The following is a 115,176-nucleotide window of genomic DNA, read 5'->3' as shown; positions in this document are numbered from 1 at the left end:
TTAGGTCAAATTAAGGTGACATATTTGTCAAGCCTAGAGGGAATACCTATCACTATTGTTAACTGTGTCTTTGGTGTAGATGTAATTTGGTCAGTAAAATACACCTACCCATCCACTTCAAGTAAAGACTATCAGCACTTCTGTTTTCCCAGCTTTTCACTTCCCAACCACAGCAAGGCTGCAGGGTAATGCAAGCCCTCTCAGACAAGTTAATTAGTTACACCAAAGAATTTCACTGAGCTAAAGCAACTTAGTCAGACAGCAATGGACCACAACCAGGAAAATACTGGCTATCAATATTTAAAGAAAAAGAAAGAGCACAAAACATTTTGGCCTATTTCTTTTTCAGCGTCTGCATTATTAATGAGCGCAAGTTAATCAGAGCAGGCCCATGGTGAGAGCTTACTAAAGAAAAGAAAAAGGATGTGGCTTTAATTTATCAGCAAACACGGCTCTTTGATAATTCAAAAATGGAATTTGATCATTTTAAAAGGTTGTCTATACAGATAATAAGGAGGGAAGGGAACAGGATGTGTTTGCGGAGAATGCTAATAATGGATACCAAGATCAAGACCAAAAGGTAATTTCCAATTAGATGAGTAAAGATGAAGTGATTGTATGCCAGTCAGAAAGTAGGCAGAACAGAAAATAGGAAGATTGGGGTTGCTCTAGATAAATGATCCCAGGAGTACCACTGACCCAATACATACTTGAAGTAACAAAAGAGAGTGAGAGAGAAGTAAGAAACGCATTGAAAACACGGAAAGTTCTTCAATTCCTTCGAGCACCTGAAAGTTAAAGACACCTTGTTAAACTTCTAGTCCTGGGAGGTGGGAGCATGGATTCAGTCACATGGTCTCTCACACACATACAAACACATTCGCAAAACCTATCCATCAGCAGCCAGGGAACCTGAGATGCAGAAAGTGATTAGGTAACTGCCTGCATGCTTGAATCAATAGCCTTCAGTTTCTGTAGTGAACTGAAAGAAAAGGACCTCTAAAATTAGTAAAAGGACAGCTTCTCCTTGTACACACCATGACCATGTATTGCATTACCAAAACAACAATCCTTGTCAGGCAAAAAGATTCAGAATCAGAGAAAAGTGCTAATCTGGGTAAAGCATCCAGAGCTGCGTTACTCAACTGAAAAACCGACCAGTGTTGTAATTATGTTTACAATCAGACAGCAATCTATTGTCAATGACAATCTGAATAGCTTGCATTATAGTCAGGTTAGCAAAGTTTCCATGCTGTAATCTTAAAATCTTGTTCCAATGCAGTGCTATAGACACACCTGAGCAGACTCTGAGGTAAGGATTTTCTGAAAAGGAAGCGCTCCATTTGATCTTTGTTCTTGTGTAATGCTCTTATTCTCAGGAGTATTAATGTTGAATGTTACACAACTGAAGATAAGTATGAATGACCGTGTAAAATAAGCAGCTGAGTATGCAATGTATCAAAGCCCTGTTGATAGTCAGGGTTTGTGTGTCATTTGCTGTTGTGACCAGAGACAACACAAACATTTGTAGATGTGCTTTTTAGTGTTATTATCACAGCTTGAGAGGAACTTCACTTCAGCAGCTTATTTTTGTCTAAAAACTGGCTGGTCTGGTTTACCACAAGGTCATATGAATGAAGCAACAGTTGAACTTGTTTTTTGTCTACAAATGCAGAGTTATCAACATTGAACACTGAAACATGAAAAGGGCCTAAAGCAAAGAAGAGGGGACAAGAGACTGTGTAAGGCAAGGAATTGAAAAAGCTGAAGAGAGTGACAGGGAGAAGGAAATGAGGACAGATAGAATGAGGCAAATTTAGTCTGTGGCATGTCTCTTGATGAAAGGACCATTTCTCTCCTTTTTTAGGGATTGTTTTTTCATCCCTCCCTCCCTCTGTCTGTTCCTCTCATTACTCACATTCATGTTTGCCCTGGCACTGCTGGGATGGCAGAAATGGCCATCACAACAGGAAGTGTCTAGGTCCCCTGCCCAGATACAAGTCTATTCACACAGCAATATATGAAGCCTGTAGTTCCATATAGTATATACTGTGTCACGTCATACTTTTAGTGTTCTTACAGTGAAATTACATAACCCAGAGAGACTCAACAACAGCCAGGTTTCTCCCTTTGGAAGTGCACAAACTTGTAAAACCTCAAGCTGCAATTCTTCCAGCAATCAATGGTGTCTCTAATTTAGATTTTAAAGGGGTAACTTTGCATTTCTGCAGCCCCAGGTGTTAACAAAAAATTAGCTTTATGACCATCACATAACTTTGCTACCTCAGAAAATGAGGCATGCCTCCAACCTTCATTTCTTCTGTCAGATGGTGGTGATGGTTAGAAAATACTTTTTGCTTGCTGGCGTTAAGGAGAAAATCTTGTTTCCTCAATTTGATGTAGTTCCTGTTGAACCAGAATGTTGGGCGGGACAAAACACAGAGAGGGGTTACTCAAGTACAATCCACTGCATATCAGTTGGGAAAGCCAGAAGCAGGCTTTATCTAATAGGATCAAAAGTCTGTCATAATTTTACCTGGGTGGAATTTTTATTTACAACCACTGTTGCAGCATGAGGTCATCAAAGAAGATAGATTGTCTTCCAGGAAGTGGAAGGAATGGAAAAAGTCAAATGACTTTTATTGGACTGTAATAGGAGTTTAAGTTTTTTTATGGTTGTGTAGGAGATTTCAGTGAGTTCACTGGACACCTGGCTATCATGATGAAACTTTGGAATCAATAAGGATGTAATACTTTTCTTTGTCAGAACCACAAATGATAGCTTAAGGAAAACTTAAAATTACGAAAAAGAATGGGCTTGGCCACAGACTTCTGTCCTGGTGCTAATGCTCTCTGTGTGGTGCAGAGATTTTTTTTGTATCAAAATCTATTGTCCTGTGTGTCAAATGTTTGTAGTGGCGGTGAGCAACTCCAGACTTACTCAGTAATCTCTCAGCATTCACCGCTGGTCTATACGTCATTGTTATATCCTTTGTAGAGCTAAAAATACCCCTTTAGGAGCTGAGACAGGCTGTCTAAATTTACCGGTCCATTTTCTCTTATACTCATACGGTATTGGTGGGTGGGGGCTGATGACTCAGCACCACGTGGATCTCTGTGCTTTGTGTAGGAGAGGAGGAGTGGGAGTGTGGACATGCTGTGGGCAGGGCCAGTATGAAAATTCATGGCTGTTTGGATCAGCCCACAAACTGCATTCTGTCTAAACCTGTGTGTGTGTGTGTGTGTGTGTGTGTGTGTGTGTGTGCAACAGAGACACATGGAAAGAGAGATAGACCAGACCAGTTGTGTATCTGAGCATACACATTGCTTTGATTTCCTGGTTTGTTGGTTCTCCTGCCAAATACACATTTTTCACTGGAGGGAAAAAATTGTTGGGGGACATTAACACTCAGCGTGTAACTGCAAAACTTTGCACTGCTTTCCTTTGTTTCGCTTTTCAACACTGATATGTTGTGTGATACACATTCAGTGTCAGGTTCAGGGCAAAGTGTTATAAAACAAACTGAATCCTGGTGAGACACAGCATCACTTGTGATAAGCTGGCTGAGAAAAGTAAATTTCCAATGTTAAAATCAGGTTTCGTGTGTTGTCAGCCAGTTCTGCCAGTGCCAAAACCTGAAGTGTACAGAGCATTTAACAATAACCCTTGACTCCATTGTATAACTGCATGATGTGTGTCTACTGCACATACTGCAAAACCATGTAGTCTCACTTCACTTCTGTGTGTGTGTGTGTGTGTGTGTGTGTGTGTGTGTGTGTTCTTAAGTCCTGGTGGGGACTTAATCCTGAATACCTTGATACACGCTAAAACAAAGGGACTCATGCAGGGAGGTCCCTACGGGTAAAAACTGCTTTCTGACGTTTGTGGCTTGATTTTAATGTTAGGGTTAGAATTATGTTTTGGATAGGTTAAAGGTTGGGTTCAGGCATTCAGTTGTCAAGTTGTCAAGGTGAGGGACTAGGGAATGCATTATGTCAATGAGTGTTTCCCACGGGGATGGTGAAACAAGTGTGTGTGTGTGTGTGTGTGTGTGTGTGTGTGTGTGTGTGTGTGTGTTGGGGAATTCACCTGGTTGACGTCACACATTCATTACTCTGCACCGCGCGCTGCCATAGAGCAGCACCATAGAGCCGGGCGGACAGACAGTGAAACAGAGGAGACAGCTTGCACTGGGCAGCCGACTTGAACACTTCCTTAAACACCATTTAAGATTTTGAAGTGGAACTACCAGGAAACCCGTGGTTCTGACACAAAACCCGATACAAACTCGCTGCAAACAATACATTTTGCAGCTCAGCGGAAGAGGTAAGTCACAGTTTCATGTGAAAGTTGTTCGTGGTTGGAAAAACTTGAGCTCGGTGTTTGAAAGTTGGGAGAAGAGCACTTGCTTGCTGGCTTGCAAGGTACCGGGTGTCAAGAGTCGCCTGTCTTTGCTTTGACCCCCTGGCTTTGGCTTGGGTTTCGTCTCACAGTGAAGCACAGCTCGACTGACTTCAGTAGCAGTAGTACAGGGACTGTCTGACTTTGGGAATGAGAGGAGCTGCTGTCGCCGAATGTCTCCTTCTCCCGCTCTGTTACACTTGTAGTTACGTAAGTGAAGTTGAGCCATGTTTTAGTGCTTTCAGGTCCAGGCAGTGTGAAAAAAAACCAAAAAAGCTTTACATGTTTCCACTGATACTGGGGAAACAGCCTTCAGGTCACCGGTAGACAAACATTCTTCGAGGGAAGTGTTGTATCCTATGGCAACAGAGGAGCCCTTTCCAGTCGCGTAGCTAGCTAGCTCAGTTATAATGGAGCTAGGTTAAACGGTTTATGTTTTATTTATATTTTTATGTATTGGAGTTAACGACCAGCAATATGACTAACAGCCAGATAAGCATTCAAGGCAATTTAAACCATTAAACGACGGTTTCCTCCTTATAGTAGTAAATTAGGAGATAAACTTTCTCTTAAAACACCTTAATTACCTCCTTAAAATGAGCAGGATAACATAAGCAACATACATTTCAACATGTTACAGTTTTGTGTATTGAGGCTTAAAAGTTGTTTTATCCCATAGAGTGACTTATTTCAGTGCATTTTTAGTTCAGTACAGTTTAGCTTAGTTTAGTTTAGTAAAGTAAGGGGGTTCTCTTAGTGATATTGGAGCTAAATTGTTAATTAAAAACAGCTCTGACAGTAATATGGTCCATACACAGTCTTGAGTTTCTGCAGACAGCATACAGCCAGAATATATAGATATTATTATATTTAGTTTACATCATGATGATTCATTGTGTGTCATCACAATATGTGGATATATACCCTGACTTCTTTAGTTTCATGGCTGGATAAGAGGGGTTTTACTGGACTGTACTTCCATTAAATCCCAGGTTTCTCTTTGGTTTCTGATCTGGTTTGACAGAAAGCTGCCAGTGTCACGGTCATTAAAAAGACAATACAGCTGATGAACAACATCACTTGGCTCATTGTGGTGTAACTCGTATTGCAGACAGTTTGTCCACAAGCCTGAAATAGCAAAGGTCCTTCCCTCATTGCACTCAGGTTTAGCAACTGTGGTTGCATTTACTCATCATCCTAATAACATGTTACTTCATTTTGTTGCCACAAGTAGGCTACATCATTCTCATTGTGTCTTACGTGTGGCCTGTTTCTCAATCATTGATTTCACCCAGAAAACGTGATGAAGGATGGTAAGGGAGTTATGCTATGGCAGTGTTAAGTTTAAGGGAAGTGTCTGTGTAAAGATTACCCTGAATTCTTGTGGCTGTAAACGACTCAGCCTTCTGTGTCCACAGTAGCTGACGTGACTTGTCCAATCCCCAGGTACCTAAACACATTATCCTATTTTGAAATATTCCTTCCATTGCTTGTGAAAGTCTTGTGTCATACAATGCAATACAATTCTGCATTTGTGGCAAGACTCTGTATCCTGTTGGTTTCTTCTGGAGGCAGTGCAGCTTTGTGAGCGCAGGTAACACTATCTGACTGCAGTTATTGGTGTGTCAATATTGGCTTGTGGCTTCATGAGCTGCTCGGAGGACATGGCTGGGACATCTGCTCAGTCAGGAGTTGCCCATGCAATAATGATTCCTCGATAATACAGCACACACATTAACCCATCACAGACCAAAATAGTTGAGACAATGTTTAAGATGATATCAAACTGTTTTTGTACGTATAAATTATTCATTTTGATTTGAGTCAGGTAAGCTTGAGTTTATATGGCAAATGAAAAGTCAAAAACCATCAACTAGTCACTTACAGTCTGAAACACTGAGCATCAGGACAGTAAAGTACTGAAAGTTGACACTAGTAATTAGTCCAGTTTATCTATTTTAATGAGATGTTATGATTTAAATCTTCTTTGAAATGAGGAAACTCCAATGCAGTTGAGAAATCTGGTTTGTTTCATTAACAGAAACAATGTTTTGTACAGCACATTCACACTCAACAAAATAATGTATTGTAAAAAGTAAAAATTTTGTATCTCCATCAAACTCGGATATCATTGTGGCAATACTATTAAAAAATCTACAACACTGTTTAGTCTCAGTATCATCAAAACTGTGTGCACACTTTGTTTAAAGTAGCCTACAATAGAATATGAAACAACCCCATACTTGCCGACAGAATACTTATTTTTCCCCATGACCTGCTGTTATGTATTATGGACAAACATTTTAGGCACAAGTTTGCTAAATCAGCAGTGAGTATAGTTTGGCACAGTCTTGCCCTTGGTCTCTTGTCACTCTCTGCACTCCACACCATGATATCCTGCTTGGCTCCCCTCGCTCAGACTTTGTCTGACTTAACCAAGGCTTTGTGAACTGTGAGCAGGGCAGAAATGGACACCGCTCTTAATGCATGTAGAGACAATACACACACACACACACACACACACACACACACACACACACACACACACACACACACACACACACTCAGCGGCAGGATTCATTCCATGCTGGTATAGCAGGTTTTACGCCATGCCAAAGAGCTCAGTGATACTCAGGAAAAAGGGAGAGAAGATCAGAAAAGGTTATCACTCCACAACAGTTAGACTGAAGTTCGTGTCCATGTGTAATGTCAGTCCTCGCACTTAATAACAGCTTGTATTAATTTGGCTATCGTTGGTGTGGATCTACCACAACACTCAGTCACCCGACTCTGACCTTGAACCAGCAACCTCAGCTCTGGTCTTGTCACTCACTTTTCTTTCCTGTCCTACTTTGACCTGATAGCGCTCTGTGTGTCTGTGTCTGTGTCTGTGTGAATGGGGTAAGGGGTGTTTGACATTAACCTTGGTTAGTAAAATAAATGAAGGCTTTGATTCTTTGAAGCCATTCTCCACTGAAATTCATTAAAGGCTGCTTTGTTCAAGGTTATTAGTGTGTGTGCGCGTGTGCGTGTGTGCGTGCGTGCGTGACCATAAGTACACTTGTGCTTTTGAGACAGGGTTAATGCGGTAATAATACATGCCATAATGCCTCAAAAAGAGTAGCAAGACTTGTGGATTAAGGACAGTTTTGTGAGACTTGCACCATTTTGCATGAATTTGTCTGTCAAAACTGGGAGTAAAAAAGAAAATCAAGTGATTGATTGGGCTCAAACGTTCAACGTTCTCTGTAACTGGTTGCTGAATTCTCGGGTGCATGGGCAGTTTGACATAAATTGCTACAGTTCTCATGGGCATTGTACACTTCACTTGTAAAGCAGTTTTGAAAATGTGCACATCAGTTCCACTCCTGCAAAGTTATTTGCTAAAGCTCTAAAAATGTCATCCTTTGAAATGATCAATGATCATAATCTGCATAATTATTTTTCATTTTGTATATTTGCATGCCGATATAGATCCAGGTAAAGAAAGAAAACGTTCATTTGTACAGCAAATTTAGATGATTGCACAGACTTGACAGAGGTACAGTAAGTAGCCTACTCTTGGAGCTCTTTTGTAGTCAATGTGTGTAAAGCTAAGAAAACAATATTTCAGCAGCAGATGCCCACTGTACAATCAACAGTGATATTACAGAAAGGAAGAGAACAGCCTTTTTCCATGATCACTGTTTAATTTCCAATGTGGAGGGATTGTTTTTCTTTGAGCTATGGTAAAGAGCAGTTTCATGATGCAATGGATGTTTACGCGCACGACTGTAGACCAGGTTGTTAGCTTTAGGAGGGAGCGTGGCCTGCCCGACTCTGACCATGCTTGTTCAGGTTCATTATAATGATGTGAAGCATGTTTGTTCAGCTCTAATTTGCTAGGCCACCGACTGGCCGAGCTCCATCCAGCCATGCTGTTCTGGGTCTGTTGTGGTCCTTTGTGTCTTTCACTCAGCCTTAGCCCCCACTCCTTTTTATGCCTCCACACCAACGATAGCCAGAGCCAGAGGCATATTGTTTTCAGGTTGCCCGTACGTACATACGTCCCATTCTCGTTGACAAGATATAGCACAAAACACAAATTTGGCACAAACATTCACTAGGACTCAAAGATGAACGTGGCGTAGTGACCTCACAAAACACCTTTGAAGGAACGCCTTGAAGGAACACCTTGAAAGAACTTCTTCAACTTTGGTACAAACGTTCACCTGGGCCAAGGACAAACTCATTAGATTTTGGTAGCTAAAGGTCAACGGTCAAGGTCATGGTGACCTCAGAAAACACACAAATTGTTAATATTTTATATGACTCTCGATAAATAGGGATGTAACCTGAAAGTAGTCTGAGTGGCGGAGGCATACAACCACGAGGCAGTAATTCTAGTTTTTCTCTGTCATTGTGTGTTGACAGCACAGTCTCTTGAAGTAACTGGTAACTGTAGAAGGAACAACACAAAGTCAGAGGACATTTCCTTAATTTTATTCCTTCACATTTCTCCATATTTTCTGATTTTGCTTACCAAATATATGATGGTATTCAGTAGAAAAATTTGTCAAAATACTTGTTTTTACTTGACGGTTCCTTCAGGGCAAAATCAAGCCAACCAGGAACCTCCAAACCTGATGTATTCTCACAGTGGCTTGTTTGATATCAACTGACAGTTCTATTGTAGTGATGCTAGGTAACAATTAAATTCTTTTGACGTGTTTGATTAAGTTTTGCCAGTCACTTGAGATCTTCTTCTGTCACTGAGGGAGACAGAACTGCCACGTACCACAAGAATTGAGTTGATTGAAATTGAGCAACTTGAAAGTTAGCGTTTGAATAATAGGGATGTGGATGTGAATTTTCAATCTGAATCTGAGAACCTTAAAATAGATATGTACTAGAAGGAAAGTTTTTGAAATTGAGAATTTCACAAACTGAAATTCAGACCACATAAAGTCAGAAAGCTGGTCAAATATATACTGTACATTTCAACACTAATTATTCCGTTTGAATTTAAAAACTTGGTCTTCAGTTGCTGAGGAGACTGGATGTGCTCCTGGTCTTGAAAATGTTTCTCAACATTTGTCATCCAAGTGAGTTTAATTAATTCTACTCAAAGGTCTTTTTCACATCAGACATTTTGACTGGTCTTAGAGTAAAGCACACATTGTTAATGATAACAACAGCTATGTCCAACTGTCTCAGTGAACCAGCATGTACAATGACAAGACAAAGTTTATCTTTTTTTTTTTTAACATCTGTGCTTTTCCATCTGTGACTTGTTCAAATGTCTTCCATGAAAAAAGGTCTATTGGTGTGGAATCAGCAGAATGTAAACCTAATCATTTAAACCTAGCTATTAAAATCTAAGTTTAAATAGACCTTTTCAATGAAACACATTTTCAGTGGGCTTGAAGTCAGGTAACTGACTTCTATGTCAAGACAAGAACATTCGACTATTTAATTATAAAAACGAATTGGTTGTCTTGTTTACATGTTTTAAGATCTGAGTTCTGCTGCATTGTACTAAAATTGTGGGACTATGTGGAGAAAACTTTTCATGGTTAAGTGAATATGAATGTAAAAGTTCACAATGTATGTCCCTTTTATTGTAAACCAATTTTCCTGTGTCGCAATAGGGTGGCTTAGTTTGAGTAAGGGTTAACCGTTTATCAGTGCTGTGTCGTCAAACAAATACTAAGAATTTCCCCACAGGGGTTAATAAAATTATCTCTTCCATCAATTTGCAGATGGCTATGATTCTTGTCTATCATGTGATGGAAACTCTGTTGTTGTGATTCTCTGCATAATTATGCCCGTCTTTGTTCAGACCTGCTGATGAAAGGCTGACACGCGAGAGCTCCCCAACCTGCTAGACCTGCCTGATCACTTCTTCCTGTAAATGTCTCCTCTAATTCAGTACATACCAAACCTTTGACTTGTGTTTGTTTAGATTAGAATGACTTCAATGATAGCCTGTCACCTGTAAATACTCAGTCATGTCTGTCTCCACTAGTGTTTTGCGCTTGATGCATGTAGTATAATGGAAGATTTGTTTTACAACATTACAACAAAAGGTTCATCAACTCAAGGTTCATTCTATGTGTTTTACTAGATAATTAGTGAATTGGGTTTTCTGCTGCCCTTATTATCACATGATTAAATGATTGAATGATTAAATGTTCCAGGAATTAATTTTTGTAATTGTTTTCATTAAACACTGGTTTTGAAATTAATTACACACAGGACACATAGCTATGCAAATAGGAGCACTCCTTAAACTTCCTCAGAGCTGATACGATATAGAACTGGAATTTCCATGCCCATGTCAAGTGACATTTAATGACACTTCCAAGTCACTTGTATGTTTTTGTTGTCATGTTTCTGCATACTATGCCGTCTTCAAGTGAGTTTATAATTTATGATTTCTTTTTGTGTTGCACAAAGGCAGGGAGCCCAGCTTTACATTTACTGGCTCTTTGCAGACCTTTCAGTCAAGGACAAAAGCTAAAGACATACCTAAGAGTAACCAAATAGCTCCTTGAGGACACACACACACTGACACACACACACACACACACGCACGCACGCATGAACACTTTTCATGTCACTGGAAGCTGACTTCTAGATCCAGTGAAGGCAAATCTGTTTCTGTCATTGAGTCTGATTTCTCCTCATGTCCACTGGCCTGCATAGTTAGTTATCTTTTTTTCTTTCCCTCTCTCTTGCTCTTTTCCTCTACCCACCCCTTCCCCAATTGCATGTGCTCATTTTTTCCACTCTCTGGGGAAACAAGGCTCTCTTTTTCTATGTAGCAGTGCATGTGTACATAAGAGAGTGTGTGTGTAAAGCAGAGAGAAAACTGGAAACAGGCTGTAAAACTATCTATACTACTAAACTACTATATAATGTATTTGTTAAACTCAGTGACATTGATTAATATTATTTTGTGTCTGTGTGTGGGCAGAGTTATGAGAGCTTGAACAGTTTCTCAACCCTCCTGGCCTCACTTAGAAAAAGTGGTTTGTTTAGATCGTCTGTAGATACTGGACATGCCTGCAGGTTCACACAAAGCTTCCAGCAGCAACAACAGAGATGTGTTATTCTCAGCCCAGTGCAGACACTTTTGAGGAGGACAGCTGGAAATACATATCCAAAATATACCTAGCATGTAAAGATGTAAGATGTATAGATGTAGCTAACATGTATTTTCAGTTACTGAAGCTACACGGGGCATAACCTACATACCTAGACACTTTTTGTAAATGTTTTCAGACATGCTGTTTTCATGTGAAAACAATGTCTTCACTCTAGCCTAATGATAACATGGTCCTCTTTGGTGCTGGTCTTTTTTTTTTTTACTTTGCTGTAACTATGACTAAAGACAGCTGTAGCGATGCTATTTCTTGGCAAAGATTGTTTACGTTTTTTTGTATCATCCCTCTTGATCCCACTTAAACCCAGGCAGGCATTTGTGATTTCAAAGTAATAGTGGACAGGATGATAGCTCAGTGTTAAGAGTCATCAGATCACAGCTAGAAAGATTATTATTCTATTTTCTCATTCTAGTGAGTGGCTTCACTAACTTAAGTGTACTTAGCTGCAGTCAAAAAGTTGGTCACATGCCAATTTGGTTTACATTTTTTTCTCAGCTGTGTGCTGGCTACTGAGTAACTTCTGACTGTTTGAGGAGTTGATGGTTAAGAGTTTTGCTCAAACGGCACCTTAGTGATGGCTACCGAGACATTACTGTTTGTCATTCACTTCCCATCCCAGATTTTTCTTGCTTGTCTGGGATATCAAACCAGCAACTACCCACTACAGATCCTCAGTGAGTCCGTTTATCAAGAATTATGTACAGCTGCACAATTATACACATTAAAACATTCACACCTGAGACCTGCTACAGCAGCTTGCAATGGGGATTTAAGAAAAACATTGGATGTTAAAGAGGATATAAACTGCAGAAAGAAAATGCGCAAGAGCTAAAATTAGAGTGCTATTATTCAGCGGACAAACTAAAAGGTGATCTGGATCCAACCAAAGCTCAAAATAGCATAGTCTACCTTTATAGGCTGAGAGGAATACATGTACATACTGTATATCACACAAGTACTGGTTCAGTCACTCAGGACGTCATAATGCATGACAATCGGCACTGTGAAAAGCATGAAGAATCAAAAACACAAACAAAAATTGTCTCCTTATGAATGATTAATTATTTAAGCAGAAACAAGAAGCTACAGTACATTGCTGTCCAGGGGTTTCATGTACATATTCATTCAAGCTTAAGAGAAGAACGTGTCTCTGTGCATTTTGCTTATAGAGATTACTACCCAGAAATGTCATTTCAAACATTATTGTGAGTTTAAAATAAAATGCTGTTTGCCTAAAACCACAGGCGTGCCATATCTCTGAAATTACTATTAAACCAAGATTATGTTAATGGAGCAAGAAACTAAAGCTTCAAGAGATCAAGTTAAGGAACTTAAAAGCTCACAAAAAGCGCTGTGTTCAAATTCTTGGAGGAATTCTGTGGGATTTTATTGCTGCTCTGGGAATTAGGTCGTAGGCTAATATGCCCTCTGGGCCCTCCTAGTCTGTGACGTAGCACTTGTGTGACTCTGGTGTGAAGCAGTCTGGATAACTTCAAAGGTTCAGAAAGTGTTTGTTAGTACAGTTCCTTTATATGACATGAAGCTTGACTGACTGCCCCCTAAGTTTAGAAAATTTCATCCTTTGTAATCTCTGTTATTACAAGGCCCCTTAAATGGAAATGTCACTAGTTTTAACCACTGTTTTCACAATATGACAGAACACAGATTTACTGAACACTGTGTACCAAAACTGAAAACACAGGACAAGTGTTTGTCCTCCTGGTACTGTGGTGGTGTGGTGTCCTACTGATACCGACTGCTCCTTCAGAAAACATGTTTGTCTTCAACTGACTAAATCTTACATGATACATCGGGACCATTGTATATTTCCTGCATTAGATTTCCTACATTTCATTATTTTAAAGTTTACGGAAAAAGTTCAGCTGAAAAACAGGACTACCACTATTTCCTCACCAGATTAAAAGTAGTCTACATTTGTCCACTCAATCACCAAGGAAGATGCTAGTGTTGACAGTTTTCTGATATAGTGCTGCAGAAGCCCTTCCAAGACACATATAAAATATCTACAGCCAACTAGTTGCATAGAAACTCCACTGCTTATCTGTTAACATTAATTTGTCTTTTCCTTAACACTGGGGCTTTCTGTTTGTTTTAGAAATGTGATCTTTTTGACTTTCTGTCACTCTCTGTCTCAGTCTCTCATCCTGCTCTCAGTTCAGGATTACCACTCTGTTCCCTCTGCCCTCACTTCTGGCAGGTAGTTTCCAAAGTTGTGTCTTGAGTTGGAAACTTCTGCTTCTTCTGAAAACACTTGACTGTTGCCACTGACTTTCTTCCTTTTTGTTTTAAGTAAAAGCCATGAGCAATCCAAATACAAGATGAATGTGCATGTTTGTACGTAAATGTAAATGTCAGTCTTTTTCTCCATTCTAGGAGGCTTAGGTGAGCCGTCACCATGGCACCCTTCCTGCGTATCAACCTCAATGCTTATGACGTGGGCGCTCTCCCTCCTCTTTCTGACCCTCCCATCTGTGCCATCAAAATGAAGGAGTCTGTCAACACAGGTATGTACAGATGCACACATACATGTGTGCAATCACAATTTCATTTAGACAGGGGAGTGGAACAGTGAATAGGGAGACAAGATGTCCCCAGTTTAATTGTCTTAACAGTCACCATCTGCTGGGCTCAAAAGTCCATAAGTCCACAAGCAAACTGGCTCTCTACCAACTCCCGGTACTTTGTGTTTAAGCCATTCCTGTACTATGAATTTCCTGAGAATGAAAACGTAAAAGACAAGCCTTTTCTTACAAAGGATGATCCCTATGTTCTTTCACAGAGCGAGGAATGACCTTGGTCCAGAGGAAGCCCACCATGTATCCATCTTGGAAGTCCACTTTTGATGCCCATATCTATGAGGGGCGTGTCCTAGAAGTGGTCCTCATGCAGAGCATTGAGGAGCCTTTGGCCAAGGCCACGGTGGGCGTGTCTGTACTCGCAGAACGCTGTAAGAAATCCAAAAACAGTGGCCATACTGAGTTCTGGGTGGACCTTCATCCTTCGGGGAGGGTCCAGATGGCCGTACAGTTCCTCTTGGAGGACAGTGATGCAGGTAAAACTTCTACAAGGCCTCAGAATATTTGGTTTAAAATCTTAAAGTGTTTTTCTGTAATATTAAATATGTTGAAGTTCACAAAAAATATCCATAAATATTATTTACTAATAGTTGAACACTCAAAAAGATAATCTGCATAATCAGAACTGTGTGGGTGTGCTTTCATCAGATTTCATTGACAGTGGCCTAGAAACATAAGCAAGCAACCCCACAATTATCACTATGTTTAGATTCAAATATTGTCAAATCCTAATTGGTACTTTGAAGTATGTTCTTCACCTTATTCCAACTGAACCCAGCCCATTTCAAATCAGTGAAAAGAGCACAGACAGAAATCTCTCATGTGAAACATCCAAAACATTTTCGTTTGGTTGTAAATTGTATGCCTTTGTCGGCCCCCAATACTTAAAGTAAGTTGGACATTAAGAAAATATGTTTGCAGGGCTTCTTAAAAAGTTTTCCCTGACCGGGAATCGAACCCGAGCCGCGGCGGTGAGAGCGCCGAATCCTAACCACTAGACCACCAGGGAGCAGTTCTCCTTTATAAAGAAGACAGTCTCGTTACACCCCTCCATCCCTTCTTTTTCCTTCCCCCCCAGAATGTCACTCTACTGCTGTACTGATATGTAATGCCCTCTACTGGCAGAAAGGATCCTGATCAGAGGTTAATTTCCCCGCACTTTATACACACAACCACAGCTGAACATGTTAGTTACTGTGAACCTCTCTGGGTTGAAATGTGGAATTATCCTCCAGGCCGACTGCCCTGTTATAAACCGTCTGCCTCAGGCTGTCAAGGGTTAATCTGCATGCTGGTGACATATCTCACATTGAGCTTGTCAGGTGGTTACAGGTGTGGCCATGTAGCTAATGTGCTGGAAAAATTCTTCAAGGTCATGTAGGAATTTGACCTCAGGGCTGGCTTTACTTTGCCTAAGTAGCCGGTGGTAAATATTTGTACTTGGCTCAATATATAATGACAAACAGTGTAAGCATGCATTTTTCTTGATACAATATAGTAATGGGTTCACTAGGACGTGGGTTAATCAAACATGTACAGCGTATAAGGTCTATTTTATCCTTTGTTAACCTTTCAATGAAGAGTTTTAGATCTCTGTGGTGGGACACATTGAAACATTGGAATTTTTTCAGTAAAAATTCCATGTAAACATATTGAATAGTAGCACCACCATGAGTTGCACAAGTTCAAAATCTTACTGCTATCATTATTAGCCTCCGTAAACCTATTTTAGTTTCATTTCAGCTGCCAGAAGCAGAAGTGAAGCAGTGCTGGCTGGCAAGTTCTGTATTTGCTGTCAGCTTAGCAGCCCAGACAGGGAGCCCAGCCTAGAGAGGTTTACAAACTGGTTCTGTGTAGGGGGAGTTTCTTACGTGGGAGTAACACAGTTGGGGTTCACTGTTCAGGGTTGGAGCGGGTCATGAGACGGAGGTGTGCCTCCTGTTATGAAAGAGCTCCCTACTCCATCAGCTCCCTCCTACACACTCCACAGGTTTCCTGAAAAGCAGCCCGGAGTATTTTTAGGCATGTGTGAACAGCCCTCAACACTGTCTGCCTTCCCTGTCTGTGCCTCTCTTGCCCTCTCTCTCACTCCCACTTTCACAGCTCAGCTCACTGAAGCGCTGTCCAGACATAAACATCTGTCAGTAGAATGGCAGAGAGGAAATTAGTTTATCTCCCTCACCTCATCACTCTTCCTACTTTTCCTTGTCTATCAGTTGTCTCTTTGAGGCAACTCCTTTTTTTGAATTGTCCCTCTTTCTAACCCCTCCCCCCCTCCCTTCCTCCCTCCCATCCACCCACCTACTCTCCCTATCTCTCCCAGAGCTTCTGCTTTCTTTGTTTACCTCTCTCACGCTGTCTTCTCTGACTTTTGACCCCACCACATTGACTTGCATCAACTGGAGCTGCTTATCCAATAAGACATTTTTTGCCCTCCATTTACCAGCAGCGCCTGTGGCTTCTTTCTCTAGCTAACAGAGATTTTTTTACTGAATACACCTCGGCTATTAGAACTGATGACTGATTTATGATAGTGCCCACTGTGATGTCATTAAAAGACCATCAACATAGGTAATCAGCTATGTAGATTGTAAAAAAAAATAGGATGGTTAATAAATAAAAAGACTCCCACCACACTGCATTTTATCACTATCATTTTTATTTGCCTTTGGAAATCAAAGTGGATTTGCATAACACTTCGATATAAAGCTGACAAGCAGGTAAGCTGTGTACTATTTGTCTGTAGAACTGAGCAGAAATGCAGTAATTTGGTTTGTAAATTTTTGTAAATCTCTTCCCTCAGCGGTATGTAAGCCATCAATGAAGGTTTCTCCTGAGGATGGAGTCACAACCCTCAACAGGAGGAGAGGAGCTTTCAAGCAGCCCAAGGTTCACTTCATCAAGAACCATGAGTTCACTGCCACTTTCTTCGGCCAGCCCACCTTCTGCTCTGTCTGCAGAGAGTTCCTCTGGTGAGATGCTAGGTTCTGCCTTTGTTACATGACAGCTGTCGCTACTATGTCACTGTTATGTTTGTGTACTTTAGCTGGTTAGCATGCGCTGCATTTCTTTCACTTTGACCGTAAGTGTGATGGAAATGTGGAGACTCAGATGATGTCTTAACCAGAAGCATTTACTGAAGCTGGATAACTAAAGGGAAAAAGAAATGAGCAGTACAAGTTAACACTGACATCCTAACTCTGAAGGAAGGATCCTAGATAACCATGTTCAACCTTATGCCACATATTAATTGCTACGTGTACAAATAAGATTATTCTTCATGGAACCACATCACAGTCATTCATGTGTGAAGATTCTCGGTACTAAATTTTATACAAAGAATAACGTTTATCTAAGTCACATTGTGTGTAACTATTAAACATTCAAAGCCTTCTTAGAGAAGAGGTGTGTAAATCATGACCCTGAAGAGGTTATGGTTTTAGGGTGCTATGACTATTCATCGGTATCTCTGAGGATCTGTGCTTGGTTGCTATGGTAACTGCCAATAGGGAATGTGCAGCTGAACACCCTCAGCTGTGCAAGAAATTAACAATGAACCATTGCTTACAGTAAAAGAGCTGTGTGTGACCTGTGGAGAGACATGGCCTTACACCAGAGACCTGAAGACCTAATAATAAAGGCAAAATACCTAAAGAGCAAAAAAAAATCCTTCACACTATATTTGCATTACAGTGCGAGACTATAGCAGTAATGCTACTCTGTTTAGACATGACTTATCCAGAAGCAGATAATTTGCCTGTCAGTTTGTTGTGCTTCTGCACCGGCAACAGTCTGGGCTGAAGTTTTCAGGTTGTCCATCTGTCCGTCTGTCTGACAGTCCAATTCTCATGAACGTATGATCTCAGTCACACCTTTAGGGAATTTGTTCAAACTTCTCACAAACATTCACTCGGACTCAAGAATGAACTGATTAAATTTTGGTGGTCAAAGGTCAAGGTCACTGTGACCTCACAAACACAAACTCATGATCTTAATTATGACATGATTTAACACAAATGTCTAATAGATAATAATGTGTGATGATATTTTATATTCAAATGGTCAAAGGTCAACTTCACTGTGACATCATAATGTTCTGCAAAAACACTTCTTGCAATTATTCAAAACTGTAACTCAGGAAGGGGAGATTGTGAGGGAGGCATACAACAACGAGGCAGTAATTCTAGTTTTTCTACAGTATTATAATCAGCATTGTATTTTTATTAAGACTTTATTAATACACTAGCACAGCTTTAATAATTCCAGACCATATGTGCCAACACCTACTGTATATTCCTTAGGTACCAAATGGGAACAAAAACATCAGTTGTCCAATAAGAAAAGTCCAGCCCCCAAAGGGTGTTTATCAAAAGACCAATTAGTAGCGGTTCTAGTTTCCTAAATGGAGCAGTCCTGGGGGGTAAGTAATGGTAGAAACAACAGCAGGGCTGCTATTGTCAGAGTGAGTCACTGTCTAGGCAAATCCCACAAGGTTGTAATGTTGTGTTCCAACTATGTCAGCAGAACCTACTGTGAGTCAAACTCCTCCCCTGTCTCTCAAATTACAATGTTATCTATCCCCTTTACAGACGTGAGGAGATGTTTGTTTTAGTGACTCTGTGGCCATTACCACACTCATACAATAATAATCTCTTGATCTAAGATGTGAAAGATGTCTTCCAGTTTAGTGATAACAAATGTAAAACCCCTGAATAATTGTGCCAGTTCCGACAAAAGGTCTTTCATGCTTCTCTAAGTTTGTTTTTCTTTTTTTTTACTTCCACAATACTTTGAAGGAAAGTTTGCAGACAGTTCAGAAGTAATTTAGTAGCTGCTGCATATTATGCTGCTTATTATCTCCATGCTACAGTACATCATTGTCATCACAATCCTAGTAATGAAAATCATCCTGAGTATATTGCTCTGATATCAGCATCACACTTTTCCTTCTTCTTTTCTTGCTTTATGTCACACATTTAACTCCATTTCTTTTCTCCCACTTAGGGGGCTCAACAAGCAAGGTTACAAGTGCAGACGTGAGTGTTTATTCTTTGTTTAACTGCTATCTGCATTTTTATCACATTTTATCCTGTTGTAGTCTTCACAGTTATCACAATATTTGGTCTTTTTATTCACCCAGAATGCAATGCCGCAATCCACAAGAAATGTATCGAAAAAATCATTGGCAGGTGCACTGGAACAGCAGCCAACAGTCGTGACACTGTGGTGAGCAAAATGAATGTTCTCCAGCATGCTAAACTTGCACCTTACACCCCAGATCTGACACTGACATGGAACTGTATTTTTGTTTTACAGTGTTATCTTTTGTTACTTGTTCCTAGCTATAGTTCAATGATAATTTTGTTTTTCTCTCACGCTTTATTATTTTATGACTTATGCACTGAACGAGGTAGACCATTAATCATTAACTTAGTCACTGTTATTCCTAACATAAAGAATGCAGTGCTTTGGCCCATGTGAATACAGATCCAACCAAACAGGGCCAAACCCAAATGTACAGACAGCATCGATATTAAATTCAGTATTAAAATCAATGGAGACGTGCTCAAATATTAGCTGTGGGATTTTATTTTGACATTTACTTGCCAGACTACCAAAGTTTACTACATTCGTCAGCTTTAATTATCAGAGGGCAGTTATCCTTGGGTTTAATGGATTTCTGTGTGTTTGTAGTTCCAGAAAGAGCGCTTCAAGATTGATATGCCACATCGCTTCAAGTACTACAACTACAAGAGCCCCACTTTCTGCGACCACTGTGGCAGTCTGCTGTGGGGTCTCTACAAACAGGGCCTTAAATGTGAAGGTGACTCTAAAGTGTTCATTGTTGTTTTTTTTTGTTTATTTTTGCTTTGTCTCCAATGTTTTATATGCTCTACATCTGAAATTGTATTCCCTTTCACCATTTGACATTTTTCCTCCTCTGATCAGACTGTGGCATGAACGTACATAGTTACTGTCAGACGAAAGTGGCCAATCTGTGTGGAATTAACCAGAAACTACTGGCAGAGGCTCTGTCTCAAGTCACACAGGTTAGCACAGTAACAAAACATGTCTTGTAGTTTGTATTGACTATGTGTACATGTTATGCCAGTCGGGGTTAACACATTAAGAACAAATTATTCATTGTGGATGTACAATGTCATGAATGTTTCAGCATAACTTTTTTCCTCCTTAGAAATCTATGAAGAAGTCTGATAACTCCAATGCAGAAAATATTGGGATCTATCAAGACATCCAAAGTGCAACAGTAGACCCTAGTGGTAAGATGTGCTCATTGTAGCACAAACTGTAACTGTTTTTAAAATGTATTTAAATCAGGTGTTATCTTTAAGGGTAAATTATGTGGTATTGTTTCTGATAGTCTGTTTGACATAATTTATGTTATCAAATCATTTGCATTCAGATTTGCATATGTACTTACTATCTGTATACAAATGTGTATTTATAGCAGGTGGCAATGGCAAGGCAGGTGATGGCCTGAGCCCAGCCCCATCAGCAACTATAGTCCCGCGGGTACACCTCACCACCAACCACCTGGTGTTCCACAAGGTGCTAGGTAAAGGCAGCTTTGGCAAGGTATGCCCTGTGGTTCCCCTCTCTAAACCCTTTCCTAAATATAACATTAAATGATTGTTTGGACACAAAAATGGAAGATTCTGTAAACTTAAACCATTGCACAAACATGTGCATTCCAGTGTTATTATATATACATAGTAAGAACATCACACTCATCCTGAAATTGTCTACATGTATTAAACTTTGTAGATGAACACAACCTAACAAATATAACAAATGTGAAAAGAAGGAATAAAAAAGACAGAAAAGTTCCAAATCTGCATGTTTTAGGCAGTTTGAAATGATTACAATTACTGAGAAAAACAAGCATGTGGGGATTAATTCTAATACAGGTGGCCTCTGAAGGCCACACATCATCAGGAGACAGATTCTCATCTGTCATCAAAGTCTGTCACTGTCTTTCCTTGAACCACATTTTTTAAAATTTATATTACCAACTCTCACCAGCTCTCAATTTTGATAGACTCGGCTAGATACCGTAGTAGATCAATACATCCCCCCACTGTCTGTTAAATTGCTTCCCTCACACAATGGAGTGGGAGATGCTTTTCAGATGAGGAAAGAGCTGTGTGTCTCCATCACTATAGATCCCCGGAAACATTTGACAAATCATGCAGCCTATAATGGTTGACATATTTGAGGAAAACATAGAAGCCAAGTATAGAAGGTTAATTTATATCCAGGCCCCTTGTAGCCTGGTGGCAGTGCAGTGTCCTCACCAAGATAGAGCATGTAAGAAAACCAAAAAAAGGAAGAGATATAAATAACTTCATTTTGATTTGTTTGGCTATTATTGTACCCCATGAAACTCCTGTGATCACACTGATGAAGTACTCACTCTAAGTGACTCTGACACCCCAGGTGTTGCTGGCAGAGCTGAAGGGACAGGGTCAGTACTTCGCTGTGAAGGTTCTGAAGAAGGATGTAGTTCTCATGGATGACGATGTGGAGTGTACCATGGTGGAGAAGAGAGTCCTGGCCCTCGCTTGGGACAGCCCCTTCCTCACACAACTCTACTCCACATTCCAGTCTAAAGTAAGCACACACATACTTAATATCTCAGCAGTAAAAGCTTAAAAGGCATGTCGTGTGATAGGGAGTCAATCTGGGCCACAGCGGTAAAGGCAACAGCTCCCAGTTGTTGATAAGAACCCCCACTCCCAGCCCCCCTTATCTGAATCCACTCTCTCTCTCACTCTCTTCGTGTCTCATTTGTCTGCAACAGTGAACTGACAATAATGTGTTGTTTGCACAGGAGCACCTCTTCTTTGTAATGGAGTACCTGAATGGAGGCGACTTGATGTTCCACATTCAAGACAAAGGCCGCTTCGACCTCAACAGAGCCACGTGAGTACACTTGGGCCCTGTTCAGACCTGGCATGAACATGCGTCTTCAGTGATCCGATAACAAGTGGACAGCTCTAAGCACGTCAGTTCACACCTGATGCTAGACTGCATCTCGACATGTGTCTCAAGTGACCACTTGTGATCAGATCTCACTTTCCCGCTCTATTTGCAAATAAATATGAACACGTTGTTTTTAGCCAGTCAGACTATGACAAACAGGTCCATTGTCAATGTGTTTAATGTGTTAGAGAGAGAAAGAGAGAGAGAGAGAGAGAGAGAGAGAGAGAGACATCGGATGAGTGATTGGATCTCAAATGCTTCCACAATGCTTTTGGGTGCATTCACACCTGTATTAGGAGCTGACCACTTGTGATTGGATCACCTGAGATGCATGTTAATGCCAGGTCTGAACAGGGCCTTGGATACCATGTAAAGAATTACGATTGATGAAGCAATTTTCATTTCTGTAAGGATCTGTAATTGTAGCTCTTAATCACTGTAACACTGTGTTTAATGATCGTTTTGTGCACATTTCAACCTTCAGATTCTATGCTGCTGAGATAATAGTGGGACTGCAGTTCCTCCATGCAAGAGGTATTATCTACAGGTAAGACCTAATAACCACCATATCACTGGTGTCTGCAATCTCTGTGTTACACGCTCAATCTCTTTTTGGATTTTAGACTGCAGCATGTCAAACAGTATATACTGTAGCATAACTGGTTGTACTTTGCATATATCTCTTTCTGTGACTTTCTGCAGAGATCTGAAGCTGGACAATGTGATGCTGGACAAGGATGGACACATAAAGATAGCGGACTTTGGCATGTGCAAAGAGAATGTGGTCGGAGAGGCCAGAGCCACAACATTTTGTGGAACACCAGACTATATTGCACCAGAGGTCAGTTTTAAGACCTGGCTGATAGTACATTTTGTCATTTCATACACTACTTCTCCATCCAAGTCTTTATATATTATTTGTATTTTTATATTTTCTGCAATTAGTGTGTGTGTGTGTGTGTGTGTGTGTGTGTGTGTGTGTGTGTGTGTGTGTGTATATATATATATATATATATATATATATATATATATATGCCACCTTGTGGCCATTACGGGACATGGCAGTGTTTACAGATAAAATCACACCACAGTCTCCAAACATTCCTTTATGTCCTTATTCTCCTTATGCGCTTCTGATGCATTTTGTGAAACTCTCTTTTGTCACAGATCCTGTTGGGACAGAAGTACACCTTCTCAGTGGACTGGTGGTCTTTTGGTGTGCTAGTGTATGAGATGCTGATTGGTCAGTCACCCTTCCAAGGTGATGATGAGGACGAGTTGTTTGAATCCATCAGGTCGGACACCCCTCACTACCCTCGGTGGATCACCAAGGAAGCCAAGAACCTGCTTGAACTGGTGAATAACTAATATATGTCCCATATAGGCGAATGCAGCATTTAAATCATACATATGGATATCATAGCATGCAACTCTCTTTTTCACTATATAATATTACAGGGAGTAGTTTCTGTAATGAAGTTGTCTGCCTCTCGTCATTATTTCAGTTGTTTGAGCGAGATCCTAGTCGCAGATTGGGTGTGGTGGGAGACATCCGTGCACATGCATTCTTCAAAATCATCAACTGGCCAGCACTGGAGAAGAGAGAAGTGGATCCCCCTTTCAAGCCCAAAGTGGTATGAGCCTATGATATTAGTTCTGAGCAAACTATGTTTTTTATCATGAATCCATTTGTGTAAATATAATAGTGTGCATCTAGGATACTGAGTACTTCAGTGTGCTTTGTTACATTTACCTAACTGAAATCCCTGACCTTCCACCCATAGAAATCCCCCAGTGACTGCAGCAACTTTGACCGAGAGTTCCTGAGTGAAAAGCCTCGCCTCTCCCAGGCAGACAAGAACCTCATCGACTCCATGGACCAGGCAGCATTTGCTGGCTTTTCCTTCGTCAACCCTAGACTAGAAAAAATGATAAGCAAGTGAAAAAACAAACAGGCTGTTCTGGGAACGCACTCTTAGCCCATCACTCCAAAATAGACTCCTTTCCTATTCTCTTTACCTTATCAACTGGATGGATAACAAGAACATGAAAAGATTTGGGTTTGACTCTAACTTATTTTGCTCCTCTATCAAAGTATGAGATAAAATAATAATAGGATGTTTGCTGGTGTCTAAAACAATAATCATGTCTCAGCTGTCAGATTATATAGGTGTATAAAACAGTATAAAGCTCCAGGAAATTAAGGGAAATTCTGAAGAAACCAGTGTTGCCATAATCAATGCTGGGGGGGATTGTCCAAGAACCATTGTGTTTTTTCTTACTTTCTGTCATTTTTCATGTGATCACGTCTTGAATCTGTACGAATCATCTAATGTACTGTATCTCAAAATTGAAATCCACAAGCATAAGCATGAGCCCCTTATTTAGTAATACAAATATATACAGCCACCATCTCGCATGCAAGTCAGGAATATTCAGTGGTACATACAGTATTCACTCTCACCCTGTGTGCTTTGCCTACTGTATGTCTCCCAGAACATCCCATCTGTGTGTGTTTGTGTGTTACCACATGCATACAAGTGTGTGGGTGTGCGCAGGTATTTTCTTAGATGCAAATGGTGCTACTGGACTTAACATTGTCTGTTGTTGAATGAATCCTTGAGTTATCGAGGCATCATAGAAAGAATTGTACCATAAAGATGGGAGGACTTTAAATCTTAAGTAAGGCTGTTGTGGAAGTGAGTAGCCCGTCCCCTCAATGACTGCACTCTGTCACATACCCTCTAAAGAGTTCATTTGTTTTTCGTTTTAATTTAGCACAAATTTCTACATGGCAGTCTTCTTGTCTTTTGTGTGCCACTGATGTCAAACCTCATGCTGTACATCAAACTGAAGCGTAACACAAACCATTGTTCAGTACATCATGTTCATTTTCTGGTCTGTCAGCAGACATACTGGAAAGAGTTGCAGCAGTGGTGTGGTACTATACCTGTATATCTACAGTAGCTGTGTAGACAGGTGAGGGGGAGAGGGGCCTTTCACTAGAAGCACAGGGTCATTGGAATGTGTTATATTACTTGAATATAGGAATTTTTTTAAATGAAAATAGTAGTGCTGTGTATGGAAATCTAATATGTATGTAACCATGAGCTGTCTCTGAGTTAAGGTTGTACTTTTTTTACTCTCCTTGTCTTTTACATCTGATTATAAATAAATATACTATAAACTCAAAATGTCATTTATATTTATCACTGTAGACTTGTATGCTACAAAGCTTCATATATAAAAATGTATTTATTGTATCTTACAAAAACAGAAATCCTATTGTAAACAGAAATGCCTTTACTGTGGCATAGCGTCTGCACCACCTCACCACTGAATATGACAAGTCCTGTGTGAGGGCACCAAAACATCTCCAAGTGCCACAGGAATGGTGTTAGTGTGAGAGAAAGACCAGTCAGGCTTTACTGTCGTCTAGCGGTCAGGTGTTGTAATTACACCCTTCTGTTTAACGTGTGGACGAAAGGCATTCCTGCAGTGCGCACGGTTTATGACCTGTCCTCGTCCTCTGTCCCCAGCAGTAATCCACCGCCTGCTGCAGGATATGGACACTGAACAAATACCAAACATGAGGCAAGAAACGGCAGCCTGCACTAAGAGATAAACCTGCTTAAGTTGTTGAGAAATTTGCCTTTATGCAAACAGCCTTAACCCAGCATTCAAGTTATAGACCTTTTTAAAATGAAATGACTCCACACAATTGTCAGATTAAAAAGCATGGTCCGAAAACGAAAGAGCACAGTCAAACAAAAACAGATAGATTTTATTGTATTTGCTAAATCTAAATTCCTTACTCTAGTTTTATAGTCTTCTGTTAGAGAGCTTACAGAGGGAGAACCTCTACACTTAAATACAATGACTGAATGAATTTGGGAGTAAATGCCCCCCCCCCCGATTTATTCATGGCTCTCCGATTGTTTCGACTCTTCATGCAAGATCCGATCGCTTTTTGTAGCCCACATTTATTGTACTGTTTCCACCTCAACGAATACAAAACGCGGATATTTTTTTCTTTTGTTATAATAGGCATCCGAAGGGTTGGTCTATTGTGGAGGATTATGTGAGGCAGCAGCCTATATATGGTCCAAGTGAGCGGCAAAACCTGTTTCAGACAACGGATTAGGCTTGTGTGCCCCTAGAAACGCTTTCCAAAACGAGAAATACACTTATTTCATGAAGAAAGCACATTTATAAAATAACACAGATGGACTTTGAGCATTGCACCCACAGTGTCAACGCATATTTCCAGCAGTTTCTCCCGCCCTGTCCTCCAAAAACCCGACTTGAGCTCCCTGTGCAGCAGAAGTACCGTACCAGCAGTGACACACAGAATTTCCATCCAGTCATTATGATGGGACGCTATGGTGATTTATTTAAAAAGTCGTGGTCCATTCAGCCTTAATGGTGCATAGTGGCGTATTTCATTTACTTAACAAATATTACACTGAAGAGAAATTAAGCAACTCGAGGTCATCTGCAATAACACAATATATGTGCAACTTCATTACTGAACGAATAGCTTTTTCATGGCAAAAAAAACACTCCACTTATCGAAAGTGGGTCGATTATATGTGCAATTAATTCCAGCTCAACCATTAACAAAGTGTTGATACTGCTGGGGATAAAACCCTTTAACGACTGATCAGTTTCCCCCCATGTTTATAAGAATTAATGTAAGTAGAGGTCTGTCTGCTTTTTTTTTTTTTTCTTTTGTTCGTCTTACAGATATTAGTCTTGATTCTGGTTGTGTGATATTTTATTGTGTGTGTGAAGATGGAAGTCAGTGTGATGTAGCCGGGCTCAGAAGCATATAGGCGGCAGAACATGCGCAGTGGCCATTTGTGCCATATTGGAATGAGGTCGTGAACGAGAACTGCGTCAAGCTAGTGAGGCGCTGCTAGAGCGACACCGGAAGTATTGCGGTTTTATCCTCAACACGAAAAGCCCCGCTGTTGCCTCGACGACAGTTGGAACGTCCGCTCTTATAGCCGTTGTATTTTGAAACATCCAACCGGGGCTCCCGGTTTTTATTCGCTATAGCTTAACATTGCTGCCAGCAAGCAGGCGGAGAGGAACGGCATCTAAAAACCGACTTGGAAAAACTACTTAGCGGTAAGAGGCGAATTTTGCGACTAAATATTCACATACTCTGTGTTGTTTGTTACAGATTCCTAACGGTGTTTTGTATTGTGGTGGCGCATTCGCCTTTTTTCCCGTCTCTCAAAAAGATGAGTCGGGTTCGGTCGAGTGTAAGCGCCCTTATTGCTCGTCAGCCTGCTCTTATTGCTCAAGCCGTGACGTTCAGTAACTTGACTCGGACACAGGCGATTTTACCATGTGTCCGATGAGTCCCACACGACCGTTATGCATTTAGGACCGCATGTCTATTTATTAGACAGCAATTTGACCATTCTCTTAATCGCTATGTGTCATGTTCTCCTCAGTGTGAAAGTTAGACCGTCGGCGCTGTAGTGTCTCTGCAAAGCCGTTGCGTTAATGGCCCATCTCTGCTTCTGAATGCTGCGGTTAGTCTGTACAAGCAGTGCAATCTCAAGGTAGTTACACTTCAAGGTTTGTGTGGAAATTCCCAGTGATATGCCCTCGAATAACTCAGTATATTTATAATGTCGAAGTCTTATATAATGAAGGTTGCACGACCTCAGCCGATTTGTATTTCTGCGTAGCCCTCACCAAATGGGCTAAATAAACTCGTTTGTTTATGAAGGCTTTTCGTCTTAGTTTGCTTTTAAGGTCTCTTAAACAGGATGATGCACCGGTTGTCATTTTGTTGTCATATTCCACGTTGACTTATTGCAGCCTATTTTTCTTCTGGCTCTTAACTTCCCTATTGTGCAACTTGAGTGATCCGCTGGCAGCGCTGCTCCAGTTGACGTGCCGCTATGCAATGGCAACCAGCAGCATTTTTGCAACTGAATGGAGCAGTTGAACGAAATAGTGTTGTTATTTATTCGTGCTGTGTGGAAGAAATGTGGGTTTCTTTCAGTGCAGCATCCTGTTTGGTCTCAAGTTGTAGCAGGGCAGGCAGAGCTGGTGGATTACCACTGAGCAGGCCAACTCTTATTTGTTGGGTTTCAGTGCTAATGTCCGTATTAATGCATGTAAAGTTATTTAAATCACCTTGGCAGTTAAACATATCGGAGTACCCGATGGGAACCTCCTCTGTGCTGCACTATAATTTGGTTCTCAGTTCAATTCTATTTGCAGAAGTGACATGGAGTTTAAACCTACAGTCAGCTTTATTTACCAAATGTTGAGGTATCATTTCACCCAAATTACAAAAACAAAGCATATTTTCCCACATACCTTGTGCTATTGACCCTTCCTCCTGATGGCTTTGGTTTTATGGTGCCAAGTGTTCAGACATCCGTAAGTGAAATTTCTGCCCTCACTTGAATACAATGGAGAAAAATAACATTTTGTTTGTACAGTGGTTGAAATGTTACATTTGAAAAATTCTACAGCAGCAGAAACAATGTCCATGTAAATCTTGCTGCTCAGCAGACTTCACTGTGAACAGTTGTCATTGGAACTACTTTCTACTGAATAAATAGTTCCTATGAAACAACAACATCTGTTGATTATTTAGAGTTCCTCCTCCGTTGCGTTGTGGCAAAGGCAGAAATGTCAACGATTGATAACTCAAAATCTGGAACCATCAAACCAAAGCTACACAGTATAGCTCAATAAGAAGTTACACTGGTACAGGTAAGTGAGAAAGTATGGTTTGGTAAGGTGGTTGCACCTTCTCTTTAAGCTATTTAGTGTTACAAATTCACATCACACTTCGTGGTAACAGTTGAAATGATATCAATAAAGACAAATACGTCCTTTTCTGAAAACAGGTTTTGCATATATTAGAGTGTGGACACTAACTGGACGACATACTGATTTTCTGCTACATTACTGCTTGTAATGTAAAGTCATCTACTGGTGATCAGCAGAGAGCCATTAAATAGTGTTAGGGGAAATGTTTCAGTAGATAATTTTATTGAAAGCTGACTTTGATTTTATTTCATGTTAAAATGTGTGTGAATGTATATTTTATTTGACTGCATTTCCTGCCCAGGGACCACAGGGGTTCAGGAAGGCTTGTTTAGAAATGCTCAATCGCATACTAAGTGCTGATGAGAATATGATTCAGTTAGTGCTTGTATAGAGGGTGCAGCGTGGATCTCAGTTCTTTGTGAGTGCTTATATATGTGTGTGTCTGTGTGTTTGTGTGGGAGTGTGCACATTTAGCCCTTTCTCTTTCAGGTTCAGTCAGAGTCTCGGGTGGTGCAGAAAGATTCAGGCAGACTGCTGATAGCTGTGGTCCATACATACCACTTACTTTAGGCTATATGAAAGAGGGGAAGTCGCTTTTCTTCCTGTGTTGTTCTACGAAGTTAAGTGCTGCAGAAACCTACAGCATCGACAGTCAAATAAGTCAGAGCAAACCTTGAAAGCTTTTTTTTTTTTTAGTTCTTTTGATAGTTGTCAGAAATTTTGCAATCAGTGTGTCACTAAGAGGCATTACTCAAACACAGACACTATTTTATGCTTTTTGAAAAGGACTGATTCACTTTCATTTTGTTTAAATTGCATCAAAAATGTTCACAAACAGAAAGACCACAGAATTGATTGTAGAAGAAGGTCCCAGGAATTTAGAGGTTGAAATATCACAAATAGAAACAGAATCGACTTTACCTTGAATACATAAATGGTCTAATATGTAGAAATTTTGGCATCAGGTGTTGGAATATAGCTTCTTAACTTTAGCTCTTTTTTTTTTTTTCCTTCACTCTTATGCTAGGAGTGTGACCCCAGGGACAATGAGGCCCTCTGGTGTGTGTATGTATGTGTTGGAGGGAGGGGGAGAAAGACAGAGGGAGTCTGGGGCAGGGTCGAGGGGTGAAAGGCGGTGCTGATCCCAACAGAGCACGAGGGTCGCGGTGGCAGTCCGGTGGTCGGGAGGGGGTGGATTCTGATGGCGGCCCTCGTTTTAATAGAGACATCAAGACATGACAAAGACGAGCCTGACAGGCCAGCTGAATGGAGCTGCCGTGACAGAGCAGCTATCTTCAGCATCCCATACACCGCTCTCTTCACTGTTGTCACGCCCAGCACTCCCTTCTCCCTCATTCATGCCATCTCTCTTTTTGCATTAACTTATTGCATCAGCTTTCCACAATGCTGCCGGTCAGTTTGATGTGTCAGAGTTTGATGTGTGCGTCCACATTCATGTCAAGGCGCTGTTTGAATCTTTACATCGGGGCAGGAAAAGGTATTGGATTACGGTTTTTAAATAAGCCCTAATGAGTTTCACAAGTAGACGTGAGGCTGGACGAGATTAGCATACTTTAATATATTTCCCGATCACATCTGGTGTGTTACTTAGGTGGTAGCCTGTGCTGCCCTAATGAATGGCAAATATGCAGCACGTTATTTGTGATTTTATTCACCACTTCTCCGGGTTTGTATTGACTGAGGCCAGGGCCAGACAGAAGCGCCTGAATATTGATGGTGTAACTTAACCAAAGATTTGGTATCTGAACAGCTCAATTATCTAGACAGTCATTGATTTTAGAATGACTGAGGAATTCAAACAAATGCAAATTCTTGTCATTTTGGCCTTGAAGCAGGGTTTTCAAGTTACAGCTGTTGGATTTTGTCATTCTTGAGTCGAGGGCTTGCCTTAAGGTTGTTGTTTCTCCTACTAGTTAGAGTCATGAATGATGGTATATAAATTACTTTTAATTTGGACTTGTATTTTAGTTATCTCTAGCGACACACTTTTTGCTGATAGATGTCGTGTATCTTGAGTGGTGTAATTTAGGTATGATAGTCAGCTAGACTAAGTCTTGACCGTGATTTCCAGTTCTTTGTGTAACTTCTTGCTGATACAGTTTGGCTTGTGAAGTGCTGAGCGGGTTGTTACAAGCCAGCGGTATCACCTGTCTCATTAATCTTATAGTTTTTGAGGTTATTGATAAAAATAACTGTGAATAGGGTGGCTCAGTGCAATAGTTTAATTTCCATGTTTTCGTCTCTGTGTCACCACAGTTTTGGACCAGTGCTCATTCATTTACTCTCACAGGATAATAATAATCCTCCTCTGTTCCTCCTCAGAGCGTCTTGTCTTGGCCTTGAGGGGGCACCAGCATGAGTCAGGAGTCACTGGAGTCTGGTAAGAACTACTCTGTGAACAGCTGCGTGAAATGAGTAAGATAAAATGTTGGAAAGCAGTTTGGAAAGGAGCAATGTTTTGTGTGTGTGTGTGTGTTCCAGATGGAGACTCTGCTCAGGATGTGTGTGACTTCAACTGGGATGACTACCTGGAGGAGACTGGAACCGTATCTGTGCCCCATCACGCCTTCAAACATGTGGGTGCTGACATCCTAGCAACCCAGCTTACACACATCTCTGGATAAGCTTGTACCAGCTACTCATAATCTATTACTTAGCTTCTGTGTAAATTGATTACTGAGATTAAAGTAAATGGTAGTTAGTTTCGAACGATGAATTAAATCTGAACCATGACTCACATGCATAGAATGTGTCAGCGGGTCAAGCCCTTAGTAATGTGTAAAGTGGTTCCTAAGAAACACCTTCAGCAGCATCCGATCACAAAGCAAGTCACAGCATAAACACACAAGTCACTGTAGCATTACCAGTTGTAACAAAGCAGGTGAAGGTGCTATATACTGTGAAAATATCCAAAAAGAGAAACTTTATTGACAATGCAACACCAAGCGGTCAGCCAGCTAGAAAGCTACAAAACAGAAAAATGTCAAACACTGCACAATCATTGGTTGTTAGGAAGTCAATATATCATTGCACAGCCTTCTCAAGGACAGTAATATTAAAGGCGAGTGGGTAAGGTTAATTTTTCTGAAATACCAAAAGTTTTTAGTCAGAATTTGAATGTCTGTTCAGCTCATTTCAGTGGTAATTTTTACCAAGCTACAGTAGTAGGCAGCAATCCATTTCCTGTAGTTGGCCTGGCCCTGCGTCACTCAAAAAAACAGTCAGCCAATCAGAAGAGGGCTCATAGACAGACACAAAATGTCCTGATGTTGTTCAAGCTCCAAACAGAAGTGTTAGAGAAGAGATGTAACTATATCAATCACAACTTCAGATATAACTCTGGAAAAATGTAAGTTTGCATAATACTTATGCAAACTGGCAGATTGGTTTGATTGGAATAAAAGTCATTATTAGCATAGAACAAAAGTAGTTTCTTTTATTTTTGCACTTTTGTTGGTGGGTTTTTTTTTGTGTGTAAAACTGAAATTGGTTTAAATGTAACTTTTCAATAAAATGAATGACTTCATGTTTCTCTATTCTTCTGTATCTTTCTCAGGTGGACCAGGGTCTACAGACCGGACTGACTCCAGGCATGAAGCTGGAGGTGTGTGTGCGCTCAGAGGCCGACAGCCCTTACTGGGTGGCCAACATCATAACTACATGCGGCCAGCTGCTGCTGCTACGCTATGAGGGATACCAGGATGACCGGCGTGCCGATTTCTGGTGTGACATCATGACGGCAGACCTCCACCCGCTGGGCTGGAGCCGCCAGCAGGGCAAGACCATGAGGGCCCCTGAGGGTGAGGCATGGCTGCGGTTGGCAGGGTCTGTTTTTTGTTGTGAAAGGTATTGTTTAAACTGTAATCCACCTATGGACACTCAAAGGTTGTAGAGTTGAGTGATTACATTAAAAGTGGCTGATATGCAGGGGATCAACAAACATCTGCGATGAAATGTTGCTCTGGTGCCAAATATTATATATATATATATATTATATATATATATTTAATTTTGTGCATTTGACAAATTGCAGATGTGAAGTTTATACATATTTCTGTAGATATTTTTGCTTTAGGATTTTTTGTCTTTTTTCTGAGTGCTTGGGGGACAGATGAGCAGTGGAGAAGTCACATGGTTTTTCATACCATGCACATGTTGTCAAAATGCTGTTCGATGGTGGAACACAGCTAAGTAATTGCACTTTTGTTCAGCATAAGGAGGAGTAATGAATATGTCTGTTCTCCCGATACAAAGCTGCCATAGCTGCTCACAGGTGAAAAAGCTTGTATTTTGCTTCTGATGTTTTGATTTTCATGGCTGGAAAATGGGCAAGAGCTTCACAGTTTTTGATGTTAAGTGCTGTAGCAATTTTAGTGTTTTTATTATGTAAATCGTTAATTTACGCTGCCCTATATTAACACTTTATAACTAGATATGTTAACTTGTTGAAACAGAGAAATATTATGAAATGAAATGCCAGGTCAGCCAAAATAAATCTTCCTTGTTCAGAATATGGTCGCTGACAATTAGATAACACAGATGCACATTGTTCACAGTATGAAGGTCCTATGATGGGATCATCTGTTGTGTATGATGACTTTCTGTGGTTTTTCTTATTTATTAGCTGATGCTGTGATTCAAGGTGGCTGAGTGAGAAAGGTCAGAGTGTTGTGTGTGTGATCCTGAGCCCACCTGGTTGTTTGGTGAATAAACTAAACACTGTATGCATATGATCCACCTCAGGTGTGCGTGAGAAGCACCAGGACTGGGAAGCTCTGCTGGAAAAGGCCCTGGCGGAGGAGTGCAGCGTGCCTGCCAACCTGCTGGAATTGGTAAGGCATAGGAACGGAGCAGCTATCCTTTCTTAAGAGTACAATCGCACCCAGGGTGCGGCATTAGCTTTTGTCTGTCTCTGTCTGAGCCACAAACAGTCTGCTCTATCTGTACTGATATGATTAATCTGACAACACATAATGCTGTAAATAAAACAGTTGAGGTTGTTACAATGAAGTCAGACTTTCACCATTATTTTTTAAGTGGGGAGGCATGTTTGGTAAATACAGCTGACATAAGAAAAACACCAAGTTGACAGTTTTTACCCTCAGGTGATCAGATTCGTGATTCTGCAGTCTCTACACACACACGCACACTGTACAGCTGTCATGTCTTGTTTTACTGTTGTTTGCTATGTCTTTTAGACTTAAATCTCCAAGCATGTAGAGTGTTTGTAATTCCCATTTTGAAATGGCAAAAAGACAGGGCAAAAACTTCACACTTAAAACGTCCATTGGAATAAATGTGAACTTTAACTGAGTACGATTTTATCTCTTATGAGGTCTGGCATGCATACCCAGCCTGAAGTCTACAAAACCCAAGGCTCTGAGCTTTTGTTTACAGCACCATGGCTGTGCTGCTGAAAGCAAATTCGCTTTAGGAACAGCCTGTGAAATTCTTTAGAGCCATTAGTTTGCTTTCAGTGACCGTGCTTCAGTTCTGCCACTTAGTCATGCAGTGCATTCTCTCCCAGTACAAATTTGTCGCCTTGCTTAGGTGTGTGTTCATTTGGGTTTGTCCCCCCACCCCCACAGCCTCAACGTGGTAGAGACCCAGTGGAGCTCCTGTGTGCAGGCTGCTATGTGGAGCTCCAGGACAGTGCAGACTCGGAGCTGGCCTGGGCTGCTGAGGTGGAGGAGAATGTTGGAGGGCGACTGAAGCTGCGTCTCGTAGGCACCGAGGGCCTCCCAGACACACCCGCAACTGTCTGGCTCTTTTACCTCCACCCACGCCTCCACCCTCCCGGCTGGGCCAAAGAGCACGGCTGTACCCTCAGGCCTCCCTCAGGTCAGTGGCACTGACACGGGTCAGATGATATAATTAGAAACAAAAGGAAGAAAGGGAAAATTATGTCTAGATCTTTACTGCCAAAGGAGGCACGAGTAATAGTTGGAAGGATACAAGACAAATTCACATTGCAATCATGGACAGGTTACATGTCCAATTATATAGTATAACTATATAAATGGACATGTGTGGACCCCATTATAACTTCTTACACTGTGTAATTTATGTAGAGTCATGTCTGATGTTTTATTACTAATTATTGAGAAAATCATAGAATGTCATGTTTACTCCTACTTGCTACTCAGATCTGTAATTTTATTGTATGTATTCACAGTATGTGAGGTATAGTAACATTTTTCAATACTTTGACAAGTGCACAGTGAGAAAATACAAGACACTGATATTCAAAACGTAATGGTATCCCACTAGACCTTGAAATTGATTTTCCATGCAGGATTAGATAGATCATTGTTTTCAGGGCCACGATCTGCTAATACTCTTCAAGTGAATAAAGTTTGTTAATATGCAAGATGTAAGAAGCACTGCAGGCTGTATCTCTTTCCTGACACAGCTGATCCACCTTCTGGTACCACTGCAGCTAAAACCTTGTTGATATTTAATTCCAGGCTTTTATATTGTTAAAATGGTGGGGTGTTTTTCTATACCTGATACCCTGCTTTTGCAAGTTAATAACCAGATGTAGTGAGCAGTAAAAGTGATTTGAAAGAAATCATAATGTTAAAGGTAGACCTTCAGGTGAGCCATTTTATATTGCGTTTCCTCATAGCATAAAATAGTGGGGGAAATATTATGCATTTTTATATCCAACAAAAGGTAACAACTGAAGTTCAGCCTTATTAATTCTGCATGTCATCTTGTTTATAAGGCCGCCAGGAACCTAGTGCCCTGTGATAAGAAGTTTGTGTGTTTTGTGGTTGTGAAATTGTGGAGGATTTAGTTTTTTGCTTGTTTAATTAATTGTGGGGTCCTTAGAGGGGTGGAGGGATAGATAAGAACAAGCTGACATGCAGATATAAACTCAGACATTCGGGTATAATTCAGAAAGTTCGCAAAGTAAAATTCAGATGGATGTTCTACCGTTTTTATTTAAATATGTAATTGATAATTAAATGATGCTGCAGTCACCAGGAAATCAGGTTTTGCTCTTCAGCAGCTGATTTGTGTGTTTGCTTGTGTCAGATCTGTTGGCACTGCGGAAAGAGGAAGAGTGGGAGGAGGTGAAACAGAGGATCAGTGACCTGCCTCAGGATGAAGCTCTGACTGCCGAGTTCAGTAAGGTACTGCAAACCACGCTCTTATTTGTCCCTCCTGACGCACACAACTTTGTTTATTTGGTCGTTAAGATTTGATAATTAGGCATAAAGCAAGAGTTGTGACCTTCTCCTCCTCCTTCAAAATGACTGTGTTTGTATGTGTGTGCTGTTTGTCTCAGGATCAGCCTACCATCGCTGCTCATTGTTTCAAGGAAGGGATGAAACTGGAGGCTGTTGACCCTGCTGCTCCTATTTCCATCAGGCCTGCCACTGTCACCAAGGTAACAGACTTTCCTATCAAATCTGTCTCTGCTATGCTGCAATGTTAATCTCCTGTTCGCTATTTATTGCCCTTAAATTTTTATCCTTTCCATCATCGTAGTTAGTAGTAGTTGTTGTTGTAGTTAAGAAATTATTCCCCAACATGCCTCAGCATGGCTGAAATGCTATTGGTTGAAATTCAGAATTTAGCTATTTAAGACTTGTCCCAACAGATCTCCTTGACTTTGCAATCAGCTGGACACAGTCTGTTGTGTGACTCAGAGAAACAAAACAGATGGCGATGTCAATTAAAAATGTCTGGAAGTGTCCCAAATTGACCTCGTCTCTTTTTCAGGTGTTCGATGAGCAATACTTCCGAGTGACGATGGACGACCTTTGTGGTATTGAGGAGTCAGAGGCTGCAGGGCGGTCCTTCCTGTGTCACAGAGACAGTCCAGGGATCTTCCCTGCTCAGTGGAGCCTCAAAAATGGGCTCCCTCTCAACCCCCCACCAGGTCTGCTTCGACAAAAGTTGTCTCTTGATAACCACTTATTTTTATCAATTATCTGTGATATCAGAAAGTAAGGAATGACGGTGATCAGATCACTCAGGCTGCCTCTCTCTTCTTGACTTTATTTGGTTCCTTTATTTGCCCTTGCTTATCTCTTTCTGTCTGATCTTTCTTCCTCCTTTCTTTATTTCATGACGTGCAGGATACCAGGGTCCAGACTTTGACTGGGCAGATTATCTGAAACAGTGTGAGGCTGAGGCTGCTCCTCAGCACTGCTTCCCAACTGTAAGTCAACCTGCGTTTTAACCATTTCACAACAAGTTGTGCTCAGGCTTTAGTATGAAAAACGTCATCATGTGCCCAACAATACAGAATCAGATCCTGGTTAGACTCCTATTTGTAACATGAGCTGTACAGTGAAGAAAAGCTATAGTGCATTTTGTGTTCTCCACTCGTCATTGTCAAGATGACAATTAAATGTGGGTTTCTTTTGTACATTAATATTATTATATGATAATGTATATATATTCACACAACAGTAATATACTGCTGTTGTGTGAAAGCTGCAGTGCATGTTCCAAAAATGAATTAAATTTTTAATCACTTTTAATAATCTATCATAACTAAAATCTTGTTACTTGGATTGCAAGTAAAAAATACAAATAATTTTTTTAACAAAAACAAAAATAAATCTGCCTGTATGTGATATAATTCCAAAAAAGAGACGGAAAATCACATTTTTCCTCTAAAAGAACTGCAGCAGCCTTTAATTTTTTATGTCTACCATGTGCTGTTTCTTGTGTACACAGCTTGGCACATGCACATTGCAAATCACCAGGTTTGCTGCAGCAAGAGTTCAGGGCTGATCAGCATCATGTTGGGAAACACAGGTTGAGCACAGCTCAGTTCAATGCTCTAAGTCATAGTTTTTCTACAGCAGATTTGTTCTTTTTGCAACCTTGAAGCTTTATACAAGGAGAAAATATATGTTATATACTGCAATCAAAACATAGGAAGTGAGACTGCTTATTTGAATGACAGATAGATCAAATGCTTGTGACGAGATCATGTTTCTGCAGGGTGATGGTTTGTAAAGAGCTGGCCCACTGTGACTTTTCTCCCCTTTATCAGAGAGCAAATATGTGGCGATTTCATAGTGGATCAAAATCACAGAACACACAAATATCCACTGCTGTGAAATAGCTCTCAGGTTTTTTCCCTTCTCTGTTTACCTGCCAGGAGCAGTGTGACCACATCTTCAAAGAGGCCATGAAACTGGAGGCTGTCAACCCGTTGTCACCTGAGAACATTCATGTGGCAACAGTCACCAGGGTCAAAGGGCAATACATTTGGCTCAGCCTAGAAGGTGAGATGAGACACTGAAAGAATGTGCTTATTTTAGTAGATTAAAATAGATAAAAATTAACACTTATAACTTCTGTGCAGTCCAATAGCACATTTCTGACAATGACATGTAGAGCATTAACCCATGTGGATCTAATCTAGTTGAGCAGATGATTTTCTCTCAATGGGGAAGACAGGAATGTTAGAAACAGTGATTATTGATCAGGTATGACTGACAATTGCATCTCCCTGGCAAAACACATTTCTTACACTTATAAGCTGATAAAGAAAATTGTTTTTTGGGGCGTTGAAAGTGTTGAAAACATTTTGGAAATATCACTGTAAAATTGATGTTCAAATTAATGTTTGCATGTGGAATTTGGTGTTTTGTCACAGGTAATCTTGCAAATAGAAGCAAATAATTTGAAAAGTTAATTTTTTCCCTTATTACAAGACATTTTGATGTCTTAATGTCTCCATTTAAAATATCATGTGCGTGTGTGTATATATTCTTGCATTCATATATGGAGAAATGATGCCACTTCTACTGGCTCTAGCTGAATTTTTGTCATCCACACCAGTAAGAATGTAGTCCGTGCCATTTCTACCGCTGCTCACTGTGTATCAAATGGGATTTCCTACAAGCTCTGTGTGTGTGTTTTTGTAGGACTAAAGCAGCCGATGCCTGAGCTGATAGTTCATGTGGACTCCCTTGACATCTTCCCTGTCAGCTGGTGTGAGACAAATGGCTATCCACTCATCTATCCCATCAAGCCTTCAGGTATACGTGTGGAATTAGTCACCATAGTGGACTCTCGTGGTCTTCACACATCTGCCATAACAAGACTGTTACTAATGCTGCAATAAACATAATGCAGTTGTTTTGCAGGGTTAGAGTTACCCTGACCACCATATTAGTGACATACTGTAATAGTGTGACTGGGCACTCATGAATCCTTCCTTGTTTTTCAGTTGAGAAAGAGAGGAAGATCGCAGTGGTGCAGCCAGAGAAACAGTGAGTACAAGATGCAGGGTGGGGGCATTGACTGGTTTATTGGTTTGAATGGAGGGAGTCCAACCACCTTTCAACATCTAACTCAGTTTTCATCTCTTCACAGCAGAGCTCCACCGAAGTCTTCGTCACCCGACACTGTCAAGCAGCAGATGGGCAACCACTCAGAAACAGGTGAGTGGTATGACTCAGGTCTCAGTGGAGGATCCCAGACTGTGATATATTATATCTACTGACTGTGTGTGGTTGTTCCATCATTTGTATCTCATTTTGCATCCACGTGCAGGACAGGGGAACGGGAAATACTGCTGTCCCAAGATCTACTTTAACCACCGCTGTTTCTCAGGACCTTATCTTAACAAGGGACGCATCGCTGAGCTACCTCAGTTCATCGGCCCTGGAAACTGCGTCCTCGTGCTCAAAGAGGTGAAAAAAGATAATTTAGCTCTTTACTGCAATGTAGAGACCAGTAACGGCTGCCGATCTACTGCAGTTTAATTTTTTTGGATCAATGTCTGCTCTCAAAATGTATATGGTGGGTTTTTGACATTAAAATGCTACACATAACATCATTAAAAAAACAGACCTAACCCTCCAACTTGTAGACAACCTATAAGTGTTGCATTTCTATGCATGTCTTGTATCAAGGTATTGACTCTGCTGATAAACTCGGCATACAAGCCCAGCCGTGTGCTGAGAGAGCTGCAGTTGGACCAGGAGAGCCGCTGGCAAGGCCATGGAGAGACACTCAAAGCCAAGTGAGTTGAAAAGCCACTTAATCCTCAAATCAGAATTCTCCGCTCTTTAGAAAACCTGCAGGAATATCACAAGTGTTCACAGCCTGCCTATATTAGGGCACATGATGGATTAAAAATGTACTTAAATACACAAATGTGAATAAATATCTGGACACTGGAACCTGGATGCTGATACTACATTAAAGCAGTCATTTAGCTGACACCATGTGGGTTACTTCTAAGAGAGAGCTTGTTGGTTTTAACAACCTTGTTTAATCAAACACGAACATATTAGGAGCTTAAATGAGTGGGAATTCATTCAGATACATTTTTACCTTTTTTGTTTTTGAAGGCCTGCCCATGATTTTTAACCTACTATTTTCTGGAAATATGAAAGACTTATCACAGTTGGTTCACTGTTCAACATTGCTTTTCTTCAAATATCAGGTACAAGGGAAAGAGTTACCGGGCCACTGTGGAAATCGTCCGCACTGCAGACCGTGTGGCAGACTTCTGCAGGAAAACCTGCATCAAGCTAGAGTGCTGCCCGAACCTGTTTGGACCTCGCATGGTTCTGGAGCGCTGCTCAGAGAACTGCTCTGTCCTCACCAAGACCAAATACAGTAGGTGGTTTACACAAGTAAAGATAGATTGTTGAGCCTGTAAATGATTTATCAGATTATCAGTGAAGACAGTGAACATAACAGCTGATGACTGACTATTAGGGGGTTAGAAGTATGAATACTTGCTTGTCAGTTGTCACCTTAATTATGAACATTATTCAGACTTACTCTCAATCAACACAAAAGCTCTTTTTTCTTGTTCAGAAACATTCAGCTCTTTTCAGTTGTGTTAATCATGAATAGAAAAATGATCAATGGGCGCATAAATGTTGAACAGAAATTCGGTGAAGCAGAGGGACAGAATTTGTCATTTAGAAATTGAAATAAACGTCCACAAGCAGTGAATAAGCAGATGTGTGTGTCAGTGTTGGCATCTTTCCTCTTTTTGCCACCACAAAAGTCTCAGATGTGTTGATGTTTACTGCAGCTGCACCACAGTTGGGGTTAAGAAACTGATGCAATTTGATAGCAACAACACAAATGACTACTGTTTCTCTTTTGTCTCTTATGTTTTCATATCAACCCAGACAGCACACACTCTCCATAGAGAATAGGTGTATTAAAGAATACACATATTGAACTCAGATTGATCGATTCATTTGAGCCCACTACAAAATTCCTGTCTCAATAATATGTTAAAACCCTTCCCATGTAAGATGCAACACAATAAGCCTGTTGTCTTCTCTGCAGCATATTACTATGGTAAGAAGAAGAGTAAACGCGTTGGCCGTCCACCCGGGGGCCACTCCAACCTAGAGGGTGGAGTGAAGAGAAGAGGGAGGAGGAGGAAGAGGAGGAAGCAGCTCTTTGTCCATAAGAAGAGACGCTCTTCAGCCTCCGTGGACAACACACCTGCTGGGTCTCCACAGGTAAGACACATACATATGTTCTTCGTTAAGCATCACATCACAGGGTACATAAGTCATCATTGTTAAACTAACATTGTTCCCTTTTGGTTTTTACTTTAATCTGCGCTAATACATTTTTTTTGTCCTTATCTTTGGCTTGCAGGGCAGTGGAGAGGAAGAGGATTTAGATGAAGATGACTCTCTGAGTGAAGACTCTGGCTCAGAGCTGCAGGATGATCTCCAGGATGATTCCGAACAATCTGTTGGGAAGTCTCAGCCCACCACGCCAACACCCTCGCCACCAGCAACACCCAGGCCCACACGCAGACGCCGGAAACCCCGTTCACCCTCTTTCTCTGATGATGAGAACCGCCCTCCCTCACCAAAGGTAAGGAAAGTTAATGAAGAAAAAAATCCCTTTCATCATTTAAAAATATTTATCTTCTGGTCTTTTTTATAGCTATTCTTCCAAACACTATACTTGTAATGAATACTTCAAAAATTCCTGTTAGCAATAAATCAGTTTTTGCACTATGCCCCACTAAATATAACTCCTTGCTCAATAACATTTTGAATGATCTTTCCACAACATACTCTATCTCATTGTCCTGCTTCAAGGAAACAAAATGCTCTGTAACTGCTGTTTCACTGTGACCTGGACTCTTGGCTCTAAATGGCTTATATGCAAATCAACAAGACTCAAACGGCCAGTACTTCTTTTATGAAAGGTTTCGGTCGGAAAGCCCTCTTCTCAGAATCAGTTGTAATAGTTGAAATAAGCTGTGAGCCTTTCCACTTCGGCTGGGAGATCTCCGAGTCTCTGTTTGACTCACCCCGTCTTGTGTGTTTATAGACCTCAAAGACTGAGCCTCCTCAGAAGTTGTGTTTGGACACCAGCCCCCTGGAGTGGAGCGTTACAGATGTGGTTCGCTTCATCAGGACCACTGACTGTGCACCTCTTGCAAGGATTTTCTTGGATCAGGTGAGAAATGTTCACAGACTTAATGGCCACTCAAGATGAGAGCTCACGCCACTCGACTGCAATAAGTGCAATTACTCACTTGTATTGTATCCACGGTCACACATCAAAACATTTTACCAGCTGAAGAAAGTTGAGCTAAAAACAAACCATATATAGAAAATGCATTTCCTATAAACTTATATGTGTTTGTAGGAGATTGACGGACAGGCGCTGCTGCTGCTGAACCTCCCAACAGTGCAGGAGTGCATGGACCTGAAGCTGGGACCGGCCATTAAGCTGTGCCACCACATCGAGAGGGTCAAGCTGGCATTTTATCAACAGTTTGCTACGTAGCTGATGGGGAATGAAGTTTGGACATGACTACATCCTGTTCTGTGTATTAATCCTGTGAAAACACTGTATTTTCCCATTTTGACTTTTCTTACACTGGACATCCTTTAGAATCCTACATATACCACATTGTGTCAGCCAAGCATGGACATAAGAGGGATGAAGAAACAATTTCCTGGGCCTTGACAAAAAAAAAAAAAACAAACAAAAAAAACAGCAAAGAAGAAGCGATGCATTGGTTGAGAAACAATTTAGGTGCTGTTTAGGAAAGCATAGCACAGAGAGGACTGAAAGAGAAGAATTCAAGGCACTCCTATGCCATAAATAAATGTAAGAGCCTTAATTGAATCCAGCTAATTTTTCATTAATATAATCCATCATCATGGATATGCTTTTAAGCATGTAAGTTGGTTACGAGGCATGTTTTAATAAGGCCCTTTTTACTTATTTTTAAATGTAATTGTATCTTCTGAGTGCCTTGGATTCGCCTCTTTTATTTCCTCTTTCTGTATGACAAAGAGTGACTTAGTGCGAGTGCTACATCTCCATTGGTCTATTGTATCCATTCATGACCTCCAGCCTGCCTTGCTGTCTCTACTAGGCAGCACTGAATTGTGGCTTTCACTTGTCACACTATGGCCCAGAATATTTGGTATCTGCTAGTCAACATCTGCTGTTGTCTGCTGGAGTCAGAAATGAGGTGATTCTGGTGATTTCACACTGAAGTCTAATTTTACTGAAAAGATAAGTTCAACTTTTTTAGTGCTGGTGAGGGTACACACAGGATACGACAGCCCACTTACATTGAAGCACTTAAAACCAAATCTTGTTTTTCACAAAATCTGTTAAACTGCAAAAGCTCCAACCTGCATCCTGAAGCACTGGGATCCTTATGGTTTCTAGTTTCAAGAAATCATTTGGCCTTTCAATTAAAAAAAAGACAAAATTGTTTGTATACAGATGAAACTACAAGGTACATACAAGTAATACAGTTTGCAAGTTTCTCAAAAGCCAGAGATAAAATTAAAGTACATGAACTGATTATAGTGGATTTCAAAGAAAAGTCAGTAGGCAAGACAAGAAATTTGATTTTAGTGTGAACACTGGACACATACAGCACTGACACATCTGCATAAAGGGTCCTTTATCTCAAGAGATTAAATTGCTTTCTTGTTCAAGCCTCTATAAAAAGACCAGTTTACAGTTCAAGGATTCTGTAATGCAAGCACAAGCAAAACCATGTACTGTTAGGTGGTATGCAAATATGACAGTGCATGTTTGTATATATTGTATATACTCAAATATCTTCTAGTGCAACAGGGTGATTAGAAAGAAAATCTATTGAGCAAATAACGTTCTGCATAAGGAATGAGCTAATGCCCTAAATATACAGTATATTTGCACAGAATAAACCTGAACCGTCTCAAATGGGGAGTATGGTTAAAACAAATTCATGAGTCATATGAGCCATTTCATATCATTGAAAAGTCGTTTTTTTTTAAAAAATCAAATTAACTTAATAAAACGGGCGGTTTTAAAGCAAGAAGATACTCTTAAAAATGCTTTTGTAAATCAGTTCCTATTTTTACTTGTTCCTGTAGTGCGAATTATTGTAATGTGCTTTATTTTGTGTGAGAAAAACCTCTGTGGATTCTTTGTTTACTCATTTGCTTGTAGTTACATCAGTACTTAAAGCAATGGAACATATTTTTATCTCATGTTTAAAGATTAATACTATTTAAAGAGAACACTGCAATAAAAACGGCGAACAACGGATTTTAGACGTCTCCTGGTGTTTGTCCTACAATTCCCAGCATGCAGTTTGTGGATACGCAGGTCACATGACCCAACGTCTGTCAACATGAGTGGGCACTGCTGGGCAGGGAAGCAGCTGGATGTACGCGAACCGTGACCTGCAATTATTTATCATATTCATTTTTTTTTTTTTAATGCAGAGGAGCTGTTTATACAGGCGTTAAAGTCACGAACGACCAGTGCACGGGCTGTTTATTTAATGCCCGAGAGAAAATATAAGTTTGCTAGCCTGGTATTAGCTTCATGTAACTGATGACTTAGCTTGAAGGCTAGCTAGGTAGGTGATGATAGCGGCGTCTCAGCCGCTGGATTTTTTTTTTGTTTATTAAATAGACGTTTGTCAATCGGCATTAATTAACTTCTGACTGGTTGACCCGCACTGAACGTCACATTTAAGATAAGTTGTTACCCTGCTATTGTCTTTTAGAGTAGTTATGCGGTATAGGTGTAACTCGAGTGTCTGTCACTAATGTTAGCTCGCAGATTAGAAGATTCCGGGTCGAGCCAGGAAAGGTTTTCTCTGCTGCACAGACGCTCTAAACACAAAATATTGCTTTTTAAATGTTGCAGCTCGGTTTTAAAGTGTTAAGAGGAGTCAGGCGGAGCTACATAGTACGTTATTGTAACTTCTTGTAACCCCGTTTGAGCGACGGTTTACTTCTCTATGACATAAAGAGCCATGTCTTCATGGGTGTCTGAAGCAGGAGAATGAGTGCTTGCTTGCGAGGGAGAGGATGCCACCGTCTTTCACTGAAGACTGTCCTGCTTAATATATCGATTAGCTGACCATCAACTGAGGGGAGGATTGGGAAGCCTACAGAGTCTCAGCGTGAGAAGCTAGCGCCCCCGGCTTTCTTAATTAGTCTCGATCAGCTCCTCTGTCCCATGGCTGCTGTTAGTGGGGTCAACATGCTGTCCCAGCTCGTAGACGTGGCAGGTCCAGGAGGAGCAGGGCTGCCCGCTGTGTCCTTAACCAACTCGTCGGTGCCCTCCAGCCCGACGCCAGGTACTGATAACCGGGGGTGCGAGAATGGCGCCTTGATGGACTCGTTTGGGATTTTCCTGCAAGGACTTCTCGCCGTGATGGCTTTCAGCACGCTCATGTGTGAGTATGACCAGAGGTCTGCTGTGTGTCAGATATCTGACACCAGCTGCTGATGTAACCGGGCAATTATCCAATAGCATCACTCGGTTAATCAAATACCATATTGATCACAGCTGGGAGGATCATGACTGTAGAACAGAGGTGGACTAACAAGAGTGAGGTAGAAATGCCTTCCCTCGCCTTTAAAACGTAATGCAGGGGTTTTAGTTCAATATGGGGGTAATAAAAGCTGCCTACTCTCTACACTTCCTGCCACATGACCTTTCCTGATACGTAATATATATTTTGCCCCTCATGTTAAAACTCATACAGAGTGTTGCAAACATCGATAATGTGTGTTGGAAGGACATTCAAATTGTGATAAGTGCCTACAGCTCTTATTTACTTGTGCAATACTGCTTTGCATGCAAAGAACTGTACCAGTAGAAGGTACACTACCTCGGGTGATGGTTGTTCAATATCCCCTGCAGCTGTTTGACAGTAAAAGACATTTCTCTTTACTGAGTGTTTTAAAGGAACTATATATGTGCATTTTAAAAAGACACTGTTAAAACTGTGTTTGAACAACTGTTGCCCTCTAAGCTCATTCTTGTTTAATTTCTCCCTGTGAATCATCTTGATATGTTCTTTCAATCCCTGGGTGAGGTAACTTTACATTAGAGCTGGCAGCCGAAATTATATTTAGGTACACAGGGAAACACTGACATGGAAAAGAAAATCATTCTCAAGATTTTGCCGTGGTGCCATTCACTCAGTGTCTGGCACTGCATAAACAGCTGTGTGACCTAATGAGAGCAGCAGCCTCAGTGCAGTGAGGAATGTTCAGCATTTCTTTGTTTTGTTTTTTTTGTTTTGTTTTTTTTGCTCGAGGCAGCTCTCTGAGTCGAAGGAGCAAGGTCTGAGGCCTCCGCCTGTGTTCACATCACATCCAGCTGCATGCAGGGTGCGTTCAGTCTGAAGTCACACTTGCATTCAGAGAAGGAACTGAGGTCATAACTCGCATTAACTTGCCCACATGAAAACACAAAAAGCCCTCAGTAAATGTTTGGGCAACATTACAGCATTTAGTGCAAGTTTAGAGAGCTCATATTGTTTGATGAAGAAGGTCCCTGTCCAGTTTAGGTATCTCAGCTTCAAACAATGCATTTAATGGAAGAGTCCGTCTCTTGACGATAGAAAAGTCATGTCATAACCCTGATGCTCCCCTGTCATCATGCTGCTCTGTGTCGTAGTAGTTTAAAGAAGACAGTGATGGGGGTGTCATGGAAAACAAGCCACTATTGTGAAGAACAGCAAGAGCTTTATTTGTGATGGACATTTCACTGCTTTCAGTGATGAGCGCTCTTGCATAAATCCCCCAGACTCCTTTACACACAGTGATTAATTAAAGTGACGACTTCTTAAAAGCCCATAACGTAAACACCCCATACATCCGTACACATAAACTGAATACAGTAGTTGCAGAGTCTGTACCCAGGGAACAATGGTTGCACACACTAGCATACTTTAAACCTCTTCCATGCAATGTAACACAAACTGTCTTATTTCTTTTCAGTCTGATTCTGGACAAACAGTTTAATCTTCATCACTTTATTACAACCATGTCTCTTAAAACGGTCAGGCTATATGTACAATTTTGAATACCAAACACAAGCTTGATCAACTTCTCCCATTGCTGCAACATTTTTTTATTTCCTGTTAACTGTCGTCTGAAAAAATAAGGAAATCGGATTAATCATTTCACAGCTGCTCTACATGATATTAGGTCAGGTTTTAAGTTATGATCCAGGTCACTAGTTCTGCTTCCTCTGTGACCAACAACATATTGCCCTTGCTCAATCCTCTGTCCTTGTATCATACAGTCTGTCTCACTTCAGCTTAAATAGCTACTATTCAGTTTCCTGTAGACTAGATGAGCAACTTTCTAAAGTTTCACTCGTGAACTTGCTTGTGTGATAGTTTAACTGCCCTAAAAGGACACATAAACCTACATTCCCAAATTAAAACATGTTAGTAAAAGACTAGATTTTCAGCTGGATTAAATAAATACTCTACTATAAAACCCATGAAATGCTCACTGGTCATTTGACAGCTCAAAGGAGACCTGTGAAGATATGTTTGATTGATTCTGGGAACCTCTGTGTTTGTGTGTGTTATCTGTTGTAAAATCCTACAATCTGTGTGGTGCTCTCTTTCCTCTACAGTGAAACGCTTCAGGGAGCCCAAACATGAGAGGAGACCCTGGAGGATCTGGTAAGACAGCTGAGCCAGCTTAAATTCATTTCTCTGCAAAGGTATCAAATGGATTGCCTCAGAAGCATATCGACTGTCCTGTGTCTCTGCAGGTTCCTGGATACCTCAAAGCAGGCCATAGGGATGTTGTTCATCCACTTTGCTAATGTCTACTTGTCTGACCTCACAGAGGAAGATCCCTGCTCACTGTGAGTCAATCCTGTGTTTGACTGTTCTCCTCATCACAATTACCTGTTGGTGATTCTGCATGTTACAGATATGTCACTATGAAACTGTTGAAATTAGGATTATTTAGCTTTGTAGATATAAAGTGTTGAATCCTTAGGAAAACTCTAACTGACAGACACACTTTTCTTTCTCTCCCAGATACCTCATTAACTTCCTGTTAGATGCTTCTCTGGGCATGTTGCTGATCTACGCTGGGGTGAGAGCTGTCAGTGCTATTGTAGAGTGGAGGCAGTGGGATTCTCTGCGTTTTGGAGAATACGGTGAGAACCATACGTCTGAGTGGTAAAGTGGAAGCTCCAGCATATTCCTAAAATGCCTGTAATGCCCAATGGAGGGCAGTAGCTGCCCCTAGTACTGCAATGCTGCAATGTCATGTCTTACACTGCCAGTGCTTTCTTTTTCTCCAAATACATGTGTATCACTGAAGCAGTGAAATCTAATAATGGTCTGTGCTACATTACTTTATACTTAAGCAAAAACGTTGACAGTAGTCTGTTGTTCTTTCCTTTGTGTGTGTATAGGAGAACCAGTGCAGTGCACAGCATGGTTGGGCCAGTGTATCCTCTACATCCTCATCATGATGTTTGAGAAAGTCCTTATCATGCTGGTCCTCCTCATTCCCCAGTGGAAAAAGGTCAGAAAAAAAGTCATAATGATTAGAAAAGATAGCAGGTGAAATAAGTGAAATTCATAATTCATAATTTTCTTTTTCAATAGAGACAAATTCTCAATATTTAAAAGGGCAGCAGGGCTCTCCAGAGCTATTATTAACCCTTTGTAATCCTGACAGGTTGAAAAGTCTAGGAAAAATAACCTCAATTGTTCTTAACACAACAACTCTTAGAATGCTGCTTAGCATGGTCTCATCTCTTGTCTTGTTTGCTTCACTTGAAAATATTTGTGTTAGCTTATTAAAGATGCAGATTATTCTGACAGATTTCATTAACAAGGAAAACAGCATGAGTGCTTTTCTAAATACTATTGAGTCCGTTCAATGATTTAAAGTCCTACAGGAGAAGAAATAGCAAGAGTTATCAGGGCAGACTGATTACTAAAACACTTGATGAATTCATCCACACTCACTTGCAGAACTAACACACGTTTGGTGCTTAATTTCACACAGTGAGCAGGTGTCATGTGTGCATGTGTATATATATATATATATATATACTCATCACACAGGAAAGGAAAAGCGACAATCGCAGTCACACGTTGCGATACTCCAGTGAGTATACTGAGTACTACATGTGAGTATACTGACTGAAGTATCTGATTTGAGACACTGTGTAATACATCATATTTAAGACACATAAAGAGGTGTTCCCTGACCGGGAATCGAACCCGGGCCGCGGCGGTGAGAGCGCCGAATCCTAACCACTAGACCACCAGGGACATCTGTCAGTGTGCAGAAGGCTAGGACTGGTCCTGACCAGACTGACCATCTGACCTGACTGGTCAGGACCAGTCCTAGCCTGGTCAGATGCGTACACGAACTGATGAAGCCTCTTGGATGAGAGGTGAAACGTCTTCACAGACAAACAACCTAGTCCAGTTGTTTCGATTTAAAAAACTCCTTTAGGACAGTGGTTGAAGTACCACAACCTGCCACTAGTGGTGTTAGTGGTGCAGTTTAACTATGAATGTGAAAGTATAGTTGTTACTATGAACCTCGACAGTAGATCATTGTTGTCCAGTACAGCACCTACAAGGATCCTTCTGGTTACTTGATTGTGAAGCAAAAAAATGCTCTGTGTATCGTTTAGATTTTCTGGAGGAAAATTAATCGTTTAGATTAATTGACTAATTGGCAAAATAGTCAATAGATTAATTGATAGAAAAATTGTCTTTAGTGGCAGCCCTACTCCTCAGCCAATCATTGTGACGGGGGTAAGTGAGTGAGATACACACACGCGTTGAGACAAGAGACATTCAGAGAGATAAGTCGGAGAGCATATGACAACTCGCAGTAGTAGGCTGCAGCTGTTTTAAATTCTTCTTCCAGACTACTTGATCACTATAAGCAAATTATTCAAATAGGATTTGTATGGAGGAAGGATTCTGTCCCGAGCCTTTTGAACCATATAAGCGGTTAATCACTGTAACTGTGATCACTATTAGCAGTTTCCACTGTAAAAAAAGAAAAGAAAAAAAAGACTCTGGCAGAAGAGTGTAACCTGAGCCATGCCATACAACTATGACAGCAATCATATGACAGCCATACAGGGTTAGTAGTATACAGCTGTTAAATTTTTTTTAATGCACTGGTATCAGATTGTTACTCGGTATCGGCTGATAAATACGTTCTGGTTCTGGAATGGGTATCGGTAATGGAAGAGGTTTTCAACCTCTAGTAGTGCTATGGAGCTGTTTTGCTATAAGTGGGTCCCTGTTTTGCAAACGTTCAATACACAGACCTACCAATAGTTCAACTCTATTCCACTGATCTAGAGATGGTGGTAACATTACAAGAAATGCTGCAATGCACTGGCAAAGGCAGGGAAGAAGACCACAAGTTAGTGCAAATGGATGTAAACAATGTTGGATTTAAAATAACATAAATATCAGTTTTGCAAATGTTTTATGAGGAAAGAAATGCATTAGATATGTGTATTAGAACTCAAGTGTACAGAGAGGTTTTGTTGAGTGACACTGATTGTAAACATTTGTTTGTTTTTGACTGTAAAGTCAAATGTTCTGAAAGAGATCAAAAGATGTTCCCTGACCGGGAATCGAACCCGGGCCGCGGCGGTGAGAGCGCCGAATCCTAACCACTAGACCACCAGGGATGGCTATAGAACTTTTCAAGGGCTGTTGTGACGAGTCCCTGTAATTACTGTGCTGTAGTGTGTCATTTTGTCTGTCATTTGACAGCAAACAGTTATTATAGGGCTACTACCTGCCTGTAGAAGTGATAGTGGTCCACAGAAACATAAGAGGGAACACTACCACTAACTACCAGTGTGGTATTACAGTTGTCATTCTTATGTTGATACAATGTCAACACTCAAATACAGCACCTACAAGCTTCTTATAAAAATGTTTGCTATTTGAGGTGAATAAACAAGAAAAGCAAAGGGTTTCACGCCCATGTAGCTTGCAGTGCAGATTCATTCTGAACCAAATATCATTTGCTACAAATGATCACGTATGGTAAACACTCCTTTAGCTTACTTACTGATGATGTTTGGTAGTTTCACACAAATGCACGTTGTGCTGTTTGCTCCAGTGAACTCTCCTTCCATTTAAATAGATAGGGACTGCCCCTACTGATATTTGGACTTTGAAATGCTCGGTGTGCTGTCTGTGTTGCTGTGTATGCTTATGTCTCTTATATTTGTTATGTATGTTTATGTGTGTCGCAGCTGGCTCTCCTCAACCCCATAGAGAATCCTGATCTGGAACTGGCCATCGTCATGCTCATCGTTCCATTCTTCGTCAACGTAAGTTTTGTTTTTCTCGCAACATCCATACCACATGTGTCTTGTGCAAGTTCATGGTTCTTAACCTAAATTGTGCCTGTTTGTTCATATCATGGCGATCGTCTTGTTTGTGTATGAATAGAATGAAAGCTTTACAATTTTGGTGAATAATCTAAAAATCACTTCTGTTGATTCCACAATATTCTCTGTGCTTCCTTTAGGCCCTCATGTTCTGGGTGGTAGATAATTTTCTAATGAAGAAGCACAGGACAAAAGCAAAGCTGGAAGAGAGAGAGGAGGATTCGCGGGGAAACAGCAAGGTGCGCTACAGACGAGCTCTATCCCATGATGACTCGGAGTCAGAGGTAAGTCTCACTGTATTAATGTAGGTGTAGGACACAACAGGCAAGCGAAAATATCAGAACCTAAACATCAGTTTTTATTAACAAAACATGCTTAGTTGAAGATGTGTGAATGCCCTTTGGCACAGAAGTTGCACACAGCCTCTCCCCTTTCTTTCTTCAGCCCTCTTCTGAGCTTCTGAAGCTCGCTTAGTATGACATAGTCTCTTGACCTGCAGTTGTTCCTGGTTTACAGTACTGATTGGCACCCTGTTATGGATGAACTTACTTGGTAGTAATTCAGCACACCCTCAGTCTAAAGAGGAGCAGCCATTGAGCCGTTATTTTTGCAAAGCAAATGAGCCCAACGCAGCATTCTGCTCTCACACCTTTTATACGCCCACACCTCATAAAGTCATAACACCAGTCTGGTATAAGCACATTTTCAAGAACATTTACCAGCAAATGCACTTCAAGAGACATGTGTCTAATTTCTCACTGGAATTGGGTTTGTTGTGCAAACAAACACATCCCTTGCAGCCAAATAAACCGTGATCCAGCTTTCTTGACACAAAATAAATCGTTCCCTGACCGGGAATCGAACCCGGGCCGCGGCGGTGAGAGCGCCGAATCCTAACCACTAGACCACCAGGGACATCTGTCAGTGTGTAGAAGACATGTCAGGAATCTCCAGTCCTTAAATAGGACAGTGGTTGAAGTACCACAACCTGCCACTAGTGGTGTTAGTGGTGCAGTTTAACTATGAATGTGATAGTATAGTTGTTACTATGAACCTCGACAGCAGATCATTGTTGTCCAGTACAGCACCTACAAGGATCCTTCTGGTTACTTGATTGTGAAGCAAAAAAATGTAATTACTGTTTTATTATTCAGTGAATGTTTGAACACATTTGTGTGAGTTGTCATTCATTTATGGGAAACTTTCAAAATAGTGATGCTGTGGAGATAAAATATGATTGTGATTGTTGATTACTTTTTTATTACTTCTACGTATTATTACCTCCACCGAGGAGGTTATGTTTTCACCTGTGTCCGTCAGTCGGTCGGTTGATTGTCAGAAGGAATATGCACAAACCCGGGTCAGGGGGTCGAGAGCGCCGAATCCTGACCACCAGGGATGATTATCATTGCTTCAGAAGCTAATGGTACATTATCCTGTTGGTACATAGCCAACATTAGCATTGACAAGTTTTTACTTATCAGTCTTGCCAAGATTGTATTGTGTTTACAATACAAGAGGTTATAATATGCCCTCTGAGCAGCTGTACCTCTTTATGGCACTGGCTAGGATGCTAACTTCAATAGAAGAAAAGAAACAGTCAGTTTGATACAGAATTTGCAACATTCCCTCTAGACTGTTAAGTAAACAACTGCTAATGCCAACGTTAGGCATGTGGCAATAGCACAACTTACAAAAGCTTCTTTAAGAAGGCATGTTGTGTGCAATCTCTGAATAATCACAGCCTACTTCTAATAGTGGTAGTGGTCTCAATGTGATATCACAGTTGTTGATGTATACTTGACAGTAGATTGTTGTGGTCACTGAGTTCAGGACAGCACCTAAAAGGCTCTTGAAACAATCCTTCAAACAACTAGTTTGTTATAAAAGGTGTTCCCTGACCGGGAATCGAACCCGGGCCGCGGCGGTGAGAGCGCCGAATCCTAACCACTAGACCACCAGGGAGCTGATAATATAGGTATTTGCTGGGGAGCGTACACTAACTGAGTCTAACCCAGTAGAGTATTTTTGCTATTATACTGCTTTGCCAAATCTGAGAATGAAAAAATAGATTCTTTGACTTCTTTATGCACTCAACCAGTCAGCTTCAGCCAGGCTTTTTATCATAACAGTTTGAGCTTACTTATGTAAGAGCTGGCAACTTTAATGAAAATTTGAAATTTTGAATGGCTGAAGGAGATGTGGTGATAAAATGAATTATTACCAGCCACGACATCAGGGCTACCATTAGTACTGAGTAGTCATGTAATAACTACTGCATACTCATGGGTCAGAAAATCAACATGTTGATGGGTGTCGCAGTTGGCCCCTCGATATATTTTATTTTCTGCATTAGGATTAGATGAAATTTGACTTGGATGGGCTTGGGCCAACCTAGCCTGAGCTAGCTTGTTAGCATGCTAACTTCGTAGAAGAAAGGAAGTGATAGAAATGGAAGCAAAAGCAGAGAATTGCTTTCCACCACTGGAGACAGCTCTTGGTGAGTGAAGAAATTAAGTTTGATCTTGAACTTTCAACGTTTCCTTTAGACTAGTGAACGCTTGCTATTTGCCAATAGCAAAACTAGAAAAGAGTACAATTTGAAAAATACTCACTGATCAGAGTTGGCAGCAACTAGGAATGAATTATCTACTCATTTGTTACAAGTGATGATTTACAACTCAAACATGGTTCACCTCCCAACTGCTATTGAACAGGCTATTAATCATGTGATACTTTTCTTCCTGTGGTTAGATAATGAGGCAGGGAAGTATAGTTCAGATAGAAGTCAAGAGGTAGTAATCAGGTATACAAGTTTTTGGCTCGTGATGTATAATTTTTTGTCTTGGCACCATCGGGCCAGTGGCGCAATGGATAACGCGTCTGACTACGGATCAGAAGATTCTAGGTTCGACTCCTGGCTGGCTCGTTTCTTTTTCTAGTCTCACCATATTAATGGAGGAATGAGGGATATCTGTTGATTATGAAAACTAAAATGATTAGAGTGAATAACATGTTTTGGTTAGAGAACGACAGGCATACTATACTATCTTTTGATATTTTTGTGTTCATTCATTGATTTATTCAGAGTCCCCTGCAAACACAGGTTTAGCCTGCATCACTGTGTTGATCAGAAGTGGGTATAGCAGACAAAAGTTAAACATTGCCCACCACCAGATCGGTACTAAATTATTTCACTTGGCAGAGTTCAGAGTGGTCAGGTGAATGCCAGCATCAAAACCAGATAACAGCCTTAAGTCCTGTTGCCACAGTCTATCCTTAAAAAGTGGATTTTACATCTTCTGTTTTGGTCACTTTCAGTTTTTATGGGCAAACAATGTCAAGACTAGTTTGTGCCAAAGGTTGTGGAAACACAAGTGCAGTAACTCCCCATCCTAGGAGGAACAGAAACACAGCACAAAGTGGCCTCTAAGTCATTTTCACACATTTCTTTACTTATGAGGGTCTTGAAAAAACTCATGAAGTTCAGCATCACATTGGGGGAAGTGGAAACCCATGTTTAATTTTCATTTTGCAACAGACAACTTGTATCTAAGAATATCTAAGTGCTGTTTTGACTTTATCTCTGAAAGCAGGTACTGCTCAAATTACTTGAACAAGAGTGTTCATTCTGTTATATACACTAATTGTATTTTGTCGGTGGGCCACATATTTTTATGTTTTTAGATCACAATAAGAAATGTAAAGCTGGTTTTCAAGGCATTTTAACATCTCAATGGTCAAAGCCGTGTAAACAAAAGCCAGCTTCATGGTTTGTTTCACTTGCTATTTGTGGCAGCAGCTGCCGTGACAGTGCATGCCTTCAGCAGACTGCTGAGTGGTGGGGGATGGGCTGAGCTGGGCAGAAACAAACGTATTGGTTTCAGCAGCTGTGACTGTGCACAGCGGGCCAGTGGCGCAATGGATAACGCGTCTGACTACGGATCAGAAGATTCTAGGTTCGACTCCTGGCTGGCTCGTTTCTTTTTCTAGTCTCACCATATTCATGGAGGAATGAGGGATATCTGTTGGTTATGAAAACTAAAATGATTAGAGTGAATAACATGTTTTGGTTAGAGAACGATAGGCATACTGGCAAGTTACTTTCACTTACTGACTTGCATGGTACAGTCAAAGCATTTCCATCTGTACAGAGACACACAGTCCAGTAGATATTATAGACACAGCAGCTCAAGGGAATGTAGACAAACATCAGAGAAAGACATTTCTGTAAATACCCAAGCATAAGTAAAAATAAAACAAAATAGGTTACAATAAAGATAAATCTGTATATAGACATGTGCAATGTTCATATATATATATATACACACACACACACAAATGCAATAATCGTGTTTACATACATGTGCAATTTTACTGTTTTGTGCAGTGGCGATCCTAGACTCTGAGGGGCCTGAGGCTCCTTGATGAAAACCCCACACATCCCACACACAGGCTCTTCATGACATGTGACATTAAAGAGAGTGCTGGGACATCCTTTCTTGGGCACAGGGACTATGCAGGATGTCTTCTAGACCTTTTTCAGCCTCAGGGAGCGGTCAAAAAGAAGCCGAAACACCCCTGCCAGATGCTCCACACACACCTAAAGCACCCTCAGGTTGTTGTTGTCAGGCCGACTGGTCTTGTTAATCCAGGTACTGGTGAGTAGCTGTCTCACCTGGCTCATTGTGATGACTGGGGTGGTTGTGAATATGTTAGAGGTAGGACTGTCCAAATGGGTGTGTGGTGGGCAGAGAGGGATATGAGAGGGGGGTTAGGGTTCGGAGGCGAGGGAAGGAATAGGGAGGAAAGGGAGGGAGCAGAGCAGAGGGGAGGGATGGAGGGAGGGAGAAAGTGGATGGTGTGGACACAGAGAGAGGGAGGGAGGGGTTGGATGCCACAGGGAGGTATGCTGAGGAGGGGGTAGCTGAGGTGTGAACAGGGACATTAGAGGAGGTGGGGGCAGGTTTGGCCTGCGTTGTTGAGTCAAACCTGTTGAAAAAACTGGTTTATCTCGTTAGTGTGTCCCTTTGTGCCCTCTACTGCTCCTTCTGACCTTTTCATGCCAGAAATTCTCCTCAGGGCTGTGATGTCCTTGTTGATCCAAGTTTTGTTGTTAGGGAAGCAGAGAACTTCTTGGCGGGAACAACACTCTCCTCACAGAACCTGATGTAGTTGTTGACATACAGAGTGAGACCCTCAAGCTACATACACACTATTACTTTTTAGATTTAAAAAGTATTACTTTTGCAATGTTTTTCGCCTGCTGTCCACCCTACTCTGCCGTTTTTGAGCGCCCAAAACGGAGACATTTGAAAACTCTGGGTTGTGTTCTAGTCTGGAGTCTCTGGAGCAAGCAAAAACGGAGAGTATAGGAAACGATTACTTAGACATCGACAACGGGTCCCTGATTGGGTCTTTTCAGCCTCGACTACCAGTGGTGAAAGCAACATTGATAACGAATGACAAGCGTTACTGACCTTGCTGTTACCCTTGTGTAGTATTTTCTGGAAGTAATTAACTGCAGAGTAGACAATCTGCTTCCTGTTTACACTGGGTTGCGCATGCCCCAGTGTAGCATGTAAAAGCGACACAGCCTATTCCAATTTTTTTACAATTACCAATATGTCCAAGAGCTGTAAGTTGACATCTATGTCTGCCCTCAGTCCCTTCTCTTCTTTCAGCACTCACCAATGAGGATAAGCCACACCAATGATAATCTGTGTTTTCCACCATAGGCTCCACCATACCTCTAGGTTCTGTATCCTACTCCATCTCCGTTACTACGGTTACTGCCCTCTTCAGCTCTGACAAACCAATCATTGCTGGTTGACATAAAACACATTGCTACTGGTGCAGCAGCATGGGAATGTCGCTTCAGACACCAGATTTAAACTCCAGTGTACTGTGAAATAAATAGAGATTTACCTGCCGCTGATAGGCGTAATCAGCATTATATGAACTCATTTGGCAAAGGCTTGAATGTAGCAGACATTCATTTATACTATATGTAAAAGTCCTACACACAGTCATTTTCACACATTTCTTAATTTATGATGGTCTTAAAAAAACTCATGAAGTTCAGCATCACATTGGGGGAAGTGGAAACTCATGTTTAATTTTCATTTTGCAACAGACAACTTGTATCTAAGAATATCTAAGTGCTGTTTTGACTTTATCTCTGAAAGCAGGTACTGCTCAAATTACTTGAACAAGAGTGTTCATTCTGTTATATACACTAATTGTATTTTGTCGGTGGGCCACATATTTTTATGTTTTTAGATCACAATAAGAAATGTAAAGCTGGTTTTCAAGGCATTTTAACATCTCAATGGTCAAAGCTGTGTAAACAAAAGCCAGCTTCATGGTTTGTTTCACTTCCTATTTGTGACAGTGCATGCCTTCAGCAGACTGCTGAGTGGTGGGGGATGGGCTGAGCTGTGCTGAAACATACATAATGCTTTCAGCAGCTGTAGCTGTGCGCAGCGGGCCAGTGGCGCAATGGATAACGCGTCTGACTACGGATCAGAAGATTCTAGGTTCGACTCCTGGCTGGCTCGTGTGTCTTTTTCTAGTCTCACCATATTCATGGAGGACAGTCATTTATGTTTTTTTTTTTTTTCTTTTTGGCTCAAATGCAGCAATAGCTGTCATTGATTATTCAAGCTGAAATTGCCACTCTGAAAAGCATGTTTTGGTGAGAGGAAGACAGACATACTGACAGGTTAATTTCACTTACTGACTTGCATGGTACAGTTAAAACATTTCATTGTGATCAGATACAGTCCAACAGATACTATGGAGTTTAAGCATACACATTTTGCATTTATTCAGTGTATTTTCGTGTTACACATTTCATGCATTTGAGGATTAGTCATGGAATATCCCTGAAGTATAACTGAACGGAGTTAAACTATCTATGTCATTTCAGTTTCCTTGATACTAACTTGTGTCACACACTTTGGTTACATTTCTCACTGGTTATCACAGGCTTTTACATAAGTTTGGTTATTTTTCCATAGCAGGCTCATAAATAAACAAATACATTTCCAATGGCCAAAATTGCTGAAAATACCACAGAAATAATATGAACATTATTTTGCTTGTAGTTATAATATGCAAAGGCAATCATGGCTTTTATTTTGCTTTTCATTTTTATTTACTTAAAAGGAACACTTCACCAATTTTACACATGAAGTTCAGTTTAGTTGTACTACTCAGTTGTATAATATCTTCTGTGCCTGTGGAAGAGCTTTCTAATGTCTGAGAAAATAACCCTGATGTCTTCAGTTCTTTAACGGAAAGATTGCATCTCCAAGTGGTGGTGTGGGGTGTGAAAGCAGTGGGAATTAACCAGGCAAGGAGTTTTAATGAAAGATGCTATCAAGCTGTGTTATGGGAAAAGTACTGTAAATGATCCAGTGTTTTTGGAGCTTCACCAATACTAGGGATTAAAAAACAGGATACCCCAGCTTCTGCTGCCTCAATATTTTACTGTTCTTTTTTAATTTGTCTCTCTGAAATTTGTGATTGCTAGACCCATTTATGAGTAATGGCAAAGTCGTGGAGTTTTACATCTTATCCTCAGAGAAAATTGATAAAAAATCAGGCAATGTAAAGTCTGAGAATTTAGGATGTACCTATGATTCATGTTACAACATTCAGCCAAGCTAAATATTTTACTATCCACCCAGAACGTTGCCATGGTGGGGCAGATTTTAATTCAGTTGTAAGAGACTGCAATGTGCCCTTATAATGTCACACTGATCTCCAAATAAGTAATTTAGTCCTAATATTTCTGTCCCTTTCCTGTTCCTTAGATCCTTTTCTCAGCAGATGATGAAATGGATGAGTCAGATGAAGATGATGTTCGTCGGTTAACTGGCCTGAAGACGGTGAAGAAGAAAAAACTTCGCATGGGGATCCCTGTTTGACCTGTGTGCCTCGCTAAAGTGCTACATTCGAATTTCCTCTGGTAGCTGTTCACCACACAGGCCCACACATACATTCCCCGTTCCTCCACAGGTTCTGATATCAACCTCTTTTCAAACATAGGATGCTCTCTGGTGGCAGAAGACTTTACTGTTATTGGAATCCCTGCACTGTTGACTCCTGGAGGACTCCTGCATAAACTGTTAAACCTGGGATTTAATTTAACAAGCTGGGAGACATTTCTGCAGTTAACCTGGTACTTTGGATCACTGTTGCATTTTGGCACTCCTGTAGCGCGTGTTGAGTTTAAAGATGTTTGGGAAAAGAAAACTCATCTACCATGAGCATATTGATGTTAAAGCTTAAATGTGAGTCAAGTAGGAAAAAGGTAACACTGGTTTAATACTGTTTGGACTTCAGTGGCAGTGTGTATGATATTGTGTCCAGGACCAGGTTAGTTAGACAAATCTAAATGGCCACAACAGAACCAGACATAATGCAAACAAATCTGTTGACGCAGTTGATTACATTTTATACTGTAACATGTCCCCTAAAGTGATTGTATTCCTGATGTAGTTTCAATGTAAACGTTGTGCTTTGTTTTCTCATGTTGACACACCACCATGGCCTGTGTGTGTGTGTGTGTGTGTGTGTGTGTGTGTGTGTGTGTGTGTGTGTGTGTGTGTGTGTGTGTGTGTGTTGTGTGTGTGTGTGTGTGTGTGTGTGTGTGTGTGTGTGTGTGTGTGTGTGTGTGTGTGAGAGAGAGAGAGAGAGAGAGAGAGGGCGTGTGCAGTTGGACACGCCTCAAATTTAGAGGGAGCATTATGTCAGAGTGTTTGAATCACAGTATTCATGTGACTAACACTTTTGAGCACAATTACACACTTTACTACTGTATACCTTGTATGTAATGTTACTCATGTCAGAGGGAGCACATTAATGCTTGCAGCAACCTTCCATTTTTACTGTATCTTCTGGTAGGATCCCTTCAACTGTTAAACCTATAGGACTGCAAGTGCCACACTACAACATCCTAATATCAGCTCAGTCAGTGTCATCTGTCTGTAGACACAAAGACTGCACGTTGTTTGTTTATTTGTGTCTTTGTTTGTGTTACTGATGTTTTCTGAATGTGTGTTCTTTGTCTCGTTTTCAGTTGTTGGGTTTTTTTTATATAAGTTTTAAGTGTTGTTTTTGGGCCAAAAAGGTGACTATGCTTGTTCCAAAAGTGTTCTTTATTCCTTCACTCCAACAGGGAGAGTAGATATGGGAACCATTTCTTGCACAATTTCCCATTTATCATAGCTTTCATCTTTCCTTTTGTTTTTTGTGTGGTTTTTGAGTTTTTTGTTACAATAATGTGCCTGAGTCAAACTACCAGCGGGTGTTTTGTTTGTTTTTTTTTTGTTAGATTTTTTTTTCTTTCTTTTCATGGTTTTTTCCAGAGCTTCAGATCTTCAGGCATGAAGCAGCATTCAGCAGGCTCTGATGTTAAGAATGTGACATGCATAGACCTCTAAACTGTTAAGTGACTGTGGACCAGGCGGACCAGAGAAAGGGTGTGTATTTGCATTTGCGCGTGCGTGTGTGAGTGTTTTTGTATGTGCATGCCAGTATATATACACAGTATACCTGTATGCACTGGCTTGTGCTGGAGGCATGTGTGCATAGTTGGTGTGACTGGTGGTTCTCTTTAAAGTTAATGGAGAGTGACATAAACTGTGACTGTGATGACTACGTTGCTGGTGATGATTTCATTATGATGTTTTTGGCATGTTGGCAAGGAATAAATGAGTGTGAATTTTAAAGGAAGAAAGTAGTGCATTTTGCAGCAGCTGGTAAATCAATTCAGCTCAAACAGGACAAAGAGGACATTTAGTATTTTTCAAAGTGAAACTACTAGATGAGTAACAAGGCAAGTGATGGGGGTAAATTATCATTTTAACTGCTTTTCCAATAAAGTATGCGATACACTATGTTGAGTTTTATTTCTGCTGTAGGTGAATCTTGAGTTCACATGAAAAAAAAATCGTGTTCCCTGACCGGGAATCGAACCCGGGCCGCGGCGGTGAGAGCGCCGAATCCTAACCACTAGACCACCAGGGATGATGTCAACTTTGGGTAACTCATCACAATATAAACAAGCTAACGACACCTGACTGCGGTGTCATTTTTGGAAAGGAGCACGTGAGCAAAATTAAGCGCGTTTTGCTTGTGGTTTACCACTAGATGTAGCGCCTTGACACATGCGGACCAGACCAGATTTAGGCAGAGACTTAGTCGTAATTGGAGCCGGCGGACCTACAGTCATGATTGTGTATCCAGAAATAGATCTAGCTAGTACTTATAGCTTATTACAAATGCTTGAGGAAATACACAGGCACATATTTTGCGCCGGGAGTCACGGTGATCCATCAGAAGCACTTAAAGAAATGTGTAACATCCTGGCACATCGGCCTCACTTAACGACACAAACGTCAGTTTTTCATGTATCGCTTTCACTGTGCACTGTGTGGTGATTTCACCCACCCCTGTCTCACACAAGCATATCATTCGTTGTGTTTGTTGTTTTTTGTTTTTCCTCCATCTCAAGAATCATGGTTTTAAAAGCCACCGTAGAGCTCCAACTGTAGGCTGTAATTCAAAAGTTTAAGAAAGAGCCCACTTAAATGGACAGTAAACACGTATTTGCAAAGAGATGCTCATTACCTTAAACCTTCCACTCGGAAAGGCCTAATAAACACCTGCATAAACATGTAGTTTATTATGACAAATACAAGAGAAGGCTAATATTGTAACTCTGACTTGACCTTGACTTGACTGGTTATCTTGGTCATGTGATGTTCAGTGTACAAGGTTTTTAGATCTAGATTCTCTCTGTGTCTGTGTTTGTCATTTTAACATAGTGAGTCAGTTTGTCCATCATCCTCCTAACTGTAGGATATACCTACTGTACACCTCAGTTTCAGATTATGATGTCAAGCCCTCTGACGACTATAACCTTAACAGTTTGCTCACTTCTTTCAGCCTAAAATATAGGTTGTCATCACAAGGATCCAGTAAATGAAAAACCTAGAAAATGTTAACAAATGAACTTCTGAAATGAATTAAATATTTATCAAAATGATTCCCCTTCTTCATCTCATTAATATATAGAGATGACTTTGTTCACCTACACAGGGATTTGGTTTGCTTTGGATTTCAGCAGTAAGAAATTGTTGTGTGTGATTAATAGCTTGATTGAACAGCTGATTATTACTGCTGGAGCTGTATGTTTACAGGTAAAGATGTAATTGTGATGTAAATATTATAGCTGCCTTACCCAGTAATAGAGGAACTTGCATGGGTTCAGATTTGACCTGAAGACTGCTTGTTGCCTTTTACTCACATCAGAAAAGCACCAAAGGCTTTTCTGAGTCTGAAAAGTTGGACATTTTATCTTCGTTCTACTCTTGGTTCAGCCCTCATTTCATTGGCTCATATGTTAACTGTCTGGAAACGCTTTTTACAAGACCCAAAAAGACATTCCCTCAGGCTTAAATCAAGTTGTAGCAATAGACAGGCAGAGTCCCAACCCCTGGAGCTGCAGGGAGGTGTTGCTGGGTGGTGGTCACTCTCAGTACCGTTATTATTGCCAAGACCCACACCAACGTTTAAAAAAAGAGGGTGTCTCTGCCAGGTTGGACAGGGGAGGCGGAGGCAGACAGCCACTTGTGTTGTGAGCTGAATTATCAGCTGTTGGCCTGTAAGCTTATCGTAAAAGATGGGAGACCCATTCCAGCTGTACCATCCCTCACGTCACACCTAATAATACACACTGACAACAGGCAGAGTGGGGTAGAGGGTAGCAAGTATGACTGACTCACTGGGTCTGGACCAGGACTATATATAATGGCAGGCTTGATACGAGACAAAGACACACAAGAAAAATAGCAGCGGCTCTGGCAAACTGGAGAGAGTGTCTGTTGGATCAAAACACCAACTTTAATCACCATGTCACAGGTAAGCCAACTCACATCAAATGTGCTGTTTTGAGTTTAGATTTTTTTTATTAAAGCATTTCTCTCTGCCCTGAAGATTCATAATCTTTCCCTCTTTCTTTACTTAACTCCAGCCAGTCGAGGTGAAGAAGAAGAAGCGTCCCCCAATGAAGGCGGAGGACCTGAAAGGAGCCCGCAGTAAACTGGGACTAAAGGGCGAGGTCAAGAGTAAGACCTATGAGGTCATGGTGGAGTGTGGTGAGTAAAGCCTTTTTTATTCATGTTGCTTCGTCTGACACAGAAACACAGAACAAGTGACATAACACCTTGTCAGATGTCAATGCTAACATCTATCAAGATGTTTTGCCTTTCTGTTTCTTTCAAATGTAATATTTCTCCACTGAGAATTTATTTGTTTTTGTTCCTGCTTGACCTGTTGCTATATATAGTCAATTTAATATCTGATTTAACAACTGAAAATTGATTATTGTGACATGGTAGATATGTCACTCATTCAGAATGCAGTGTTGTTTGGCCTCTTCTATAGACAACAAAAAACACTTATTCATGAGTGAATAAATACATAAATGAATGCTGAAATAAATACTGAAAATTATAAATATTTGAATAAATAAATAAAATGACAATAGGTGCATCAAAGCTGAAATGAATACATACATAAATAATCAAATAAATATATATATAATTAAATGATGAATACATTAATACATGTTGGAAATTATTATAAATGTGTAAGTTAATGAAAGTAGAAATGGATGTAAATTTGTAGACAAATAATTCTTAAAATTAATTACATTTATTCATTTTCTAATTGATTACCAATATTTATTTATATAATTAAGGATTTAATTACACATGTATTTATTTATTTCAACATTTATTCATACATTTCTCGTTTTCATGAAATGATTACAATATTTATTTATTTATTTTCAGTGTTTATACTGAATAAGTAATAATTAATACTCTACAGTCTGCTGATGCAAAACCTGCCATGTTGTTCAAACATTACCATTTCTTTAGAGAAGTCCGTCCTCAGTCACAGACGCTTTTATAAAACGTGTTCCCTGACCGGGAATCGAACCCGGGCCGCGGCGGTGAGAGCGCCGAATCCTAACCACTAGACCACCAGGGACAGCTGGACGACGAAATAGACGCGTTTCTCTAAAAATAAAAAGCACACACAACTACACGCAAGAATTTGACATACTACATTTAAGTGAAGTAAGTTTACACACGGACATAAACAAGACCACTGGTGTCTGTCGAAGTGAGCTGGTCTTATTTATCTTACTTTTAGACTTCAGAGTGTGTTGTTTTACATGTTGATCTGACTCCTCCTCCGCCTACACATCAGGATCAGTCTGTCTAAATAATATAATGTGATTCAAATTTGATTTTGTGTGCAAAATAGGTGCAAAACAGTGCATTTGTAACATTATTCACATATTCCAAATTATGGTTTTATTGCAGCTTAGGCATCAGTCTGTTGTTGAAAGATCATATTATGTCTGGTGGGATTTTATGTTGCTGTGCTCATGCTGGCCTGTTGTGGGTTCACACCAAGCATTTTCCACACACAACCAAAATACTATTCACCAGCAGACAAGTTAATTCATGCCCGTATTCTAATATTTCATCCATTTTTAATTAACTTTGGGTTTATTTTATAAATGCTGAGTATGCTGCAGCCGCCCTTGAATATTTGCTCTTGTTTGCAGTAACTAACACACGCACACGCACGCACACACGCACACACACACACACACACACACACACACACACACACACACACACACACACACACACACACACACCAGTTGCACTTGCGTAACTCCCACCCACTGTTTGTCAGCTTAAACATCTTGCCCCCAGGTTTGCTTTTATGCCCTTTCAACTTTACTTACACACACAAATATTGGCTCACTGATTTTAGGTGTATGTTTGTGTATGTGGTAAGTATCAAAGTAAAAAGCTAACATTCACTGTCTCCTAATCACAAAGTGAGGTTGGGAGTATGTGATTTTATATCATACATACATGTGTATACTTTTTCCAACTTAAGAGATGACTCACAAAATGTAAAAAACATTGGTCGAGTGAATGATTAAAAGTGATTAAAGGAGCTGGAATCGAGAGGCACTGTTTGCGGGAAAGACATGAAAATCTAAATTCTTCTTCTGGGAATCAGGCTAGAGCCAGTTGTTGAGTGTGCTGAATACTAAACACTAGACCAGCACAGACATGAGATGAAACAGAAACAGCTGTTGATATTATGGTCCTCACATACTTCCCTCACAGGCACCCAGGTGCAATTCTTATTACTTGATGATGAGAAGTCACCTGGTTAAAGGATCTGTGTCTCTGTCTGTGTTCAGAACGTATGGGCAAAGTGGCTCCGTCTGTCTTCAGCGGTGTGAGGACGGGAGGAGAGACGTCCCTGGACAAGCCTGCTGCTGCTAAAGCTCCTGGAGCCAGTGTGTTCAGCAAGTAGACACACTGCAGGACAAAAGAGAAACACTGAAGAAACACACGTTGTAGTCTTTAAGTTTTAGAGTCAATGGTGTTACTGCTTGATACGGATCACAGAGTGTGTTTTTTTCTGTCATATGATAATATAAATCAGTAGCTAGTGGAATTTGGGAGAGATAATGGATTTGTTTTGTGCTCGTAGTGTGTGTTTACATTACTGTTATGTAAGCAGTTACTGTTCTTTGCAGTTTGAACAGTGCATCAGACTTGGAGAATGGCTTATGTTTTTAATGTGGCTGATGAGCTGTAAATGAGTTGTAACATTTATTTATCAGTGTTGACAAAGACTCTTTTTTTCTTAAAGTGCTATTTTGTTTAATTTCTTACCTTTACTTAAGACATTATTTTCCTTTGTATTGAAATTTTACTTTTTTTTAAATTTAAAGGTCCCATATTTTACACTTTTGTAGTGCAGTTTTGATATCCACAAGAAGATATATTTGTGGTTTTAAGTACCAAAAACAAACTCAGTGTAGTTTAACATCTCCTCTCTCAGGCTTCTCTCTGGAGCTCTAGTAACAACAGGTCGGTGTCTGTTTTCTTAGTGATCAAATAAAAATATAGCAGATTTCAGGTAAATACTCCAAGAAACCAAATCCTGCAAGGCTGGATGGTGGTCTGGGTGGGCTTGGGGCACGGCTGGGGTGGGGACTTTGTTGTGACATCACAAAGCTACAGAAGGCCTGACGGCTGGTTTTAAAGCTCAGTTTCTGAATACAAGCTGTGTGCATTTCTCTGTGGACTGAAGCTTTGATACTTTTACAGCATTTAAATAGCAGCTAGACCTGCTTTATAATCAAAAAAGACATGGAAACCTGACTTATTCAAAAAGAGGATAAAGTATTTAGGGCTTGAAATTAACACAAATCATCAATTGCAGGTATGCTATGTGTGCAGCATTGGTACTTGATTGATTTATTATTGTCTTATTGGTAGTTTGGTGGTTTGTCTCTCAGTGTGATTTATTGTTCAAGTCAGTACCTCTAAATGATTCAGAAGTTTTCACAGTTTTCAGGTGTTTTAGTCGAGATGAAAGTGTTAAAAAGAGAGTATTGATCAGATTATTATTCACTGTACTTACTTTTACAGTGGCCTAATTATACACGTATCTCTGTGTTTATAGTGTGATAATTCTGCTTGTCATTGTAAATCAATATTTATCAAGTGTTCATTAAATAAAGAAAATTTTGTCAACATTTGATTATTTTTGAGACCAAGGCTGGATTACTATTCAGGCAAAGAAGGCAACAACTCCTGGGCCCCAGGCCCTCAGGGGCACAAACACTCCTGGTTCACTATATCAATCTCTATGTTACATGGTAATTTAAAACTGGACTTTAAATCTGTGACAGGGCTGACTGGTACTGACAAACACTTTACTCTCCAGTTTCCCTTCGCTCAAGAGAGTGAGGGAGCGCAAGGTGAAAAATTTGCATCGTTTTCTGTCTGAACACACCTTTAGACAGGTGAACAGAAACACAACTCTAAATGAATTCCAATGTTGCTCCAGTTCTCCTAAATGTGGAAATAGGCAACTAACAAGATTACTTTGTCAACCCTAAAGGTGATAATAAGTTAGTGTTGTGTTATCAGCTTGTTTCTATTGCCCTGAAATGGCCAAAAATTTTGTTATTGAATGTTTAAGTAACAACATATTTGTTTGTTATTACTACATGCACAGATTGTCTACAAGCCTCATCTTATTGAGGAATAGTAATCAAATTATCACAACGTACATATCACTAACCAATACATGCACAATACACAGATAAATTGGGGGGCCACAAAATGATCGGGTTGTTTTTGCACAGCGCTGATTTCATACCCCTTTAACCAACTGATGACCATGACCCACCAAATGCAGTGCAGAGTACAGCCCAGTTTATCCAAGTAGGAAAATAGTGACACCACTTCAAATACACAGGCAAAAAGTTAAGTCTATATTTTTCATTTTTTGAGCTGCTGAGTCTAGTCACCATGTTTTTTGTATGTAATCATGGACAAATCTACTTTCAAAGACACCTTGTAGTCAAGTTTATTTGTGTAGCCTAGTATCATGTCCCCATTTTGACAATTTCCCTAAAAAACACATACAAGAGAGTCTTTCTGATTTTCTTACAGTAGTCCACTGTTTGCTCCTTAAGGGGAAATGATGTAAACACACACATCAAGTGAAGCAGCACAAGCTGTTGAGTAAGAGACTCCAGCAGGAGGAGGAAGAAATCTCTGATTGATGGGCGAGCTAAGAAACATTCAAGGCAATGGAAATGGAAGTAGTTTGGGTATGTGATCCGAAGTGAGCAGGTCAACACCACCCATCCATTTAAATATATAGACACTGTGGTAGATGCAACATGAGCTGACATAATGAACTTATCTCTTACACTAAATAATCATTTTGGTGTTACTAATTGGTGCTTTTATGATATATATTTTTTTTACATCGGACCTGAGGCGCTGGGTGTCACATTGGCAACATCTAATTAGGTGTAAGTTTGGTGTCAGTCCACACACTTGGAGCTTGAGCACAGACATTTTCTTTAACTTTTACTAGCATCAGCGTTTCTGCCACAGGACCTCCTGCCCATTGAGCTCAGGTCTGTTGGTCAATACTGCAGGACAACACACACATACACACACAGAAACATTTTGTCCCTCCCCCCTGGGCTGAGAGCTTTTTTCTCAGCAGTGAAATCAGCCAGTGTTCAGTGGAAGTTTGGTCATGTCTGGACTGTTGGGTGTTCGACTGCTGCTGCTGTGGGGCTGCGCCTGCCTCTGGCTGCCCGGCCTGGCCCGGGGGGCCCTGGTCATCTCCAAGGACCATGAAGCTCCACAGGTAAACTCACACACTGAGCTTTTTGTAATTTGCCAGTGTTCATTTGATCTGGTCGTTCTGATTTAGCCAAGTCTCTTATAAATAATCTCTTTGAAACAAACAGTGCTCCTTCAGCACTAATTTGCACTTTAAATCCTGTTTTTACAGTCATTTTATTCCCCAACTTCTCCTTGTTGTATATGTATGTGTGACACATACATTTTCCTTAAGAGTCACTGAATGTGAAGGCAGGGTTTTTGTCTAATATCTGGCACCATGTTGGTTCACACTGCTGTATTTGTATTTCAGGAGTCAAGAGGAGCTGCCAGATCACTGCAGGTATTTGGCAGAAACTATTTACAGACAGACAGACTCTTCATGTAACAGTGAAAATTACATGTTGTGAATTTTCATCTTTCTGTTTATACATATTCAATAAAGTTTTGGTCCTTGTTCAATCTCAGTATTAGGCACTGAATCATAAATACATGGCTTAAAGCTCAACCTAAAATAAATGACTCTTTTTCAAAGAGGCACTGCACAAAGATAATTCACATGATTAAACAGCAAAAAGCAACAGTCACCGTTTTTCTTAAATCATCTCCTTTTGTTTGTTGTTTTGTTTTGTTACAGAAAAGAAGCACAAATGAGGTCAAGGTAAGAAAAAAAACAGTTTTTATGACGAGAACTTCATTTATTTAGGAAGGGCTGTTGAATACAGCAGCTTGTCACCCAGATCAACAGGTACACACAACAGATAGCATAACAACTAAAATTTATTTTAATTTAAATAATATTTGTAGAATTGGTAATAAATAAATAGATAAATACATATAGAATTATAAGAAAACAATTTAGAGGTAGGTCATGAGGCTGTACAAAAACATATAATTTTGGCAGGGGGAATAAAGGGCTTACAGTGACAATTACAGGCAGGGAGAATATAGCAGTATCCTGAAGGAAGCAATGAGACTTCACACAATATGTGCTCAAGAAAGTTCAATATGTTTATTGATTTCTTTGTGTCACAAAAACAATCTCTGATCCCACTGACTCCAGTCCCCTTGAACAGATCAAAACAGCACTGTTCATGCTGTTATGAGTCTTTCAGTGAAAGTCTGTGCAACCAGCAAATAAATGAAAAGGTCAACAGGCTTAAAAAAATATTGAGAATAACTGAAGTGACTGAAAAAATTTGATTTTTAAATATTTACATTATCCCTGCTAGCAGCACCCGAATTTGACTCACCCAAACAGCCTCATTACAACACTCCCAAAGTGGAACCAGTGACATAATGTCTTTTTTCTTTTCTGTTTTCAAGTTGTTATAATTTTCTTTGGCACCAATCACGGCAGCACACTGTGGGCTGGACTCAGCTGGAAAAAAATAATAATTCAGTTTAAAATGACATAAAATGAGCAGATCCTACAGTAATAAAAATGCTATATGTGCTTGTGATAGGCTTCCCATATTCATTAGCGTTATCTCATCCTCTCTTTCTGTCTCAGGTGGAGGTGTACAGTGTGACAGTGGACTGCACGGTGACGTCTCGTTTCGCCCACACCGTCATGACCTCCAAGGCCCTGAACACAGCAAACTCCTCCCAGGAAATCTTCTTCGAAGTGGAGCTGCCCAAGACCGCCTTCATCACCAACTTCAGCATGTCAGTCTTTCTCCACTCCCATTTTCACTCTGACGACATTCCTGCATGTGTTATGACCATCTGTGTATGAGACAACGTTTATCCCCGCTTCCTTTCAAAGTTCTGCTCTAAAACAGATTTTTATATAATATTTTTTACTTGGCTCGTGTTGCATCATGTCGTCCTCCATCTTTGTGCCTCACATCACAGGGAAATCGAAGGTCAGGTGTATGCTGGGGAGGTGAAGGAGAAAGAAAAAGCTAAGAAACAATATGAGAAGGCTGTTTCCTCTGGACAGACGGCTGGACTGGTCAAGTGAGTCAGTCAAAATGAAAAATACATAAACTCACTATTGCAAACATGAAAATAAATGTTCAAAGCAACATCTACATTTTTATGCCAAACTAAAGATCCTAAATTGATCATTTTAACATTAGAAGCTGTCAGTTATATCTGTGTTTTATCACAGGGCCTCTGGGAGGAAGATGGAGAAGTTTTCAGTGTCTGTCAACATCGCAGCCAAAAGTAACGTGACTTTCATTCTGACATACGAGGAGCTCCTTCAGAGGAAACTGGGCCAATATGAGATTTTAACCCGAGTTAAACCCAAGACACCTGTCCAGAAGTTTGAGGTGAATACACTTTTGATTAAATTATGCTTTATGTTGATTTCATTAATCCTAAACTGTGTCTATGTTTGTGTGTGGAGACAGATTGTGGCAAACATCTATGAGCCTCAGGGCATTACTTTCGCTGATGCCCATGCAACCTTCCTGTCCAATGACCTGCTCCCCCTGGTGGAAAAAACTGTCACAGACAAAAAGGTACATGGTGCAACGTGCCTTCAAAATTCACAGTGATCAATAGATAAATAATAATACATTTATGAGCGAGAATTAAGAAAAAGCTTAAGTGAATGTATTTATCCCCTGGTCAGGCACACATCTCTTTCTCACCAACTATGGAGCAGCAGAGGAAGTGTCCCGGCTGCGATGGCACCCTCATCGATGGAGATTTTATCATCAATTATGATGTAAACCGAGCACAGGGCCTCGGTGACATTCAGGTCAGCTGTCAACAGTTACTGTATTCAGTATCTGCTGAACACACATTTATATTAAACTTCAAATCTAAAACTATACACAGTCACTTTAATGTTCTTTGTGCAGATGATATGTTGTGGAAGAGAAAACTGATCAATCTGTAGTTGGATTGTGTCATACTGTGTCATTCATGCAATTTACTGTTATTTGTGATTCTCTTCTCTTCAGATTGTGAATGGATACTTTGTGCACTTCTTCGCTCCCACCGACCTGCAGAGAGTCCCAAAGAATGTGGTGTTTGTGATTGACAAGAGCGGATCAATGAGTGGAGCAAAGATGAGACAGGTGAGAGACGGCTGATCTGATTCTAATGTATTGACGCACACAAAATGTACAGGGAAAATTTAGACCTCTGACCTTGTAACTCTTTGTAGACACGAGAGGCATTGCTGGAAATCCTCAAAGACATGCACGAGGAGGACTACTTTGCCCTCATCCAGTTTGATTCCAGCATCAGTTCCTGGAGGGAATCACTTAGCAAAGCAACCAAGGAAAATGTGGCCGAAGCCATGGCCTACGTGAGACAGTTAACGAGCAATGGAGGTAAATAGAAAAACAGCGGAGGAAAACTAGCTTATATGCCAAATATTGTCTTTACTCCTTCAGTGATAGAAATGCATTCTGATACTACAAATTTTACCACACACTTTTTCCTTCTAGGAACCAATATCAACGAGGCAGTGTTGAGAGGTGTTTACATGCTGATCAAAGACAGGCAAGAGGAGAGGCTCCCTGAGAGGAGCATTGATATGATTATTTTACTCACTGATGGAAATCCAAATGTGGGTGAGCATCTAGAGTGTGTATGTACTGTAGGATATATATTGTATATATTTGTGTGAATGCACAACTTGACCAATGTACTGTATATGCAGCATTAAATTTGTGCATGTTGTATCTGTGGGTTTGAAGGAGAGTCTAGCCTCCCGAGGATCCAGGAGAATGTGCATTCTGCTATTGGAGGAAACATGTCTCTGTTCTGTCTGGGATTTGGAAATGATGTGGATTACTCCTTCCTGGATGTGATGAGCACACAAAACCAGGGACTGGCCCGCAAGATATATGAAGCTTCAGATGCAACACTTCAACTCAAGGTGGCGGGTTTAGGCTATGAATACACTTCTGAGCCAATAGTTATATTTATGTAAACTTAAATGAAAATAAATACTAGCTACGTCACTTTCATTTCCACAATTATGTGATAAGTTTTTGACAATTTTCTGATAAAATAATTTAATAAAAGCTATTTTTATAGCACATTCTGTACAAATACATAAAGCACAGAGTTTGCATGCATTTATTTCAGGGTTTCTATAATGAAGTGGCCAGCCCTCTGCTCTCGGAGGTGGACCTGCGTTACCCTGACAGTGCAGTGGACTTCGTTACCACCAACCACTTCAGCCAGTTGTTTAATGGCTCAGAGATCGTGGTGGCTGGTCGGCTGACAGACAACGACCTGGACAACTTCCTGGTGGAGGTGTTAGGGCAGGGGGTAAGGAAAAGGAAATGGCAGAAATGTAGAGATAATGCTGAGGTGAAGAGAAGACCTGTTACTCTATTAATCTGTTCATCACACAGCATTTCCTCTTATTTCCTCTTCCTTGTAGTTTGAGGAGGACTTCAAAGTGCAGGGCCAGGCCAGTGCTATTGACTGGGATGTCATGTACCCAGACGAGGAGTACATCTTTGGGGATTTCACCGAGCGTCTCTGGGCCTATCTCACCATCCAGCAGCTACTGGAGAAGAGGTCAGAGTCATTCCACTCAAACTGAGACCTGAATTGCTTTGGCTTGAAAATATTAATTTCCCACTTCATGAAAATCTTTTTTAATGATACTCATTGGTGATCACCAGAGAGCCCATAATTAAAACTACAATATCCATTTAGAGATTCCTTTGTGGTTTTCTGAATGCTATTTTCATATGTGGCAACTTAAGTATATTTTTCGTCTTGCAGCAAGAGTGGTTCCCCAGACGAGAAAGGCAACGCCACAGCCAAGGCGCTGGACATGTCTCTGCAATACAGCTTCGTCACCCCACTCACCTCCATGGTCGTCACCAAGCCTGAAACTGAGGACGGAACAGACAGCCCTCTCATTGCGGATAAGCTGACTGAGGGTAAGGAAAGAAAGACAGGGTTTAAAAAGTGATGCTGGATAGTCCTAATTTCTATTTACTCAACAACACCAGCAGAGGCTGGTGCTCTAGTTTAAACCATTGAACGTACCAAGTTGTTCTTGTCAATCTGTTTTTTTAACAGAGCAAAGACAACAGGCAGAAAGAGTGGGTAAGACCTTTTTTTACCATATAGGATAAAAATAGAGTTGTTGGTTTAAATCGATTCAGTGTATTGATTGATTTGGATGTTATTGTTCCTGTTTCTAGCACATCGAATGCCAACTCCTGCAGTGTTCTCACATTACCAGCCACCACCCACATATTTTGGTAAGTTCATTTATAGCAATGCCAGCTGCACGACTGTAAGGATGACAACGTCAGATTGTTGCTCTGTCAGTCCATCACAACAACTATTAGATAACTTGCTTAGAACTTTTGTACAGATATTCATGGTCCTCAGAGGATGAGGCCTCGTGACTTTACAGATCCCCTGACTTTTCATTTAGCAACACCACCAGGTCAAAATCTTTACCTATATCTTGACACAAATTTTTGTTCAGATATTCATGGTCCTCGGATGATGAACCCAACTGACTTTATCCTCTGAATTTTCCTGTAGCGCCACAGTGAGGTTCACAGCTTTGATTTTGCCTGAAGTGTCTCAACATTTTACAGTACACACACTCATGTCCCTACAAGGATGAATTGTAAACACTTTGGCAATCCCTTAACTTTGAATAAGGGTTTAACTCTAATCAAGAAATGGTAGATTATTTAAATGCTTAACTAAAATTGTGAACATGATAAACATTACATGCTAAACATCAGCATTTTAGCATTGTCATCCTTACCGTGTTAGTATGCTGGTGTTAGCATTTAGCTGAATCACAGCTGTGCCAAAGTGCCGCCCACAGAGCTCCTTCCATCGCTGTGGACTCTCAGGCTTGTTGACATGTTTTTATCAGCATCAGCCAAAACTATATCCGAAACAAAATCATATTAATTTCTGTTTATTACTGTCATTATACTCTGGCATCACCTGCAGTGGACGGAGATCCTCATTTCATGATAGAGCTGCCAGACAGAGATGACGCTCTGTGCTTCAACATCAACAACAAACCAGGAACCATTTTCGCTCTGGTCAGAGACCCAGAATCAGGTCAGCCCTGAGTCCCGATCATCATCATGACTTTCTTACCAGTCGACAAGTACAAAATTGCTGTCCCTGGTATCCTTATAAACCAACATGTAAATCAAGTGTTGATATTTTTTCTCTCGTCATACAACTTATGTGCTAGTTAAACAGGGAATGACTGAATCCCACATTGTTTCCTCAGGTATTTTGGTCAATGGCCAGATAATTGGAGACAAGAAAATTCCCCCCAATGGCAAAATTAACACGTACTTCTGGCGGTTTGGCATCGTCCACCAGACTCTGGGCGTGAGGCTGGAGGTGAGCACTCATGACATCTCAGTTTTCCAGGACGGCCAAAGGGTCAAGCTGCTGTGGTCTGATACAGCCTCTCTCAAAGGGCCCAAGTGAGTGTTTGCACCATCACATTGTTATAGCATAGCAAAGCATATGAGTAATATGAAATGTAAAGTCCAGTTCAGAATGAATAATTATCATCTTTCTCCTCCTCCAGTGTGGATCTTCACGTGACCAAGGGTCGCAGCCTAATGGTAACTCTAAAGGATTCGGTCAAGTTTATGATCCTGCTACACAAAGTGTGGCAGAAGCACCCGTACCACCGGGACTACTTGGGTTTCTACACCCTGGACAGCCACCTTCTCTCCCCTTCTGTTCACGGCCTGCTAGGTACCACATGACACACTTACCAGGAAGTAGTTAGCATGGTTTATAGCAGGTGAAGGAAAGTGATATGATTTTCTTTTCTTCATAGCAGACAAAAAAAAAAGATAATTATAATGATTTGACTTCAGTTGGCAAGGTGGAAAACTACACAGCCAGACTGATTATGTTATAAAATAGTATTTACTGTAAATGTCGGGTCGTGTTCCAGGTCAGTTCTACCATGGGATTGAATATGAAGTGACAGACCTGCGCCCAGGAGAAGTCCCAGAGAAACCAGACGCCACCATGTTTGTGAAAGGACGGGCGCTCAATGTGACCAGGTATACTACATGCCTCAGATAAGCGTGTCCCATCTCAATGTGAAAGTATTTGCATTTAATCTTTGTTCCAAATGAATGAATGGCTCCCGCTTTGTATGTGCTCTTAAAATTTAATTTGGTCTACATGACGTTTCTGTCTGGGCCCACAGAGGCTGGCAGAGAGACTTCAGGACGGATGTGAAGAACGGAGAAAACGTTCCCTGCTGGTTCATTCACGGAAGCGGATCAGGCCTCATCGACGGAGATGAAAGGGATTACATCGTGTCAGGACTTTTTAAAACTGTTTGAAGACAGGTTATATATCAGTGTCCACCACAGAAAAATCACCACAATCATAGAATAAATATTAAAATCTGACTGCACTTACACCATGAATAATCTAACATCACATACCCAAAGGCAAACAGGCCTCTTCATGAGCGCATTTCCTGGAATCATAAGAATAACCCAATATAGTGAGAAGTCCTCGGAGACAGACTCAACTGTATTTTGTATTGGAATAAATGGACACAGATCTTAAAGATAGACTCAAGATAGATTTATTCATTTTATTTCAGTTTTTCATTGTTTCCAATTGTTTATTATGACAGAAAAGGCTGTTTAGTGTTAGTGTCACATCTTTACTTTGGTCATTCCTCTGTTTTCCCTAAACCCATGTTTGACTTTGAGAATTTTTATAACAATATTTTGTTAATGTCTGGAGCTGACAGGATGTACAATGGGATTTAAACTGTTTCCAAGCAGCTGCAACGCTGATGAACAGTTCATGTAAAGTCTATTGTAGGATTCCTAAACAACATGATACCTAATAAATCTTATCTTGGTGGTAACAAATTGGTGATACATTTCTTCATGGTCAGATAGAAAGAAAAAGTCCTCTGTGTACCAAATGATTAATGAATATTCTTTCACTACAGGAAATATCCATACTTAACAGTCTTTAATGTTGGTTGAAAATCATGTGATTTCTAGAACCTTAAAAGCTGAACTCTTGCATGCAGTAAACAAGGAGTGTCCCTCCTCTTGCTGGACAGTGTGGGCGGAGTAGAACTCTTACAGGAAGATTTTATTCCCACATGCCTTGAATTCCTTCCACACTTGTTTTCAACCATGCCAGAGGAGAAGCCGCTTTGTTTCCCAAGCATGACAGCGGCGTGGAGAGTCCTGCTGCTGGGGGCTTGTGTCTGCATCTGGCTTCCAGCTCAGGCCCAAGGAGCTCTGGTCATTTCCAGGAGAGATGCTCTGACACAGGTATTTAAGAGAAGCCATTTGTGTGCAGCAGATGCATGTACACAAATGCGTTATTACATTCTATGTCAGCAGGTATGTCATTGGTGATGAGTCTAAACACTTTTTATGAAAGCCTGTATCTGCAGTTGTAAGAACACATCTTTCCCATGAAGTATCCTCAGGCATGCAGGAAGTGATGTGCTTTGCATGCTTTTTTTTGTTTGTTTGCTAATAAAAGAATAAAAGAAGATTTGTTTAGAGGGCACAATTACCAAGACTATGCAGAAAAACAGAAGAGCATCACAGGAAATCAAATAAATAAGTTGTACAAGCCGTAGTGACTCATCTCAGGGAACACTAGAGCATTGACAGCTTACAGGAAAAATCCTTTAAAACTATTAAAAACTACTGTTTTTGAAGCCAACATTGCTGTTTGCTGGTGTGACTTAACGTTTTACTAGTATTTACAATAGAGCTTCATAGAAAAAAAAACTCAGCAGACTGAAACATTAGATGTAGGTTAGGGTGCAAGTGGAACTTTTAAAAAAAAAAAAATCTTTTGATGCACAACCAAGTCAAGTCTCAAGTCTGTTAATGTATGCCCAAAGGTCAAGTGCAAGTCTTTCAGCTGCTGACCATTCAAATGATGCAGAATTTTTTCATTTTCCTCCCAAAGCTTTATTATAAACAATTTAAACATATACAACCTTAATAGTTTAAGGTGCACACTGTACAAGGTATGTTCTATTGCTGTCTTATTTACTGTTTACCATTTTTTCAAGATTTTCCCAAGGTCACATCTTGAGACTTGATTTTTCTCAGTGGAAGTCTCTGCTGTTAACGGGTTAATGTCTAAAGATTTCCCCATGTTTTTGTCATAATTGTGAAATTTGGTTTGGGACAGTTGAAAAATTACACTGTACAGAACTGTAAGTCGCATGTCTACAGCTCTGTTTGTCTCAAAATCAAATCAATAAGTCCAAACTTCTACTGAACACACTCATTTTCACAGTAACACATGAGGCAGAGACTGTTTTTCTATTGCTCTTAGGTTCAATCAACCAAGTTGTACATTTGCCATTATGATGACAGCTCTGTCCTCCTCTGTCCTCCTCTGTCCTCTTCCCTTGCTGTTTCCAACTCATCAATGAAATAGTTTGTTTAACTAACCATGTTCTAATCATTTCAGCCATTTAATGCTTCATCTGTCCACAAATTGTCCCCTTTGAGGTTTTCTGCACATCCCCACCCAACCACCTACGCACACACACTGTATTTGCTCCCTCCAGTTTGCCTGGTTGTTTAAGATGCCAACCTGTCAGCATGCTGCTGCTTGTCTACTCTCGCCCGCCTGTTTATTATGTGACCTTTACATCCACAAGTCTTTTCCCACACTTATTTTAAGTCCTTTATTTGATTCTGGGTCCACACCTTGCTTCACAGACATGCTAATCCAAAACTGTCTCTCTGAGATTTTGGGGAACAAAGAAGAGGCACCTTTAATACATGTGATGACAAGTATCTAAGTATGGATACTTCAAATAGGGAATACGTATAGTTTAGAAATCAGCATTTTCTGAGGCAGAATGTAACTGATGGAAAACATTCAGGAACATTTCAAGCTTAGTGATGTCAAATAGTCATACATTTAGAGCACATCCCTTTCCACACCTGCTTTTCCTTTCTCTATAACCATGCAGTCATCTTATGTTCTGTTCCAGGAGACTGAAGAAGCTATGGGCACCAGGTCAATAAAGGTATCCAGCTTAAAATACTACAAACTAAGAGAAGTTTAGACTACCATTTACTGAACTTTCTCTCTACCCTGCTGCGAAAACTGAAAAAAGACAGCGTTGATTGTGAAAAAAAATTCCTGCAGAAAAGAAGCACAAACTCTGCAAATGTAAGGAACCTTTTTTTGGTATTGATATCAAAAAATATATAAAACACAGGGGTGTGACCTTTCCTAATAACAAAACATTTATATATGTTGATGTATCATTGACAAATTAACTCAAATCTGAATATAATAATTCAGTACACATGAGGCCGTGGTCCAGATAACTGGTAGTGTCTATCTCACAGTGGTGGTATTGTTACTGGTTGCTAAATGAAGTCCATATTTCCCATAAACCACATTACTTCCAGATGCCACTTCCCTCCGTGGTGTCCACTGGCATGCATATATTTTCTCTTTGCTTTACTGGAGACAATAAACATGCTGGAAGTGATTTGTCCATCTGGGTTTTATTCCCTTACGCATTTGCGAGTATGAGAAACTCTAAGTTTCATCTTACCTTGTGTTTACAGAAAAGTGACTTCTCTCAGTTTTGTGACATGTCTCCTCACATCTGAGACAGACTCCAGTAGAGAGACTGCCAGTCGTCTTAGCCTCTGGTCTTGCTTGTTTGCAGTAATATGGCATGATCTTGTATAATTTGTGTGGTTATGATTTATTGATGCTGAAGACCTATGGACAAGCTTTTTACTCTATAAGCATCCTTTCAGATGGTGGAGGTGAACAGCGTTAGAGTCAGCTGCACGGTGACGTCTCGTTTCACTCACACCGTCATGACCTCCAAGGCCCTGAACACAGCAAACTCCTCCCAGGAAATCTTCTTCGAAGTGGAGCTGCCCAAGACCGCCTTCATCACCAACTTCAGCATGTCAGTCAAGACTCAAGACTTTTGACAGTGAGCATATTCTATGTGTTTCTATACCTTTGACAAAAGCCCTTGTGCCTCACAGGGAAATCGAAGGTCAGGTGTATGCTGGGGAGGTGAAGGAGAAAGAAAAAGCTAAGAAACAATATGAGAAGGCTGTTTCCTCTGGACAGACGGCTGGACTGGTCAAGTGAGTCAGTCAAAATGAAAAATACATAAACCCACTATTGCAAACATGAAAATAAATGTTCAAAGCAACATCTACATTTTTATGCCAAACTAAAGATCCTAAATTGATCATTTTAACATTAGAAGCTGTCAGTTATATCTGTGTTTTATCACAGGGCCTCTGGGAGGAAGATGGAGAAGTTTTCAGTGTCTGTCAACATCGCAGCCAAAAGTAACGTGACTTTCATTCTGACATACGAGGAGCTCCTTCAGAGGAAACTGGGCCAATATGAGATTTTAACCCGGATTAAACCCAAACAACTGGTGCAGGAGTTTCAGGTTCTACTCACTCTCCTCTTTTATTTTTCTAAGCAATGACACGCAGTTCAAGAGACGCTTCCTCAGTGAACGCAGAGTGTGAGAAATTTGTGTCAACATTAAAGAGTGGACTGCTTCAGTGATTGTGTGTGTGTGTGTGTGTGTGTGTGTGTGTGTGTGTGTGTGTGTGTGTGTGTGTGTGTGTGTGTGTGTGTGTGTGTGTGTGTGTGTGTGTGTGTGTGTGTGTGTGTGTGTGTGTGTGTGTGTGTGTGTGTGGAGACAGATTGTGGCAGACATCTATGAGCCTCAGGGCATTGACTGTGTTGATGCCACTGCAACTTTCCTCACGAATGATCTGCTCCCCCTGGTGGAGAAAACTGTCACAGACACAGAGGTAAAGGGTTACAAAGATTTCAATGCTTCTGTTTATAGACTTCTAAGTTTTTTTGCCCAATACTGTCAACCGAAATGAATCTCTCTGTCTCTCAGGCACACATCTCTTTCTCACCAACAGTGGAGCAGCAGAGGAAGTGTCCAGGATGTGAAGGCACCATAATTGATGGTGATTTCATCATCAAGTACGATGTGAAACGAGAAGAGGGCGCGGGGGAAGTTCAGGTCAGCTGCCAACAAAGTCTTTGCAGCAGCACATAAGAATCACACTTTTGTCTCAATCAAATTCTTTACATCCCTTCAGGTTGTGAATGGATACTTTGTGCACTTCTTCGCTCCCCCTGGCCTGCCCAGAGTCCCAAAGAATGTGGTGTTTGTGATTGACAGGAGCGGATCAATGAGTGGAAAAAAGATTGCACAGGTAAAAGACTTGTGTGGGTAAGCTCCTTACCGCATGCGATGATGTATGTACATCTTCATATGTTAAACTGCGAACCTTTGCAGACCCGGGACGCATTGGTTGCCATTCTGAAAGAACTCCATGAGGAGGACCACTTTGCTCTCATCCTGTTTGAGTCCAGTATTGTCACCTGGAAGGACGTTCTCTCCAAAGCAACTCAGGAAAATGTGGCCAAAGCCATTGCCTACGTCAGGAAAATAAAAGACGCTGGAGGTGCAACTTTAGTTCCAAATGTTTTGTTCACTTCCTTATTCAGATGAACAGAAATAGAGTTCAAAAATAATACATTTTACAATTTTCAGGGGTTTCAAAAGCTGATGTATAAAATCATTACATAAAGATCTGTTCTCTATTTAATCAGTAAGGAAAGAAAAGATAGTGGTGAAGAGAGATGTCAACAGAGTAGATTATAGAAGAATAGAGAGTAAATCATAAAGGTTCAGGGCCTAAGAGACACAGACTCTGTCTGTTCAAAGTGAAGCTATCACCACAACCTCAGTTCAGTTCGGAGACTTCATTAAGTTAGCACTGGTCAGCACTGGTCAACAAGTGACCCACGCTCATAACCACACATGAAATTGCAAATTCTCGTTTTTACACTTAGGTTTTTGTACAGATCAAACAAATGAGGTATGTGTTAGAGCTACATGGTGGATTTTTCAACACTTGGACAGTCTAGCTGATTTCCTCTGCTTCCAGTCTTTATGTCAAGCTACGCTAAACTAAGCTAAGCTAACTGCCTGCTAGCTGTAGATTCATACTTTGTGGACAAGAATGAGAGGGGTGTATTTTCCAAAATGTTGATCTATTACTTTAAAGAACATGGGCTACTGAGAAATTGCAACTTAATTTTCTCTATAAAAAATGTTATCTCAGGATATTTTTGTGTTAATCTGCTCATTGTGTCGTGGCCTTTCAGGCACAGATATCAATAGCGCTGTGCTGAGGGCAGTGAGCATGCTGGGGAGAGAAAGAGAAGATAAGAGGCTCCCAGAGAGGAGTGTGGATATGATTATTTTACTGACTGATGGGATGCCAAACCACGGTGAGATGTCTTCATTTGGAGGATGATAATATTTTATTCTGGATGGTCAGAGGTCATTGAAAGTTTTCAAAGGTTGACAAGCACTTCACAAATCTTATAAGTATGTTAAGTCTCTTATAAGAACAGCAAGGCTTTCATTGCATGCTCATACATAATACATGTGTGTGTGCATGTATGCGTACAGGGGTTTCAAACCTGCCAACAATCCAGGAGAATGTGCATTCTGCTATTGGAGGAAACATGTCTCTGTTCTGTCTCGGCTTTGGAAATGATGTGGATTACTCCTTCCTGGATGTGATGTGCAGACAAAACAAGGGACTGGCTCGCAGAATATATGAAGCTTCAGATGCAGCCGTTCAGCTCAAGGTGAGGCAAAACAAGAGAACACTGATTTACAACAAAGGGAAAGTCCATTCAGGTTTGGCGGTGTTTATTGTATTTAAAGTGTGTTTTGCACCTCCAGGGGATTTTGGTAAACAGATGATGCATGATTTGGAGTGTGTCTCTCCTCCAGGGTTTCTATAATGAAGTGTCCAGCCCTCTGCTCTTGGAGGTGGATCTGCGTTATCCTGACAAAGCAGTGGACTTTGTGACCAAAAAACACTTCAGCCAGTTGTTTAATGGCTCAGAGATCGTGGTGGCTGGTCGGCTGAGAGACAGCGATCTGGACAGCTTCTTGGTGGAAGTGTTTGCCCAGGGGGTGAGAAATGGACAACAGAATATCAATTATGCTATGAATAGACCTTATATCTTGTCACGGTGGTGAACAGACAATATGTGTGCTTTTTCTCACATGTGGCTGAATATTGAATGCAAAGAGTGATACTGTGAATGAGACAAACTTAGGTGGATAGTCTTTAGAAACACTTCTTCCAGACGTTCTCAGGGCTTCAGTAAGGGTCAAGTCATCATGCCTTGATGTTCCTATTTTTATTTTTTATAACGATGGTCAGTTGGACACTTTGGTCCAGACTCCAGACTAAAAAATCTCAACAACTATGAGGTGGATTGTACAGAATCATGGGCCCCTCAGGATAGATCCTACTGATGATACCTTAACTTTTCATCAAGCTTCATACATTCAATTTTCCATTGGTTTCCTTATGACATTCCTATCAACCTGCAGCCTTACAGAGCTGCTAGTGTGGCTGTCGACTCTGTCTTTATTATACTGTTAATATCCTCTCCTGCCATTGCTCATTGCATCTCTCCTCTTTCTGTAGTCGGACAATGACTTCCAAGTGCACAGACGGGCCAGCGTGGTAAACTGGGGGGTGATCTACCCAGAACTGGAGTACATCTTTGGGAATTTCACTGAGCGTTTGTGGGCCTACCTCACCATCCAGCAGCTACTGGAGGATAGGTTTGTTCATCAAAGATTTGAGAAAGTTTCTCTGTGAACTGTGATAGATTACTCAAAGAAACTGCTCTGATCAGAGTTGTTGTTGCTCGTCATGTGCATCATCTGTCACCATTAAACAACCAGCTAATCTCCTCTTTCTTTTTTATCTCACAGTGACATTGGTACTCAGCAAGACAAAGACATTATGACAGTCAAGGCACTGGACATGTCTCTACGGTACAGCTTCGTCACCCCTCTCACCTCCATGGTGGTTACCAAGCCTGAAACTGAGGACGGACCAGACAGCCCTCTCATTGCTGACAAGCTGACTGAGGGTAAGGGATATGTGGCCAGTGTTTGATTTTAATTTTGTTTAATTTGTTGTCAGCAGATTTTTTTTTTTTATTTGTACGAACGGGGAAAAAAACGATATAGTACAGGCTATCTGATAAACTGACAAGTGAATCAGCATATTCTTTCTTTGCAAATTTACATTACATTCTTTGATTATTAGAAATCTGTTGAATCAGTGCGAGCAGGACTTCCTGAAGGCATCCAACTTTGAGTTTTATGTTTTCTAACTGTTGCCCTGTTTTACAGACCAGCGACAGAAAGCAGAGAGACACCAAGGTACGACAATCTCTTTTAACTTCATTATATGACAAACTTTACCAACCTTATTCTGGCTGAACAACTTTGGCGATGTATGATTTTATTATTTTTGATAACAGGCCCTGCAGCCCATGCTCGAGGTTCCCATGGCCTATCAGATGGTAAGCTTCTCATACAGCAGTAGTTTCACTATCACATAATTTTATCATGTCTATGCTGTCATTATTGCTGCCAATTTTACTTATATCTTCTATTAAAAGCTTTTATTATCAAACACAGACATGATTGACCACATATGTATCAATAATTTAATACTGAAGAAATCAGTTCCAGCTCTTCACTGCTGCACTATAGGATGTAACTGTTGCTTCAGATCGTATCTAAATATCGTGATGACACACCTGTTATACTTGAGTTTGACTACTTTATAGCTTTCTGCCTGACATGATACTTTCATGATGCTTTTGCAGTGGATGGAGATCCTCATTTCATGATAGAGCTGCCAGACAGAGATGACGCTCTGTGCTTCAACATCAACAACAAACCAGGAACCATTTTCACTCTGGTCAGAGACCCAGGATCAGGTCAGCCCTGAGTCTTGATCACTCAATTGTTCTCAAAGGAAGCAAAAGGCATGATAAAACAAATCTTTCATCATTTTCAGGCTTTGTGGTGAATGGCCAAATTATTGGCAAGAAGAAAGTTGTTGCTGATGGTAACGTCAACACCTACTTTGGGCGTTTTGGTATCAGCCACAAGAAGCTGGGAGTGAGGCTGGAGGTGAGCACTCAGGACATCTCAGTCCTCCACAATGGCAGACAGGTCAAGCTGCTGTGGTCTGATACAGCCTCTATCAAAGAAACCAAGTGAGTAATCCTGCTTTGCAAATATTGTCTTGAGTTACTTGACAGCAACATGTTTTAAACTGAAATGATAAAATAATGCAAACATTTATGTTGTCATTATTTCAGGTAAGAATGCTTTTAAAAGTCAATGTAAAGACATTTCTAACAATGATTTTTAATTTTTGTTTATCACACAATAAATACCTGAAGTTCAATTGTCATACCTTAAAGATACCATTGCTACAATCTATACCACAATTAAACAAAATATGAGTGTCATCTAAATGAAAAGTAAACAATAAATTGAATCAGTAAAAACTACAAAACCAAATGTAAACTATGACATCCTCACTGAAAATGACTTAAGCTATACTTGACACTGACAAATAAAGAAGCTCCACGTGGCTCCTGTGAATCACCAACAAACAACTCTGCTCTCTTACTGTCAGCCAGTCGGTCAAATGAAATTGTTGTTCTCTCTCCTCCAGTATGGACCTCAAGTTAACAAAGACCTGCAGCTTAACAGTGACACTGAGACACTCCATTAAATTTATGGTCATCAAACACACAAAGGTGTGGAAGAGACGCCACGATCAGCAAGACTACCTAGGTTTCTACACCCTGGACAGCCACCACCTGTCTGCTTCAGCTCATGGCCTGCTAGGTGGGAACAGAAGGGGCTGAGAAGACATTTCCCATATTATGATGCACTGTTTTTTACAGCTATGTCCTTATTCCTAACTTTAAATAAAGCAATAGATATTAAGTAGGCTTTTTTTGCTCCAGGTCAGTTCTACCATGGGGTTGAGTTTGAGGTGACAGACCCACGTCCAGGTGAAGTTCAGGAGAAGTTAGATGCCACCATGTATGTGAAGGGACAAACAGTCAACGTGACCAGGTGCGCGCGCACACACACACACACACACACACACACACACACACACTCTCACACACACACACACACACACACACAGAATGCATGTGAGGGTAAAGTGTGCGCTCATATACACATCTCATCATCAGTTTTCTCTCCCTCACAGACACTGGCAGAAGGACTTCAGCAGGAACGTGAAGAATGGAGAGAATATTCCCTGCTGGTTTGTCAACAATGATGGAACAGGCCTCATTGATGGAAGAGCCTCAGACTACATTGTGTCAGGGCTTTTTAAGACTATTTGAATCCTGAAAACTAACTTTAAAAAAATAAAAATAACTGTTTTGACATGGGTTCTTTGTGTGCCTTAAATAAATAAATAAATGAATAAATAATTAAAGGGTGTGTTTGTGAAGAGATTCATCAAGCAGGATGTAGAATAGGTAACTTGTCTGAGGCCTACTTGCTGGTAATTCAGACATTCAGGGCAAGAGGCATAAAGCCTAAACACACAGTCCCTCTCTTTGTGGATACCAGTAAACTACATCTCTCTTTCTCACACATTATGGTAGTTGCCAGATGTCTTTTCTCGGAGCTGTGGAGCAGCAGAGGGACTGAGCACTGGGGCTGAGGTTGAGTTTGGAGATGGTCCATTGTGAAAACATCCAGTTGGTGAGCCTGTTGTCACTGCTGGGATGTTGGAGAGGCCCAAACACAGCTGTCACTTCATTTCCTCAACATCATTATCACTGTTCGTTAGAACATAATAAGGATGGAGCGTGTGTTTGTCAGATAACACTGATGTATGTTAGCATGTTTTAAATGTAGTAATTTTACTGTAATTGAATATGTTTACATTGCTTCAGCTGTACATGCTTAGAGTTAATTAACTTTTCCATGTGGTTAATGTAACGACAGCAGGTGTAAAGAGGAACATGTTCGGTTTGTTGACCACAGGGGGCAGCAGTGAGCTCACTGCGGTTTGTTGACCACAGGGGGCAGCAGTGAGCTCACCGCGGTTTGTTGACCACAAGGGGCAGCAGTGAGCTCACTGCGGTTTGTTGACCACAGGGGGCAGCAGTGAGCTCACTGCGGGTTGTTGACCACAGGGGGCAGCAGTGAGCTCACTGCGGTTTGTTGACCACAGGGGGCAGCAGTGAGCTCACCGCGGTTTGTTGACCACAGGGGGCAGCAGTGAGCTCACCGCGGTTTGTTGACCACAAGGGGCAGCAGTGAGCTCACCGCGGTTTGTTGACCACAGGGGGCAGCAGTGAGCTCACTGCGGTTTGTTGCGCTGACAACCCGAGGTAAAGACGCTTTCGTCGAAAAATAATTTAACATGCCCCACAAATCTAAGATTTATGCTTTATTGTTATTATTTTTCAAACTGTATGTTTCACCTTTACAAGCGAGATCACTATCAGGAGGGAGACACGAGCAAACGTCTTCACCTCCAAGAAAGAGCGGCGTGAAGCAAAACTATCCCGAACCAGCGTTAGCTAACTTAACGTCAATCCCGCACAAGCTAGCAAGCTACACAGACGAACTTATGTTGAAGTTTTACCACAAAAAAACAGGTCCGAATTATTAAAAAAGTTAGTTAGCTTGACACATTATGATTGTATTATTATATTGACTTCTTATTTATCTGTATGCCATCACTGCTGTACGTGTAGCCCAATGTAGGCGTCCTCATGGGTCAGTAAACTGTTTGTTTACAGGATACCGCCCACTGAACCAGAGCCACCTGGTCCTCACCTGGGGAAGGAAGACCAGAAGCAGGTGAAACGGAGCCAATGCAGTTTTAAAGTCAGTCGATTAAACGTGTGGACGGAGGTATGTCTATTTTTCCCAAGTGCTGACGCTGTGATTCCCATAAGCTCAGGAACATAAATATACAGTACAGTAGTAGTACAGGACTGCAGCATCATTTGCAGCAAGTTTAATAATTTTTCGTGCCCTTGTCAATGAAGATGGAAAAATCACTGTTGACAGATTATCCCAAATTAAGTCCAAAATGATTAACTAATTACTAATCTAGTCATAAAGATATCAGTTACTTGTTCTCTTTCAATAAATGCCATCTGGGTGCTGTGCCTCAAAAAAAAAATTGGGTTAGATAGAAAGAAAGCAACAAACTGTACTTATGGTCTTTTTATTCTCAGCAGTAAGTCTGCTGATGTGTTTTAATATAAAGCCTTTATTAAAAACCTGAACACCCATGGCACACCCTCAGGTGATTTCACTTGACTGGCTGATTATATGTCGTCCCTGGACTCTGTTGGCTCTGTTGGCCTTCACAGACTGTGGTTCTTTTCAAATTGTCATAGTAAGAAATTCACCTGTGATACTAATAACATTGATGATGGCGCTGTCCTATTCAAGTATCCCAGTAAATCATGACAGTAAGCCAGCATGAACTATACCAAGACACTGAAACTGAAGCAGCTAAATGGACTTAAGCCATCGTTCATTTTTGTATTTATTTACACCTGCGTTTTCTCTTCTGTGACATGCCAAAATGTCTTCAGTGAAAAAATGCATATTGACACCTCCCCACTCTTCTCCTTTGCTTGGTTTAACCTGGATGGTGAAAGAAATGCACCTTTATCATTCTTATTAGTATAAAGAGCATGGTGTCATAATATAATTCACTTCATAGCTCCATGAAACTTCAAGCTGAGCCGAGGTCTAATTAGCCAGACACTTAATAAAATTAAAGTTCAGCTAATATTCAACACATACACATTTATATCTTATAGGCTCATCAGACCATAATAATAAAAGTGTAAAAAAAAAAAATTACAATAACATATAATCACCACAAAAGATCAACACATGGGTTGACCTTTTTATTGTTGGATTGCTACCTTTTTTCTTAATTCCTTTCATGGCATAATGCAGTTGTTAAATTCACAGAAGGATGCCCAATTAAGTATGTAATTGCCAGATATGGCATTTGGAGTCTCTTTTTTGTTTTCATTTCACTCTTTCTGTTGAAGTTTATTGATGCATTTTGTGGTGTTTGCTTTTCCTCTTGTTTTCTATAGTGCAAAGCTTCATTGTTAAGTAGAAGAGCACAAGTCAAAGTTTAAACCCTAGACATAACCTGCCTTTGTAAAATTTGGAGCTCTGCCTTTTGAGCTGTAAGAATGTTGAGTCCGTGGTATAGTCACCATGAATGTGGTCAGTGACTGGTATGATATAGTCTTCATATTATTAACAGACAATAGAACACATAGTTTCATTTTCTCTGCCCCCCGCTATACCCTCATTTGAATGTGTGTTTATGTATGCATGGGTAGTTATGTGTTGTATTTGCCCATATGCAGTGAACCTAAAATGTATGGTGTGTGTGTGTGTGTGTGAGAACTCCTTGTACTGTAACAACTCACCAGCTCTTATTACACGGCTTTGGCATGTGTACTAATAGATCCAGGGCGAGAGTGTTGACCCCAGTCATGTCGGAAGTTCAGGAGTTGAGAGGGATTTTCTTAAGGGGATCTTTGCAGAAGTGTGTGTCTGTCTCTTTGTATGTGTGTGTATAGTGTGTTTGTGTAAGCTTTGATGATTAACACCAGATGTGCGCGGCTCAGGGTGTCGGCAGCAGCTTGAGAGGGCCCCACTGTACTCCATTCGGCCCTGCTTGTAGAAAATGCTCAAGCGACTTCTTCACACATGGCTGAGAGTAATATCTCTGCTGTTCATTCCCCAGAGCCCCACAAGGTTTGAAACATCAGGTCAGTCTAAGCCAAAGGAAGTTTAATAAGGAGTTTGTGCAGCTAGAGCAGGGACTTAATGTAGGTCTCCTTCTACTCCACCAGAGGGCGGGAGAGAGCTGTAAAACATCTGCAAGTGCTCAGGTCCCACAGTCAGGATTGACTACTGTAGGTTAATAGATTTTTTCCGAGGATCTTTTCAATTTTTCCAGTTCATATAAAGCAAAGAAACATTGTATTTTTGTCCTGTATTACATTGTTGAAATTAAATTTTAAAAGGAAATATTTTACCTAAAAAGTTCCACATGGAAAATACTGCAATATTTTGAGGAAGTGACTGAATTAAAGTTGTAACTAGTGCTGGACCTAAGTATTAATTTCATAATTGTTTATTGATATTCTTTTATTTGAATATGCTGTGATTAATGTATTTGTGTTTTATTTACAAAATGTCAGTCAATAGTGATAAACACCCAAGTTTCAAGAGCTTAAAGTGACACTGTGAACTCATTACTCATCACAGAGAACAAATCAGTCTAAACTCAGTCCAACCCAGTCAGTGATTCAGTTTGCAATAATGCAAAAGAGAAAGGAGCAGCAAATAATCATATTTGAGAAGCTAGAATCTTTTCTTTATATGCAACTTAAACAATTATTCATTCATGAAAAATGGTAACGATTAATTTACTATAGGTCAACTAATCAGTGGATTGTTTCTGCTCTACTTATGATTCTTGCAATAGATTAGAAGAAAGTAAAATTAGCTGTAAATTCTTCTGAGAAAGGCTGTTTATGGCCAATTACGTTTTTCTGATTATACAATATTTTGACAGTTTTTCATCAAAGCAAATCTCAAAATTAATGTTGCATTTTGAAACAGCCGGGCACGATGATTCTCTCCTGCTCAGATTCCTGCTCTCAGTCAGCTGTGCAGTGAGACTTGTGTTTGAACTCTCAAGTTTGTCAAAAGTTATAATTTCATTTCACTCCTTCCATTACAGCCCCACTTTATTTGAGCCCTTTCCTCTGTCCTCACCTCCCAGGTCTCCCCCCTCCCCCGCCCGTCTCTCTACCTTTTGTCCCTGTGTGAATATTTCACATTGCTGTTGCCGCTGGTGCGTGATGCGGGGGACTGAGCGCTCATTGTGTGTACGCAGTGTGGGTGCTGCGGTATGTGGCTGCTCGGCGTGTGGTGTGTCGTGACAGGCGTGTGGCCGCTGACGCCAGCCGGCCGCCTGCTTGTCTGTCTTTCTGTCTGTTCAGTTACACCTGACCAACGCTGACAACGCCATGCCCACACACTCAAACATACACACACACACACACACACACACACACACACACACACACACACACACACACACACACACACATATGAATATGCACACACACACACAGACAAGTATAGACTGCACCACTAAACATGGTACCCAATGTCAAATTAAGGGTCACCAACTCCCTGCCACTGTGGTCTCCTCACTCGTCCCCTCACTGCAGTAGGTTGGCATGATGCTTTCGTGTTACCTTTGATGTTCTGCTTACTTGCTGTGAATTCATGAGTGTTACTGAATTTAAGTAATCTGACTGAAAAAATGCAACCTGCATAAATTTTTAATTACCGCTGTTGCACATGTTCCATATTCATAATAATATTAAGGCACATTTATGCCATGGCTTATCCAGCACATGCACTCATATTTTCTGTCGAATTTATACCAAGTGTGTCTAACTCTATGGCAACAGACACATTGTTGTGGCATTTACTTTATATTAAAAGTGCATTATTGAATTTTGTGGTTTTGAAGTGTAGGTCTGTTCTGAAATGCAGTGGGAGGCTATGAGATATTGCAGCGCACCGTGGTGTAATCCTTGGTATTTAGTGTGTTCTCTCAGGCTGCTGAGGTGAAAAGTTGAACCTGGTGTTGACCTTCTCTTGAGAGAGGGCTTAGCTCTAAAGTCAGGCACAGGCCAAAGTCAGAAGGAGGATGTTCTCAAGTTCCTCTTTCCCTCCCTCACGTGAACCGCTCCTCCCCTCAGCCACCCTCCCCTCCCACACGGAAACAATTAACATCTGTGATAAGATGTTGTGCATATTTCCATCATTTTATCTTGTCGTTATTGTTTGTTTGTTTTTTCATCATGACGAAAGTCTTGTGTCCTCTTGTCACGGCGCTGTTAATCACAATTACATCTCATCTAGGTGCAAGGAGTTGGAGAGAGAAAGAAGGAGAAAGAGACTGAGAGGGGCCTAATGTTTATCACAGCAGGGAGTTGAATTCCAGATGGGGAGATAATGAAAAAAACAAGCAAACAATTATACAAAAATAGACAAAGTGGGGAAAAAAGAGAGAGCAGACTGACAGACGACAGGAATGATATTTGGGGCAAACTGGACAAGTTTTTATTTGTACTCCCAAAAGGCCAGATTTAGACAGGTCTGCGTAGAATAAGAGTAGAGTTTTGTATTGTGTTGATACAAAAGTAAGACTAGGTCAAAACGTACTATATGGCTGTATTTTAACTGTCGAATTTCCAATAAAGCTTATTTACGTCTTTTTCTGTTTCTGTTATCGGACAAAGGAACAAGTATGAAATAGTGACTGAAACATGGCCTGTTAAGACTACATGTTAACCACCAGACACTTCCAAGCCATTTCTAGCTGCTGCTCTGCACTACTAAAATCCTCATTTTATATCTATGTAAGTTAGCACATGAGAAGCTCACTCACATCAGCTGCCGTGCGGCCAGCACAGAGAGGTGTGTCTGCAGAGGGAAAGCCCGACCTCCACATGTGAGGCAATACTGGTGACTATGTTCTATGGAAAGTAGCTCAGGTTTTTCTAAAAAGTTACTAAATTTGTTGTTGGGTGCTTTTTTTTTTTTCTTTTTTTTTTTTAAGTCACTATAGGAGTGTAAAACGTTGGTTAATCTAGCAACAAAGGTGCTAAGTTGGCAACACTGCTTGTTTGCACCAAATCATTTAGAAAGAGCAAAGACCTAAGGGGAACTCAAACACTTAGCCACAGATCAAGGGTGTAACATCATCACTCAGTCAGTTAGTGACTCAGTCGAACATTTGAATAGGTTGGTGTGTGGGCTTTATTTAGCATCTTTTTTTTGTTTCTATGTCACATTTAGCCCCTTAAGGGACAGAGAGCTTTAACCCCTGTGTAAGATTTACACATCTTATCATGTGTCGCATCATGCGCTTCGGAGTCGCTGATCCACACACTATTTTGTTAAGGCAACATGACCCAGAATTCAAAACCAAAACTAAGTCTGACATTCTTCCAGTCCAGTGGAGCAGGAGAATACATGGCCTAAAGATATGGGCCCAACAGTAGATGTTGAGTCGTGCTGCACTCCACTCTCCATCTGTTTTAGTTTTGGAGTGGTTGTGATAACCTCAGCCTGACCCCTGATTGGTCTAATCTCACCCTCATCTTCTCTCGCTGGTCAGCTGACAGAAGGCCACGCTGCAATTGGTGGCTGCGCCGCTGAGGAAGAGGAATTTGTTTAGCATTGTGTTGGGGTAACAGTTAGCCAGTGAGAAGTTTAGTCTACTGTTTAAACCATAGCAAAGCCTCAGAGCACAGAAACAGAAGGAATGTTTATGGTGAGAATTCAAAGAGCCATACAAGTTGGCTGTCCCAGGCAGTCGCCTTAGAAGAATCCTGATACTGTTCCCTTCCCCTGTGCACAAGCACGACTGGATGTCAGTAAATATATATAGCATATATATTCATGGCTTACAGTGATAGTGTCCTGTGTCTTCATCCAGTCTTTAGAAGTCAGGGCTTAGGTCAAAGCAGAGAATATTGCAACTAACCCCCAGTGTCTCCATTGAATTCATATGAATGAGTTTCATCCGACCGTACCTGTTAACTCACAATGGATAGATACTGTAAAATGCAGTTATTGTAGTTACAGTGCTTCTTTTTTTTTTTTTTGAGGGAAAAGGAAAAGCCGCCATTGAGTGTAGTAGCTGCTTCAAGCAGTCTGTTTGGAGGGCTTTAGTCCAGGCAGATTAGATCAGAGGGCCACTCTGTTTGTTTGTTTTGATTTGGGAGGGGCCAAGCTCCTGAGGGATACCCCCCCCCCCCCCCCCCCCCCCCCCCCCCCCAACTACCACTCTACTATCCCTCCCCAGGATTCCCCCTCAGGGCACAGTCAACTGGAGCCCCCCTGACCTCTCTGTCACCCCTTCCCAACCCACGTTAGCCAAGGCATCCTGGGAACAAAAGAGAAAACGAAGGAAGAGTCTTCTGTGTCTTAGCGTCCACTGAACCAAATCACAACCAGACCGCTTCATCTGGGGGTGTAGGCAGTGCCACCCAGGCAGGCAGCCCCTCTAGCCCTGGTCAGCCCTAAAGGAGGTTCATTCCAGCAGGTTGACCTCTCTTTCATCTGCTTGTGGGTCTGAGGTGTTCTCTCACACCCAGTAGTGCTGCAAGGCCAAGGTATTAGCTAGGTGAAGAGGTTGCCTGACAGTTGTTGCAACTGCAGTCTTGTTCTTTTTGCGTTTTGTTATATAATTGTCTTAAGTACTTTTTAAGTTGCTGTAAAAGTATTGTGTCAAAATTTGCTTTGCTTTAAATTTTAGGATGTACCGGTGTGGATGGAATCCAAATTGGATTCAGATTAGTTTTACTACTGTGCATCTGTCGGTGGTCTGAGAATAGAGCCAAATATATCCTGTAAAATCCTGTAGCCAATTTGGCATCTTTTTCACATGATTTTCTGCTACTGTTTGCGCTCTGTTGTGTATTCTTCAGGGTCTCATGACTGCAATACACTCGTCTCTCTTTCCACCTATTCCTACGTCTTTCCATAGATACACTTTTCCCATTTCTCTGCCTTACCATGTATCCGTCTGTTAAGGCTGATGAAGAGCATCAGCCAAGGGCGTAGACCTTCATATGAACACACACACACACACACACACACACATACACACACACACACACACACACACACACACACACACACACACACACAAGACTCACTCACTCACAGAGACCCCACCCCCCACCCCCCTCTACTGACCTCTTCTTCATCTCCCACAAGGCCTTGGGGTGAGGCAGCCTGGCACCAGACAGTTATTCAAACCCTCAGGCAGCTTCACAACAGGTCAGAAACAGAAACAGAGAAAGCTGAAGAGAGAAGTAGTGAAAGAGAGGCAGAGAGAGAGCAGCTGATTATTTGCTGATTAACTACCGTCTTAACTTCAGATTGTGGGATGTGGGCTACTGCTTTTGAATAGAAAGAACTGAGACTTTGTGAAGTCTTTTTGGATAATATTCAGTGATTGTTGGGCATTGTTTGCTGGATTTGCATCAAAAAAATTCCTTTAAAAAACACAAAATACATTTTAAAGTCTAAGAAACTAATTTAGTTCTTTGACTACTATTATTTCCTTTGTAGATTCCCTCTCAGTCTTTAAACCCATCCCTTTAAAACAGAAAAATAAGTTATTCAGCCATAAATTAATTTAGCTTTTTATTATGTTTTATTTCATTTTAATCCCATGAAACAGGAAATAAAAGCACGGGGATGCTGTGGTTGGATTAAAAGTCGTCTTTGTAAACATTGTGACCCATGTCTTTGACATGCTTCCTTTCTCCTCTTGAAGAAAGTCTCTTCATAACAGGAACGGCAAGAGATGAAGGTCTCTTTTTAAAAGAGGACATGGGATTGGGAGGCAGACTTTGGAGTCTTTGTGAGGCATGTGGGTCTGTATTTTGTGTCTGTTTTGTTCTTCCAAATCCTCCTTGGTTTGTGTTTGTTTCCGAGCTCTGCTTTGAGCGATTAGGGACGAGGGTTTGAACAGCTCGGTTAAATGAAGACATAATTTCAGCCCTTTATTGTAGCTTTGAATAGTTGTACTTTATATCAATAAATGACACTGGTTTGCATATTAGATGTATTGAAGGTTTGTTCTTTAAAGAGAAAAAGTGTTTGAAAAATGTTTTTTGTCACGTTAGACTTGTGGCTGGTTTGCTCTTTATGGGATGTGAGTATATTGTATTGGACAACTGATGTCAGTAAACCATGCCACCAGAGATGAGCCATATCACAAGAGGCATCACTAGAAATCTGAGTTGTGCCATTAGACAGAGAGAAAGGCAGTATCTTGAGAGAGAGAGAGAGAGAAAGGGGAGAGACACAGAACGGATTGTTCCACAACAGACTGACGGACCTTTTAGCCTTATCTTCCTGAGCTACTCTTACAGAAAACCAAGGAGAGAAGGGAAAAGAATGCCCTGCTCTTTCTCTCTCTCCTTTTTCCCATTCTCTCATTTCTCCTGTCTGTCTCTCCCCTCCTTCTTCATTTCTTCTTCTGCTTTTGTCCATCAGTCTTAACCCAGCATTTCTTAAAAATCCTCTTAACCCTTGCACTCCTTCCATTGTCCCCTCTCCTCAGTATCTTACCTTGATGTTTTAATATCTTGTTTCTCTCCTCACCCACCACTATCTTATCCGTATTCAGCTCTTTGGAGCACTCCCAGAGCTCATTGCCCCTACAGATTGTTAAAAGGTTGATTTGTAAGCCACCTCAGAGTCTAAACTGCAGTTGGCTGTTAGCGTTACACTCTGTAAAATAGATCCCTCTCTCCATCTCAGGCTCACACTGTATGCATGACAGCTTTTCAGGAGGGGTGCCATACAAACGTGGGCCCAGTTGCCTTTGCAAGAACATCTTATTTGCATTTGTTTACATGTGCCACTCTCTGCACATTTGGATGTGCTGCATGTCATGATGTTTTGGAGCAGCCCCTTGCCCAGATCCTGATACACATAGACACACACACACGCAAGAGTATTTGCTTGCGATGACACTGTGAGTCGTTCCTCTCCTCCCTCTCTGACAGAATGAAACGGATGGATAATTAGATATCAAAGGGAGGCAGGCAGGGTGTGGCGAGGCGCGCGGGCCCCTGCAATGGTAAAGCACTTATTAATGAGATAGGGCTTATCTGCTCTCCTCCCAGGAATTCTGCCTTTGATCGGCCCGACTCCGGACTTAATACATTTTTGATTGATAGGCTGAGATGACAGAGAGAGGCGGCGTGGATGGGGTAGGTGGGTGGAGGGGCGTGTGTACGTGTGCATAGAAGGGGGGGGGGACTCAGATGCAACTGTAACGATGCCCTTCACATGATTAAATAACTTATGACAATAGTGTTTCACCTTATGGGATATAATACATTAAGACGAGCATACACAACTTGTTTGCATGTTAAATAAATCTCAGTTATGCAGACATGCACATACTGTATAAATGAGCACACATACATCCTCACATTCCTCTGCCCATACAGACATAGATTATCAAAGACAACCCAAACAGACAGGCGTATTCAGTCCCCTTAACCCCAACCATAACTCACACACCGGGGCACCAGAAAATCTTTTCCCAAAGACAGAGCAGGCGAGGGGCAAGCCTGTGGAGGGGGACTGAGATAAGGCCCTTTCCCCATCTGGAGATGAGTTATAGCCCACCCAGGAGGATGTGGCTAGAAACGATCCACCCGGACACGCTGCTCGGCTCCCTGGGATTGGTAGGGCTGGTGTACTCCCGTTAGTGAGGCAGCGGGCGACCTCATGGACAGAGATAACAGTCCCACTCTCAATAACACCTTGACCAGAGGGAGGAGAGGCAACATCAAATCAGTGAGCCTGTACACACACACACACACACACACCCCAAAATCCACACATATCATACAACTCCACCCCCACTCCCTCTCCCCGCCCGACAAGAGGTGACTGAGCGTAACCATTATAGCACCGTGTCACCTTGTTATGAGTCTCTGTCAGTGTGAGACGTTGGGTAAATTAAAGAAGCCATAACTGCTGCTCCGTCAACAGCCCGTCACCCCTCATTTATTACCATGCCAACGGGCGGAGGGATAAAGCCCCCCCCCCCGATCAAGTGGACAGATCGATCAATGTGACAAGCACATTTCAGGTCTCCAAATCAATCACACTAACAAAGGCAGGTGAAAGAAGAGGTGTTTGTTGATTTTTATTTATTCATTTATTTATTTAATTATTTTTGTAGGACTACAGCTGTTGCTGGATGAGTCAGGAGAAAAGGCCTGAACATATCCTCTGTCGCCCTGAACCAAAGACTCTAACTTTATCTAACTTCCAGTGCGGTGGGTCGGTGAATGCATCTCTGTCTCATTATTTGGTTTGACTGCAGTGTCTCTATTGTTCTGGCAAATGTTGTTGTTTCTTGATCACACAATAGTTTTGGCGTTTTAATTCAGATGGTATGTGGACTCAGATAATTCACTGTGGAAGGTGCTGTGTCAGTGGTCAAAGAAGAACCATAGGCAGATTTTAAACTCACACATGAAAGTTTTGATTTAACATACAGACCAGGCTCTAATGCTGGACACAGCGTGAGAGTATGGCTGCATGGGAAACATGATGAAACGGAGGCAGCGCTGAACAGAGATGGGGAGGAAAGCGAGACAGCGCAAGGAGGGGGTTAGATGATAAGAGTGGGAAGAACTGATAGAGTGGAAGAAACCGTGTAGAGAAAGAAAATGATTAAAAACAGCAATCATCCGTCGGAGACTGATAAACCAACCAGTCGTTAATTGGAAGCGTGCAACTCGTGGGGATATGGTTGGATTAGGTTCACTTCTTCCCTCTGCTCTGTCTCTTCTTCCCCTCCTCTCTTTCTTGTCTTTCCTCCTCCGTGGACATAAATGTCTGGGAGACACGTTCCATTATCAACAGTTGAAATTATTACAATTAATGTAATATTTATTTTTCCACATCCACATTTTGTCCAACCAGTGGAGAGAAGTTGACAATTTTATAGCTCTTCTTTTCCTACTGTACAGCTGAAAGAAACTTGGGGAGACAAAATGCCATTTGTAAGAGAGGAAAATGAAAAAGGAAGAGATTCAGAGATGGAGGGACAAAGAACGGTGAAGTAGTAGCTATTTTTGAGTGATCTACGCTTTTGGGGCATATAGAAGATGGGAGATGGGTGGTGGTCCATAAACAAAGGGCTGACAGCCCACCCATCACCCCGGCAGGTCTGGCTTGTGCTGCCTAGATAAAGCAGGGCTGCTGCCTCCTGTATCAACACCATCCATCATCCATCTTTGCCTGCCTGCACGCTCATTCGCCCTCACATCGGCCCTCTCACTCACTACACCTGCCCCTCTGCCAGCCGTGTGCCCGGTTACTATCAGACCTTTCACAAAACTTTGAATTGAAAAAACCTCAACAATCTGCATTTCTATTTCTCCAGTGTCCCTCTTTATATATTGGGCTATGGTTTGTGAAGTTTTCCAGTTAAATATGAACATAGGTGCTTTTGATGTAGCTGTAGTTTCTTGGACTGTGAACTTTGTTTGTCCACTCTTTTGATGTGGCATGGGGGTTGTTCTCGTAAGCAAATGATGCATCTCAAACTCAACTTTGTGAGGATGAACATTAATCATCGATATGTCCACCATCCTCTGCCTTTATCTGTTGCTGCTCATTTTTGGCTCACAGCGACACAAGTAAAATGAAAGGCATTGTTTGTTTTTTTTTCTTTTTTGATTTTGTGAGAACTATTTGAATTGAATGTAGTTTGCTCATCAAATCAGACAAAGCAGAGGTCTGACTGAGCTTTGGCAAAATAGTGTTTTCCAAAACTGGCCTGACAAAATATTAAATGATGATTTAGGAAATTTAAGCCCCCCCTCAAAATGACCCTTCAGGCCACCATTGTTCCCTCGTCAATTCGGGTTTTGTATGAGTATCTCGTCCCTTTCTTTGTTGCTCGTGGGGAATGGAAATTATGCAAATGGAGATGGGCAGACTGAAGGAAAAATGTTGACATCTCCCATCCTTGCTGCCCCCTAAATACACACACATCATGCACACACCATTCAGAGAGCTCTCTTTTGGCCCAGTTTGGTGGGTCTGTCTCTTTTGGCTGTCTCTCAAGCATACTTTAACAATTGCAGCCATATTGCCTGTGTCCCATTCTTTCTTCTATCCATTCTGGCCCATTTGAGTCAGACTGGACAGGTGCTGAGACAGGAAGACAGAATGCTGTCAGCCATTGCAACAAACAATATTGGGTTATCTAACTTCAGAAGAAAGAGAGCAGAGGAGGTAAAAGTTGTCCTGAGTTTGAATAAAAACATGCTTTGATTAGCCGCCTTCATCAATGCCACCTCTCCATATGCATGCATTTTTAACATTATCTTGTCGCAGTACCGAATGAATGCGATTTTTTGCTTCAAAGACACAGACATTTTAGTGGAGGAAACTTTGTCAGTGCAGTTTTTTAATTCCTGTGTGCTTCTCAGTGCTTCATTCAGTTCCACCAAACAGAGGGGAATTAAGAGATAGAGTAGAGACCTGGAGACTGAGCAGAGCAGGACAGCTGGGGAAATGGCTCAACCAGAGGATGAATTAAAATGAATAAAAGCCAAGAAATGGGAAAATAGCCTATCACTTGTGCACCATAATGTACAAAGTGCAGATATCACTGTCCTTCTGTGCCGGGGGGCTGGAGGCTCCATGTTCTCACACTAGTGGAACAAATGAGAGTAAACGGAGCCAGAAAGCATAATGATTGTCCATTAGTCTGTCCCTAAACTCAGCTTCCTGTCGTAGCTTTAGGGAAGCAGAGTTTCTGAGCTGTGGGAACCCATCACGTGACCTCAGTCCACCCTTTGAATACCCCCAGTCTGCCCTAATGGGCCGACACACAACTCCCAGTGTATCCGCTGAGAGTTGAACACTGAGTCGGGGTTCACTGAGAGGTTCAAAGGCTTTCTGCGTGTCTGGGATCAGACTAAAATGCAACGTGGTTGAGATAATAAGAACCAACCGAGGTCACATGTTGACAGAAATAGATGATAAATAAACAAAGATTATTCATAGATGAATTACTCCGATCCAATGTAAGATAGTATGTCATCAAAGGTAGTGTGATAGAAGACTACAATGTTACCCTACTTTTTTGTTAGAAACAAAACTTTTGTCAGTTTTTCTTTCCCATATGTTGCTGTGACTGTATTATATTTGTTGTGATATTGAAATTATTTGCATTTATTCACTTTTATTGAAATTCTTTTTTAATTAATTTATTAAGTTGTTAAAATTTTATTTCTATCTATTCTATTTCTAAACAGGGTAGCAATTAAACATTAATTAAATAATTATATATTAATCTGCAGATTATTTTCTCCATTCTCAATAAAGCAATGAGTGATTTTTTCTACAAAATGTAATAGTAAGAGTTATCTATTACAGCCTTTATGTCTGACCCACAGTTCATATTAACTTTACTATGATATAAAAGAGAGAATACAGTAAATCATCACATCAGAGGAGCTGCATTCACTGATTGGCTTGTGGCTTATTATTACAGCTGGACAGTTTCGATGGCAATAATGGATTCACAGCATTTAGCATCAGTGTGAAGAAGTACCTTGTTTTGTCAGATGTATTTCATGGAATTAGCTTAAAGCGAACATTTGTTTTACCTCTAAACAAATTTTCAGTTGAATTTCCAGAAAATGTCCCACTGTATATCATGATGTAGAAAACTTTTATGATATAAAATTACATATAACATGACAGAAGATTGTACACGTCGTGCAGACTCAGAGTAGAAGAGCCAACTACTTTTTTCTACCTTTTGAAGGAAAAACAGCATCCTCTGTATAAACACTGAATATCGACAACAACCTGATGTGTTTCACAGCCTGACACTTTTCTAGAGTGAATGAGTTATTTCTCTTCATAGACATGACAAATGAGCACCATCAACTCTTCATGATGAGCTCATAGCTGCATCCCATCAGCTCTAATGATGATGATCTTCAGTCACGCGTGGCTGAAGAAAGAGAGCACTGCATTTAAGACTCTCTGTGCTCACCATCGTCTCCATTAACCCCCATGACTCAGCTGTTGACACTAACCCCACCCCAGTCTAATGTTCACACATCAAACAGCCACAAGCGACACTCTCTGTCTATGTGGTTGGACTGACATGATCGGATGTGATGTAAGCAGACTGTGAGTGGGCAAGTGTGGTATGTCAGTGTGACTATGAGAAAGAGATGGAAAGGAAGAGGGCTTCATGATATTAATGCTGAGGAATGTGTTGTGTTGGAGGTCATGTGAAACACCACTGGCACTCTGAACAACCTTCAGGAAGGCTATCGCGACATGACCCGGAAGAAGTCAGGTCATGTGTCAGGGCAAAAGGCTCGTCTCTGTTGACAGCACCCTTTCCAATCTATACACAACTCTCACTCCGCAACCTCCTGGGAACCGCACTCCTTGGCTGCTCAGTTTAAAGCGCTCTATCCACACAGGAAGAGACACGTTGACATGACTGACCAAAGCATAGAGAGCCATTGTTGGCAGTTAGGATATCAAGGAGCTTTTCTCTAGGGGTGCGAGCTGAGGGGAAAACTTCCCCCAGGAAGTGCTGTGGTGGACTAATCGAAACCACATCTTGATGTACCTCACTGATTAAACCCCCTTAGGTTTACAATTTTAATCCCAGACAGGGAAAGGTGTCCCTGGCTTGAACCACGTGGACCAGGCTGATCAATGTCTGGGGATCTAAGAATAGAGAGGGATGGAGAAGGGGGGCGACGGGTGGAGGAAGGGTTGACATAAAAGTCACAGAGTTCAAGTTGCATGTTAAACAAACAGAAGTGCCTTTTGAATGGCTGGAGCCTGAAGTTGGCGCAAGTTAAGTAAATTAGTGTAAATTTGCAGAAGTAACCTAATTTTCAGAGAAAACAAATGGTGGAATTTTAATTGAACACAATAGTGGTCAACTCAGCAGGCAGAATGGGGAAAATGAAGCGAGAATGATGGAAAGACTAATGGCTTGTGTAGTGTGCTGCCTCAGGAATTATCACCGCCCTTTACTTTGTAAATAATGTGCGGTAGTATATATGGCTCTCAACAAATAATAACGAACAAAAAAAACAAAACGACATTCAATCGTTAAAAAAGAAAAAGCAGCGCTCCTGCAGCTGGCTGTCCTGCGAGTTCTTGCTTGAACCTGAGATGCTGCACTGACGTCACTACATGACGGACAGGAGTCACACCTCACTTTCATTGATTGAAAATGATAGAAAAATGAAATGTGGTTAGTCAAGCTAAGACGAGCGAAAGATTCAACAACCACTTGATAATGGTGGCAGAGACTTCACAACCCAACTCGGCAGCAAAGAGAGTGAGTAGCACACGCCCCATTTGAACATATCTTGGATTTTGGTCAGTAGATGGTAAGATTGTGGAGCCTCGAGATAAAGTTGTGTGCAAACTATGTAAGTCTACCATTCCAACACTAGCAACCTGAGGACACGTCTCAAAAATATGTACCCAAAGTAGCACCTATACAAGGAGTTACGTCTTGTTTTGTTTTTTCCTCTTATGAATATAAAGTGCAGAAATACATTTTCGAATGGTTTGAACTTATGGGTTTTTTTACTTGGAATAATCAATTTTGACAGTGCTGGTGGTATAATCAAATAAATATGCAAAATATTATAAAAGATCTAACGATGGTGCAGGGCTGCTCTTTGCCTTGAGGGCACATTGAGTAGTGTACGTCCTGAATGGGACAGATTCTTTAACTTAACTTACTGTAAATTAATTTGTAATTATGGAGGCCATGTACAAGCTTCATCAAGCTTCATCAAGCTTCTTCAGTGGACAGCAGTTGCACCGTGGCATTTGTCCAGACTTTGGCTGAATCTGTTGAACTACTACTTTGTTCTTTGCAATTTGTAAAAATAACATCGATGATGGATATATATACAGTTTATGTACATATGTACAATTTGTTAGACCATTTATTGCTGAAACAATCTAAAAGTTGATAAACTGATCAGTAAATCAGCAGAAAATAATCTATATATTAATTATCAAATTGTAAAGATTTTAAATGATTAATCAGTGATGGAAATAGTTGTCAGTTGCAGTCTCTCTCCTGTTGCTACATTAATTGTTTGGATTGTTTATTAAGAGACACATAAATCATCATTAGTATTCAGCTGACCTGAGTAGGTGCTTTTGTAATTGTAATAACAGTTAATTTGCTGTCTCTCTTATCTTGTCATTTTAATTGTAAAGTTACATCATGCCCACATTAATAACAGCATTCTCATTTACAAGAAAGTTAAATGTTAGGTAGTGTAATTTTATTCTTTCTAAAATAAATGAGTAAATCAGTTAACTTGAAACCATTAATTTTCACATGAAAGCTTAATAAATCATGTTATTAATGTGTCTGTCATGTAACCACAAATAACTTAAATGTGTGTGTGTTTAGTGTACTCCTTTTTGTTTCCTTGATAATATAAAAGTACAAGCCTTATTTAAACAAATCCACTGCAAGTCAGTTGCAAAGCTTTTTAGTAAGGTCAGAACAGCTCAACTTGTCAGTGTGTGCACATCTGTGGGCAGCATGTGTATGTGTGTGCATGCACTCTAATGTGTGTTTTAATGTTTTAACATATGCAACCCCTTATAAACAGTGTTTTATGCAAACAGTGGCAGCGCTCCGATCAGATAAGGCTCCAGAACAGGAGAAGGAGACTGTCTTGTGAGGCAGAGAGGGGTGGAGGAGAGACAGAATGAGTGAGGGGGTGAAAGCGGAGGCAATGTGAGAAATGAGCACAAAACATCGTGGCCAAGAAAATGTCTCTTTTGAATGTTTTGAGACAGCTAAATAAATAGCCACACATTTGTTTGAGGAACATTTTTATTTGACCTTTTTTAGCAACATTTTAGCATAAAATTTCTGTTACCTTATACCAGTATTTTAGCTACAACTAGCGACATTTACAACAACAAGAAACATGTCAACAGGATTTACAATTTTTTGCCTTACGGAAAGAGAACCATGTAGCTGCAGCCCTTCACACTGTTTTTTATTTTGGTGAGATCACACATTTTCCCTGCATGCTGAGCTCCAGAGGTGATATCAGCTGTCCACTGCAGTCCGGAGTGTAGCTGGGTTTTAGGTGTTTTTTTGACATAATCTGCTGTGTTGTGTGTGTGTATCTGATGGTAAGAGACGGCATGGCATTGGTCACTTTATCATTGCTGAGGTAATCTCTCGCTGCCCTCTACTTCCTCTACCAACACAACATAAATAAAAGACCACTGCTGGATAGAGAAAAATATAACACAACAACTTGGCCTAGTCTTTTGAGCCATCTATCTCTTCTATCTTCTATCTCTCTATCTGTCTTTAACTTACTCTCTTTTACTTCTCAGCAGAGGAAAGAAAAATATTTCCAGTCCCCTCCGAGTTTTGATGTGCGTCTCGTCTTCCATTTTAACTTTCTCAGCATTTCTCCTTTCTGTATTATGATTTCCTCTGTTTTTGAAGATTGAGGAAGCACTGTGGTGTTGACTGAACTACTACTCTGCCCTAGATCAGCTAAATCTCTCATTTTGAACACCCCCCGCCAATTTCTGTCACTCCGGGAGACAAATGTGCATCACTGAGTTCATTCCCCCCTCTCCCTGTGCCCACTGGCTCCCTGAAACTCAGTTCCTTTCGCCTTTGAAGTGCTGCGTGCAGAATGAAGATTCTTTGCATGGTAAATTCGCCCAGTTGCCCGCAGCGTATCCATTACACAAGTTTAAAGAATGCTTCAGAGTCGTTTTGGAAGGGCCCTTTTTTCTCACTTCACAACCAATTTCTCTGTGTTTTGAACTTCGGTAGTCATGAGCCATGTAATCTGTAAATTGGGCCCTTTCTTCCAAGCTTGCGCTCCACCATCGAGCAGCGTTTGATGTGCAATTATTTTGCTCATTACAAGTTAATTTTATTGTTATAGTTTGCAAATGTTTCTTGGGGTCATGATGTTAAAAGTTTCTGAAGAAGTGAGAAAGAGGGAGAATTAGCGAGTCGAGCGTATGTCACAGCGGCGTGGAGAGCTCATTTGAGATGCCAGAGCTGGCTATCTCTCTGCTCACTTTCAAGCCTTTTAGAAACAACCTGCTGGGTGGTTTGAATAGCTAAGGAGAAGATGATCTGGGATTTAGTGTGGAAAAGGGATCCAAGGCCCTTTATCTGCTGTAAAAGGTTGGGAAAATGGAGATTTGTCGTGTTTGTTAGAACGGAGCCATAATCTCTTCCACAGAGAAATCTTAGCAGTATGGGAATCATACGTCCCATTTATTTAGCCTTTTGTCCCCATTCACTTCTCCACACACATCTTGGCAACCTGGTGTTATTACGTATGTTTGCAGACACACTGTTGATATGAGAAGGGAGCGATGGCGAGCAAGAAAATCTGTCATTTTTTCAGAAATACCGGATTTGAGTGTCTTGCTAATTTCATATAGAAGAGGATCAACACATTAATTATGTCTGGCTCTTGAACAAAGCAATTTTTTGGAGCTGCTAAATGTCATTGTTAGAGCTTGGCAGTACAAGTCTGAACATCATATAACCATGCCGCTAAGCATTAAATTCATGTTACTGAATTATACTGTTATGCTTTGTTTATTTTATTTCAGTGGCTGCTAAATCCATTGATGGAAATAAGATTGGTTTTTACAGTGACATTTTACTTGTGAATTATTTCATTTTATGATATCCCAAATCATTTGGTAAAAAAAAACTGTTATTGTTTTCTCTCTCTTGCCTTAAATAAAGACAGCTGGTTTAATTTTATTGCTGTTTTATGTTTGATCCAGTCACCCTCACTCAAATAAATGTATAATTAGCCTTTAGCTGTGGGACAGAATAACACACACGTGCCCAAATTGTTTGTAGACTCTCCTTTTCATCTGAGTAGGAGATAGTGCTCCGTACGCTTTCTTTTAGTTCTCTTTCATTTCTCCCTGTCTCATGGCAAAGGCAAATTCTGTGGGACTCTGCTCTTTAATAGCATCAACGCTACATAAACTTTGTTGACAACAATAGCTACTGGCAAAGCGCCTCCACAAACAAAGGAGAGCCAACAGGTTCAAAGGCAATGCATCACTCTGCTTCTGACTCTTCATTATTCATCCCTCTGTCTTTACTTTTCATCCCCCATTCTCCTCTATGCTTGTGTGTGTATGTGTGTTTTCTTTGTGGCTCTTTGTCTGTTAAACTGCTACATGGTCTGGATTCTGAGGCTTATTAGCTGTTGAGTTTAATTAAAAAAGGCCATTCATATGAAAATGGGAGTCTGATAGCGATTGCTGTCCCCAGCAGCTTCCTCCTGTTACTTTTAATTAGACACCCACTTGATTGACATCAAGCCTACTGGCTGGCTGAAGCCTAGTGTGTGTGTGAAAGTGTGAGAGAGAGAGTGCTCATTCATGAGTGTCTGTGTACGTGTGCAGGCGTTTTCTACACAAACATATACACAGACGTGCACAAATGCCAGCTCTAAGGTCATTAAGGCATTACAGCAGGAGACTGTACATCAAAGTTCACTTTGTCGTCATGAGGTAATTAACCGCACAGTAGCACAGAGCCCGGCTGCCCACCTTGTCACTCATGTCCGCCAGGTCACGTTGAACAAAGAACAGTAACCTTGTGATTATGAACAGGGTGCGCAGTGTTACTGTGTTCAGTCACACCAGCACCACTCGCCCATGCTGATGGAAAAGGTGATGAGCTACTTTTCTCTTTCTATTTGTCCTCTCTTTCCTCGTCCGCTCTGTCTCTCCCTCTGTCTCTGGAGAGAAGTGGCTCTCTTCATCTGTTTTCAGTGCACGCTCCAGCTCGCGCTACCTTATTATTATACTGTCAGTGGCACGTGCCTGGCTGATAGATGTTCCTCTCAACTGTTTACTACAAGCAGATGATTTAACTAAGGCTTTCTGTTCAACTTGACCTCTCCTCTTTTCTTCTTCTAAAACAAGATGACTTCATCTGTTGTTTACGACGACTCCATTTTATGGGAGCAGGCAGAGGAATAAGCTAGCTGTATGGCTGATGGGATTGGGCGTGTGCGTGTTTTAAGATGAAGGTGTTTGTGTGTGTGTCTGTGTGTTACATTGGAAATTTAGTACGTCCGTGTATATGTGCATTTTTTTCCTTCACATTGCTGTTATCACAGGGCAGATTGCGTGCAGTGCAGATTCCTTTTGTGCAGCTTTTATTTCCTAACACAACAGCTCATGTGTGTTGGAGTAACAGTGCACCAATACACAGATACAGTGCACCTTCGCTGGCTCTAGCAGAATGTAGCCCAGAGTAACAGCCTGTTTCATGTTAGGGGCTAAGTAAGGCCCACCTCCATGCAGACTGGAGTCTCCAGCAGAAATGGCCCATCAGAAGTCACTGCTCTGTAAAGTTGTATTCCTTTCCCCCGTGTTTTGTTTTGATTTGCCGGACGTTTGGGAATGATTTGGGAGAAGGGCCTGATGGCGGCAGGGATACCAGAGCGAGACATGCACAGTGGACCTGAAATGTTGTTCCAATTACCGCCTTCATTATGGGTTTGTCATCCGCTGTTTAGACGCACAGCGGCCCACATTTCATGCTGGTGCAGGAGAGGCCGCTTGTTGTTTTTTTTTTCATGTAGTCTGATATCCGCAGGAGGCAAATGCAGCTCAGTGTGGAAACAGCAACCAACAGGGGGCACTCCAGTTAAAAATGAATGAAAAGAAAGTAGAGAGGGACACAATGAAATGGTTTTGACATTTCATTTATGTTGTTTTGATGTTGTTTTTGGTCTGCCCACAGTATTTGAAAGCTTAGGCCTTTGTTATCATCATGTTTTAGATGAAAATTTAATATGCTTAATGTTCGCCTTTTATTTCATGCATCTTTGAAAGAAAAAATTACTAAATTACCAGGTTGTTTTGTTTTGCCTCAGATGAGCTCCATTTAAAGGCTCACAAGCCGCTCTGTTTTGTTACTCTGTTACACTGTGTTCTCTCCTTCCTCTCAGACAGATTAAATCACTTGTGTGACTCGGAAATGCTCCAAGCAATAAGGCAGGATGGAGCACGTACAAAAGAACCTAACATGGTTTGAAAGAGCAAGACAGAGAGTGAGACGGAGGGGAGTGTGTTGATGTAATATATCATTGTGGCAACTCTCCTGAGTTAACACCATTAGCCAATCAGTGCGAGAGTCCAGCTGTCTCCCTGAGCCGTCGAGGTGAGTTACCTGGGCTGACTTACCTGGCCTCCCAATGCCCCGCAGGATACAGTGTTTCAGCCAGGCCCTGTGTCCTCCCCTCTCCACAGCACTTAGCAGTGATTAACCCCGGATTCGGCCGGCCCACCTGCCATCTGACTACCATTACAGTCCTGCTTATCTGCCTCTCCATCTCCCTACAATAGGGCCGGTGCCTGGGCTAGGCTGGGGGATCAGGCTGGGGAGGGCTGCCTGCTCTGTTTAATAATAAATCATTAGCTAAATACTTTTGTCCATTTGTGTCATGTTACATGTACTTCAATTTTCTGCCCTGTCTCTGACCATCACCCCCCTCCCGCCCTTTTCCTTCCCTTCTCATCACCGCCGCCGTCTCCTGCCACGGTTCGTCCACAGTCGCTGCCAGTGTCTGTCCACCAGGCTTCTCCTTGCTGTGTTTTTTATCCTCTTTCTCTCTGTCTCAGAGAGTCCTGACTGACGTCTAACTGATTCATATCAAAGCAAAAGTTGATAATCTTTCTTCACATAAGCAGCCACATAATTTTATGTATCCTATTCTTTGACCTAGTGAAAAAAAGCTACATTTCTAAGGCTTTGGAGATCTTAGGGAAAAAAAGCTAAATTGATTTTCCACCTTCAGTTGATCATTCCATTTATTTGAATGTTAATCCAAACAGAGGAGACGCTTCATATCTTTTTGCCTGTTTCTGAGAATAGCTACATTCTGAATGGCACCATCTGAATTTCCCTGTTTTGGCTGCTACTATGTCAAAACCACCCATTCAAACATATCACTAACATTTGTGCTCCACTGTACACTTTTTTTGTTCACCGTAAAAAGACACCACGGAGGTACGATGACTGCAAAGGATTTGTGTCAGAGAGGTTTCACAACACACACATACGCTTGACACCAGCAGCGTACGCAATCTGGACAGCGAGAAAGAGATAAGTCTTTTTGTTCATCTAACTTGTATAAAGTGATTATGGACATACTGAGCCCTCCATATTTAGACTTCTTGACGCCCCCTCCTCAGTCACCCCCCTGGTCCGACTGTTGTAATCTAATTTTCCGCTGACAGAGGCCGTGGAGATCCTTGGGTCATGGTGCGAGTCCCTCCAGCCCACCCCCCCCCTCCATCCTACCCTGTGCCCTCACGCTGTAACTAAGAAGTCGCCATGCAGCAGACAGCACACATTAGATCTGTCTACCAGTACGCCGGCTAACCCACCCAGTCCATAACCCTGCACTGCCTCGGTAATCAGAGAGAGAGATTAGAGAAGGAGACGGCAGAAAGGAATTGCATTTATCCTCGTATCCGCTTTTTGTTGTTCCTATCATTGCTCAGCACCTTACAATACCTGTCAGAGTCCCTGTCGGAGTGAAAGATGAACTGTATATTGCATATAATTTTAAACTGTCAGAGATCATTTAGGAGGATAAAAAGAGGGATGAGGAAAGTGTAGAAGGGTGCCTGAGCCTGTGTTAGAGCTGAGAGAGGAGGCCACACCTGGAGGGGTCACGCTCCTTGTTGATCTCTGGTGTGTCACCGACCTGACTCTCCCTTAGTTTCACTATACATCACTCTGCCTGTCAACACTTGCATATGGCCGCCACTGCTACCGTTATCTGCAGTGTGTAACATGCCAGAGGGATAGTTTTGTCAGTGGAGAGCAGTTGGGCTCTTTAACTTGATTCGCCCGTTGAGGGATTTATCACAATCGTTTGAGTGTCATAGTAAAACGCTGTTGTCAATATTTCGCATACACAACTAGCAGGAAATGTTTATTTCCTGTGAGTGGTCTTAACCTGATACGGCCTTCAGAATTTTAGGCTGGTGTTTTTTTTTTCTTTTCCGTTTTTGTTTCTGTCTTTAGTGAGCAATTACTTTTTAAAGATTTCCATGTTGATGTTGACTATATTTTCATTAAGCATTTTGTATTGTAGCCCTCTGTTTCCCTCTCTCTTTCTCTCTCTCTCTCTCTCTCTCTCCCTCTCCCTCTCTCTCTCTCTCTCTCCCTCTTTATATCACTCGCTCCCTCCCTCTCTCCTTCAGGCCGTAGCATAGCCAGTAGCTGATAGGCATCTCCTCTGGAGTCTGCTGTAGTCTGCCCCGGCTTCAGACAAAGTGCCTCCATCAGACCAGTGAGGCTCCCTGGGAACCTAGCAGCAGACCCCCTGGCCCCACCACCAGTCTGTGTGTGTGTGTGTGTGTGTGTGTGTGTGTGTGTGTGTGTGTGTGTGTGTGTGTGTGTGTGTGTGTGTGTGTGTGTGTGTGTGTGTGTGTGTGTGTGTGTGTGTGTGTGTGTGTGTGTGTGTGTGTGTGTGTGTGTGTGTGTGTGTGCGTGCGTGCGTGTGTGTGTGTGTGTGTTTGGATGGATGACGAGAGCTCAGACTGGAACCTTTGTGTTCCAGTCCCTGTGTTGTAAATGGGTTTTGTAAACTGGGAGATGTGGAGATGTGTAGCGTCCATGATATGTGGGCCACAGCATGAATGTCTGGTTTATTCTCAATGTTCATTTGGAAGCGGCGCACCATACTGTTACTGACTATTCATCATATATGTTTTTATTCATGCGGTTGTGTTGTAGTCCATGTCAAGGAGCCATATCAAGATTGACTGTTTCTCAAACCCTGAGACATTGAAGCACACTCATACAGCACACTCATACGTACAATACACACACATCATAAGTCATGCTCCCTCTTCAAATCTGCACTCGGCATCAGGGAACACTTGGGAACGCTTGGCTTTTTGACTTTCATCATAACTAGAAAGAGAGGGACCAAATGGACAAAAACAAAAACCAAAGGAGGAAATCAGAAGAACTGCTTTTATCAGGGGCCCAGTGTTCAGGGCCTGACACACTCATGTACACTCAGACAGACACACGCACATACTCTTCCTGTACCTGACCCCTATGTGACCCCCATAACTTTCCAACATTTAAAAATGCAGTCAAGGAGCCTATTCTCCCATTGGAGTTTAACCCACTGTGTGTGCGTGCACACGTGTGTTTGTATGTGTGTGTGTGTGTGTGTGTGTGTGTGTGTGTGTGTGTGTGTGTGTGTGTGTGTGTGTGTGTGTGTGTGTGTGTGTGTGTGTGTGTGCGCGTGTGCATTCCTCCTGTGCTATCGCCACCATCACTTGACAAGAATTATATAATTGCAGCCTGTGATCTCATTTTCCTCAAAGAGCATTTTGAAGTTTCCTTTCCTCTTTTGCTCTTTTCGTTTCCTCTGTCTCCCACTTGTTTTAATGTTAAAATGACTCACATTAAATCACCCGGGTCTCCCCCACTCCATAATGCCATTCTGCAACACATTAGCTCTCTGCTCACTGTTTGTGGAAACTTTTATAGGTAAAGAGAGTATGTTTAAATCTCTATTTCAATTGTGTAGATAGGCTTGTGCGTGGAAGTAAATAACATAATGTCAGTGATAGTAGAGAAACAGATACAGAAAGTCATGAACAGTCAACAAAATGCAGGGGCTGATAGTGCACTTAAATATTTTGGTCTAGTATTCTTTTCGGCTACATGAAATTGAATCGACCCAATTAAAAATGTCATTGTAATTCCTGGAAGGTTTTAGAATTGCAATTTTAAATTTGTGATAAATTGACACAGCATCTCAACAAATTTGTATTTTATTTTATTTTAATTATTACAGTATTATTATCATCATCATCATTGTTATTATTATTATTATCAAAATTATTTTAATCTCTGTCTGAAAGTTTTCATTTCTTTGGAGGTAGTTAGTTGTATTTTTAATATGGAAATCTTATATTCAAACAATGGTGATGTGAGAGTTTATCTCATATGCTCTAATTTCTAATAATAGACCTAAATGCTGTAGTCATAGTTATGACTCAGATAATTTAAAATTTTCTCTTTCTGTTCCTGTTTTACCATTGTCCCATTACCAGTCATCCATTACTAATTAAACAGCTAATGACTTTGTATTTGGACTCAGTGAATACTCTATATACAGCCACACCAAATGTTAAGTTAATTTTTACGTTTAATTCCATCCTGTAACTCCATATCTCTGCAGCTGCAGTCCCATTCATAGTCAATAGAGGGCAGAAGTGATCTACAGAGGCTTGTCTCCATATGAAGGGAGACAGCCATTCAGAGACTGTTTATGGGAGTATAAATGTGAGTGTGTGTGTGTGTGTGTGTGTGTGTGTGTGTGTGTGTGTGTGTGTGTGTGTGTGTGTGTGTGTGTGTGTGTGTGTGTGTGCATGCACGACCATGTCAGTGTGAATGTATGCTCAACTGCCTGTGTGTTTAGGTTTTGATATGTTTGCTTGTTTGATTAATGTCTGTATATCACTGGTCCAGCTATTTGCACTGGACAGTTAAGTTTGATCATAGACATAGACATAATAGAAGCGATATTAGTCCATGATGATTTACAAGTAGAACAGCAAAACATATAAAAAATTAGTATTAAGATCATATGGGGCTATAGTTACAATTATTGTGTCACTGTCAGAGATTTAACCACGACAAGGGCCTCATGAACTAATTATGAAAAAATACTAAAAAAAAAAGTATTACAGTGATTTTAATTAAAGTTTACTATTACTATTCTCCATGACATACACAGTGTGTTTTTCCTTTGAAATCTAAGCTACGTTAAAGTTAACACTTCTGCCCAGCACACTGACTGTCCTCATCATGTCTTTCTTTTCTTTAACAGTTTAATGGAAAAGAAAATGGCCGTCTTTCTTTCTGTTCCCATAAATCAAATCAAATAGCTTCGAATGTATGGGAGAGTTAAAGAGCAGTGCACCCCCCCCCTGGTTTGGTGGCTTTATTGTCACACAGGCCTTATCTCCGATTGACACCTCTGGAAACGTCCCAGGAGAGGGACAGATTTGCTGCAGGATTAAACTAATTTACCAGATGATTGAATGTGAGTCCAAAGCCACTCTTTTGGAAAAAATGCAAAAGGGGCTCATGGCCACCCCTCCACAAGACATGATACATGAATGACTTGGCTATCATGCTTACTGTGTGCACATGTGAGTGTGTGTTGTATGTAAATCTGCAGTATGTCTTCCCTCATAAGATGAACTGATTTGAAGGTGTATTCCAACATATTGTAGTTCTGCAGTCTTGGGCACATGTTTTAACAGTACTTTAAAATGCTTTTGCACTGTTAGCGTTTTGGAGATGTTCAGTTAAAAGCAGGCAGCCTGACACCCAACCCAACCACCATCTCTGGATTTGCAGCATTAGCAGCAGACGTGAATCATCGTTGGGATATAGAGCAGATGGAGACGGGGAGAGACGGCTTTGGGAATGACAGTTGGGGAGAAGGAGGCTACTCTGTAAGACTCAACAGGAACTAAACATCTTTTTCAACACTTGTACGGCATGTAAACTCTGCATTTTGTTCACGTTCTTCATGTTCTCCCAAATATGTAAAAATATGGGAACATTTTCAGTGTGTCCAAACCAATTTGTGCCTGAGGGATGTTTCTTAATTGGAACACATTCAAGAGAACACTTACACGCTCCCGAGTGGTGTACAAAATATTACATTAATTAACATGCAAAACAGTCCCGCTTGGCTCATGCACACACACACACACTCACAATGCAGGCATGCAAAAAGATTGCAGCGACAGCACAAAACAGACATAGGCCATGAGGAAATAAGGGCAAAGAATAGGAAGGAAATTTGCTCGAAAATTTAGCTGTAAGCCTGCTGAAGATCTTATTACATAGGCTGAAGATAGAGATCTCAGCTGGAATAATACTTAGCACATGCTGCCCTTTTAATTAAGCAGTAATATCTGCAGAGAGGGGTGGAGAGCAAACTCTCTCTGTTTCTGTCTTCATCTTCCTCGCTCGCTCTCTTCCATATCACGGTTCCCCATCTTTACCCTCTGCTCCTCTCTCTCTCCCAATAATCTCCTATGAAAGGGATGGGCTGAGGTGTGGAATGGGGGGAGGAGCAGGGGACACACTCCTCTGTGAAGTCAGTGTCTTCTTTAAGGCCTTACACATGTTTCTGTGTTTCTGCCTCACTGGGGCTGTCTGAGCACCCCGCCGATGGCCCTGGGGCTCTTACTTTGAGGTGCCTTAAATGTGTATATGTGCAGGAGCGAGCCAACATGCATGTATGCACTGTTTATGCACACAAATTCTGCTCCTCTATATAGGTGAAGCCCACCTCTAAAAGCTGGTGGGTGGTACTTGGGCACCTCTCTTACCAGTGTGTTAGCACTGAGGCCCGGCCCCGGTGTGCCCTCGGGCTGCGGGGCTGTCCTCCTGTGGCCGTGATGCCTCTTGTGACTGCAGGATAGGAACCAGTTGTCCAAACAGGGTCGTCCAGTCTGGCGGGGTCTGAATATCAGGATCTCTCACCATGGGGCAGCTGTCAGGGACAGACCCTCGGCGTCAGGACTCCGGATCTCATTAAGTTTAGCCACCAAAGTGTTT

At 41.1% G+C, this 115,176-nt stretch overlaps 6 protein-coding genes, 1 long non-coding RNA gene and 10 other non-coding genes across 22 annotated transcripts; 10 read left to right on the top strand and 7 right to left on the bottom strand.

Moving 5' to 3' along the window:
- The first annotated feature begins 4,141 nt into the window (after positions 1–4,141).
- prkcdb (protein kinase C, delta b) lies at positions 4,142–25,339 on the top strand. 2 transcript variants are annotated; one of them, XM_056364007.1, is made up of 18 exons: positions 4,142–4,327; positions 10,224–10,291; positions 13,945–14,075; positions 14,351–14,623; positions 16,951–17,119; positions 19,152–19,183; positions 19,288–19,373; positions 19,842–19,971; positions 20,097–20,197; positions 20,344–20,428; positions 20,617–20,744; positions 21,606–21,779; positions 22,000–22,091; positions 22,636–22,698; positions 22,854–22,992; positions 23,319–23,507; positions 23,657–23,785; positions 23,936–25,339. In XM_056364007.1, the coding sequence occupies exons 3-18, from the start codon at positions 13,967–13,969 to the stop codon at positions 24,092–24,094; spliced, it is 2,058 nt and encodes a 685-aa protein (XP_056219982.1). In that variant the 5' UTR covers positions 4,142–4,327; positions 10,224–10,291; positions 13,945–13,966; the 3' UTR covers positions 24,095–25,339. The 2 variants fall into 2 exon arrangements, with proteins under 2 accessions (XP_056219982.1, XP_056219974.1); XM_056363999.1 differs by lacking the exon at positions 10,224–10,291.
- Positions 15,085–15,156, bottom strand: trnae-cuc (transfer RNA glutamic acid (anticodon CUC)). Its single transcript has one exon. It is a non-coding gene; the product is annotated as a tRNA-Glu (tRNA).
- Positions 25,340–27,165: 1,826 nt separating the features above from the next.
- On the top strand, positions 27,166–44,519 carry sfmbt1 (Scm like with four mbt domains 1). 2 transcript variants are annotated; one of them, XM_056395056.1, is made up of 21 exons: positions 27,166–27,284; positions 31,302–31,359; positions 31,461–31,555; positions 32,536–32,779; positions 33,723–33,811; positions 34,568–34,820; positions 36,021–36,118; positions 36,274–36,375; positions 36,711–36,870; positions 37,070–37,152; positions 38,107–38,233; positions 38,879–38,992; positions 39,184–39,226; positions 39,333–39,397; positions 39,510–39,649; positions 39,872–39,981; positions 40,408–40,583; positions 41,274–41,452; positions 41,595–41,819; positions 42,285–42,413; positions 42,606–44,519. In XM_056395056.1, the coding sequence occupies exons 2-21, from the start codon at positions 31,335–31,337 to the stop codon at positions 42,744–42,746; spliced, it is 2,598 nt and encodes an 865-aa protein (XP_056251031.1). In that variant the 5' UTR covers positions 27,166–27,284; positions 31,302–31,334; the 3' UTR covers positions 42,747–44,519. The 2 variants fall into 2 exon arrangements, with proteins under 2 accessions (XP_056251031.1, XP_056251021.1); XM_056395046.1 differs by having other exon boundaries at positions 27,168–27,284; positions 39,330–39,397.
- Positions 44,520–44,618: 99 nt separating this feature from the next.
- Positions 44,619–60,290, top strand: stimate (STIM activating enhance). Of its 2 annotated transcripts, XM_056395078.1 has the most exons (9): positions 44,619–45,663; positions 47,868–47,916; positions 48,009–48,104; positions 48,283–48,404; positions 48,666–48,778; positions 51,507–51,584; positions 51,785–51,928; positions 59,465–59,619; positions 59,700–60,290. In XM_056395078.1, the coding sequence occupies exons 1-8, from the start codon at positions 45,444–45,446 to the stop codon at positions 59,576–59,578; spliced, it is 936 nt and encodes a 311-aa protein (XP_056251053.1). In that variant the 5' UTR covers positions 44,619–45,443; the 3' UTR covers positions 59,579–59,619; positions 59,700–60,290. The 2 variants fall into 2 exon arrangements, with proteins under 2 accessions (XP_056251053.1, XP_056251044.1); XM_056395069.1 differs by having other exon boundaries at positions 44,623–45,663; positions 59,465–60,289.
- trnae-cuc (transfer RNA glutamic acid (anticodon CUC)) lies at positions 49,465–49,536 on the bottom strand. Its single transcript has one exon. It is a non-coding gene; the product is annotated as a tRNA-Glu (tRNA).
- trnae-cuc (transfer RNA glutamic acid (anticodon CUC)) lies at positions 50,859–50,930 on the bottom strand. Its single transcript has one exon. It is a non-coding gene; the product is annotated as a tRNA-Glu (tRNA).
- Positions 52,488–52,559, bottom strand: trnae-cuc (transfer RNA glutamic acid (anticodon CUC)). The gene has a single exon. It is a non-coding gene; the product is annotated as a tRNA-Glu (tRNA).
- trnae-cuc (transfer RNA glutamic acid (anticodon CUC)) lies at positions 53,538–53,609 on the bottom strand. The gene has a single exon. It is a non-coding gene; the product is annotated as a tRNA-Glu (tRNA).
- trnar-acg (transfer RNA arginine (anticodon ACG)) lies at positions 54,501–54,573 on the top strand. The gene has a single exon. It is a non-coding gene; the product is annotated as a tRNA-Arg (tRNA).
- On the top strand, positions 55,552–55,624 carry trnar-acg (transfer RNA arginine (anticodon ACG)). The gene has a single exon. It is a non-coding gene; the product is annotated as a tRNA-Arg (tRNA).
- trnar-acg (transfer RNA arginine (anticodon ACG)) lies at positions 58,132–58,204 on the top strand. Its single transcript has one exon. It is a non-coding gene; the product is annotated as a tRNA-Arg (tRNA).
- Positions 60,291–61,610: 1,320 nt separating the features above from the next.
- Positions 61,611–61,682, bottom strand: trnae-cuc (transfer RNA glutamic acid (anticodon CUC)). The gene has a single exon. It is a non-coding gene; the product is annotated as a tRNA-Glu (tRNA).
- A 1,726-nt stretch (positions 61,683–63,408) lies between these two features.
- mustn1b (musculoskeletal, embryonic nuclear protein 1b) lies at positions 63,409–67,305 on the top strand. The gene is made up of 3 exons (XM_056395088.1): positions 63,409–63,578; positions 63,691–63,814; positions 65,956–67,305. The coding sequence occupies exons 1-3, from the start codon at positions 63,570–63,572 to the stop codon at positions 66,069–66,071; spliced, it is 249 nt and encodes an 82-aa protein (XP_056251063.1). The 5' UTR covers positions 63,409–63,569; the 3' UTR covers positions 66,072–67,305.
- Positions 64,641–64,712, bottom strand: trnae-cuc (transfer RNA glutamic acid (anticodon CUC)). The gene has a single exon. It is a non-coding gene; the product is annotated as a tRNA-Glu (tRNA).
- A 1,524-nt stretch (positions 67,306–68,829) lies between the features above and the next one.
- Positions 68,830–76,758, top strand: LOC130187274 (inter-alpha-trypsin inhibitor heavy chain H3-like). Its single transcript, XM_056404714.1, has 22 exons — positions 68,830–68,945; positions 69,234–69,263; positions 69,558–69,581; positions 70,434–70,588; positions 70,778–70,882; positions 71,037–71,199; positions 71,281–71,391; positions 71,505–71,633; positions 71,839–71,955; positions 72,045–72,213; positions 72,331–72,456; positions 72,583–72,764; positions 72,977–73,162; positions 73,278–73,417; positions 73,628–73,788; positions 73,931–73,957; positions 74,056–74,115; positions 74,834–74,947; positions 75,126–75,327; positions 75,435–75,607; positions 75,813–75,924; positions 76,074–76,758. The coding sequence occupies exons 1-22, from the start codon at positions 68,832–68,834 to the stop codon at positions 76,210–76,212; spliced, it is 2,739 nt and encodes a 912-aa protein (XP_056260689.1). The 5' UTR covers positions 68,830–68,831; the 3' UTR covers positions 76,213–76,758.
- Positions 76,759–76,890: 132 nt separating this feature from the next.
- Positions 76,891–86,227, top strand: LOC130187279 (inter-alpha-trypsin inhibitor heavy chain H3-like). Of its 2 annotated transcripts, XM_056404728.1 has the most exons (21): positions 76,891–77,175; positions 78,876–78,911; positions 79,663–79,820; positions 79,903–80,007; positions 80,162–80,324; positions 80,587–80,697; positions 80,793–80,921; positions 81,001–81,117; positions 81,201–81,369; positions 82,076–82,201; positions 82,386–82,567; positions 82,716–82,901; positions 83,425–83,564; positions 83,718–83,878; positions 84,144–84,173; positions 84,275–84,316; positions 84,626–84,739; positions 84,820–85,021; positions 85,489–85,664; positions 85,787–85,898; positions 86,041–86,227. In XM_056404728.1, the coding sequence occupies exons 1-21, from the start codon at positions 77,035–77,037 to the stop codon at positions 86,177–86,179; spliced, it is 2,739 nt and encodes a 912-aa protein (XP_056260703.1). In that variant the 5' UTR covers positions 76,891–77,034; the 3' UTR covers positions 86,180–86,227. The 2 variants fall into 2 exon arrangements, with proteins under 2 accessions (XP_056260703.1, XP_056260708.1); XM_056404733.1 differs by lacking the exons at positions 76,891–77,175; positions 78,876–78,911 and adding an exon at positions 78,928–79,057.
- An 874-nt stretch (positions 86,228–87,101) lies between these two features.
- On the top strand, positions 87,102–92,079 carry LOC130187653 (uncharacterized). 2 transcript variants are annotated; one of them, XR_008830489.1, is made up of 3 exons: positions 87,102–87,181; positions 87,596–87,710; positions 91,794–92,079. It is a non-coding gene; the product is annotated as an uncharacterized LOC130187653 (long non-coding RNA). The 2 variants fall into 2 exon arrangements; XR_008830488.1 differs by lacking the exon at positions 87,102–87,181 and adding an exon at positions 87,213–87,451.
- Positions 92,080–115,176: the final 23,097 nt, after the last annotated feature.

The sequence above is a fragment of the Seriola aureovittata genome, chromosome 2 (assembly GCF_021018895.1).
Source record: "Seriola aureovittata isolate HTS-2021-v1 ecotype China chromosome 2, ASM2101889v1, whole genome shotgun sequence".
Taxonomy (NCBI): Eukaryota; Metazoa; Chordata; class Actinopteri; order Carangiformes; family Carangidae; genus Seriola; species Seriola aureovittata.
The sequence above is the reverse complement of the archived record's forward strand: the minus strand, read 5'-3'. Positions and strand labels throughout refer to the sequence as shown.

Bases quoted from the DNA above. Each gene is read 5' to 3' on its own strand.
- prkcdb (XM_056363999.1), top strand. From the start codon at position 13,967: ATGGCACCCTTCCTGCGTATCAACCTCAATGCTTATGACGTGGGCGCT. The intron at 17,120-19,151 runs GTGAGATGCTAG...TCTCCCACTTAG, and splicing joins GTCTGCAGAGAGTTCCTCTG to GGGGCTCAACAAGCAAGGTT. The intron at 19,374-19,841 runs GTGAGCAAAATG...GTGTGTTTGTAG, and splicing joins CCAACAGTCGTGACACTGTG to TTCCAGAAAGAGCGCTTCAA.
- sfmbt1 (XM_056395046.1), top strand. From the start codon at position 31,335: ATGAGTCAGGAGTCACTGGAGTCTG. The intron at 31,360-31,460 runs GTAAGAACTACT...TGTGTGTTCCAG, and splicing joins TCAGGAGTCACTGGAGTCTG to ATGGAGACTCTGCTCAGGAT. The intron at 36,871-37,069 runs GTCTGCTTCGAC...CATGACGTGCAG, and splicing joins CCCTCTCAACCCCCCACCAG to GATACCAGGGTCCAGACTTT.
- stimate (XM_056395078.1), top strand. From the start codon at position 45,444: ATGGCTGCTGTTAGTGGGGTCAACATGCTGTCCCAGCTCGTAGACGTG. The intron at 51,585-51,784 runs GTAAGTTTTGTT...TGCTTCCTTTAG, and splicing joins TCGTTCCATTCTTCGTCAAC to GCCCTCATGTTCTGGGTGGT. The intron at 51,929-59,464 runs GTAAGTCTCACT...CCTGTTCCTTAG, and splicing joins ATGATGACTCGGAGTCAGAG to ATCCTTTTCTCAGCAGATGA.
- mustn1b (XM_056395088.1), top strand. The intron at 63,815-65,955 runs GTGAGTAAAGCC...GTCTGTGTTCAG, and splicing joins TGAGGTCATGGTGGAGTGTG to AACGTATGGGCAAAGTGGCT.
- LOC130187274 (XM_056404714.1), top strand. From the start codon at position 68,832: ATGTCTGGACTGTTGGGTGTTCGACTGCTGCTGCTGTGGGGCTGCGCC. The intron at 68,946-69,233 runs GTAAACTCACAC...TTTGTATTTCAG, and splicing joins AGGACCATGAAGCTCCACAG to GAGTCAAGAGGAGCTGCCAG. The intron at 71,956-72,044 runs GTGAGAGACGGC...AACTCTTTGTAG, and splicing joins GTGGAGCAAAGATGAGACAG to ACACGAGAGGCATTGCTGGA.
- LOC130187279 (XM_056404728.1), top strand. From the start codon at position 77,035: ATGCCAGAGGAGAAGCCGCTTTGTTTCCCAAGCATGACAGCGGCGTGG. The intron at 81,370-82,075 runs GTGCAACTTTAG...GTGGCCTTTCAG, and splicing joins GAAAATAAAAGACGCTGGAG to GCACAGATATCAATAGCGCT. The intron at 82,902-83,424 runs GTGAGAAATGGA...CTCTTTCTGTAG, and splicing joins TGGAAGTGTTTGCCCAGGGG to TCGGACAATGACTTCCAAGT.